General features: G+C 43.5%; 3 protein-coding genes and 1 pseudogene across 8 annotated transcripts in view; 2 read left to right on the forward strand and 2 right to left on the reverse strand.

The window, feature by feature from the left end:
- Positions 1-840: 840 nt before the first annotated feature.
- Positions 841-55,954, reverse strand: CWH43 (cell wall biogenesis 43 C-terminal homolog). Of its 3 annotated transcripts, none has more exons than XM_044224448.1 (16): positions 55,898-55,954; positions 53,900-54,091; positions 50,010-50,130; positions 49,256-49,410; positions 45,670-45,871; positions 44,473-44,561; positions 40,183-40,440; positions 37,112-37,234; positions 32,527-32,606; positions 25,481-25,586; positions 24,116-24,251; positions 22,314-22,463; positions 16,577-16,721; positions 12,682-12,743; positions 4,574-4,729; positions 841-1,110 (listed from the first exon to the last, which is right to left on the reverse strand). In XM_044224448.1, exons 1-16 carry the CDS (start codon positions 55,938-55,940, stop codon positions 1,032-1,034), a joined length of 2,097 nt encoding a protein of 698 aa, XP_044080383.1. In that variant the 5' UTR covers positions 55,941-55,954; the 3' UTR covers positions 841-1,031. The 3 variants fall into 3 exon arrangements, with proteins under 3 accessions (XP_044080383.1, XP_044080384.1, XP_044080385.1); XM_044224449.1 differs by having other exon boundaries at positions 16,577-16,696; positions 22,289-22,463; XM_044224450.1 differs by lacking the exon at positions 37,112-37,234.
- Positions 55,955-97,733: 41,779 nt separating this feature from the next.
- LOC122890197 lies at positions 97,734-98,191 on the forward strand (annotated as a pseudogene).
- Positions 98,192-119,090: 20,899 nt separating this feature from the next.
- OCIAD2 (OCIA domain containing 2) lies at positions 119,091-134,691 on the forward strand. The gene is made up of 7 exons (XM_044224900.1): positions 119,091-119,134; positions 120,883-121,010; positions 125,293-125,389; positions 126,708-126,761; positions 130,494-130,541; positions 131,504-131,621; positions 133,408-134,691. The coding sequence occupies exons 2-7, from the start codon at positions 120,945-120,947 to the stop codon at positions 133,487-133,489; spliced, it is 465 nt and encodes a 154-aa protein (XP_044080835.1). The 5' UTR covers positions 119,091-119,134; positions 120,883-120,944; the 3' UTR covers positions 133,490-134,691.
- A 4,226-nt stretch (positions 134,692-138,917) lies between these two features.
- OCIAD1 (OCIA domain containing 1) overlaps positions 138,918-144,179 on the reverse strand; it is a 26,559-nt gene continuing 21,297 nt past the window's right edge. For 2 of the 4 annotated variants that reach the window (XM_044225821.1, XM_044225822.1), the window contains exons 8-9: positions 141,955-142,107; positions 138,918-139,443 (exon numbers count right to left, since the gene is read on the reverse strand). In XM_044225821.1, the coding sequence (XP_044081756.1) occupies positions 139,406-139,443; positions 141,955-142,107 (191 nt within the window). In that variant the 3' untranslated portion in view covers positions 138,918-139,405. The remainder of the gene's footprint in view (positions 139,444-141,954; positions 142,108-144,179) is intronic. The other 2 variants (XM_044225823.1, XM_044225824.1) reach the window with 1 other exon arrangement.

Consider the following 144,179-nt stretch of genomic DNA (forward strand, 5'->3'; position numbering starts at 1 on the left):
GGAAAAGGGACAGTTTCTTCAACAAATGGTGTTGGGAAAACTGGATAGCCACATGTTGAAAAATGAAACCGGACCATTTTCTTACACCATACACAAAAGTAGACTCAAAATTGATGAAAGACTTCAATGCGAGGCAGGAATCCATCAAAATCCTAAGGAGAACACAGGCAGCAACCTCTTCGACCTCGGCCACAGCAACTTCTTACTAGACATATCACCAAAGGCAAGGGAAACAAAGGCAAAAATGAACTACTGGGACTTCATCAAGATCAAAAGCTTCTGCACAGCAAAGGAAACAGTATGTTGCTTCACATCAAACATAAAGACTCACTTCAGACATAAAGATACAGACTGAAAGTGAAGGGAAGGAAACACATTTACCATGCAAATGTAAGCAAATAAAAAAATAGAGAGTAGCAATACTTATATCAAACAAAACAGACAGAATCAAACAAAACAAAAACTGTAGCAAGAGACAAAGAAGGCCATTTACATGATAAAGGGATCAATCCAACAATAGAGTATAACAGTTATAAATATAATGCACCCAACAATGGAGTACCTAAATGCATAAGGCAAATTCTAACAGGAATAAAGAGAGAAATTGATGGTAAAACAATAATAGTAGGAGAGTTTAACATCTCACATCAATGTATAGATCATCGAGGCAGAAAATCAGTAAGGAAACAGTGTCTTTGAATGATACTCTAGACCAGATGGACATAACAGATATAGAGAACATTCCATCCAAAACAACAAAATAAATTAGCAGTAAAACTTTCTTCTATTACCCCATATTCTATATTTTATCAGAAATTTAAGAAAAACAATTTGGTGAAATGCTTTTACTTAGCAATATATTTTATAAATTGATAGAATTTCCCACTGCATAAATGCCATATTTTTTTTCCAAATTGAGGATCTTTCTGTGTAGTTCCCCACTTTCATTCATCTCTTCTTCTTCTTCTTCTTCTTCTTCTACTTTTGTTTTCCTTAGACTTGCTCAGTCAATGAATCCCGTTTTAAATAGCCTATAAAAAGTATTTGGGAGTACTCATATGAAAATGATGATTATTCTCATAATGGTGTCCTTCTTTGTAGGATCCAAATCTAAAAAAAAAAAAAAAAAGTAATTGACATGTAAAAGCCACTCAGAAAGGTACATTCTTACATAAAATTTCAACCATAATCTATTATGGTTTTAACTTATCTATTATAAAACCAGGAGAGATATGATCAATTTACAAAACAGCAAATGCAGAAATAAAAAGGGATTCATGCACATGGGAAAGGCAAACTACACATTTAACCTTCAGAGTCCTCTTTCCATGGTTATGAATCATTCCAAAAGCACAACTGTTTAAGAATTATTGGCTGATAACACTGGTGGAAAATAAGTCTGGATTTTTCTCCAGTCTTCAGTTTGAATAATATCCATTTTATGGATGAAGGGATCATGAAACCTGAAATGTTATTTATGTCACATTAATGCATATGTAATCTACTTTGGCACAATTTCAACTTCTAAATCTTCTGTAGGTGCTACAGATGAACCACTCACTTTGCTGATGAATAATTAATTAATTATACAGCTCTGGTTGGGATGATGAAATACAAAAGGCACTAGAAAGGAAACTAAGACCTGAATAAATGAAGCCATTGACTTACTTTTCTTCATCAGCAATTGCAATATCCACATAACCTCCAAAATGCAGATAGGAGGTCTGGGTTTTTTTGTCATCTCAAAACAGTAAGAAATTTAAAATAACACCTCTGATCTGCTATTATCAGACTAGAACTGAGTCCTAGGGAAGTAATCAAGGATATGCCCAAAGATATAAGTCCTCAGAAGACTTCTTATAATAATGAAAGAATAAATGTGTAAAAACAACTAACTTGGTTAGCTATATTTGGTACATCCATATAATAGAATATTATGCAATCATTTAAAAACATTTTCAGAAAAATACATTATTATGGAAGGAGGCTCATCATATGCTATTTGGATGAAAAAAATGAGATTATAAATAGAATGACTATACCGAATCCCTTGTACATATAAGTTTCACACAATTCTAAAGTTGAGATGATTCTGTGATATGTAGATATATGTGCATCTAAGAAGCAAAGATGCATCCAAAACTGTTACCAGTGATAATTTTGAACTGCTTAGCTCCCCACTAGAACATAAGCTCCGTAGGACAAAGACTTGGTTTTATTCACCGTTTTGTCCTCAGTATCTAGCACAAGGCCTAGCGTGGGGATGACATCATGGTACTCAATGAGAACCTGTTGAATTAAGGAATGGAATTTTTGATGAACTTAGTATTCTTTGACTATTTTTATTTGATAAATGTCCAATACATATATACACACACACATATATATATATGTTCAATACATATATACGTATATATATATAAATGTTCAATACATATATATGTGTGTATATATACAATATGTTCTATATATATATATGATTTTTTAAAATTAAGACAAGGTTTCTACTTATGCTTCTGCTATTTTCATAATTACTCTGAGTGTGAAAGCAGATCTAGCTCCCTTCACAGGTGGTTTGGATCAATCTGCAGTTGTGATTAGCTAAAAATATTTTATTTGGACTTCTCCACACTCTTTTTTTTTTTTTTTAAGATTTTATTTACTTATTTGACAGAGAGACAGGGAGAGAGGGAACCCAAGCAGGTGGGGTGGGAGAGGGAGAAGCAGGCTTCCCGCTGAGCAGGGAGCCCAATGCGGGGCTCGATCCCAGGACCCAGGGATCATGACCTGAGCCGAAGGCAGATGCTTGACAACTGAGCCACCCAAGTGCCCCTTCCACACTCTTTATGTATGAGAATAAGGAAATGGGGGAACCTTTATCTTCCCAGATTTTCAAGCTTCCGTGTAAGAAGTCACCTCCCTCAACCAAAGGAAGAAAACTCTGGATTTCACTTCAGTGACTACTACAGTGTTACTGTTGCTCTTGTATCCACCCCCTACTCAGCCTTCACCATGCACTTCTTTTTTTTTTCCCAAACAACTTTATTGAAATGTGCCAAGAGTACATGGGCAGCACAAAGATAATGAACGGGGTGAAAAAAAATCACATGTATCACCAGGGGCTATTCTAGGAGCACCAGGTTTTGTTTAAACCTTAAATGATCTTAGGAGGGGAGCACTACTGCTTTTCCCATTTTGCAGGTGAAAGACTCGAGGCTTAGGGAGATTAGCCAAGTTGCCCACAGCTCCCCAGCTGTTAGCTGGCAGGTGTGAGGACTGGAACCCTGTCCCCTGTGTCTCTCGGAGCGCATGTTCTTTACCAGCGTATAACACACGCGAGGGGGGAGATCAAACACAGTGGTACACGCAGTCAAGGCTCGGTGTAGCTCTCCTTGCCTTCATTCCCCACACTTTGGCATAGCTTTTTCTTGTTGTAAGGAGAGACAAGGAAGAAAAAGAAAACAGATACATTCCACCATCCCTCCCCCCATGCCTCCACGCCCAGGGGAGCAAATCAAATGAAGTCTGAGAAGCTTCTAGAGCAGTAAGCTGGTAAAAGTAGTAGAAATGTCAGATAAGAGTGAAGTACATGGGCTTGTAATGTAATGTTCTGGGCTTGGTTTTATGCAGACATTTCTTCTCATTATCTAGTCATGGGAAGAAAAAAGAGCACCTCCTCCAAAGCACATAATTTGCTGCAAATAGGTTTCTCAGATAACCTCTATTTAGAACTAAACAAAATCCAATATATTTCACATGCTACAATCTCGGCGGTGGAAATGAGTTATCTACTCTACGTAGCCTCCGTCCTAACTGCACATTAGAGTAACTGGGAATGATTTTTTTTTTAAGGTTTTATTTATTTGACAGACAGAGATCACAAGTAGGCAGAGAGGTAGGCAGAGAGGAGGAAGCAGGCTCCCCACTGAGCAGAGAGCCCGATGCGGGGCTCAATTCCAGGACCCTAGGATCATGACCTGAGCCAAAGGCAGAGGCTTTAACCCACTGAGCCACGCAGGTGCCCCGGGAATGATTTTTTTTAAGACTCAGAGCCAGAGGTGGGGCTCTCCAGGTAAGTCCTTGTACAGTGAGAGCTGAGACCCTCAGCAACCCAGCCCTGCTGACAGCTCCCACTTCAGAGCTCTGCCACTCACTAGCCGTATAACCCTAGTGTAGTTATTTCGTTTTCCTCAGCCTGAACTTCTTAGCTATAAAATGAAGATAATGAGCATACCGACCCAATGGTCGTCCACAGAGAGAATTCCTGAAACACCCAGAACAGAGTCCGGGATGCAGAACCCTCAAATATCCGCTCTCACTGCGGTGCTGATGGTGACGAAGATGATACCTGCGTGATCTTTCTCGCCTGACCCTGGACCATCACTTTTTACTCTACCCCAGAAAGCAGGGACCTAACTTCAACCTAGGCAGGATCTTATCATTCTGACCGTGAGAAGCTTTCCCTGAACAAACCTCTAGAACCATATTTACTTCGGAACTCGCCACGGGATAATAATATATTTAGGTCCATAGAGGGGAGGGAGGCAGGTGCCTCAGGAAGGACTGTACTCACCTAGGATTGAAATGAATTTCCTTCGGAACTTCCCTCGGGTCTGTGACTACTTTCTGGTTGTCTCTGTAATTAATGGGGTCATCAGGGATCCTGAATTTGGCCATCTGAATTTCAGAGTCACTCACTTGAGCACGGGAGATTCTTGCATAACCCAGTCTGTGGCAGAAATAGAAACAGTCTGTAAAGGTTTTATCACTGTACAGAAATCTGATGAGACCTAATAGACATCACCCGTGCCATTAGGCCAATTTCCCCATTTATGACTCTACTGGGTACATCGCTAGAATTAGCTGGATTTATTACCCCAAATATTTATCTAAATACTGCTCTTATTATATGAATGAATAAGAAACATGCACACATTTAATCAACGAAATGCACACTAATGAATATTCTGGTCTCAACAAATCACCTATCACACAATTACGTTCTGCATCAGGAACAGGAATTCTCCAGAATGCCAGGAGGGTATGCCTAAATGCTTTCTTACCTTTCAAATACTACCTATTTTCCTCCACATTTACAACTCTAAAATAAAAGATTCTATATGTCTGAAAAAAAAATTTGCACATCCTGTTTTTGCTTAGAGCATTCAGTTCTCCACAAAATCAGAGCATTTTATAAGAGGCCCAGATGGGAAAACAGGGGAACCATGGGCAACCAAGAATTCATTTTATTTTATTTATATTTTGCCTCTTCAAAAAACAAACAAACAAAAAAACTAGCTGTGTCATTCATTCACTTATTCAGGGAACAAATATATCAAGTTTCTACAACACGCAGAGGCATCGTTCTAGATGCGGGGGATAAACAGGGAACAGAACAAAACCCTGGTCCTCAGAGAGCTTTCAGTCCAGTTGGGGAGAACAAATCAAGTACGTGCGTATGTATGAAATCTATCAGGTGGTGAAAAGTACCCAAGGATCCCGGAGGAATCGGGTAGAAAGGACAGGGAAGAGTGGCAGAGGTTGGTAGTTTATAGCAGATGGTCGGAGCAGTGACAGGGAGCAAAAGAGTGAACAGAGTAAAGAAACAAACCAGACAGATTTTGGTGGAAGGGTGCTCTAGGGAAAGGGAACAGCAAATGCAAACGTCCCGAAGGAGACTGGGCTGGACTTTTCTGAGGGCCAGGGACGGGAGCGGAGTGCACAAGGGCAAACCCTCGGGGAGATGTGTTTGCCCGCATGTCAGGGATGGCGGAGGACGCAAAGCTCTCCGCGCCGACCGCTCGAAGCTGGACAGTGAGAGGGACGTCTGAGCGGTTCTGTGCAGAAATGCAGTGGCGGCTGTGTAGAGAACAGACTCCAGGGAAAGGGTGGGAGAAGGGAGAGCATTTGAGGCCATGGCAGTAATTTGGGTGACAGGCGGTGGGGACTGGAGCCAGACAAGTAGTAGGAGACAGATTCAAAACAAAAGCTGTACCTACGAACAAAATAGAGACAGAAACCGAGAGCCGGGGTGCATGGGGGTAGCAGGTCTGCCCACCATGAAGGGAAAGAGATCTGTGACAGCATCAGAATAAGGTGTCTGACAGGCTGAGCTATCTGTCTAAGCTCAGGTCCCCAGTCTGTGCAGTTCCCTGTCATTCTAGGTCACTGTCTCTAGTAAATCTAACTTTTGTTGTTTATCAAATCTCTAAGATCAAAGTTCCAATTCATTCCATAGATGCTGCCTTCCAGGTCCTTCTAAAAGTCCTTGAAGTTAAGGAACCAGACAATCCAAATGGTCTGCTAAAACAAAGAATCTCTTATTGTCCAATAAGTATTTATTAAGTGCTTATGAAGTACACGACTTTAAATTAGGTGGCTGAGATCAAGGTTATAGAATTGGTTTTATAGACAGAAATCAAAAACAATAATCCCTAACTTAATTAATTTGGTTTTTTTTAAAACTTTAAATTCCAGTTACTTAACATACAGTGTAATATCAGTTTCAATATAGTGATTCCACACTTCATACACCGTGCAGTGCTCATCACAAGTGCCCTCCTTAATCCCCACCACCTATTTTACTCATGCCCCCCACATCCCCTCTGGAAGCCATCAGTTTAGCTAAGAGTGTCTTGGTTTGCCTGCCCCTCTCTTTCTTTTCCCCTTTGCTCATTTGTTTTGTTTCTTAAATTCCACATATGAGTGAAATTCTATAGTATTTGCCTTTCTCTGACTTATTTTGCTTAGCATTATAATCTCTAGCTCCATTCATGACATTGAAAATGGCAAGATTTCATTCTTCTTATGGCCGAATAATATTCCACTTTGCGTGTGTGTGGGCGCAGCGCGTGTGTGTACCACTTCTTCTTTACCCATTCATCTATTGATGGATAGTTCGGCTGATAATAATTTGGCGATTGTGAATAATGCTGCTATAAACACAGGGAGGCATGCATCCTTCTGAATTAGTGTTTTTGCATTTGGGGTGTAGAAACCCAGTGGTATGATTCCTAGATCATATGGTGATTCTATTTTTAACTTTTTGAGGAACCTCCATACTGTTTTTTCCACAGTGGCTGCACTAGTTTGCATTCCCACTGAGGGTGCAGGAGGATTCCTTTTTATCTATAGCCTCGCCAGCACTTGCCATTCTTGTGTTTTGGACTGGAGCCATTCTGCAGGTGTGAGCTGATTTCATTGTAGTTTTGATTTGCGTTTCCCTGTTGATGACTGATATTGAGCAATTTTTGGTGTGTCTGTTGGGCCATCTGGATATCTTCTTTGGAGAAATGTCTGTTCATTTCTTCTGCCCATTTTTAGTTGGATTATTCATTTGTGGAGTGTTGAGTTTTATGAGTTTTGGATACTAACCCTTTATTAGATATGTCATTTGCAAATACCTTCTATATCTTCTCCCATTCCATAGGTTGCCTTTTAGTTTCGCTGACTATTTCCTTTGCTGTGCAGGAGCTTTTAATTTTGATGTAGTCCCCATAGTGTATTTCTGCTTTTATTTCCCTTGCCTCAAGATATAGATCTAGAAAGAAGTTTGTATGGCCGATCTCAAAGCAGTTACTGCCTATGTTCTCCTCTAGGATTTTTTTTTTAATATATTTTTTTCCAATTTATTTATTTTCAGAAAAACAGTATTCATTATTTTTTCACCACACCCAGTGCTCCATGCAAGCTGTGCCCTCTATAATACCCACTACCTGGTACCCCCAACCTCCCACCCCCCCCGCCACTTCAAACCCCTCAGATTGTTTTTCAGAGTCCATAGTCTCTCATGGTTCACCTCCCCTTCCAATTTACCCAAAAGCACATACCCTCCCCAATATCCATAACCCTACCCCCCTTCTCCCAACCCCCCTCCCCCCAGCAACCCACAGTTTGTTTCGTGAGATTAAGAGTCACTTATGGTTTGTCTCCCTCCCTATCCCATCTTGTTTCATGGATTCTTCTCCTACCCACTTAAGCCCCCATGTTGCATCACCACTTCCTCATATCAGGGAGATCATATGATAGTTGTCTTTCTCCGCTTGACTTATTTCGCTCAGCATGATGTTTCTGCAAAGAAGACATCCAGATGGCCAACAGACACATGAAAAAGTGCTCCATATCACTCGGCATCAGGGAAATACAAATCAAAACCACAATGAGATATCACCTCACACCAATCAGAATGGCTAAAATCAACAAGTCAGGAAATGACAGATGCTAGCGAGGATGCGGAGAAAGGGGAACCCTCCTACACTGTTGGTGGGAATGCAAGCTGGTGCAACCACTCTGGAAAACAGCATGGAGGTTCCTCAAAATGTTGAAAATAGAACTGCCCTATGACCCAGCAATTGCACTACTGGGAATTTACCCTAAAGATACAAACGTAGTGATCCAAAGGGGCACGTGCACCCGAATGTTTATAGCAGCAATGTCCACAATAGCCAAACTATGGAAAGAACCCTAGATGTCCATCAACAGATGAATGGATAAAGAAGATGTGGTATATATACACAATGGAACACTATGCAGCCATCAAAAGAAATGAAATCTTGCCATTTGCGACAACATGGATGATCCTCTAGGATTTTCATGGTTTCCTGTCTCACATTTAGTTCTTTCATCCTTTTGAATTTATTTTTGTGTTTGTTGAAAAAAAAGTGGTCTAATTTCATTCTTTTGCATGTGGCTGTCCAGTTTTCCCAGCACCATTTTTTGAAAAGACTGTCTTTTCTCAGGATTTTTTGTCCTGCTTTGTCAAAGACTAGTTGACCATAGAGTTAAGGGTCCATTTCTGGGTTCTTGATTCTGTTCCATTGATCTATGTGTCTGTTTTTGTGCCGGTCCCATACAGTCTTGATGACTACAGCTTTGTAATAGAGCTTGAAGTCTGGAATTGTGATGCCTCCCATTTTGCTCTTTTTCAAGACTGCTTTGGCTGTTTGGGGTGTTTTTCAGTTCCATACAAATTTTGGGATTTTTTTTGTTGTTGTTCTAGCTCTGCTACCTTTTCCATCTGTTGTAAACTAAATGTCTGTATCATCCCCCAAATTAATCCTAGTGGGCCATATTTGGAGATGGGGCCTCCAAGGAAGTCATTAAGTTAAATGAGGTCATAGGGCTGGGACCCTGATTCAATACTGTAGCCACTCTGGAAAACAGTGTGGAGGTTCCTCAAAAAGATGAAAATAGAGCTATCCTATGACCCAGCAGTTACACTACCGGGTATTTACCCCCAAAGTTACAAATGTAGTGATCCAAAGGGGCACCTGCTTCCCAATGTTTATTTGCAGCAACGTCCACAATAGCCAAACTATGGAAAGAGCCCAGATGACCATCGACAGATGAATGGATAAAGAGATGGTATATATACACAGTGGAGTATTACTCAGCCATCCAGCCATCCAAAAAAATATCTTGCCGTTTGCGATGACATGGATGGAACTAGAGGGCACTATGCTAAGCAAAATAAGTTAATCAGAGAAAGACAATTACCGTATGACCTCACTGATATGTGGAATTTAAGAAACAAAACAGAGGATCATAAGGGAAGAGAGGAAAAATGAAACAAGATGTATTCAGAGAAAAAGAAAAACCATAAGAGACTCATAATCATTGGAAACAAACAGAGGGTTGCTGGAGGGTGGGGGGTGGGGGAATAGGGTGATGGACATTAAGGAGAGCACTTGATGTAAGGAGCACTGGGTATTATAGAAAACTGATGAATCACTGATCTCTCCTTTAAAACTAATAATACATTACAAGTTAACTAATTGAGTTTTTTAAAAAAGATTTTATTTATTTATTTGACAGAGAGACACAGCAAGAGAGGGAAACAAGCAGGGGGAGGGGGAGAGGGTGAAGCAGGCTTCCCACCTAGTCGGGAGCCTGATGTGGGGCTCAATCCCAGGACCCTGGGATCCTGACCAGAGCTGACACTTAATGCCTGAGCCACCCAGGTGCCCCAACTAATCAAATTTAAATTTAAAAAAAAAATTTCTTTAAAGAAGAGACACCATACAGCCTATGTACACACACGCACTCTTTTTTTCTGTCTCTGTCTCCAGAACAGTGAGAAAATAAATCTCTGTTGTGCAAGCCACCCAGCCATATTTAGCATATATATGTAAATATTTATATATTAAAAATCTGCCACCTCACTCTTCCAAGGGGAGGTGATAAAGGTCTTGGGCCGCAAGTATACAGAGCCAAATGATCAGCTATTATGGGCACTGGTACTATAAATATCACTGTTCCTTAGCAACTCACAATATTTCCAACTTTGTTTTATACCTACTTTAGTATATATCATAAACAGTTTTTTAGAAGTTCTAATATCCGCATTAAAACAACCAGTTTAATAGGAATGTAAACAGAAACAGTGTTTTCAATCTGGTATCATATACTTTACAGAACTCACACTTTGGCATCTCCCTCCCACCTTAACCCTTTGGAAAGACCAAAAATAATAGTCAAGCTGTCCTACAGCCACATGGGCATGTTCTGGGCCTTTTGGAGTTCATTAGTGTCATTATTAGTGTAACCGGAACTATCTTGGCAACTCAAGGGTCTCCCTGTCTCCTCCCAGGAAGCATATGAACCCACCAGGAACCAATAAGGGTCACCATTTTATCAAGTCAGATCCAAAGTTCTCAGTAAGAGTCCACGTGGTCTGCTGCCTCCCTTCCCTGCACATATACTCCCCCTTACCTCTTCTCCCACCTCCTCACCCCTGCACACACGCCAGCCCTACCTCACTTTTCATCAGACACATCTGCCCTCCTGCCTTTGGGCTTCTGCACAGACCAGCCCCTGGAAGGCTCTGCTCTCCGCCACGGGGCCAACTCCTTCAACTCTCAGCTCCAATGTCACCTTCTCGTGAGACCCGCCCAACCCCCATTTACAGCGGCACCCCACCTCCATGCTCTGGACGCTCTTTCCCTCGCTCAGGTGTTTCCCACCATACTCACCACCTCCTACACTACGACCCCATGGACCTGCGACATTTTTCCCTCCTCCAGGGCAGGGATCCGACTCGGTTTTGTTTACTGCTGGTGCCTGGCACATGTCATGCTCCACCAGTGCCCGTTGCCCGATGAATGCAGGGAAGAGGAGTTGGGCAGCATGGGGTGCTTTTGCTAGACTAGGACTCCGGACTGAGCAAGCCGGGTCTCCGGGGAGAGAGGCTGATCCTGTCATTCCGTCTCACCCCTAGAAGCCAACCGTGTTCTCTCATAACCAGAGACCACAGATCTTGCAGTATAAAGGCCACTTGGGGGTGATGAGTTCAACGTCAACTCCTAGCTTCAGGTAGCCAATGCCAAGACACCTCCAGGTGATGACCTGGTCTGCGTGGAGAAGGGACTAAAGCCCAGAGAAGCCCAATCCTAGAAGCGCACGCCAGAGTTCCCAGCACTGTCCCGAGGAGGGTAGTTAAGAGGCATCAGGTCAAATATCCCCCCAAAGACTGTGTGCTTGCAGGACGAGAGCTGTGAGTTTCAGGGACTGTCTCCAGCGTGTTCCCTCCACTGACGAACCCTGTAAGTGGAGGGACCTGCGACTCAGTCCACGGTCTGCATGATCTGTCCCCGCTCGCCTCTCTCACGTCCCCTCGCTCCCATCGCACTCAACTCCAGCCACGCCGGCCTCCTCGCTGCGCTGTTACCGACCAATACCGAGCGCGCCACTCGGCCTTCTGTACGCGCTCCTTCCCGTGTGCGCAGCGCTCTTCCCGGGGTGGACGCAAACGACTGCACGCATCTCTTTCCGGCCGCTGCCTGTGCTCTGGACCCTAGCGCAGCCGCCCCCGACCCGCACTCCGCATCCCCATCCTTCCTCCCTGGCCTCACCCTTCTTTCCATCACATCGCCCCCTGTTGCTCTCTTTCTTCTGCGCTTATTTTCTGTCTCCTGCCACTGGAACGTAAGCTCCCTGGTAGTCAAGGATTGGTTTTGGTCCTGTTTGATCCCCACTGCTGAGAAAAATGCCTGGCACGTGATAGTAGGTATTTAATAAATACTTGTTGAATGAATGAATGATTGAAAAAAATGAATGATTGGTCCCTTTTTTGGTATTAAACTGTTTTAGCTTTGTTTTAGGAAATAGGGCCTAGAAAACAGATTTACAGTTACAAATTTAATTTTAAGATCCTTTAGATATATTATATGTGGATATATATATTCACACTAATGCATATATTATATGGATATTATTCACTTTTTTATATCCGGGATTTTTTATAAAATATGATTTACCTAGAGATCTCACCATAATAAACTAGTGATTCCAACAAGCGAGTTAGCCTACCCAAAATTACATGGTTAGAACTTGGCAAAACTGGAATTCAGCCCAGGGCTTTCTTACTCTGTGATCCGTGTTTCCGCCGTGCCCTCCAGTCTAGACTGGTACCCTTCCTAACATGTGTTCACAATTATGTGCTTATCATGCCTAATAACTTATACAATATCCTTTTTATATAATTAAGCTTAATTTAGCATTTAGGCTTTCTTAAATGATTAGGCCATGCCTTGAAAAAAAAAATGTTCAACTGTGTAACTAGCCAATGTTTATCAAAAGTAACAAAATTAATTGCTTCTATAAAGTTCCTCCTTTCAGGAGAGACCCAAAAGATCACAGTGATGGTAGATAATAAAACAGCAGCAACCAAAAACCTCTGCTCACCTGATCAGCCCTCGGTACATAATATATTCACACCATCTGTCTTGATCTGTGCTGTCAATATCCTAAGTAAAGAACAGAGGAGAGAAGGTTTAAAGCATAAAAAACAATGCCCTATCCTGAATCGCCAAGCAAATGTGTGAAGGACAGTAATAAACATGCATTTTGTGCACACAGTTTTCTCTGCCTCACTCCTAATGATCCGTTAGGATCCCAATTATTTGTTCATTCTACAGATATTTCTGGAACATCTCCTGGGGGCCCATCTTGGCCCTGTACTAGGAGCTGGGGGTACAAAGGTGAGGGTGGGCTGCAGAGGTGGGCCAGAGAGCTGGCTCCCACCGGCTTTCCAGGTCTTTGACTCCAAGCGAAATTTACTGCTCACCCCCTGACTCGGGTGGTTCTGCGCAGTACTCTGTATACACCAGCTACACCCTTCCGCGTAGTTGCTTCTGTGTCTCCAGCCTCCCCTTCCCCAGCAGAGGCCTCTTAATCACGCTGGCTCCCTGGTACTTAGCATGAAGCCTGGCATTCGGCAGGAGCTCAGTCTGGGTTTGTTAAATTGAATCATTGGAAATAAACACATTTGGGGAGTAATCATGAGTCTTTCTGATGTTGAAAGCTGAAGACCAGTGTTATTTTTCATCAGAGAAGCAGAACATAAACATATTCTTTTTCTGTAATGTGCTGGGAAAACACTAAATATGGAGCTTTTACACTGAACAAATTTCCATCTTCTTCTTTTTAAAGAATCCTATAAATGAAAAAGAGAACATTCTCTTGATCTTTTCTCAATTTTACCGTTAAAATGTAACGTAAAGCAGGTTTTTAAATCGCTAAAACGCTAGTATCTCTTTCTTAATTTTTTCATAAGCTTAATGGCGAACACAGGGACACTTGTCCATATTTATTAGGACGTACATGTCACACTTACATACACCCATGTACGTGCCTTGGCATACATGGGAAAATGACGATGCATTTTTTAAATTAAACTTTAAAATGTTAAGGATGAAAAAAGCAAGTAAATTGAAAGACTAGTATCTGGATTGCCTTGGAAAGAAAGAAAAATTTACTCATTCCCTTGTATATACAGGGAATAATAAACAATGAATACATTTAACGGTCACGTTTTAGATTTTTTAACGATGCTGTCAAATTTGAAGGCTGCAGGATTCAAATACTCATTTCTTAAAGAGAAAAATCTGTTCATCCGAGCATCTATGATTAAAACTCCTCTCTGCATTAATAAACTTCCTAATAGAAAAAGCTACAGAAGAATCCACTGCCAGTCTCGACCCAGCATCTAACCAAGGTAGTGGTAACCAACAGAGGATTAAATAAAAATCAAATAAAATCTCTCTTCTTTAACACCGTCCACATCCCTTGCACACACAGAGTATAAGAACTCCTTCTCTTATTAGGATGCATTTTTTCCCTTAGATTTGCCAAATATTGTGTTGTCTAACATTCTCTTGCACTTCAGAGACCATGTACTTACACAATTATCTTATTTGATTTTATGCGTACATCCACATGTACGGAACACACACGCATAGCGACCATTTACCAAGTGCCTCGTCTGTACAAGACCGAGGGCTCTGAGACATTATCTTCTATTTTGTCCTCATAACCACCCCGTGATGCAACTGGTATGATTATCACCACTTCACAGACGCTGCCACTGAGGCCTGGAGAATTTCAATAACTTGACCCCAGGTGACACCGCTGGTAAGTGCGGCCCCTGTTGGGCTAGAGAGACCACATGGAGACAGAGGCCCAGCCAACAACCAGCACCAAAGCCCCAGACATGTGAATGGGGCCATCTTAAATCCCCACCAGCCACCGCCACCAGCTGACTGCCCGGGTGAACCCAGGCAAGGAGGGAGAACCACCACACAACCCACAGAATCAAGGGAATCTTAAACCATTGCTGTTTCTAAGCTACTGAGGTTTGAGGTCGTTTGTTATATGGCGTTTAGTGACCAATACAACCTTTTATTCTTCTGACTTCTCCTTAATCTCTGTTTGTTACACAGCGCTTGGTGACTGATACAACCACCTTTTATTCTTCTGACCTCTCCTTAATCTCTCTTCTGAGGTAATTCCCTCACCAGCAGCCACATTACATGCAGCCTTCCCAGGGGTTTTCTCTGACCCGCCTCTCGCACTTCTCCAACTTCGTCACCGTGTCATCCACGTCCATGGTTCCCATGATCCCACAGACGGTGGCAGCAGCTTATTCTCTGTTTCTAGTCCTGCCCGCCCTCCTCGATTCCAAATCCGTACACCCGGCTGCCTGTTGGACATCTCCATCAATATCCCACAGACGCCTCCACTCAGGCTAGAGCTGAAGTCATGGTCATCCTTGCGGAACTCTTCTTCCTTCAGTGTTCTCTTTAGTAACATCGCCATCATAAACCCTCTGACGGAAGCCCAAATCGGGATCCATCCTGACTTCCCTTGCCGCTTCGTCCACTGTCGCCGAGATTCACTCGTCTCCCAGGTGTCGGACTGCCTTCCTCCCCAAGTTGTAGTATTTTTAGCTGTGTGTATATCAAGAGTGGAGTCCTGACCTCCTTTTCATCGAGGTGCGGCCATGTGACTAAATTCCAGTCCATGAAATCTAAGTAGACGTGTCGGAGGTTAGTTTCCTGGCATTTGCCTTTAGAGATGACTTGCATAGGCTCTTGGCCCCTTCTTTTCCCCTCCTCTGTCTTGCTGGCTAGAATGTGGTTCTGCCATCGAGAACCACGAGGCGCACCTGGGAACGCAGGCTCTGTAAAGCGAAGCCACAGGACAGAAGGGGCACATTCCTGACACCCTGGAAGGCACCAGTACTAAAAGCACCTGCCCAGACTTTTACATGAAGAAATACATTGCTCTCCTGTGTAAGCCACAGTGGAAACCCTCATCACACCCTGGTCCTTCTCATCTGTCTTTCCAAGCACTTGGTAAAATGGGTAAGCCTTTATCTCTGCAAACAGCTCAAGACATGATGTTAAAAGCAAAAGGTAAAGGACCAAGAAATCTACATAGGGCTTAATGAAATATTACAACTCTGTATTTCATGATCAATTCATGCATTTAACATTCCAGTGCACATAGGTCTCAAGGATTTGATTTGTGTGTCAGTTCCCTGGAGCGCGATTGTATCTGGGGACACTGACAAATTGAGGTTTCAGACCCGAACAGGTAGGGACTGATTCCATGATGGAGGCCCTGTATGGGCGGTCAGCCCGCCTGTCTGTATATTTCTTTCTATGTTTTACTCTCAGCATCATAATGAAGTCGCATAAGGTAGCAGATTTTATTTCCTAACATGGCTACAATAACCCACTTTCCACACGGCATTCTTCTAATTTGACCTTGATACTCCTCCCATGGAGAGATGGGGTTTCTGTCTCTCCCACTTAAATGCAAGCAGGGGTCACATGAAAGCGGAGGTCATGCTACGTAACCCACAAGACTGGGGCCCTATAAGGCAATACAACTTTTTCCTGATTCTCTGTGGGGCATACTCTGAGAACCCAGCCGTCTAGAGGGAGGAAGCCCAAGCTAACCTGTGGAGAGAAACCAGGATCGGCAACCACCAGCACCAACACGCTACCTGGGAAGCATCTGCAAAGTGGACCCTCCAGCTCCCAGCTGAGCCTCCCAGCTGTGGGACACGGAGATGAAGCTCCCCCCTGCCCCCAGCCCTGTCCACACTGCAGATCCAGGAGCCACAGACAATAGCTGTTGTATAAAACCAGCATGTCTCTTGGTTTTCTGTGCAGCGGTATATAATCAAAATACCTATTAAATTGTTGCACTGGGTTGTTGGTTTTTTTTTTTTTTAACATGAAGAAGAAACATTTTACCGAAGAAATCAGAAATCCTATTAAGATTATGTTACCTTGACGTTGCCGTGTTCAGTGAGCTGTCTATAATCTCTGGAACCAGGTGCTGAAGTGATGTAGCCCAGAAATATCACTTGCTCAGAGCTCCTTTTCAGTAGTTTTGAAACAGCAATTGCCTGAAGTTTCCTGTCAAGGTCATCTCTAAAATGCAAAAATGTACTTCTTTATTGTATTTGCAAGACAGTTCTTAAAAAGCGCTAGGTATGTAAGTGCCCAAAGAATATCTTCCCACAGTATGCAAACCCCAAGTAATTCCTACTTGGATGAATGAATTAACGCTATACAAATGCACAAGACAGAGACACCACACTTTGGCCAAGCAGGCTGACAGACTCTGGACGAAGAACGTGATCTTTCCCCACATATCAGTTGAAGTCAAGTTGATTGAAGTATCTATTCAAAGACAGCATTTTTCTCGGGTTTTCATCAGAAGAAATAGCATCAGTAATCTAAGAGCTGATTGCCAGTATTACAGCTAAAGACTAGTAGGCAAAATAATAATAATAATAATAATAATAATACACAGTTTAGAGAATTGTGAAAATAGAAAAAGAGCCAGAAGTACTGGTAAGAGGAAAATTCCTAACGTTCACAGACCACACCAGCTTTATGGAACCTACTCAGCTCCATCAACTGAACACTTTCTGAAAGCCTCCTTGGCTCTTCTGGTCAAATGCTGGCTAAACATGATGCTTTTATTAGGCTCAGCACTGTAGATGTGTCACTGAGATAATTAGGTAGGTACGTCATGCATTTAAGGGGCCTAAAGTCAGTCAGTCTGGGGAAAAATAGGGATATCATATTTGACATTATCCAGCCAGGAAAACTGAAATCACTCTAGGTGTTTCAAACAGGCAGAATTTAGTATAGGAAACTGGTGACCTAGGTGATGGGAAGCAGAAGAGGAATCAGTGAGGCAACCAGAGTTTAGCAACAATGAGAAGTCAGTACCACTGGTCGGGCTAGAGAGAGAACAGGAGGAAATGATATGCCCAGAGTTGCAAGCCAGCCCTGACTGATGGGAGATGGGGCTGAGGGGGCGGGCGGCCCAGAAGTTGCTGGGGCCACCTAAGGAGCAGTTAGAGCCACAGGAGAGACTCAGCTGCTGCCAGAGACAGCAGAGAAAGGATAAAGAGAAAAAAAAGAGAGAGAGAGAGAGAGAGATGATAAACTCCTTGTGTTCTGTCCTCCTCCAGCCCTCCAGGCCTCCAGCCCTGTACCAGTGCCTTCCATAGGCTAAACCTATCCAGGAGCCAGAAAGCAACAGAGTTGGGGCACCTCGGTGGCTCAGTGGGTTAAGCCTCTGCCTTCGGCTCAGGTCATGAGCTCAGGGTCCTGGGATGGAGCCCTGCATCGGGCTTTCTGCTCAGCGGGAAGACTGCCTCCCCCCTCTCTCTCTGCCTACTGCTCTGCGAACTTGTGATCTCGCTCTCTCTCTTTGTGTCAAATAAATAAATAAAATCTTAAAAAAAGAAAAAAAAGAAGGCAACAGACTCTGGGAAATGTGGTTCCCTGCGATGTTTAGGCAAGAGGGAGACAAGCCAGCAATGGATCCAAGAGCAAATAGGCAGTAGAACCCGTATAATAGGCATCTATAGAGACAGGTAGCTAATAATGACTTAAGCAAAACAAAACAAAACCACAAATAAATAAATAAACAAACAAACAATGACAAAGGCAGATAGAGATAGCCAAGAACTGTCAAGATCAGAGAAACCTCACTGAGGTAGGATCTGAAGGCAGAAGTAAGCCTAGATAAGAATGTACAGACAGCTGAGTACTATTAAAAGATGTCTCAAGAAATAGAAGGGTCGAAGAACTGCCATTTGTTAAATGTCTTTGCTATTGAATATTCACAATCAATGAGAGGCAGGCATTAGCTCTATTTTTAAATGAGGCTGAGGACCGTGCCTAGGGTTATTTTGTAACTTCCATGTCCTGCTCTGTTCTCAGCCCTCCTGTGTGCCCAGAGAGGCTCACCCATGCAGAAAAGCATCTCCTGGGATCTCTCTTTTCTGCTGATATCCAGTTAGGTTTGGCCATTTGGAGGCACCAGCAGGAGATAAAAGTTTGGGAGAGAGAGAAGTTTGGGTATTTCTTCCCCAGGAGCTGTATTCGTTATACTTCGTGGTCTCTCCTCCCGACTGCTATAGTATCTCTTATCTGTTCTTCTGACCCTTGCCATCTTGGTGAGTAGTTTCTTAACTAGGTCTGCGGTGATTTCTGTTCCTTCTGAAACACACAGCTGGAATTCAGATCTGGCCAAGAGAATTCCAAGGTCACTGTACCACAGAGAGTGTTTTCATGCAAATATATTTTAGCAATATATTATTGGAAAAAAAATCTATGCATTGGGTTTAACATTTTCTCAGGAGATTAATTTCATTCATTGATAATAGTAAAAATAAATAGTATGCTGGGGTGCCTGGCTCGCTCAGCTGGAGCAACACGTTGACTCTTGATCTCAGGGTCATGAGTTTGAACCCCATGTTGGGTATAGAGATATTTAAATAAATATTTTTTTTTAAAAAATAGTGTATGTATGAGTATAAAGAAAGGAGAGGAAAGGAGGGAGGGAACGTGAGGGGGAGGGAGTGAGAGAGAGAACACATTTTCTGTTTCCTTACCTGTTAGTGTTTGATCAGCCCAATAACCCTATAATGTGGGTTGGGAAAAATAATTTTATCCAATTCCGAACAAGAGGACTGGAACTCGCTGAGGTTCTCTTACAACAGGACCAAAATTGTAACTACAGACTACAAGTTCTGTATATTCATGATGTTATAAGAAAAAAAAAAGTGGTGATTACCTGGTGACTCAATTAATTGCAGAAGATAACATTAATTTTAGTTACGGTGTACACCTAAATGCTTCTAAGGAATGCTGCGATTTCCTATCTGTTGGTGGTAAAGAGGTATTTGTGTAGTTGGTAATTTAAAAATTCTTGTTGAATCAGCTAATAACATGCATAAAAATTCCATAATTCACTCCTCATGTGACTTCCTATTTGTATGCTCTAATCACTAGGAAATGAAATCTCTCAATATTTATTCACATAGTGATTTTTTACTAGTATTGTAGAAAACAACAGCAAATGGAAACATGTAATGGTAGCTTCTCCGTTTATTCAAAGGATGACCGTCTTCACATCACCTGTTGGGGGGAGCTACAGTGCTCACGCACAGGGCATCAGCAGAGCGGTGACTCCCGGGGCAAAGACCATGCCTAGCTCTGTGCCTGGAACATGGCAGCTGCTTGATCTGTGTTTGATGAGGCCATTCTTTTTCACACTATCCAACAGACCTTACATTTAGAGTTCTCTGATTTGGTTTAATAACAACGCCGGTATGAACTAAGCACTTACTATATCCATGTATTTTGCATGAGATGATATCTCATTTAATTCTCATAAGAACCCTATGAGATCAGTATGTTACAAATGTGACAATGGAGGCCCGAGACAATTAAATAACCTGGTGAAGGATACACCTCCAGTTAGGATTCAGACCAGAGGGTCTGATTTCCATGCTTTCCACGGTCTGGAATTCCATGCTTCTAGCCACTCAAATACACTGATTGCCTTCCTGGGGTTACCGCTGCTCAGGGCTAGCTAGCGTTGTTGCTGCCATTGTCCCTGCACGTGTGCACATAGGTGTGCACATCCTCACGCACGCATGGTGTATGTGTGCGTGCGTGTATTACCAAATCAAGTGAACAAGCAAGAACATGGGAAAGGTGTGTTGATTAGAGAGCTTTACAGACGCAGTTGATAGAAAGTTAGAAAACGTAACCCTTCCCTCCTCTTTTCCAAGCACATTCTGAGGGCTCTCTTTTCTCTTCTCTTTCAAGTCTATTTACATTTTGGAGGTTAGAAGGAGTTAAACAGGGCAGGAGGAAAAAAGTAAAGGAAAAATGGGAAGGGTTACAGTCAGCCGTTTCTTAACTTTAAACACAAAAGCTCCTATTTTTTAAAAGCCAAACCCGATGTGATATAAGGTCAGCAGAATGGGTTTTTGAATGCCTGTTCTTGTGATGTGAAAACTATTGAGAGAAACAGAGGCATTTCTTCAAACAGCTTTTTAAAGGTCTTCAAAGACCATCGGTATCATCCGTCCTCAAACACCCTTCCTATTTCTAAAGAGACATGCAAGGGTCCAGTGACGAATGGTTCACTTTATTACATTTGGATGGTTTGTTTACGTTACTGAGCTGTGACTTAGCTCAGAAGATATTCAAGTATGCCTTCGCAGATCCAAAGAATGCTGGGAGAGAACCAGAAAATACGGGGAGCAGACACATTGGTTTTGTTGAGGCAAAGCTTGCAATACAGCGGTATTCTGATGGCCCTAGTGCGACTTTAAAGCTCTGTGGCCTCTTGTCGTTGATGTGGACAGGACCTATATGCCCTGTCTAATAGCACTTTAGGTTAGTACTTTTTTTAACCCGCTGAGCCACCCAGGTGCCCCTGGTTAGTACTTTTTAAAAGATTTTATTTATTTATTTGGCAAAGAGAGAGATCACAAGTAGGCAGAGAGGCAGGCAGAGAGAGAGGAGGAAGCAGGCTCCCCACTGAGCAGAGAGCCAGATGCGGGGCTCGAACCCAGGACCCTGAGATTGTGACCTGAGCCGAAGGCAGAGGCTTAACCCACTGAGCCACCCAGGCGCCCCAGGTTAGTATTTCCAATTGTTATGACAGAATGTTTAGCATGGCGGAGTATAAATTAGACACTTTTATCTTTACTTTTATGATATACGGTTGGCATTATTCATGATTTATTCAGTACAAAGTCACTGGTTGTAAGTGTCTTCCTTCGGGGATAAATCTCACTCCCCATTCCTCATGTCCCTTTACAGCAGGACTTGCTTAGAAAACCACGCCTGGCCTTTCTCTCTCACACCTTTCACTTTTTGGGAGGACTTTTCTAACTAGTTCAGTTTGGCAGAACGAACTGGGTGCGCCTGCCTCAAATCCTCCCCCTCTCTTCTCCCTGCAACCTGCCAGCTTGCAGACCGGCTGCTTCTGGCATATTCTCTCTACTGAGGGGAGAGTTTGACGGGGCAGACTCTGCCCCTCCCACTCGGTCTGCGGCTTTGGGGGAGTCAGTTTCCTGTATTGTTGGGGGGATGCTTCAGCAGGCCCCTGGGGACAAACTTAAACCGTGTCACCCACATTGGCTTATCAGAATTAAGGGAGAGTTTGATCTCCCTGCCAGATTCCCCTGCCTACCCATTAGCAGACTGTGAGAACAGGAGGGCAAAGGGGATATCGTTTAGTACCCTCAAATCCCAGCAGTAGTAATCCTGTAGGAAAAAAGAATTTCCTTTTTCTGTAGTCTGGTTTAGCATGTGGCCAAGTACAAGCCGGCCTCGAGCCGGGTCTGCCTCACGCCGTGCTGCACCATCCTGTCTGACAAGTCATCTACCCTCTCTCAGTCCACAGTCTTTATCTGTAAAATGGGACTATAATGGTCCTAACTGTGTACAATAATTCACTTAGCACAGCACCTGCTCAGCCACTATTGGCTCACATGGGACCCTGGTCACCGCCCTGGACCCTCACTAAGGACCGCCTGCATCTCAAAGTTTTCTATGCCTCATTCTTAAAACCAACTACAGAAGGAAAAATGCTTGGGGAGTAAATTTAAAAAAAAGGTCAAGGTATGGAAATCAAAGTAGTGTGTTAATCATATTTCTTGGGATTCGGGTACTATGAGAAAGACTGAAGAAACGCACTCGTGATTCCCAAAGTGTGTCACCACAAAATCCACGAGTTTGCCGGAGATGTTCACGGTCAGCGTGATGGCTGGTGCGATCTCGCCCTCTGGTGACGGAAGAAGGTGATGCTCCGATCGCACAATCGGATACCGGGACAAAACCATGATCCTGCGTTGAATGAAAAGAAACATGCACATCACCATGCGTCCCACCACATCACGGAGACAGGACTAAGCTCAGGTGTTAAAAAGGGACATGTCACACTTCAGGCAAACCGCTGAGGGCCATTTAGAGCACGAACGCGCAGTCGGCTAGACAGGGCAATAAATCTCCACTCTTAGCATGTCTCGCTGTGTCCCTAAGCACAACGCCATCAACTCTGCTTTAATAAACGCTACGGAGACACAGAAAGGGCAGACTTAGTAATACACAAAATCCGTTTTCCTGGCATTGTTACTCTGCCAACATATTTGCATAAACTGTTCTAATATCGATCAGCCCATTTGGGAATGTACAGTCTTGCCAGCAAGGACACAGTGTAACAATTCACAAAAGTAGAAATTCCGAACTGACTGATAAAGATATGAAAACGTGTCCTACCTGGCTCCAAGACCAAGAAGTACGTATGAAAAGGATGAGCAGAGCTCTGGCCTCCGCCAGCGCTCTTCCCTGGCCGCATGAGGGCGAGCACTGGCCCCCGATGGCGTCCCTCCAGCAGGAGCATCTCTGCAGCGACCTTACCGGAATCTACACACGCGTCCAGCTGGCCTTGCCCCACTGGGCCCTCCAGGCTGCACACAGCTGCCTACTGGACGTCCCTTAACTAACCCAGAGGCATGTCAAGTTCAGCACAATCCCATGGCTCTGCCCGGTCCGTCCCATCCCAATACACAGCGTCATCTCTACCAGACACTCAGGTAAAAACACACTGATGCTGCCCTTGTCCCTTCCTGGCCCCTGACACCTCAACCACCAGTAAGTCCTGTCAGCTCTGTTCCAGAGCAGGTCCAGAATGTGCCCCCTTCTCTGCATGTTCGGGGCTCCCGCTGTCACCTCTCACCTGTCCTAGGGCCTCTACCTCCTCACCTGGCTCCTCGCACACACCCACTTTTGCCCTCAACAGGCTCTTCCAGGAGCAGCCAGAACGAACTTGTTAAAATGCAGATCAGATCAAATGGCTCTTATCTAAAACCCAGCCAACGGTTCCCCATCAAAACTGAATTACTCAGTCCTCAGCATGGACTACCGGGCTCTCTAAGATCAGGGGCCTGCCCTTGACCTCATTTCTTACCAGCTCCCCCTCGGGCCCCACATTCAGGCCCACCATGCCTGATCCTGCCTCCAGTCTTTAAACTGACAGTTCCGGCCTTTTCCCAAGGATGGATCCTGGGTCCTCCTCGTGGCGGGGTCTTCCCAGTGACCATTCTGACCATGTCCCTGCCCCTCCTCCCGTCACTTTCCTTTTCTACCTAGCACTCACCACTATCTCAAATTCTTATTTATCTCCGTGTGTACGTGTTTGTTTTCTGTTTCTTCACACTGGGACGTAAGCCCCATGCACCCAGCATCAGGACAGACAGGCTCAGTGCTGAAACCTCAGCTCCTACACGGAACGGTTTATAACCCTGAAGAACTTAAAAAATACCCAGCAACAGGGACACCTTTCAAACAATCACAGAATGTGCATATCTTCCACACCTCCTCATCCCCCAGGAAGTCTCCTGGGACATACTCATAGGACTAAGGTATGACAATATGAACGTTCCACTCGAAGCCAGGGCCACCTGGTGTTCGGGGCTGTGCTCCCAAGGTACACTCACCCCCACGTGTGATCCCGCGTGCTTGGGCCAAAGTCAGTATAGAAACCCAGCTTCTCCCCTAGCCACACTGTTAAGTCATTGTTCCCAATGTAAGGCTTAGAGGCATCACTCTCCAAAATTGTTATGAAATCTGCACCTATTCAGGAAAAAAAAAAAAATGCACACAGTGAGTAACCACAGCTGGCAAAAGCAATTAGCAAAACTTTATTCTTAAACTCTTTGCCTTTCCTCCTAAGTAAAAAAAAAAAAAAAAGAACCCCACAAAGTAATTTCTAATGAGTCACTAATGTGAAGCTGATCAAACCTGAGCCATAAAAGTTGTTTTCCCATGTTTAGAATGTAATTAGAACATAGGATACCTCGAAGAAATTCAGGAGAGAATAAAAGCATAGTTTCTAAATTTCCAAGTATTTCTAACCTCTTCCCCCAAATTTCAAATAAGCATAATGCCTTTCTCAAATAGCCAAATGATGCTCAGAAATACCACAGTGTACGTAACAGCATTTAGTCCTGGGCTTTTCAGAGCCTGGCCAGAGGTGCCTCAGAGGCCCACAATCAGGACAAAGGGCCATGGAAATTTCTCAGTGAACATTAGAATCGTACAGACCCCCAGAAATTCTCAGGAGACGTGGTCATCATTAAGAATAAGCAGCACAGTTTAGTCCTTTCTGTGTCTTGCTCCCCGCTCCATGAAGCTGATCTGAGAACCAGCTTCCTGCATCTGGAAGAGGATGCTTTCTACATGGATGAACACCCCAGGGCACAGAAACTTAAAAACTGGCGCTTCGGCTCTTGCAAACAATCTGCTTTACAAAGGAGCATCGCTCTGACCCAGTCTGCCTTCTAACCCAACTGCTTTCTGATCGCCAGCAGTGGGTCCCTGAGCAGCAGAAGCCAGCAGCAGGAGTATCTCTCAGAGCGCAGGCAGGACCAGAACTCCCTGCAGATACTCGGGAGGAAGCTTTGCTCAGAACCAACGGAATGTATCGCTTTCAAAGACAGATGTGGTCATCCTTCTGCAGCTGCCTCCCCAAGGAAAGCCTTTCTAAGAGATTAGTTTACGACCCAGCAAGCCCGCCTCCTATTACTTATGATCTTGTTCATAGATTTTTTTTTTTGAGATCTTATTTATTTATTTGAGAGAGAAAGCATGAGAGGGGAGAAGATCAGAGGGAGAAGCAGACTCTCCATGGAGCTGGGAGTCCGACACGGGACTCGATCCCAGGACTCCGGGATCATGTCCCCAGCCAAAGGCAGTTGCCTAACCATATGAGCCACCCAGGCACCCCTTATGATCTTGTTCAAAATAAAAATTAACAATAGTAGTTTCTCAAAACCTGGAACTAATTCCAGGGAAAGACTTACCTGTTTGATTGAGTACTTGAGCCGATCTTTCTAGACTGGACCATCCTTCATTGTCGTAGCCAAACCTAAGAGGCCAGATGGCGGCTGAGACCTCTGTGGTTGGTGCCTAAGGAATAGTTTTAAGGGGAATTTAGGATGACTGTGCTATCGTGAGTGCTGTGAAGTGTGTAAACCTGGTGATTCACAGACCTGTACCCCTGGGGCTAATAATACATTATATGTTAATAAAAATAATAAATTTAAAAGGACTGTGAACAATGACAAAATTTATATTTTGGCAAAGGAATTTTCTTAGTGAATTTGCCCACATTTAATTCATAAAAATAGGGAGCTATTTGCTAGGTGATATTCTCATAATAAATCTTCTGTACACTTCTAGCTTGAGCTTAGAAGTTAGGAGGAATATTTGGAAAGTGAGCACTTATAGCAAGCATTGTTTATAATAGCAAGAAAATAGAAGCAACCTGGCTGTTGTTTCAATAGGATAATAGGAAAATGGGTGAGCAAGTGGTGTCACATATGTAAAATGGAATAGTCCACAGCCCCAGTTAAATGAGTTAGGGCTGCGTATTCCCATATGGGTGAATCTTATAAAAGTGATTTTAAGTTAAAAACAGTAAGTTGCAAAATGTATATGTCAGGTAAAGTCATTTACATTTAGGAAAGGCAAAAACATGGAAAAACAGTTTCATCTGGGGCTGTATCATAGGTAATAACAAGATAAAGAAATGTGTGAAAATGATAAACACTGTATTCCGGATAGAGACTACCCTTGCACAGGAGAGGAATGAGATCACAGGGAGTACATAGAGTCCTTCAACGGATCTATAAAGCAGTCTGCTGGCTCCGAGTCACACATATTGTTATTCCCCTACTGTTCTGACAAGGCCAACGTTCAGGAGCACAGCCCTCTCGGAGGCTTCATCTTTTGGGTCCATGGGCTGAGTCCGAGAATCACTGCCCAACCCAAACCATCCATCTCAAAAGAGTACCTAACGGGTCTATAACAGGGATCCTGAGAAAGAGTATGGCGAGAACAAATCCATCACCACAACTGGAAAAGCAACTCGACCATATGAGTTCAGACTGGGAGAAAGATCAGTAATAATCTCTTTGCAGTGGAGGGCCACTACATAACACGAACAGCTCAGAGCACCAGCCCCGTAAGCTGGGCTTTCCATCCTTATGCAGGAAAGATTATTCAGTTGAGTGAGTATCATATAAAGAGAATGGAACCATCAACATGAATTTCAAGAGGCGTGATTATATTCATCATGCTATACCTTTTCACAGAACTCTAACTACCATTAATCCTGGATTTCATCACTCCAAAACCCATTATTCTTTCATTCTTCCCCTATCAATAAATGCCACCGCCCTCGACCCAGTCACTCAAGCCAAAGCATGAAAGTCATTCCTGACTTCCCCATCCAGCAACATCGAATCCATCAGCAAATCCTATCAACGTTACTTTCAGAATATCACTGACTCTGGAACAACATGGGAGTTAGGGACGCTGTCCCCCTGCACAGTTGGGAATCTTTGTCACCTTTGTCACCTTTGACTCTCCTTTGAGGAGAGTGTCACCTTTGACTGTCCCAAACTTAACTATTAATAGCCTCCTGTTGACTGGAAGCCTTACCCATAACCTACCAGGCAATAACACATATTTTGTCCATTATTTACTGTATTCTTATAATAAAGTAAGCTAAAGAAAAGAAGATGTTATTAAGAACATCATAGGGAAGGGAAAACACATTTACAGTCCTGGACTCTGCTTGTTCATACTGTAAGTCTACATCGTCTGTTGACAGTATGAATCGTGGATCAGTCCCTGTATCACTGCAGATGGTACGTATATTACAGTAGATGTCAAAAATGAAAAGATAATGTGAAAAACAACTTGATATTTGCTTGCAGCTCTAACAGTTCACGCACTGAGAATGAAGAAGCAGTAATGTTTGCTTTATGGTAACCTAGTGTAATCGATATGATTGCTTCACGGTAGCCTAGCCTATATGCTGATGAATGAATCATTGTAAATTTTTTATGGCACACAGTATTACAGACATAATTATAATGCGGGATTGGAAACACTGTTACACTTAAAAAAAATACACTTCCCGGTAATGATAGATTGATACATAGTTTCTCCAATTAGGAGAGAGAGAGAGAGAGAGAGAGAAAGAGGCATGCTGTACAGTAATATAATTCTTTGAAAGCAGAGTTGCAGAACAGTAGGAAAATGAAGATGTTACTAATTTTACATCAGATACACTCACCTGCTCCCTACATAAGGACAGGCTGTCCACTTCCATGTGAGCCTTGTACACACCATTCTACTGATGAATACTTGGGCGAAAGCGCCAATGACGAGCTTGAAGGTCTCCTACAGTTCTTGCATCCAGGTATCAGACTGCCACTCAGAGACACACACACGCACAACGGATTTATGAAGTGTGCGGCGTTATGATTATTTTCCATCCATGAAGTGAAAGTGGCGCACCAGAAAGGTCTTCCTCCTCCTTGTCTTCACATCGAGTAGGCTGAGGAGGAGGAGGAGGAAGAGAACGGGGTTGTCTTGCTGTCTCAGGGGAGCCAGAGGTGAAGGAGAAGGAAGGAGAGGGAGTCCCCTTCAGTGTAACTTTCTGGAAATACACTGTCATTTTTGTCTGGCTATCTTGCCTTTCCAGTTTTCTAAAAATGTTTCTGTATGGTCCAATCCTTCTTGGATTCCACCATCTGCTTTAGAGTCAGCGCCCTTGTCATCAAAGGATGTCTGTCGTCAAAGAAATCAAAAGCCATCTTGCATAATCAGACCCTTCTGCCGGATTGCCTCATGTTGGTCTGTTTTCTGTCGCTGCTGCTTCCGGATCTTTCTCATTACCTGGCACTGGTGCAGAAGCACCCATCTCCATCGGGCCATCTCCTGGGCATTCTTCTGGTGTGCTGCCTGTCAGTTCTTGAGTTTCTCCAAGATTCGTATCTTGACACCCTTCAGCCTCTGCCGTTTTTGCCGTTACCCAGAGTCCCTTTCATGAGTCCTTCGACCGGCTCTGTCATAAATCCTGCGAAGTCACGTACGACATCTGGACACAGTATTCTCCAGTGGGAATGGATTGTCCTGAGCTCGATGGCTTTCAGGGCTTTTACTAAACAATGGCCTCTTCAGTGATGTAATTTTTCCAGACTTTCACGACGTCATACCTGTCAGGTTCTCCTCCACAGCGTTAACAATCGTTCATAGACTACTGTGTGTAATGGGCCTGAAAGGGCCGTATGACTCCCCGATCTCTGAATCAGAGACGTGCGTGGGGGCAAGTCATCTTCGATGACCTCGATGACTTCAGTGCTGAACTCACAGTGTCCTGCATGGCCGGGGCATCATCTCCTGTCAACAGAACTGTAAAAGGCTGTCCATTCTGGCAAGGTATTTTCTGACTTCGGGAACCAAGCATCGATGGGCCCAATCCAGAAAAAGGGCTCTCTGCGCCCAGGCCTCCTTGTAGTACAATCAGAAGACTCGTAGCTGGTGTTTATCTTTGCCCTTCAAGGCTCAGGATGAGCAGCTTCAGGGATAAAGAGAGCCCTTGACTAAGCCCAGCTGCATTTGCATAGAACAGGGGAATTAGTGCAGCCCTTCCTGTCTTAAATCCTGGTGCTCGCTTCTTTTCCATACTGACAGATGTCCTTTGTGGCATTTTTTTTCCCCACAATAGGGCACCTCACCTGCATCAAAAACCTGTTCAGGCAGGTATCCTTTCTCCTCAGTGACTTTCTGAATGGTGTCTGCGAACTCATCTGCTGCCTCTCGCTGGGCAGAAGCAGCTTCCCCTGTTGTCTTGACATTTTTCTAAGCCAAACCTTTCTAAAATTAAATTCTCCAGCTTTAGATCTTTCACCTTCCTTTTGCTTTCTTGTTCTATAAGGATTTCACTTTCTCTCGAGTCACCTTAGTCCAGAGGTGTGCCTTTCTTAGAGCAAACCAGCGCCCGCACAGAAGTTGCATTTTCAGTATGAGATGAAAAGGTATTTTGCCCAAGGTGCCAGGTTTCCGCGCCTGCGGGTGCGGCTGTGGTACACGCTGTGTGGTCTTACCCGCTTCTTTCCAATCTCACTGCCCATCGCATCCATCCAAACTTCCACGGTTTCTCCCCTGAATTCCCTTTTCTTCTTTTGCAGTGGCCCTTACACGGGGTTCATTTCTCGCAAGATGCTGGTGACGCAGCTGCAGACCCCAATCTGTAAGATGTCCGGCAATTCAACTTTCCCTTGTCTGACCGTCCTCTGCTTCTTGGAGCCCTTCTAGCATCACTAGTGACACTTTTTTTTTTTTCCAATTTATTTATTTTCAGAAAAACATTATTCATTATTTTTTCACCACACCCAGTGCTCCATGCAAGCCGTGCCCTCTATAATACCCACCACCTAGTACCCCAACCTCCCACCCCCCCCGCCACTTCAAGCCCCTCAGATTGTTTTTCAGAGTCCATAGTCTCTTTGTATGAGTCCCATGGTGTTATTCAAGGTCTACGGTATTGTTTACAGTCAAAAACATGAGAACCACAAGAGATCACTATTTTTTAAGATTTTATTTATTTGAGAGACAGCGAGGGGAGGGGGGAGGAGTAGAGGGAGAGGGACAAGCAGATTCTCTCTGAGCCTGACACGGGGCTCGATCCCATGATTCTGAGACCATGACCTGAGCTGAAATCTAGAGTTGGATGCTTAACTGCCTAAGCCACCCAGGTGCCCCAAGAGATCACTTTACTGTGATAAGAAATTTACTAGAGAGACAAACTGCTCACCTGGAGGTTAGCATTGCACTGCATTTTAAGCTGATAGAACATTTGAGCCCACTGCGGCAGCAACAGGAGGGGGCTATGAAATTGTTACGGTAGCACAGTATGTACCACAGCTAATTTTATGCCGTTAGGATTTAATAGTGCCGCTTTGTGTTTGTTTACCTTTCTCTCCCCTATAAACGGTGCCATGCAAGATCTGGGTTTGTGTACACAAGTTTTGATACTTTTTACCTTTTTCTAATAAATTTGTGTGTGCTTTATTAGTAAATGACAAAATAGACTAGTATGCATTCATAACACAACTTTTTCTGAAAATTTTCATTATTTCTAGGTAGTGAGCTTTGCCTACAAGTTTTTTCAAATTGTTACAAATCTCCAAAAACGGTTCCAACACATTGAACGTTCCAACCAAAAAAGGTTCCAACACACTCATTGAAAAAAATCTGCATATAAGTCCATTGGCGCAGTTCAAATTCATGTTGTCCAAGGGTCAACTATATGTTCTAAGTCTATCCACTTCTCTCCAACTCCACTGCCCACACACCGATCCAAACTCCCACGGTGTCTCTCCTGAACAACTGAAAAAGCCTAATAACTTCTCTCCCTGCTTCTACTCCACAATCCATTCTGCACAGAGCAGAATGTGTGTGCGTGTGTGTGTGTGTGTATGTATACACATATATATCATGTATCTTCATGCTCCTGCTCAAAATACTCCAGTGGCTTCCACTGCAAGAAAAATTAAATGAACATGCCTCACTGTGCTCTGGGAGTCCCACTATGATGGGACCCAGCCCAGCCTCTCCTTCCTCAGCTTCTCCCACTCTTCCCCTCACTCACCAAGTTCCAGCCACACTGGCCACACTGGTGGGCCTCAGACACACCGCGCTTCTTTCCCCTCAGCCCTGTACACGCGTGCCCTCTGCCCAAATCTTCTTCCCCTGGCTCTGTGAATAAGTCTCGACTCAAATCTCATCACGTCCTCAGAGCAGCCTTCTCTAACCACCCAGACCGTGTTCCTCTCTACTCCATAATCCTATCTGCTTCTGAGCATCCTGACCTAACGTGACGGTCTTTATTTGCTCCCCGGAATACCATCTTTCTCCCCTACCAGAATATAAGCTCCAAGGGGGTAGGGGTCTGGTCCAACCTGTATATGCCTATTTCTCTAGAACCAGGCACACAAGAGACATTCAGTAAGCGTTTACCAAATGAATGAATGAATGAATGAATGAGTGAATGAATGAAAAGAACAGGTATTAAATCCAACTGAAATGAATGACTCCTTTTAAAAAGAGTCCCTGGCTGACATTAGGGATCTTCTTCTGACTGACATTATGTTCCAATAACAATAACTAACAATTAAAGGACAAAAGAGAGAGACCATATAATGAATTACTTACTAAGAAATAGTTACCAAAAAAAGAAAGAAAGAAAGACAGAAAGAAACAGCTACTGATTTCTGAATATGGACCAAGCACTTTGTGAGGTGCTGGAATCACACAGGTAAATGAGAGAAGCCTGGTCTCTGTCCTAGGTGTAGCTTTTCATTTATATGAAAAAATATGCCTGTTAATACATAATACTAAAACTCAAAGTTAACCCTCAAATTCTTCTTTAGTCAAAACTGTAACTCTAACTGTGTTACAAAATACATCAGACCTCACAAGAGCAGAGAGAAAGCACAACACTGCAACGTAGCCTTCCTTCTGCCCCCCTATCTAGAAGATAAAGGGACTAGAAAGCATTTAAAACTGCAGACAGCAAGAGGGAAAAGGAAAACCGGAAAACTTCCATGACTCATCAATATACAAGCTACCCCAAATCTCCAAATTCAAGAATTATCTATAAGATCGTTTTTAAATCAGGCTCTCATATTGTTGCCTTCAACAGTATCTGCCAAACAGTACAAAAAAGCCCATTATAAAATAGTTCTTTATTTCATAGTTTAGATATGTTAAATCATGGAATATGGAAATATGGCATATATATGGGATATGGAAAATATAATTTCATTCAACAAAATTATTAGCACTTTGCCTTTAATAAATGGGTCTATCCCAAGAACCTAACTTTATGAAATAATTCTATTATGACCTAAGGCTTCAAAGATGGTTTACAGGGCTCTGAAGCCATGAGATGCAGATCTACAGTTCAGGCATAATGAAAAGTGTACAAATATCTGCATGTATATGCATTCATACCATATAAAGTTCTGTATCAAAAGTTTTCATTACTTACCCCTTTGCCCAATTTCCTCTCATAGGTTTTATGCCGTAGTCCTAATCCCAATAGCCCCACACCAACAAGCAGCCACAAAACTAAACAGAAAGAAGAAATAATTGTTTAAAAGAAATGAGGTTTGTCTTTTTAAAAATATTTTGTAAGTAATGCTGTAATAAACATAAGGGTGCATAGATCTTTTCAAATTCATGTTTTCATTTCCTTTGAGTAAATACCCAGAGAAGGAATTAGTGGATCACATGGTAGATCTGTTTTTAATTTTTTTTTTAAGATTTTTATTTATCTGACAAAGAGAGAGAGACAGCAAGAGAGGGACACAGTAGGGGGAGTAGGAGACAAAGAACTAGGCTCTCCACAGAACAGGGAGCCCTAGGACGGGCTCGATCCCAGGACCCTGGGATCATGACCCAAGCCAAAGGCAGTCACTTAACTGACTAAGTCACCCAGGCGCCCCTCTTTTTAATTTTTTGAAGAATCCCCATACTGTTTTCCATAGTGGCTGCACCAGCTTGCATCGATGAATGAATAAAGGAGATGTGGTATATCTATTCACAATGGAATATAACTGAGTTGAAAAAAAATGAAATCTGGCTATTTGCAATGACATGGGTGGATGTAGAGGGAGTAATGCTAAGTGAAATAGGAGAAAGACAAACACTATAAGATTTCACTCATATATGCAATTTAACAAAACAAATGAACACAGGAAAAAGAGAGAAACAAAAAAACGGGCTCTTAACTATAGAAGAACAGACCAGAGGGGAGGAGGGGTGGGCGGTGAATGAAATAGGTGATGGGGATTAAGAATGCTCGTGTGTTGAGCACTGAATAATGGATCAAGTTCTTGAATCCTGTACACCCGAAACCAATACAACACTGTATGTTAATTATCCTTGAGTGAAAAATAATAATTTTATGAAGTTATTAAGTCCATTAGTCAAGGATTTTATGCAAAGGAGAAATGTCTAATTCCTGGGTTAGTTTTCATGTGTGATATGAATGCATTACCCACACTTGCAAATCACATTTGTTCTGGGGTTTTTTTGTTTGGTTGGTTTTTTTTAATTTTATTTATTTGAGAGACAGTGAGAGCAAGAGAGATCACAGCATGAAAGGAAGAAGGAGAAGCAGACTCACTGCTGAGCAGGGAGCCTTAAACAGTACTCGATCCCAGGACTCTGAGATCATAACCTGAGCTGAAGGCAGACGCTTAACCAGCTGAGCCTCCCAGGCATCTCTGCAGCTCAGGTTTTAAGGGATCTTCCCTGAAAATGCTCCAAGAACCATAAATATATACAATTAAAAATACGTAAGAAAACAAGTCTCCATGAGCAGAAACCAGCAGGGGAAAAAAACTCTGCAGAATCAAACTCACAAATACTTCAGATATTGCAGCTTTTAGAATCAGAATACAAACTACACATGCTTAACGTGTCAAAAAATAAAAGAGGGTATTCAACAGAGTATTCATCTAAGAAACAGGAGATTAAATTAATGATTAGGAAATTGTGTGAAGAAATAAAACAGACTTCTAAAAATAAAATTATATAGTAAATAGAATCATTGAAATTAGAAACTCAGTGGACAAGAAAGGTAGCAGTAGACAAAGCTGAAGAGAGAATTAGTGCAAGGGAGAGCTTAAAAACCAAGGTGGAGGGGCACCTGGGTGGCTCAGTCGTTAAGCCTCTGCTTTCAGCTCAGGTCATGATCCCAGGGTCCTGGGATTAAGCCCCACATCAGGCTCCCTGCTCAGTGGGAAGCTTGCCTTTCCCTCTCCCACTCCTGCTTGTGTTCCCTCTCTCACTGTCTCTCTGTCAAATAAATAAAATCTTTACCAAAAAAAAAAAAAAAAAAAAAAAGGTAGGTAGGGGCACCTGGGTGGCTCAGTGGGTTAAGTCTCTGCCTTCAGCTCAGGTCATAGTCTCAGGGTCCTGGGATCGAGTCCTGCATCGGGCTCTCTGCTCAGTGGGGAGCCTGCTTTCCCCTCTCCCTCTCTGCCTGCCTCTCTGCCTACTTGTGATCTCTCTCTGTCGAATAAGTGGATAAAATCTTTAAAAAACAAAAAAGGTGGAAACTAGGAAAGAGGTGAAGGGACACAGAGACAATAGTAAAAAGATCCAATACAATCCAGCTATAGTCAAAAAGGAAGAAGGGAAAGAATGAGAAAGTGGCAATATTTGCAGAAATAAAACTGAGAATTTTCCAGAGACGATAAAAGACATGATTCTTCAGATTCAGAAAGCCCAAACACTAACAAGAAAGATGGGGGGTGGGAGATGGATGGGGCAAGGCGGAAATCACATTCAAATATATCACAGTGAAACTCCAGAACACCAAAACAAAGAGAAATCCTAAGAGCTGCCAGAGAAAAAAGGCAGATGATCTCCAAAGGAGCAGAGATCCCATGACAGCTGACAGTTCAGTGGCAAGAACTGGAGCCAGATAACAGAATAGTATCTTTAATGCGCTGAGAGAAGAAAAACAAAACAGAAAAAAATGAAAACAACAACAACAAAAAAAACCCCAACTACTAAAACAATAGAACTTGAAGGTATAATGTCCAAACTAGAAAGAGGAGTAGGAAGGAGGGGATAAGAAAAAAAGAAAAAGAAAACCAAATCAATGCAAAAGAAAGCAAGAAGAAGAAATATACCTAGAGAAAGTAGAAAAAGCAAAAGCAAAGTAAGATGACAGAAGTAAATAATAAGGCATGAGAAATCACAACAAAACTAGATTACATTTTCAAGCTGAAAGACAAGACCGATGGTCCAGAACAGGCAAAACAGTGGAGACTGTGAAAAGATTCAGTAGTTGCCAGGGTTTGGGAAGGTTGGACAGGCAGAGCACTGAGCATTTTTTTTTAAGATTTTATCTATTTATTTGACACCCAGAGATCACAAGTAGGCAGAGAGGCAGGCAGAGAGAGGGGGGGAAGCAGGCTCCCCGCGGAGCAGAGAGCACGATGCGGGGCTCGATCCCAGGATCCCGGGATCACGACCCGAGCCGAAGGCAGAGGCTTTAACCCACTGAGGCACTCAGGCGCCCCAGCACTGAGCATTTTTAAGGCAGTAAAATTACTCTGTATGACACTATAATGATGGCTACAGATCATTACATGTCTGTCCAAAACCACAGCATGTACGACAGTAAGAACGAGCCCTAAAGTAAACCAAGGACTCTGCATGATAGTGATAATGTCAGTGTACATTCCTCAGTTATAGTAAATGTACTAATTGGAGTGCCTGGGTGGCTCAGTCGGTTAGGCATCCAACTCTTGGTTTCAGCCCAGGTCATGATCTCAGGGTCATGAGGTCAAGCCCAGCATCAGGCTCTGTGCTCAGTGCAGAGTCTGCTTGAGATTCTCTCTCTCTCTCTCTGTCCCTTCCACTCTAAATAAATAAATAAATCTTTAAAAAATAGTAATAATTAAAAATGTAATAACCTGGGGGGGGGTGGTTACTGATAGTGAGAAAGGGCTTCTGTATGTGGGGCCAGAAGGTATCTGGGGCATTACTGTACTTTCTGGTCAAACCAAAAGTGATTCTAAGAAATAAGGTCTGTTTTTAAAAAAATTACACAGAACTATCTAAACAACTTCATAAATAAATGGTTCCAAATGCGTCAATCTGATGAGTGACCTAGAGAGTTCTGGTTCTTAATTCTACTACTGCTACTAATAACAACAACGGCAACAATAAAGACAAAGACTGTCAGGATTAAAAACAAACAAAACCTACCAAGTCTTAATTTTAAGACTTAGTTTTAAGACATACTAAAAAGAAAAGAAAAGACATACCGAAAACATAAGAACACACAATACAAAACTGTAAATTTTAAAAATATCCCCAAAGCTGTAATATAATCTTTTAAAATTATGATGGAACATATGTAAAGTGTTTACATAATGGTTTTGCTGCTTTGTGACATTTCTTTTAGAAATATATTACAATTTTATTGAGCTTTATTGTTTTCTCTTTACACTATAATATTTTGTCATCTTTATAAAAATATCAAGTCACGGAGGATGGAGACCTGCTTTTACACGTCTTCGTATCCTGCATAGTGCTGTGTAGTTACGGAGCGTGCTGTATCCTAATACACTATCTGCAAACGCTGTCCTTGCAATAAACATTTTTACTTAATCCAGCTCATTTGAAATTAGACCAAATAACAAACTCACTTCACTTCTGAATTTCTAATTCATCAGTAGTCTGAATGTCACCATATTTAAGCTCCCCCAAAAAGGAGAACAAGAAATGAAAGAAATAGTCTGAAATAGAAATAGTTCTCGTAAGAACAAAGCATTTGGGAAATTCTACCTGTGAAATGATCTTATCTACATGAGAAGTGAAACAAAAGTAATGCAGCGCATTTGTGGTTGAGACGAGAGGCTGTCTGAGATGTGTTTCAAAGTATGTCGCCAAAACCAGTAAGAAAACAGCTGTTGACAACACTGGCAAAATGTCAGTAATCTTTGGAACCGGGTGAAGGGTAATGGAGGGTTCATTATACTCTTTAATTTCATATGTGTTTGGAAATGTTGTTATAATGGAGTGCTTTAAAGAAAGAAAGCAAAACTTACAGAGTTTCATGTATTTTTCACTTTTTCTGAAAAGTGCTTTAGGACTATTTTTGGCTTGAAGAAAGTCGAGGCTTTTCTTCGGACCAAATAGCATATTCAGGCCAATAATTAGCATCACTGTCCCTGTTAAAAGAGAAAGCAAGAACATATTGCATTTTAAGCCAAAAATCCTCCCTGTGGTAAATTCGAGGAGCCTAGATTGCATTTCAGTGGACGTACCCTGAAAATTCAGTAACTGGCTTCATTTATCTCAGTACCTAAGCAATTATTCTAATAGTGCTTCTGATCATTGGGATTGATCGTAAGAAATGAGCTAGGGCTCTAGGAACCCTGCTTTAAATGAGAAGACCCCAGCCTGTTCTTGATGAGGAATGTCTTTCCATTTCCTGAGGGTTTCCCGTTGTTAGGTTGGTAATAGGTGCTTTGCTGTTGATTTTGCAGGGGAGGGTGGAGTACGGAGAAAGGAGCCTTTTGAACTGCTTTGGGGGACTGAGTTTTCAGCACTGAAAAGACCTCGAATGCATCAGGCTGAGGAGTACGAGAAGAAGACAGGTAGATTCTGAATCCGGCCATGTTTGTGACCGTAATTCTGGCCTGGGGAGTCGGTCCTCATGGAGCAGACATTCGACCCCCGCTGAGCCCGTTAGGGCGAGCCAAGGAAGTGGAGCTCCGTTTGGATGCATTATGATGTAATTTGTATGTAAAGTTTACATCCTTCTCAAGTCATACAATAAGAATGGAAACAGAGGTATGACTGAACAATATCTAAATGAGGAAATGTCAAATAGAATTTAAACTTAGGTGGAAGACTGACAAAAAAAAATTACATGCAACTTGCAGGAAATGGCCGGGTAAGCTTGACAGTAAATGTATTACTAGTTTCCAGTTTAATACAGATTCTCTTTAATTCAATTAAAAGCTATGCTAGGGGCACCTGGATGGCTCAGCGGGTTAAGCCTCAGCCTTTGGCTCAGGTCATGATCTCAGGGTCCTGGGATTGAGCCCCGCATTGGGCTCTCTGCTCAGCAGGGAGCCTGCTTCTCCTCTCTCTGCCTACCTGTGATAGCTCTCTCTCTTTGTCAAATAAATAAAGTATAATCTTTAAAAAAAAAAAAGCTATGCTGAACATAACCAACCTGCCTTAGTTTTTGTGGCCTTATCAATATGTCACTCTTACTAAAAAAAAAAAAAAAGTTTCATTGTATGCAGCTATAATAAAGCCATTTCTGCAGTCCCATAAATAGCGAGAAGAAAACTGAAAAAGCATGTCATTCATAACATTCCAAAGAAATGAACTTAGGCTTAGGATGGCTCTTACTGTTGTTCGTTTTCTCCACATGGCAGACCCCTAAGCAAGCTGGAGTAAGAAAAAAGCAGGGCATTGGACAAGAAGACAGAGCAGGACAGAGTACACACACCTGAAAGAAACCAGAAGAAATACACAGTTTGCAAAGCCAAGATTACTGCAGAGGAAATGCAGCAATGCATGTCTCTAAGTGGATGAGAGCACGGGTGTTTACCAGAAATAGCAAATTCTCAGTTGTTTTTACACATTTCATATAATTCAAAGGAAAAAAAGCTTCCAAGTCAGCCTTTCCTGCCAGATGCCTAGCTCAGGATGTAGAGAAGTTTATGTGAAAAGGTACAGTTGTTGGAAAAATACCGAGGGCCCAAGGGGGAACTACAGGTGGAATTGTAGCACTCACCCCAACTGTAATTCTGTATTTGTCTTCTTTTCTGTATGGTGTTGTCCCCACTGTGCTGACAGCACAGACTCTGTGTCCCTTCCATCCCTGGCGCCTGGCACCATGCCTGGCACAGGCAGGAGCCAGTAATTTTTTTAATGAATAAATGAGCAAATGGGAAAACGGATTTGTTAACCAACAAGGACTGAATCCCCTACGGACATGTTCTGTCTCCTCTGTTTTTCACAATTTTTATCCTGGAAGCATTTGACATGTTTTACTCAAACTAAAATGACAGGCGACATTTGATTTGTATATGTCTGTATTCGTCAGTACTTTCATCCCTGCCGGAAGGCAAGTTTTGAAATAGTCAACTGAGCTAAGTTTATGAAATTTCCATTTTGGTACATAGTTTTTAACCACTGAAATGGAAAATATGTATTCTGTGATTTGGGAATTTATCATTCATACTAAGATTCATGTATGTAAACTATATTTTATTGGGGAAAAAATATGGTAAATAAAAACCATAGATAGGAATCCTGGGTGGCTCAGTGGGTTAAGCCTCTGCCTTCGGCTCAGGTCATAATCCCAGAGTCCTGGGATCGGGTCCTACGTTGGGCTCCCTGCTCAGCAGGGAGTCTGCATCTCCCTCTGCCTGCTGCTCACCCGCTTGTGCTCTCTCTCTGTCGAATAAATAAATAGAATCCTTAAAAAAAAATCACAGATAAGATTTGGGGGAGCCACAAAAAAGAATCACAATTCCTTTTTATATTTATGAGCCAACACCAAAAGAGCAAGGAGCACACCAAGATCGTACCTTTTCCTGACATGGCTTGTAATACAACTTACATAGTGTTTCTTTATACTCTACTATGGATTAAATTTGGTTAAAAGGCCTTTGCCATAATAAGTATTACTGAAAACAAGAGGGGACTGGGGAGAGAGACAAACCATAGAGACTCTTAATCTCAGGAAACAAACTGAGGGTTGCTGAGGGGTGTGGGGGGAGGCTTGGGTGATGGACACTGGGGAGGGTATGTGCTATGGTGAGCGCTGTGAATTGTGTAAGACTGATGAATCACAGACCCATACCCCTGAAGCAAACAATACCTTATGTGTTCATTTAAAAAAAAAAAGTCAAATAGTTAAAAAAAAAAAAGTATTACTGAAACTCACTGATGAATTAAATCTTTTAAGTAGCAATTTAGACATTTTTCCAGTTGTTTTATCTTTATCAAGAGGCTATTTGAATTAAAAAAAAAAAAAAAAAAAGGTAAGATCATCCTAGTTAGCTCCACCAGGCACATGAAATGCTAAATCCTAGTCAGCCTGAAGGGTATTTTCAAGTAGTTACTCTAATCCAGACCTTTCAGATATACTCACCCAAAAGCACATCAGATCTCTCTCTAGCATAGACACCTCCTGGGACAAATTTAAAAGCCGTGCACCATGCACAGAAAAATATCTCTAGAAGATAAAATATCATGGCAGTGGTCATGGCTTTCCCAGGGCTCGCCCCTGAGCTAAGAAGGTGTCCAAGCACGGGAGGCCATACAGACGCTGTGAAGACGGCCAGCACACAGCCAGAAACAGCGGCTGCCCCCGTGGGCAGGTACAGGAGGCCCGCAGCTGACGCTGCTCCTGTTGGTGACAGAGAGAGGAAAAGAATCAGTCAAAAAGGCAGAAGAGTCTCTTCCATTTTCTAAAGAAAGAAAGAAAGAAGAGAAAAGAAAAGTAAGAGGTTATAAGATGACTGATAGGGGCGCCTGGGTGGCTCAGTGGGTTAAGCCGCTGCCTTCGGCTCGGGTCATGATCTCAGGGTCCTGGGATCGAGTCCCGCGTCGGGCTCTCTGCTCAGCGGGGAGCCTGCTTCCCTCTCTCTCTCTGCCTGCCTCTCCATCTACTTGTGATTTCTCTCTGTCAAATAAATAAATAAAATTAAAAAAAAAAAAAAAAAGATGACTGATATACTGCTGTTCAGATCCCGAAGGGACCTCAAGGGCATTCAGGTCCAGCCGGCAGACTGACGAGCAACAGAGGTTTCACACAGTTACATGATTCCCTCAAGGTCACACGGCTGGTTCCTTGCAAACCTGGAGGCAGAAGGTTGAGTCTAGTAATTCTCAGTCCAGAGCTATTTCTTCAGGAGGTGTAGGAGGAGAGAAAAAGGCATTTTTAGGTTGTGCTACGATCTTAATAGCAAAACGAACAAACAAACGCCCTGAAATAATCTGTAATACCAAAAATATGTCCATTTAATTTAGCCAGCCAGATCCAGGACATGAGGAAACATGGCAAGTCAGCGCGATTTCTAGGATGTTTTTGTTAAGGAACTTTCTAACGGACTTCCCATCCGCTTAAATGCCGCCGCTTGCCCTGCAACATGTAAGTGCTTTCCCAAGCACACGTGCCCCAAAGAAGATGTGACCGAGATGGGATGAGAGGGTCAAGGCATTAGCAATTCTGCTATACGTTCATTCACGACGGAACAGCCTAGTCGGTGTTGAGGGCAATGCCGTCTGCTGGTAATCATCAGCTGCAGGTAATTCATAAATGTCTACTAGTTTGCTGAGCCCGACGTGACCGCATAACATTTCTCCCAGTTCCCGTGAGATCAGTTCCGAGACCGCAGGTCTTACCGTACCCCACTGGGGATCCCTCAGGGTAACACCTTTCCGTCGAATGTGACATTCTACAGACGGTTCAGTCGGTGTATAACCGTGACCCATCCCGCCAGGATGTCTCTAGCACAATGTCCCAGTCACTGCTGGGGCCAAAACTCCAGAAAAGGAGTGGGGAGCAGGAAGTGGCTCCCGCCAGGACACGCCCCCCCAACCCCCACCCGGTGCTCATCCATCCTAGAGTCCCACTTGTAACACAGCCGTCGATGCCGTAGGACTGCCTTTCCCTCCCCGCCCCCACTTCAAAAAGAACATCACCCCGATGAACGCGAGAACCAGATCCCAGAGCCCTCTCCAACCCACAGAAGTTAACTCCACAGCAAGACCTTGTAATACTTAGATCTGACAATGGTTATTTTAGTAAGCAAAAAATCATTTTATTTTGAAATCAACAAATGTAACGACTATATACTGTAAAAAATTTTTTTAGAATACAGAACTTTAAAGCAGTTAAGGATTGCCTTAAGACCAAGCCGATCACAGCCAATGCTCCTATGTATTTTTCCCTTGTCTTGTTCTATGTATATATAAAAGTATTTTTATGTTAATGGAATCATACCACATGTTGAGGATGATATTTTACATTTTCTCATAACATTTTTTTAAAACATTTTTGTGTATATATACTGTATATATACTATACTCTGGGCAAATACCCCACAGGATACGACACCATTTTCCTACTGTTGGCCATTTACGAAGCTTCCAACACTGTGAGGAACATCTTTTTTTGTCAACTAATCTCTTACTCCATTTTTTATCATCTCCTTAAAATACTCTTTTAAAAAGAGACTAAAAGTACAGGTACCATGTCAAGAGATGAAAGCATTTTAAAGAGTCATTATTTATAGTCAAATGCTTATGAGAGGCTCTAGCAATCTTCTTTCCTCCAGAAACCTTGCCAAAAGTCTCGTCTTGTGAACACTGCCAAAATTATCTCTTTCCAAAAATCTTTACCAAATTAATGATGAAAACAGTATCACATTGTGAGTTTCGCTTCTCTGATGATTAGTGTGAGCGAATTTTTCCTGTTTACCAGATTATGAGGGCTGTTTTGTTTTTTGTTTTTTGTTTCTAGGAATGAATCCTGAGTTGATATCCTAAACGAAAGACATTCTAATGACTTTTGTTTCTGTCTTACCACAAAGAATTATCTGGAGGGGAAGAAAACATCTTTTCAAATTCCCTTGACTGTCACTGCTTTTATTTTTAATTTCTATTTTTAAATTTTGATTTTAATAATTTATTTGCCACCAAGATTTAAAGCTCCTGTATCTTTGCATTTATAAAATTCTATTGGTCACTGCCGTCATTTATTTCATGCTGAGTCCCACTGGATTGCAAATTTTAACTGTACAATGAAAAAAATAAGATTTATTTTTCTATAGTCTGCTTTATGAGACAGTTTCCAGAGGTGGGTCACAGTGAAAAGGGGGCACCATTCTAGATAATTGTGTGAGCTCCAACTTATTTCAGGTGAGCAGAGGCAGAGCTGAAGCCCATGAATTGTGGCCCCGCTTTCCTCTTTACTGCAAAGAGCCCCTTAGAAGCCTCAAATCTGCTTGCCCCTGAGGTCTTTTTAAACTATCATTTAATACTTCAGAGAGACAGCAAAACTAGAGTAGGTCTGACTCTACTTCTCTGGGGATATAAGTATCAGCATATCACTAGAGGTTCACGATTTTTCTGTCCTTTAATGAACAGTTTATATATTTCTGGGGACCTCCGTTCTCCCATGTTTTAAGTGAAACTTCCAATTCCCTGCCCAGGAAGCATGTTGCTTATATCCCATGGAAAAAGGCACGAGATCCGTGCTGAAGAAACTTCCAGTGGGCCTCGCGTCCCTTTCCACCATGGCATGTAGACGAAGAGGCTGTACATGCTCCCTGCAGACTCAGCAGTTACGAAAGTCTCCAGCCTTTTTCTTGAGGAATATTATGAGGCATCTCTCTGATGAGAAGGAAGCGACTTCTGTGTTCTACTCCTACACCCGTCCACAGACCCCATGTAGAATGTCTATACCAGAAAATACGCATTTCCTGCAAGTAGAAACAGCTCAACCTGCCTGCCAGGCTTTGCTCCTACAGCTCCAGGAGGATGGGGACCCAGCTAAGCTCGGGAATGGAGCCATCTGTGTGGACTCCACGTATGTCTCCATGCGAGCGTGATGGCCCTCGGGGTGTGAGGAAAGGCCAGCCGACCCGCATCTTCTGTCACCACTACACAGTCTCGAACCCACCACGGCATCCGGGAACACTCGGGATCGCCTGGATAATGAACACATATGGGGGCCGCTCTCGTCACAGAAACCAGAGATGCTGGTTTCTCTGTCACGGAGTGGGGAGCTGTTTATTCAACACTAAAGCTGATTCTAACTGCTTCTGCCTTTTAACAGGAAGGGAGAGGGTGGCATGATTCAGTCACAGAAATAAAATAGAATCATAAAAATTAAGTAGTTGCTCCTCAGATAGGCTGGTCTCCATCAGTATTCTGTAATCCTACTGGGGGTGATGGGGAGGGGAGGGTCCCAGCCTTCGAATGAGCAAACGTGGACCCCGAGAGGGCTGAGAGCTAAGGAGGGCATTCCTAAAAACCAGAGAAGCAGGGACCCTTGGAGAGGACAAGAGAGCTGGCAGCGGGGTGACATCTGAGCACCATCTCCTCAGCCCCGTGGGAATGCTGTTGCCAACACCCGTGGCTTGTTCGGGAGATGGGGGAGGGTATGGAGGCGTCGTCAGGTAGCAGTAGGGAGCTACAGGAGGACAGAGGCAACGAAGTAGGCGGAAGCAGGAACCTGCGGCCAGCAGGCACTGGGCCCCGTGGTGACATGTGGGTCACAGGGGCAGTAGCTGGTGACCGCAGCCCCGCTTGGCAACAGCACAGAATGGTATGGCCGCCTTGGCCATCGGCTTCCACTCCGGGCACACACGCCTGCACGGAATCATCAGCCAGAGCGAAATGCCTGACACATCTACAGGCAAACTCCACGTACCTGTGGCCCACCAGATTAACCCGGCGCTGGGAAACCACGGACACGCTGAGAGCGTCAGTCCACTCGCCAAGCCCAGCAGAACCGCGCCTCTGTAAGAAAAGGACATGTTAGGGGACACCTGCCTTCGTGAATATTTCATTGTCCCAAATATAAAAGGGAAATACACCTCCGGCCTCTAGGTACATCCGAGAGACAATATGAGGGTGAAAAAAAATCACTGAGGTCCTGAGAGCCCAGTGAAAACCAATATAAGATCCATTTGGAACACAGAAGTAATAGCGCCCAGACTTGAGATAAATGGTATCTTTGATCTTTCATGGTCAACTGGGTCTTCTCAGACTGTTAAATTCGAGTCCAAATTGGCCATGTGACATTTTATGGTATTTTTAAAGATTTCGTGTATTTATTTCATAGAGAGAGCAGCATGAGACGGGGAAGAACGCGGAGGAGGGAGAGGGCCCCGCAGACCCCGTGCTGAGCTCAGAGCCCGCTGCAGACTTTTGAACCCAGGACCCTGAGACCGAGACCCGAGCCCAAACAATTATCTGAGGCTGATGCTTTAAAGGATCCTCCAATCTTTTTACGTGAAAGGCTGGGCCTGAACCCAGGAGAAAACAGGTATGCCAAAGATTAGAGAAAGGATCAATGAGGACCAAGTACATGAACCAACACTTTAAATCAAGATCCGTGGCCTCCCCAGGTGCCCCATGGTTGAAGCAGGAACCAGAGGATGCAGAGATCCCCCTGGGCTTCCTCCCTTCCCAGAGAACACAGATCAGTGCCCAGACTGCCAGCCTGCTCTCTCTCATCAGGGCACTGTGGTCTCATCCCACCAAATGCCAAATGAGGGGTGTGGAAGAGACAGGCGGGGAATGCCATACCTCCCCTGCCCCTGATATGCTCCTCCATGCAGGGATTCCTCAGAGTCCCCAAGCAAGAGCTTCCAGAACCTCTTACCCAGCCGTGCACACCCCTCAGCCCTCCATCCTCTGCTTTCTAGCAATCATTCCGCACAGGGCAAACACCCTTCTGGCTCCTTCCCCGCAGTGGGCAGTAATGTCAGGCAGTGTTTCTGCTGGGTCGGGAGAGTGGGATGTGATCACCTGGCTGGCACAGATCTAGCAGCTCCACAGAAGAAGTATTTCCTCCTTCAACTATAATAGCCAATTTCTTGATCGCTGCCAAACCGAGACTCACCCAAACGGGTTAGGATCTGGCCCTGGGTGGGGGTGTCCGCTCACTGCCCATCTGGAAACAAGCGAGACCTCTCCAAAAATCCAGTGGGTGAGGAACACGAGACTACCAAAGGCAGCCCCTGCCAACCACCAGGCAGGCCGGGAGGCCACGCCCTTGGCTGCCTCTCCAGGCTTTTTTCCCTCTGGTTTCCAGCAGTCGCCATCTAGGATTTTAAAAAAAGGGGTGGGGGAGTCAGTTACATGTAAATTTACCCTCCGCCTTTCACAGTCTTTTAGCGAGTTAAGAAATGGTACCTGGCTTCAAGGAGCTTATTTCAGAAGGGAGGGTGAGACATGAAACTACAATACAAAGCAGACCATGCTGAGAAGCTAGTTGGTGGGAGAGATGATTTCAGGCAGGCTAGATCGGGAATGGTTTCGAGAGCCCAAGGTCGGGGGGTGGGGGGGAGGGAGGCCTGGGTGACTCAGTCCGTTAAGTGTCTGCCTTCGGCTCAGGTCATGATCCCAGAGACCTGGAATCAAGCCCCATGTCAGACTCCCTGCTTAGTGGGGAGGCTGCTTCTCCCTCTCCCTCTGCCTTTTCCCACCACCCGTGCTCACTCTCTCTCTCTCTCAGACAAATAAATCTTTAAAAAAAAAAAAAGGAAAGAAATGCAACAAGTTATTTACTGTGAAGTTAACAGTTATGAGCCAAAATATGAAGAGAAAAAGGGACTGGTATGTTCAGGGAATACCAGGCCATGTCCCCCCACAGAACAGGGCTCTCATCTAATCCGCTGTGCAACCAGAGGATCACCAGTTTGCTGACTAAGCAGTACCTGTTCCCAGCCTTTAATACGAACTCATTCCAGCCTGAGGTAAATTGCATTACTAGTCCCATTTTACAGATTAGAAAACTGAGGCCCAGAAAGAATAAGCCACTTGTCTGAGCTCATACTGCTGGTAAAGAGAGCTTAGGCAGACTGGTTCCTGGGCCTCTGTGCCTAACTGCACCAGACTTCATGGGACTCTGACCAAGAGGTCTCATTTCATCGCACCAATGACTTCGCGTACAAAAACGGAAGACCTGGACAAAATGCCGCAGAAGAATTTCTTTGCGGGAATGGACGGCCTGTTGGGCAGATGCTTCATGATTCCGTGAAGCTCTCAGCATAGTAGAAGAAAGCCTCAGGGTCTGTCTGTGGGGCTGGCAGCTGGATTTCACAAGGAGGAGACAAGCCCTTCTACTAAGGAAAGAGTCAGAGGAAGGAGAGCAGAGCAGGGAGCCACAGGGATGATGGGGAGGGCGGTGAAGACCCAGGAGGCCAGGACCTGGAGACTAAGCAGTCTTTAGGAAAGGAGAGACTTAAACTCAATTTGCTAAGTCTGTCACCGCGGTGTCCTTTGGTGCGGGACCCCTCCCCGGGGACCCAGCAAATCTTCGATAAAACTACAAAAATGCCTGGTCTGAGCTGATCCTGGGGGAGAAGAGGTGAGGAGTTTGGAGTTTTGTAAACGAGGCCCGGGGCACGAGTAGGAAGAAACCAACAACTGGGTCACATAAATGTACCACAGGCAGTAAAGAAGAAAACTCAAGTCAGGAAATGTAAGCGATACCCAGACGTTCAGATCCTTATCAGGCTGTACCTGTGAAATCTGCTGCCGGAGCTGCCACCTTTAGATGTTAGTGTTTTATAAAACGTAAAGCTTGCATTAGGGCGCCAGACCACATTCTAAACGTTTTAATATTAATGTCACTTGACCAATTTGCTTGCCTGATGCCCCCCCTGGTTTCATGCCCAAACTGGGACCAAAGAGGGATTATACTAGCACTTTGTTCGTGGTGAGCCAAAACCCTCTAAACTTCCATTAATCTGTGAGATTTCTCCTTGTATTGACAAAAGAACAGTGACTCACTGAGACCGACACAAAAAGCCCCGGGGAAGGTTAACCAGAATCTAGTAACACTTCTCCCTTCTTTTGAGGCGGATCCCAAGTTAGCATGTGTCGCAAACATCCAAGTCGGCTCCGGGTATGTCTGAGAAAGTCAGTGCCAGAGAGAGACAAGTGATTTGAAAGGCCATGTAAAGAAGCAAGATTTCTTTTTGTTTTCAAACGTCAGACTTGGAGCTTAAAGATCTTCAGACTCCCGGGATGCCTGGCTCTCAATTTTGGCTCAGATCGTGATCTCTGGATCCTGGGATCGAGCTCCATGTTGGGCTTCCTGCTCAACAGGGACTCTGTTCATCTCCCTCTCCCCCTCCCTCTTGTCTGCCCCTCCCCCTGCTCGTTTGCTCACTCTCTCTCTCTCTCAAATCAATCAATCTGAAAATACATATGTATCTTCAGACTCCCAGGGGGAAAAAAAAAAAAAAAGACACAAAATACAAAAAACCCAGGGAGTTCTCCCAACCCTTGCTCAAAACCAAATTCTCCTATTCTGGTAACTATGGTTACAATAATGACAACCAGGAATTTTATCAGGATACTTATGGGCAACAGTGGAAATAGACAAGTGAGGGCTTGAAAATGATATTGGCAAGATCCGATTGGCTCTAGATCTACATTCTTCAAAAAAAAATTGGCTTAACTGTTTCATCTTTAAGTAGCAGTTTGCTGCCATTTGTATTGGGCTGAAGAAATCACTATTGTGTATATACTCAAGTCTTTTTATTTTTTTTCCTCTTTTCATAAATGCTCTTGGACATTATTGGGCTTGCAGAGTTCCCTTATTCTGGGGGTTACAATGCTTTTATCGTTTCAGGCTTCATTTTAGCTTCAAAAACAAGCTGAGCACACTGTTAAATCATGATTTTGCAGAACCTTTGGTTTTGGACAGTTTCATTTTTTTGGATTTGGGATAGATTACATAGGAGTATGGAGTATGCTGTAAATAAAAATCCAAGCTAGTGCTTTGTCTTAGTAGTTTTAAGAAATTAAAGCAAACAAATTTAAGTTTTCTTGTATTGAAAATAACCTATGATTGTATGTTTTGCATTCCTAGAAGTAGGTTAACTGTGTTTTTAAATTGTTATAACTTCACACCTTTTTGAAATCTGCCCTACAAAATTTGTTTGGCTTAAACGTCAAAGCCGTGACAATTTGTTCTTTGATGTGATTGTATTTCCAATTTCTTGTTCATGTAAGATTTCAATAAAACTAAAAAATCTATTCAAAACAAAACAAAAACAAAAACAAAAACAAAAAACAAAAAAAAAACCCAAATTCTCATAGTGTTAGAGATATCCTGGGGTCAGTCTGGAAGAGGAGAGATGAAGGGTCTCAGCCCGGAAAGCCCTGTCTAGGGAGTAAAGGGAGAAAGAGCTAAAAGCCAGCTGGGAGTCTGAGGCCTGGTTTACCCTCCCCCTCCACACTGATAAGAGCCAGAAATTGTCACTCTCTGTTCTGGCAAGGAAAAGGTGCCTTCTGCTTAGGTAACACCCCACTGGCCCCACCGGTTACTATTTCAGAGGGAGAGAACATTGAAATGGAGATCTAGTGCAGAAAGACTTTATCTTTTCAAGATGGGCTGCATTCAGATAAGAAAAGTAAACTATGTAAGAGAGCAAATTCCTTTAAAAAAAAAAAAAAACTGAACGTATACTGACCTGTGTAAATGCGGTCAAGTGTGGCTATGGTACTTAATGTCAGTATCACTCTGTTGGACATCTGATAACTCCAGATTGGGTTTAGTGAAGTGTACCAGATGCGGAGAACAAGAAGAAGAATCTGTCCTAAAATGAATCCCCAGATTCTGAGGTACCTGTAGATAGAAAAATATATTTAACAACTTTTTCTGTGTTTTCAGTGTACTGTGTTCGTAGCAAACGTCATAATTCAGAGCATGAGTATATGAAATAGTCCAGTTGGTAATTTGCAGTAAGGAACATGCTCTTGGGTCTTTATAGGCAGCTTGTTATAATTCCTTAATTCTCAAAACAGGATGGAGACTGACAGCAAGCATTCCCATTCTTTTTTTTTTTTTTTAAAGATTTTATTTATTTATTTGACAGACAGATCACAAGTAGGCAGAGAGGCAGGCAGAGAGACAGAAGAGGAAGCAGGCTCCCTGCCCAGCAGAGAGCCCGACATGGGACTCGATCCCAGGACCCTGAGATCACGACCCGAGCCGAAGGCAGAGGCCTAACCCACTGAGCCACCCAGGCGCCCAGCATTCCCATTCTGATTTTGTGAAAAAGGAAGAAAAAAAGAGAGAAAGAGAGAGACTTCTACAAGCCATATGCAAAGTAAATACTATTACTTGGGTCTTCTGCTCCCAACCTCCCACTTGGTAAGTGACCACACCTGTGTGTCTACAGGCATAAGAGACGAACCTCTGTCCATAGATAGAAGATGCCATACCTTTGCAAGCCACTTCCTGTCCACCATGTCACAGCATGGACGATCAGCGAGGAAGACACGCCAAGTGCAAGGACCACCAGCCGAACCCTGGCATTTGGAGCCTGGAAGGAGGCGATGCTGCCTACAGACAAAGGAAGGGGAGCTCAACCTTTCTGGCAAATGCGCGTTGGAACTCCATGATCTGCACTTGGTAACTGCTGTGTCTGGCACCATCTTTATACTCGGGAAGATCAAGTTAATAAATGTTTGTGTGTATACATCTTTTAAAAAATCTTTGCAGTGTCATTCGTAACATAAAATCCACTATGCTAAAGTGGACAATTCAGTGGTTTCTAATGTATTCACGAAGCTGTGCAACTATGACCGCTAATTCCAGAACATTGTCACCACCCCCAAAAAGAAATCTATACCCATTAGCAGTCCCTCCTTCCTCGTCCTTCCTACCGTCCCAGCCCCTGGCAATCATTAATCTACTTCCTGTCTGTCTGGATTTTTCCCACTCTGAGCATTTCAGATTCCATTTCAGATAATGGAATCATATAACGCGTAGCCTTCTGTGGAGGGCTTCTTTCCCAGAGCATAAGGTTTTCAAAGCTTATCGATACTGTAGCGTGTATCAGTGCTTTGTTCCTTTTCACGGCTGAATAATATTCCACAGCATGGATATACTGCATTTTGTTCATCCATTCTTCCGAGATGGGCATTTGCGTTGTTTCCATTCTTTGGCTACTAAGAATAATGTTGCCATAAACATGTGTGAGCATGAACTAGCTTAATAGTTACGTACATAATAATTCATTTAAAATATCGGAGGCATCAGAGGTGATAGCATGTACCACCCAGATCTTCTCTGTAGTTATACAAAGATACTTTGGGACTCTTTAAAAACAAAGTTGTTTCATTTCCTTAAGAAGCATCTGAAGGGAGTTTTAAAGTAAACCGTGGCTTACAGCAGCCTCTGTTCAGCCTCGGCAAAGCTCAGGGGCAACTCAGAAGAGGATCTAGCCGCACCGGTCTCTTTACCCTCAACTCTACATCACTCTCCTACCTCCTCCGTTTTCTCAAATTTAATTCGAGTTCTATTCAAGGTGATGGGTCTTCATAGAGGAAAAGCAGCCCAGACACCATACCTACTACAAGCTTAGTAATATCACATCCCTCACAGCGACCAGAAGTTACTGGGCCAGAAGTGGACTCAAATAATAAAAAACGACCCCCGTCACTCTCAGTCGGTAGGCTTTGCAGGTGAAGCTGCCAGAGGCAGCACTGAGCAAAGGCAACGGAGGAAGGCCCACTGAGGAGGCCGTGCCCAGAAAGCCAACGGAGGATTGTGATGAGAAAATGAAACTTGCAACACAGTAACTCATGAAAAGAGACTGCCAGCCCCAGGCAGTTTAACTCAGTTACTAGACACTCCATCTGGGGTAGAACATTTCATTTCTATTATTTCTGGAGCTGAAATTTGCACAGTCAGTTGACAGGTCCTTCCATTTCTATGGACACCATCTTCATAAAGGGTGAATTTTTCAGTGTTCTTTCCCACTGTTCTTTCTGAGCCTGGGATCCTGAAAAGCCAGAGATCTGCAGCCCCGTAGGGACCCATAGAAACTCACTGCACTTAACCTTGTTCTGCTTTCTTCAGCGACTGGCCCACAGAAAAGCAGAGGCAATTCCCTAGTAATTCCTGCCACTGTTTCTGAAAAAAAGAGTCAAATGATTGTTTCCGGAGAAAAGGAATATACAGCACAGTTCATGCACAAATGCCACTTGGAAAAGTCAGAGAAACCAACTGCATCATAACAGAGAAGCAAGACACCCAGAATTCTCAGCCACAGAGCCAAGCAGACTGGAGTCTGCTGTTTTTGTTTTCTAAACCTTCTCTTCCATGACTACTCCTCCTTTCATTTTTTTTTTAAGATTTTATTTATTTATTTGACAGACAGAGACCACAAGTAGGCAGAGAGGCAGAGAGAGAGAGGGGTAAGCAAGTTCCCTGCTGAGCAGAGAGCCCGATGCGGGGCTCAATCCCAGGGCCCTGAGATCGTGACCTGAGCCGAAGGCAGCGGCTTAACCCACTGAGCCACCCAGGCGCCCTTTCTTCTTTCATTTTAACTACCAGTACTTCAAGGACTCTCAACATCCCTTAATATGAATACTCTCAAGTCTTTGTGATAGTAAGCGTACATTCAAAATTTTTCATTGTTCTGCTTCTCCCTCTTCCTCTGCCCCTCCCCCTCCACGTATGCGGTGTGCCTGGCTTTCTATCAAATAAATAAATTTTTAAAAATTTTTTTAAGGAAAAAAATGGGAGGCACGTGGGTAGCTCAGTTGGTTAGCCTTCTGCTTTCAGCTCAGGTCATGATCTCAGGATCATGGGATCAAACCCCACAGCAGGCTCCCTGCTCAGCAGGGAGTCTGCTTCTCCCTCTACCCCTCCCCCTCCACTTGTACTTTCTTTCTCTCAAATAAATAAATAATCTTTAAAATTTATAATTGCTAAAAAAGCTCACAATTTTTCATTGCTAATTTTTGGCACTGTAACGTACTCATATTCAGAATTCTGAAGATACAAAAGGTATATATTGCCTATGTCTAGCTAGATACCATATTCAAACAACTAACATGCTATCAGCTTTTAAAAAAAATCTTTCTAGAGCTTCTTAATGCACGTTCAATTAGATACTAAATATATTTCCATCTCAACTTTCTTACACAGATGTTAGTACTCTGCACAGTTTAGTGCTTCCTTTTTCTCCCCACTTAATATATTATAAAGAACATCCCATTTCCTTACAAAAATGGTGTTCTCTTCTTTTACACAGATATACAGTATTCTATAGTATTCCAAGTTTCAAAACCATAATTTACTTAACCTATCCTATTTGATGACGTTTAGGTTATTTCTAATCTTGTGATTGTAAATATTTCTGCAATGATCAAATAATCTTGTATTTTTATGATTTTAAGATACATGTGAGTGTATCTGCAGGATATATTTCGAGCATTGGAATTGCTGGGCAAAAGAATACATATATATACACACATACATACACACACACACATATATATATATACACACGCACATACATATACATACATATACGTATGTGTGTGTATGTATATACATATATATTTGTAATTCTGCTAAATGCTGCTAAATTAACTCTGCAGAACTTGTGCCAATTTATATTCCCACCAGCAATGTCTAAGTGCCTACTTTCCCATCCTTACAATATTGTATTCCTCTTTGACAATCTTTCCTCTTTGACAATCCAGTATGTGCAACTACATACAAATACATATGTATGTGAGTGTGTGTTTCATATGCCACACGTTTTAGTATTTTTAAAGAACCAATTACATTTCCTTTTCAGTAAACTGTTCATATTCTTTGTTATATATTGAGTTGCTAGTCCTTTTTGTTGTTGATTTGTAAAAACTCTATATGTTAGTGAAATTAGCCCTTGACTAAATGAATTGCACATATCTTTCCTAAATTGTTGTTTGACTTTACTTACTACAGTGTTCATCATGCATAATTTTCCCATTTTCACGCAGGAGCATTCAACAATGTGTTATGGTTTCTGAGTTTTGTGTTGTAGTTGGAGAAAGAACACAAAATTTTCAAGAGCTGAAGTGTTCTCCCTCTTCATTTCAGTGATTTTTAGGCTTTTCCAATCTGACAGAAAAAATTAGAAATATAAGAGGCATGGACTCTTGGTCTAGCATTCCAATTCCACTAAAACTCTTTAAGGTGGTAGTAAGAGAAAGAGGAATCTTGTTTCATTTAATTATTTAGCATTCAAAGAACAGTCTACATATTTTCACTTGATTTTTGACATCAACAACAATAACAACAAAAATCTTAAAGAAGCACTTTTAAATCTTACCCACAGTAATGATCCGCAACAGGATTAGCATCCACTTCTTGTTAACCAATTTCCAGAAAGGAGGAAATATTAGGAATACTGGAGAAAGAAACGCTATGCCAAAACCTTCAAGCCCAGTGAGTTCCAGAGTTTGCAGGGGAAAGTAATAGATCATCGGTCCCAAGCCATGGCAGAGAGACCAAGAAACATATCCTAGGGGCAAACAAACAAACAAACAAACACATGTTTTAAAGGACAAGTGCAAAGGCATCCTTGCTTCCCACAGTAGCCCTGCCCCTCTACCTCCTCCACCATAACTGCTCTGGCCGACCCACCCTTCCTCACAATTCTGACCTTAACCTGGTTCCACTACAGAAATCCTCCCCTTCCCCCATCAGAAAGAGAATGTCCCGTGACACCCCTTATTTCCCCCTTTAACCTTGTTCACACTCCCAGAGCTCATCCCTTTCTTAAAACCTCTTCATCTGGACCATCTGGGTTGAACTGGATGTTCTGTCAGAACCCTAGCTGAAAAAATGTCTTTACCTAAGTCAACCCTTCTATAAAAAGCAATATCGTGAAAATCAAGCAGAGGAACAGACAGGGGTGCCTGGATGGTTCAGTTGGAGGAGCATGCCACTCCATCTCTGGGGGTGGTTTCAAGCCCCATGTTGGGTGTAGAGATTATGAGGGGGGGGAAAGCAAACAAAAGAAAAGGAAGGACAAGCAGCATGACCTCCTCCTTTCCTCCCACTCCAGAGTGCGCCCAAAGGCAGGTTAGTTAGGCAACATATTCTTGTAAGTAGACTTTTTTAAACCTAACCTTAGGAGAAAGTGCAGGGTAAGTGAAATATCTAGATCTGACTCAGGCTCACCTCTGCCCACTACTGACTGCATAATCTTCTACCGTAATGATAATTAACTAATGGGCCCTTCCCATGTGCCAGCGTCTGTGCTAAGTATTTCCAGAGATCATCTCTTTAGGTCCTCATCCAACTCCTGTCCTATGAAATGGACCCCTTTTACTCCCGTCTTACAAATGTAAAAATAACAAAAATGTCTGAGATTCAGAAAGTAATCGCCAAGATCAAAACGGTAGCACATGGCAGAGTGAACCTAAACCCGGGCAGTCTGGTTCCAAAGGCAACCGGAGTGGTTAACTTTCTCCCCACGAACGTCCCAGCCTTCCTTTTTTCATCAGCAAAATAGCTCTGTCAGCCACCTCACAGGGTCGCGAGGATTACCCGAGATCAAGTACTAAGAGTACCTAGCACCCTAGGTACTTACTCCAAGTAATTCATTTCACATCGCTATATTAAGATACATTCGGAGCCAGGGAAAAGGGGGAGGCTTCTGAATTATTAGCAGCTCCCAGAAAATCAAGTTTTTAGGCAGGTGCCCCTCCTAAGCCAAAGGAATGTTTCATAGTAAACAGCGAGATTATAGCATTCTCCCCAACGTTCGGCTGGGAATTCTGATTTTAATCATACAGGTCGGACAGAATTACACCAATAATTGTTCTCGGGACTTTTTGCAAAGCTGCTAAGCGCGCACCAGGGGACTCGAGTTCGATGCCCAGCCGTGAGCTGTGCTCACCTCACGCCGCCTGGGGACACGGGGGGCCCCTTTCCTGCAGAAAGTTAAGATCCAGTACTGAAGTTTATTCACTTAAATTAAAGGTTTGGATGGGGAGACGGGAGCTGTACCAGCAGCGCCGGTTCAAGGCCTCCACGTGGGGAACTGGGCGCGATCCCAGAGTGGCGTGGGAGCTCGGAAGCACCGTCTCCCCGCGGAATCCTCCTCGGCTTCCCAGCCGCAGTCTGGGTCTTGTCTTATTTATTTATTTATTTATTTACTCTTTTACTTTGGTGGCAAGAGTTCCCAGGGGACGTCTCTATTTGGGGCGCGGGGCGCGCTCCCCCCTCCCAGAGCCCAGCCCCCGGGGGTCCCAGCGCCGCGGCTCCGGGCGCGTAGGGGGCGCGCCGCCCGGACCGCGCGCCCGGGGCTGCCTCGGCTTACCCAGCAGGCTCTCCAGGAGGATCTCGCGCCACAGCCAGGGCATGGCCGCGACGTGGAGCCGCGCTTCCTCAGCAGCAGCACGCGCCCGCCCCCCGCGCACACCCGGCGCCCCGCGCCCGCCGCCGCGTGGTCTGGAGCTGGGTCCGCGCGCCCGCGCCCGCGCCCTCGTCTAGCCCCGCCGCCCCGCACCGGCCCGCGCGGCCAGCCGAGCCCGGGGGAGGGTGGGGCCGCCGCGCGTCCGCCTCCGCGCACCACACCCAGCCCAGCCTGCCCGGGCCCGCGCCACCTGCGCGCTCCGGCGCCCAAACCCCCGGCCCCGCGACGGCTCCCGGCAGGCTCGCGGGGTGTCCTCGGACCCCGCCATCGGGCAAGACCCAGGGCGCCCGGTCCGGCCGCGGAGCAGCCCGGGGAGGGAGCGCTGCAGACCCCCGGGAGGGCGGGAGCCGGCGCAGCGGCGGTCCCGAGGTGCCGGGTTTAAACCGAGGGCGACGGATGTGCGCTGACAAGGGGACGGCTGGACGGGAGGGGAGCTGCAGGACGCGCGCGCGCGCTCTGGGCCGACAGGTGCCGACAGGCCCTCGGCGTTCTTAAGGCCTGGGCGACGCTCGGGAGGCGGGCGGCTCCCCAGAGCGTGCTACTCCCTCTCAGCCCCCTGGTGAACAAATTGCGCTCTAGAAGGGTGGTCCAAAAATTCTAGAGGCTCCAGCATTTTCTGTGGCTTTTAGAGACGCTGCAACCCTTGCACAGGGGAGAGAAGACAACTGATGGGCGCGGAAACTCTGCCCTCCTCAACGTCATGATTAACGCCTGTGAGCGCCCATCCCTAAGGAGAGAGGCAGAGAAGGTCTAATTAACGATGGAGCCTGCGGACTAAGCCGGTTGTTTCTCGCTCAAATATTACCACACCCCAGAATGTCTTGGGAAATTTTTTTGAAACTTCTCAAAGCAGTTTATTTTAACTCGCTTTAGTTCCTTCGAAGACTTTATCACTCATCACTCTTGGAAAGTTTGTTCTGAAAGGAAACAATGATGAGTCGCCTAAAAGTGTAAGAATCTTTTATGAGCAATTGTTGTTGTAAGTCTGTAGCAGTTTTGAGCAAAGAGATCCTAACCACTTAGTTAATTACTAGTACTCTGTCACAAGGGTAGCATATAGATCAGTGAAGCAGAACCAAGAGTCCTGAAATAAACTCTTGGGGTCAGATGATTTTCAACAAGTTTGCCAAGACAATTTCCTGGGGGTTAAAGGATGGTCTTCAACAGATGGTTCTAGAACAATTGGATAGCCCTCTGAAAAAGAATAAAGTAGGACCCCTATCTCACACAGTATGCAAAAACTATTCTAAATAGACCAAAGACCTAACTGTAAGACATAAAACTATAAAACTCCGAGAAGAAAACATAGGAGTAAGTCTTCAGGGTCTTTGGTTGGGCAGTGAATTCTTAGAAATGAAGCCCAAAGCCCAAGTGAGAAAAGACATAAGAGAGCCTCATTAACATTAAAAGCTCTGTGCTTTAAAGGACACTATCAAGAAGGTAAAACAAACAAACAAACAAAATACCACAAAGCACATACTGTTAGACAGTATTTTCAAATTGTATGTCTGGTAAGGAGCAGCTGTCCAGAATATGCATTAAAAAATATGAGTCAACAATAACAAATGACCCAATTTAAAAATGAACAAGAGATCTGATAGACCTTTCCCCCCCAGAACCTATAGGAGTAGCCAATAAGCACCAATAAGCACAGGCAAGGAATATTCAAATCATTTCACTAGGGAAATGCAAATCAAAAGCACAATGAGATACGACTTCACACTCACTAAGATGGTTATAATTTTAAAAAAAATCATACAATTACAAGTGTTGGCAAAGATTTGGAGAAAGTAGAACCCTTCTACATTGCTGGTTGGAATGTAAAACGGTGCAGCTACTTTGGAAAATAGTCTGGTCACTCCTCAAATGATTAAACATTAAGTTGCTATATGATCAAACAATATTCCTGGGTTAAGTATAAGTATATATACCCAAGGGAAATGAAAACATGCAGAATTTGTACACAAGTGTTCATAGAACCATATTTATAATAGAACGTGGGACCAACCCAAATGTGCAACAAATGATGGATAGATAAACAAGAAGTGGTATAGCCATACACTAGAACATTATTCAGCAATCAAAAAGGAATGAAGGTCTGATATATGCTACACCATGGATGAAGCTTGAAAACAATGCTAGGGGCGCCTGGCTGGCTCAGATGGTTAAGCAACTGCCTTCATTCAGCTCAGGTCATGATCTCAGGGTCCTGGGATCCAGCCCTGCATCAGGCTCCCTGCTCAGTGGAGAGTCTGCTTCTCCCCCTGCCTGCCGCTCCCCCTGCCTGTGCTCTCTGTGTCTCTCTCTCAAAGAATAAATAAAATCTTTAAAAAAAAAAAAAAAAGAAGGGAAGAAAGAAAAGAAAAGAACAGATTACTCTAAGCAAAAGAAACCAATCACAACATAAATCACCTATTATACAATTCCATTTAAATGAAACTTTCCAGATAGGCAAATTTATAGTGACCAAGAGTGTATTAATTGCTTAGGGCTGGCGGGCAAGTGGCAAAAGAAAGGGAGGCGGGGTGGAATGCAGTGTTCTAAAATTAAATTGTGGCAATTGTTGTACAACTATGAATATACTAAAAATATTACATTACACATGGTAAATGGGCGAATTATAGGTGTGTGTCAAGAGGACAGTTTTAAAAATGCAATACAGGGGCGCCTGGGTGGCTCAGTGGGTTAAAGCCTCTGCCTTCAGCTCAGGTCATGATTCCAGGGTGCTGGGATCGAGCCCCGCATCATTGAGCTCTGCTCAGCAGGGAGCCTGCTTCCCCCTCTCTCTCTGCTTGCCTTTCTGCCTACTTGTGATCTCTGTTTGTCAAGTAAGTAAATAAAATCTTTTTTAGAAATGCAATACATTCTAGTTACATTTTGTAAAAATGTTTTGGTTCTGTTCATCATTTACTCTCAGCCATCCTTCAAAATGTGACAGACTTCAGTGAATAGAAACATCAGATCCTTCATTTTCCTTCGTCATTTCCCACATACATTTATTTTTCTTGGTCCCATATGAAAAGCATCGTATTTAGTGCTGTGAGTGCCATGTAGGCGCTCTGTAAAGTTTGTCCCTTTCAACGCCAAGTTCTAGGGCAAACTTTGCTTCTATTGAGGATGCATTGTCTTTTCTCTTCCTGAAAGCTCAGTTTTTAGTCTTAGTGTTTTTTTTTTTTCTCTTTAACCATTTGATCACAACTACCTTCAGGGGAGTCTGGAAAAATGCAGTGTAGCTGCTAGCCCAGAAAGGAAAGAAACCAAGTTGGGGTGAGCCGCTGTCTGTTTCTGCTATAAACACCTACTTTATGCGTAGTTGTTTTGAGGTTTAAATAGATCAGGTACTAAGGCATTCAGCATGTCACCTATGGGATTTACAGCATTTAGTAAATGGTAACTTCCATTATTATTTGTATATCTCTTCATAATACTTGACATTGTGCTAAGCATATTGTAGGTTAAGTCCTTGCTTGGCCGTTACGTCAATAACCTCTGCATTCTGAGCTCATTTTAATTGCCTTCTCTGGGCATTCCCTAATTCATTCTGACTTCCTTCCAACTATAGAGAGAAGAATGGCATCAGTATGCCAGGGAAAATTTCATTAGAGGTTATTTTTTTTTCCCCTCCCCTTCCACAAAGGAGTGATAGTATTTCGGTTGTGTTGGCAGTAATTTTTCTGGTTGACCATGTTATCCCTCTGTGGCACATTGTGGGAACATCTGTCATGATTCCTTCCTATGTAGCTTGTCAGTGTAGCTTGAATTATTGTTCCTCTAGCAGGCTAATTAGGAAGTTGCTTTAAATTTCATTCCCAAGGGGCACCTGGGTGGCTCAGTGGGTTAAAGCCTCTGCCTTCGGCTCAGGTCATGGTCTCAGGGTCCTGGGATCGAGCCCCGCATCGGGCTCTCTGCTCGGCGGGGAGCCTGCTTCCCTATCTCTCTCTCTGCCTGCCTCTCTGCCTACTTGTGATTTCTCTATCAAATAAATAAAAAGGAAAAAATTTTTTTAAAAAAATTTATTCCCAAATATTCTAAGTCAAATAGATGAACTTTTAATTACCTTGCTCTCCATTTAATTTCATTGCTATTTAACTATTGTTACTGTGTAACTTTTACTCATCTCCTACAGAATATAAGTTACTAGACAAACGATATCAGCGTCATCAGCTTGATCTCCTCTGTGAACATGCCCATTACATATGATTCACTGCCACTACCTCAATTTTTGTATTTACAATCTGCCTGGTTTTAATCTAATTTCAAAGGCCACAGTCTTTTCATTTTTGTCAGTGTCTCTTCTCTGACCTCCAAATGCCATTTGCATTCTTATTTTACATGGAAATGAATGAAGCTCATTATGGCTTTGCCCACTGCTTCTTTTCTCTCTTCCTTCCCTATTTCTTGGAGCATGAACACATCAAGGTCAGTCAGAACATAGTGAGACTATTTTTACCAGAAGACAAGAATCACTTCTATAAGGAGACAATACGTTTTAGGGAATAACAAAGATCCTCTGGTCTAACAAAAAAGAGAAATGATTTCCTCTGAAAAGGCAAAATAAGAAGAAACGTCTTCGTGTCACTTCAAGCTCTCAATTATGCCCATTTTTTTTTTAAATGTCCGGGCCACTTTAGTATAAGCTGAGTTTGTGTTTTGTGATGCCGGATGTTTATTCCTCAGTCACATCACATCTCCATGGTGGGTTGGTTGCAGCTGCTTTTCATCATCATGAATCTGGGACTCGGGCTGAAGCAGCCTCTACCTGCGTGTGTCATCGAAGACTACATCACCCTCAGCCAACAGAGTGGTCAAGCAGACCTCAGTGGGGCAAAGCTATACAAGAGAAGCAGGAAGTGTTTTGAACAATAATGCAATCTATTACAATTCATTACATCTGATATGTGTGTGTGTGTGTGTGTGTGTGTGTGTGTAGGCACAGAGAGAGAGAATTTATAGTTGTTAGTCCTTTTCATTTTAATTAGTAATTGATTTGTAGGTATTTAATTATTTTGATTATTTGCTTCTTTTTTGCCCAATACATTAAGAATTTTTTCTCGTGGCCATCAACAATCTTCTGAAATGTGACTTTTAATGGCTCTCTGTTATTTCATAGCATGGTTATATATCATTTACTTAACCATTCCCCTTTTGGTGGATATGTAGGTTGCTTTGTTTATGGTAATAGTCAATAAACAGACTCCCTACCTAGAAAACATGAACACTTTTCCCCCCATACGGTTCGTTCAAAAGAGAGAGGTTACACATCTCTAACAAAATGAAAATGTGATGACCTTCTCTCCAAGAAACAGATGAACTCTGGCTTTGTTTTAGCCAAAGTCTTGAAGGCACTGGATTTTGCTTGAGATCGGATCAGCAGGCTTCAGCTTGTGGCTCCGGAGAATCAGAGGAGTGCTCCTCGCCTGCCTCTCTCCACTCTGGGCAGCTAAGTTTCTTTCCTTGGGTGGAAACAAAATGGGAGCTCCCCGCGGCAGAGAAGGTTAGCTGTCTGCCCAAACATCCTGTCTGTCCTGCGCTGGCTGGAAAGCAGAGCTGTTACTAGAGAGGAGCTCCCGGCCAGACGCTGCCCTTCTCAGCTCCCTGGTGTCTTTGCGGGTTCTTAGGTGGCTGGTTCTCAGCAAAGGAGTGTGATCAAGGGACGTGTCACTGCCAGGTAAGGAGGTTAGAGCTGCTTCTCTCCTTCTCTCTTCTTCTGCTTGTGATGAGGCCCTAGGGAAAGACTGAGCCACCAAGAGGAAGAGAGCCAAGGTCTTTGACTCATTACAAAGAGGGAAGCTAGCCTGTTGACTGGGAACACTGCCCTTGAACTGGTGAATGTGATGAAGCCACTGAAATGTATTTGTTATAGAACTAGGATTGCCCTAACCAATATGGCCCTACCCAGCTTTCCCCCCAGAGGTTAAGGGGGTATAAAAATTAAAGGGGATGCCATTGACCACTCATTCTGTGCCCTTCTAGGCACAGGAAGGAGACAAAGAGGAATAATCAGGTTATAAAATGTGAGTATGATGCTTGAACTAATTAGTTCTCTGGACTTTGTTTTGTTGCCCCTCATGGATATTTGCTCAATAAATGCTCTCTAGGGAAATCAGTACAGCCAGGGATCCCGTCTCCTCAGTTGCCAGAGTCTTCTACTAAGTAACTCTTAGTCTTCAACTAAGGTTACCAGGAAGATCACTACATTCTTTTTGAACTGGAAAAATGGAGACCATATTACAACTCTAAAGCGTGGGGCTTCAGAGAGGACCCAATCTGTATTCAAATCCCAGCTCATGCGTGGACTAGCCCACAGTTAAACCAAAAGCCAAGCTGTATTCCTGATCTGTGGAGAAAATCTCTGCTGCACTGAGCACTGGCTGCCACTGTTAGCTCCTCTGCCATGTCCTTGTCCACGCTAGGAACTCAACTCTCCTGTGCCCGCCACCTTGCCTTTTCAGCTTCCATATCCGCCAGTACCTCCAGAGAGAGTGTGTCTGTGAAGGTCCTTAGGGGAGAAGACACCAGGACAGAATTAGAGAGGAAAGATATCTATGAGGGAATACCCATGAAAAAGAAAAGGCGGAGGGCACCTGGTTGGCTCAGTTGGTTAAGCCACTGCCTTTGGCTCAGGTCCTGATCCTGGAGTCCCAGAATCAAGTCCCACATCAGGCTCCCTGCTCGACAGGGAGTCTGTTTCTCCCTCTGATCTCTCCCGTCTCATGCTCCCCCCCCCCTCTCTTTCTCAAATGAACAATTTTTTTTTAATCTTTAAAAAAACAAAAACAGAAGGGGAGGGAGCAGCAGTGGGCAGAGAGAGCCTTCAGAAGGCGATGCAGGTTTGATAGTTGTGAAAAAGAGGATGGGGAGGAAGGAAGACAGGGTGGAAAGAGCCAGAGACTGTGGTGACCTCTGCGAAAGTCTCAGCTGGCCAGAATGGGAATCTGTTGGAGGATCCTGCCCTGGAGAGGACTAGGCTAGGTCCCAGGCACCCCTTTCCCCCTCCACTGAGGGCAGCTGCCTGGTTTGAGCAGAGGCATGAAATGAATGAAGGCAGTGGAGGCAAGAGGCTGTTAACTATGCCCCTCACAGCAGGATCTCTTGAGGGAGATCTGAGGGGCACCCCTTCCTGCCAACCAGAGAAGCACTCCAGTCTTTTCCGCACTGCCTCACCGGCGCCTGAATCAAAGTCGGAGGGATGGAGATTAGACCGAGTGCTCCTACTGCAAGGAAGCCCACGGGAGCAAGTGACTGGCCTTTCAGCACCAAAGGAGGAAATATTCTCCTTAGATAGAGGTCAAAACAAATGAGCTTAAGCATGCAAAGCACTTAGCCCAATGCCTGGCGTGTAACCGCTGTTACACTCACCCTCCCCCACCAAGAATGTCAGGGAAGGTCATGGAAGGAGAGGCATTGTTACCTCAAGCTCTCTGAGGTTCAAATCTTGACTCCAGCTTTCCAATGCAATTGGGCAAGTGTTTTACCCTTTCCGGGCATCAGGTTCCTCATCTGGAAAGCCTCCTTTGTGGAGTCATTGGGAGGATATGTGTTACCATATGGAAAAAGGCCCCAGGTAGGCTCTGAGGAAAAGAACAATGCTATAAGTACTTTGTGGTGAGGGGAGTAAAGAGCACCAAGGTTAGAGGGTACACTCCTTGGGGCTGGGCACTATGCCAAGTTCATCCTTGTAAGAACCATGACGTATCCTAGGACCTCAATAGATACTCGTTGATGAATGAATGAGTGAAAGAATGAATATATTTTTTCTTATTGCTAGATAACAAAGAGAAAGCTACATAAATCATTTTTTTTAAGATTTTATTTATTTGAGACAGAGAGAGGGAGAGCACGAGTGGGGAGGAGGGTCAGAGGGAGTGGGAGAAGCAGACTCCCCACTGAGTAGGAAGCCCAATGTGGGGCTCGATCTCAGGACCCTGAGGTCATGACGGAGGCGAAGGCAGACACTTGACAAATGGAGCCCCTCAGGCGGCCCTTCATAAATCAGTTTAAATTGGGGTTTTCTTTTGCAGACTCCTTCTCCCTGATAATGTCTTCCCTTCTTATTTTTCCCTAACATTCTTGTGTGCAATCCCACCTCTCCCAATGGTTTAGGGATTATATAGTCAAATAATTTTATTTTATTTCATGAACCCAATCTTTATTCTTTTTTTTTACGATTTTATTTATTTATTTGACAGACAGAGATCACAAGTAGGCAGAGAGGCAGGCAGAGAGAGAGAGAGAGGAGGAAGCAGGCTCCCCGCTGAGCAGAGAGCCCGATATGGGGCTCGATCCCAGATCCCCGGGACCATGACCTGAGCCAAGGGCAGAGGCTTTAACCCACTGAGCCACCCAGGTGACCCTCATCTTTATTCTTTTTGAAGTAGTAGAATACATAGTTTTAAGAATCATAGTGACAAAACATCTTTCCCCTGGCACAACCCTCCCTGCTCTTGATCCCCCCTCCTCAGGGACAACCAGTCTCAATTCCTTAGCTGTTTTTTTTTAAGACCCTCCCCCTCTTTATTTTGGAGAGGGAGTGCGTATGCTCATGCATGAGTGGGAGGATGGGCAGAGGGGGGGAGAGAGAGAGAGAGAGAGAAAGTATCCTCAAGCAGAGTACCCCCGAGCGTGGAACCTGATGCAGGGCTGGCATGGTCCAATCCCAAGACCCTGAGATCACGATCTGACTTGAAACCAAGAGCTGGCCACCCAACCAACTGAGACATCCAGACATCCCCCCCCCTTAGCTGGCTTTTTTTTGGGGGGGGTATTTATTTCCATATTTCTATGTTGATTTTAAAAAAGAAGACATCACTAATTTTTTTATTATAGGACATGGGGGGTTAAATCTCTTCTCCCTACACACACATATACACACGTACTTCTTGCCTTCTTCTATGCAATGTAGTTGTGACCGTTATTTCACAAATCTTTCATAAATCAGCAGGATTATTTTACTGCTGCATCACACAAAACACTGCAATTCTATTTTATTTCTCAGATAGTTTCTGTGTCCTCTTAGGATTACAATTAATTTCCTTTTTTTCCTTTACTTACCTGTGATAACCACAATTCATTCCCAAACTATCCCCCGAGTTGTAAACCTCATGATCGTCAAACCCATGAGGCCTTCTACCAGTTCCCTTCTTCCTCTGGAATCCTCTCTCCTGGTGGTGCTCTCTACTCTTCTGATCCAGTCTGGACAGGCTGCTCTTCACACTTGCCCCAGACCTCTCATCCTGGAGCTTCACATCAGTGCCATTTGAGAAACTGCTTTGCCCCTCTTCTGTGTCGGACTCCCTGTTTCCAGGATCTCATGTCTTCCCCTTCATCAGTTGACTCAACGGCTTCCTGAGATAGAGTACTTAGGAAGCAAGTGGGTTTTTAAGGTTTTATCTGCAAATGTTGTTATCTACCCTGCCAGTACCATCCATTGAGATCGAGAAATTATTAGAATAGAAAACATGTCATGGCAATCATTCATCTCAAGGTTTGACCAAATACGATACAGACGCAAAGGAACAGTGACGTCAACAAGTTGAGGTGTTGTCCCTCTCATATAACTGTTGGCTTCCACTGTCCTGGGTTGATATGTTGGCTCTAGAGTCATCAGGATCCCAGGCTCTTGCTATCTTGTTGCTCATCATCCTCAACAGGAAGGTTCCACCTCGTGACTCAGAATAAGAGCTTTAGCGCCACACTCCATATCCTCATTCCAACCAACAAGAATGAGGAAAGGGGAGAAGGACATTTCCTAAAAGTGGTGCACACTACTTCCACTCCCTTCTCCTATGAACTCTGTTGTACAACTGCACTGACATTCTTTCCTTATTTTATGCTTGTTTTTAACCTTACTTTTTATGGTAGCTTGCAGAGATTTTATTGTACCTATATCTCTGCCTCACAACTATTATTAAACACATGGTGTGAGGTAAACAGTCGTCTTAATTTTTATTACTTTCATAGCTTTAATTTGTGACCCAGATGTGAGATCTCACCAAACCACCCTTCTGTTTAATAGATTATACCCAGTTTGAAGTACAGCGTCATTATATCCCCCAGAAGCAAACCTGCTCCACATATCAATAAGGATTTTTGAAGGTTGGCCTGTTGTGTTCCAGTGGAGCTTTGCCCATGTTGATGGCTTTTTAGCCTCCTTGGTGGATGACGCCAGGCAATGGAAGGCATGGTAAAGCTGCTCGTTCCCACCACGTGGAGGAAAGTGGTTTGCAGTGGGACAAATGATGACATGAAAAGAAGGGAAGAGAAGGAAGAGTCTTGACAGCATTTAGGTCCCTCTTTCCATTTGTTTCTAAGATCCAGCTGCATGTTTTCCCTTCCCATAGTTTGCTTGTTCAATGCATCCATGGATCGTGTTAGAAAATAAATCCTCCCCTTTGCCCAAGCCAGTTTGGTTCGGGTTTCTGTCACTTGAAAACACAGTAATCTTAACCAGCTCATATTCAAACAAAGTAGCTTCTAACCGGCTCACATTCAAACAAAGTAGCTTCTTGTCATCACAACAGAGTTTTCTCATTGGGCACACAGTTGGGATGTGGGGGGTTAGGGAATGATGGTTGAAGGATACAAAGTTTCTTTTTGGAGGATGAAAAATATTCTAGAATGGGGAGGGAGCGGTTGGTGGTTGCACACCTCTGTGACTCCACCAAAAGCCACGGAATTGCATATTTTACATAGGGGAATTTTATGGTGAGTGAACTAAATTTCAATAAAGCTGCTCTTAGAAACTAGTATAGGGGCACCTAGGTGGCTCAGTGGGTTGAGAATCTGACTCTTGGTTTCTTCTCAGGTCATGATCTCAGAGTCATGAAATAGAGTCTGACGTCGGGCTCCGCGCTCCGTGTGGTGTCTGTTTTAGGTTCTTTCTACCCACCTCCCGCTCCACCCTTCCCCACTCACACGCTCTTAAATAAATAAATAAAATCTTGAAAATTAAAAAAAAAAACTAGCATAAGTTGTAGAAGATGCATCTCTCAAAAATTAGCAAGGGATTCTCATTATATCTACCCGGAGCCAATTTCTACTCAGAGTCCTGTAAGAGTGCTGATCAAGGTGATAACCATCATCCCCACAGGGGACAAGGCAGGTTGTGTTCTTGCAACAGCAGAGCAGGAAGTGCCTGTTCTCAGGGACCAACAGGAACAATTACCACGGTGGGGGCCAAGAGGACTCCTCAAAAGAGTGGAAGGGAAATCAATCATGTTGGCCAAAGTAAAGAAGATCTGCTTGAGTGAGCGCTTTCAATACAGTGAAAACAGAATTAGAGAGTGTCGAGAAATATCGAGTGTATATAATATAAGCATTAAGTTTCCTTTCATTTAATTGAAAAGCACGATTCAAAAAAAGCACAATTAACTCAAAAGCACGATTGTAGCACAGGTTACAAAAAAAGACTTACTCAGAAGACGGGCCTAGAAAATCCAGAATCATTCAGGTTTTTCTTCAGTTTTGTACATTCCTCCTCATTCATTCTAACGTTCCGTGGGATCCTTCTGTGTGGGAGGGGCTGTCATGACCCATGAGTGCACAGAGGGCATCAAGACACCGTCCCAGCAAGGGAGGAGCTCATGGCCCAGTGGTGGAGCCCAAGAGTCCAGCACGGCCCAGCCCGGCCCAGCATGGAAAGTTCTGCAGTTCCTCATGCGAGGGAGCAGACCTGTGGGTCTTTGCACTCAGAGTCATGGCTGTTATAGTCTATTTACACATAGACTAATGTGGTGCTCATTTACATGCCTAGGCCTCCATTTTCCCACCTACAAAAAGAGGGTAATTATAGAACATGAAAAATGATGGCCTCTAAGCGCTAACTGGTCTGACTTGAAAGAGATACGGATCAAACGTATCATGCTTCAAGTTAGCTCCCTCGGAAGACTGTGAAGCGATATATAAATTTCTGGAAACAGTTACCTAAATACAAGAATTTCATTTGTGTTGTCAGATTTGGATATCATGTATGTATCCAGTAAGTATTTATTGGACATCTGTTAGCCATGCTTCTTGAACTGGAATATATAACAGCAGTGAGCACCGGAGTGACAGTGAATATGCAGACTCCACAATTCAAGACTGCACACCTTCTCAGAGCATTTTGGTTACTCAGTGTAAGCATTTCATCGTGCATTTATGTTAAAATAAATGTGGATATATTATACAGAAGGGTGCAAAAGGCATATGAAGTTTTAGAATCGAGCATTTAAGGCTCATAGTAGACTTCTTTGACATGTCTTCCAGAATTTGGCAGAGGGAATTTGTTGTCTTCTGCCATTATTTGAACCCCAGTTGTTAAATAGGCATCTTAGAAGATGCAAAATAACATCCCTCCAAGAACCTGAGCTGAAACAAAATATTTGAACGAATGAATCAAATAGATCTCCATAGATGTGTCTTTTGGGAAGGGTTAAGGGATCACTGCTGTGTCTGTGAAATCATTTTCTGTTAGACTCCTATAAGGCAGAACTCTGAAAGACAAATTCAGGGGCCCCACTAGAGAAACTTCAAGAAGAATATGAAATTCATCAGGTAGATTATTGAGGAAATAGATTGAAGTAGAGAAAACAAAGGGTCCTTCTTACATAGAACAAAATCTCACATTACTAAGGTGATCAAGACAGATGGGCTTGGAGGTGTGGAGAGGATGACAAAAGACAGGGATTGGGAGAAGCCCATTCCAGACAAATGGAGTGACATCTAGAAAAGGGACAAAGTCAGGAAAGCAAAGTTGTATATGGAGTTCAGGGAGTGAGCAGTTGATCTAAAACAGAAGTTTCACCAAGCACGTCAGCACAGTCTACTGAAGAAAGCTTGAACCCAAGGCAAAGAATGTGAAATGTACCTGCCCCTTAGCACATGCTCAGAGCAAGCTTCCTAACTTCTGGGAAAAGGACGGGGCAGATGCAATGATGTACTCCTCTGCTCCCTGGCAAGTTAAAACGGGTTCAGCACCAGAATCAGCTTGAAATGGTTCCAGCCAGCTTCCTCTCCTCTTCTCTCATCTCATTAGCTATCGTCTCCCATTCTGACACACACACACAGAACACATTTTGCAATCCTGCCCACGCCATTAGTTCATCACATGCAGTTAGGGCCAGGAGTAGTCCCGTGTGATGGTTCAGGGAGAGGAGATCACGGCTTGTACTGCTGGATGAAGGGGAAAGAGCTGGGCTTGTCCAGCTTGGCAATAGGGGACCCATGCGGTTTTGTAAGTTTTATATCTTCGTAATTACTAGACTGTCCGCTCACCCTGGGAAGGAACACTGTCTTGATAAACATAGTTCCCTGCATCTTGGCACACCATGTGGCAGTTTGATGGAATCGATCAATAACCCCATTCTTCCCCACCCTATACCTGAGCCAACTGAGAAACACAAAGGAAGCAAGCAGATGGAGAATACAAACCTGGCAGCTTCGTTACTAGTAAAAGCTGAATGGGAGCATGCGGTTTAGAGATGCAGCAACAACGCATGTCCTAAAAACAACTCAAGAAGTAGGCAGACTCACCCACACAGCCACCAGCACCCTAGAAAACCACAGGCCTCAACGCACGGGACAGATCCCTTATTGGGTGCCCAACAGCAGAACAGAGCCTCTGCTTTCTGCAGGTTGATTCCAGAGAGAAGGGCAGGAGAAAGGACTGAGCCTTGCATGTTAGGAACTCCTTCTGAAATCAATAGCCCTTGGAGAGACTTGAACAAGGTGCCCTACTGTTACGTATTAGGTGTCCTTAGGAGCCAAGAAGTCCCTCCCCGGATATGTGGCATTCTGAACCACGTGTACACTGGATCATCTATGTCAGGGAATTTACTAAGACCAACTTGAAATAAGAGGCCCATTAAACAGAAGTGCTCAGTTGTTCTAGCTGATCCTCTGTCTGATGATGGAAGCTGCAGGTCCCCCTTCTTGTCCGGGGAAAAATCACCTCAACAGCCCCTCTTCGTTATGACGTACATCATCCAGGAGGCACTGGAGGAGGACAAAGGTTGCATCAGAGGGAATCCTGGCACTGTTCTTCCCAGAGATCTCTGGAGTGCAAAGCAAGTTGCTGGAGAGGGATGAAATGAGTTTGCACAATGAGCCCAGAGCCTTCTAGGAGAGAATAAACCAGGGACCCAACACTTTGAGCCTCAACACTTGCTTTCAGAAATCTGAAGATTTTGCAGACGGCTGGCCATGGTGGAAACAGAACCAATCTTTTCTAAGAGATAATAAAATTTAGGAATGCCAAACAGATTAAAGCAAAAAGGCTTTTATCTTTTATTTAAGTTATTTTTTAGAAGGTGACACATTTTTTAATAATTAAAAAAAAGCCTAGGGGCACCTGGGTGGCTCAGTGGGTTAAGCCTCTGCCTTTGGCTCAGGCCATGATCTCAGAGTTCTGGAATGGAGCCCCACATTGGGCTCTCTGCTCAGCTGGGAGCCTGCTTCCTCCTCTCTCTCTGCCTGCCTTTCTGCCTACTTGTGATCTCTGTCTGTCAAGTAAATAAATAAAATCTTTAAAAAAAGCCTAATGACACAACAATGTTTGCCTAGTACTATAGACATATGTACATACAATAGTCCATTGGACAATATTAAATCAGTGGCAATCACCATGGGACTGGACTGTAAGTAAATTATGTACCATAACAGAAGAATGTGAGATTCTAGGTCAATTAATAATATGTAAGATCGTGACTAAAGCAAATGTCTAGACCATTTATTATAGTCAAAGTGTTTAAGCCTAGTAGCACACAAATAAGAAACAATCCCCTTAATTATAAATAATTACTACAAGTTCATTTGTTAGAAAAAGGTCTGATTTACTCTCTTCTTAGAAACAGCCCAGTGTGTGTATATATGTACATCAAGTTTACAGAGGTTTTGAGTCAAAGAGGATCAAAAAAAATCATCTAGTTATTTAGTTCAGCAAATACCCCAGTACTGTCACTTTACAGATGAGTAAAGTCACTACGGATAAACCAAGATCAAGTTGCTCCAGGGACAGAACCAGACCAATCTCTTGTTTTCTAGCTTATACCATAAAAAGTATATTTAAACATATTTCCTAATTCTGAATTTTCTCTCTTTTAGATTGACTTTCTATCCACCCAATCTAAATTAAAGCAGTTTTCTGCACAGACAGGAACCTCAAAACAGAATCAGTACGTAATACCAGGTTTTCCCAGAAACAGCACCACTTCCTGGGAACAGAAGTAATTACAGTAAGGTGTGGAGATTTCCAGTGGACCTAATGACCCCTGCAAGGGGTCCCAGCAAGGTGATCACATGGGCATATGTTTAAATACAATTTCCAAAAGTAAACTATCTTAACCACAATTGGTGCAGATAGCTGTCCCTTTCCACTCCAACTTCCTGTCTGTGGCATTTCTCACCTGCCAAAGGCATTAGAACATCTGAACAAAGTTTGGGGATCCTGCTAAGGAGAAATTGAGTGGGAAATAGTTCATGTCTCCCACTTGAAACATGCAACTTGGAAAGTGTTCTGGAAAGTTTCAGCAAAAGAGATATCATTGGACTTCTTATTTATTTATTAAAAAACTGAAAGAAAAACATTGTCTAGCGTTATTGAAGTATAATTGACAAATGAAATTGTGTTCATAGCAGCAACTGCCACAGTCACCAAACTGGAAAGAACCGAGATGTCTTTCAACAGACAAATGGGTAAGGAAGATATGGTCCATATATACAATGGGCTATTATGCCTCCATTGGAAAGGATGAATAGGCAACTTTTGTATCAACATGGACGGGACAGGAGGAGATTATGCTGAGTGAAATAAATCAAGCAGAGAGAGTCAATTATCATATGGTTTCACTTGCTTGTGGAGCATAAGGAGTACCACGGAGGACACTGGGAGATGAGGAGGAGAAGTGAGTTGGGGGAAACTGGAGAGGGAGACAAACCATGAGAGACTGTGGATGCTGAGAAACAAACTGAGGGTTTTGGAGGGGAGTAGGTGGGGGATTGGGTGAGCCTGGCGGTGGGTATTAAGGAGGGCACGTATTGCATGGAGTTCTGGGTGTGGTGCATAAATGATGAATTTTGGAACACTGAAAAGAAATAAAATAAAATGAAAAAAGACAAATAAAATTGTATAAATTTAAGGTGTACAATGTGATGATATATGTATATATGGTGAAATGATTACTCCAATAAATAGAGTTACGTTAATTTATCACCTCACAATTATCCTTTTGGAAAAAAATTCAGATAAAAAATTAGTAGAATATGAAACAAATGTGGTTACTATGAAGAATGAAATCAGTAGAAATTAGTCTGACATGGAGAAGAGAAATTAGTCTGACATGGAGAAGCCGCTTGTGATAAAAAATTTTGGATCATACCAAAAACAGTAATTCATCAAGAGAAAGAGATACATTTCCGATAGAAGTAATAAATAGGTTTTTGGATTGTTTGATCATCCCGATAATGAAGAGGAGCAAAAATATATTTAATTTTAAAATATTTAAATTTCTTACTCTCTTCATATGAAATAGTGCCATCTAAAATGATAATGTGGGGGCGCCTGGGTGGCTCAGTGGGTTAAGTCTCTGCCTTCAGGTCATGACCTCAGGGTCCTGGGACTGAGCCCCGCATGAAACTCTCTGCTCAGCAGGGAGCCTGCTTCCCCCCGCCCCCGCCGCCTGCCTCTCTGCCTACTTGTGATCTCTCTCTCTCTCTCTCTCTCTCTCTCTCCCCGTCAAATAAATAAATAAATAAATAAATTTTAAAAAAACTTTTAAAAATTAAATAAAATGATAACGGAAATCATAGTATATTCCTATGAGGGGCTCACAGAGCCAAAATGGTTAATAATTGTTGTCCTTTCAAACTGTACTCCAGATTAGACACTGTACTCTACAAGGAAGCTAGAAAATGTCCTGAAATCTTATTGCTGGAACATGAATGCTAGACTCATCCCCAGATTTGACCACAGGCCTCAGTACGTACATCACATTACCAATGAATTGTGAGGCTGAGGAAAATTCTTCTCCACTATTAAGACTAAACAACTCCGACAAGCCATGATCGAGGAAAAATGGGATTATCTTTCTATTCTCACTGAGAAAGTATTACAGAATCATTTTTAACGATTTTATTTATTTGACAGAGAGAGGGAGACAGAGCGCACAATCAAGGGAAGGGCAGGTAGAGGGAGGAGGAGAAGCAGGCTCCCCGCTGAGCAGGGAGCCCAACCCGGGGCTCGATCCCAGGACTCTGGGACCATGACCTGAGCCGAAGGCAGATGCTTAACCTACTGAGCCACCCAGGTGCCCCCAAAATCATTTTTCATGGAGTGACCACTAATGTTTGAAACATCGAGGAAAAGAGTGTTAGAGAGTGTTATTCAAATTGCATAAGCTGTCTACAGGTCTCATGAAACCAGGACCTGGCCCTGGATATAAATTAAAATGTGTTTTCTTATAAGAGGACATGAGGGCATCTTTTCACAACTTTGGGGCGTGCTCAGAAGGCAACCAGTGCGGTCACGGTCACAGGACTGGAAGTCATCTGGTGATTGACCAGCAGGTGGCAGTGAGGGCGAACAATTCCAAATCATCACCCCAGCTGCCCTTAGAAATCGCTGCGAGATAGAAGGCTAGTTTTTGCATTCTGCTGGGTACCAGATGTTTTTACTTTGGTGCTTCGGAGTGTTGTAGAGGAAGAACGTTTTAAGAAAGATATGAAGCATAAATATCGCTTCCCTAAACAGCAATATATTTAATAGCATGGAGAACCCCCCATATTCTATTTACTTCATTTTACCGTTATGAGTACCATGCTTGAGTTTTACTATACTAAAACCAGTTTCTCCTAAAAGGTGTCTTTTTCCTTATTACCCCGCAGGAGAGGCCATTGTTTTTCCACTTAAGAACAGCCTCTTTTGGGGCGCCTGGGTGGCTCAGTCGGTTAAGCAGCTGCCTTAGGCTTGGGTCATGATCCCCGAGTCCTGGGATCCAATCCTGCTTCTCCCTCTCCCTCTGCTCCTCCCCCTGCTTGTGCTCTCCCTCAGTCTCTGTCTGCCTCTGTCAAATTAATAAATAAAAGATTTTTTTTTAAAAAAGAGCAGCCTCTTTTCATCTGGAAGAGCAAATATTAATTTACAGGGTCTGTTATGCATGAAATTAAAAGAATTTCATGTTGAGGGAGAACAGTAAAGCAATGGTAGCTGCAACATAGGCTGGTGGCAGGTGGAAAGCTCGTGGTCAGTGAAAAAGAACTGGGTTCTTTCAGGGCTGATGCCCAAGATCCTTGGCATAACAATTAGGAGCAGCAGCTAGAGACTTCCATGGGTCCGGCTCCGCACCAGCATTGTTCCAAGTCATTCGGATTGTTCCATCCGTTTCAGCAACGCTCCTAGCAATCCTGTCAGGTGGTCCTGTCATACTCTTGTTTTCAGATGAGGAAACTGGGCCACGGAGAGGTAAAATAATTTACCTTATGCCACACAGTAAGCAGAAGAGCTGGGCTTTGAGCCTAGGCAGCCTGGTTCACGAATTGAGGTACTAAAGCCACCTGCTACCGCCTTTGCTATAAACCATCCTATGTTGGTTCCTTCCGAGGAGGGACATCCCCCCAGAACAGTAATACTGCAATAGTCCCATCTTTTAACAATGATAAAAAGGATGCTACCACTCAGTCGGATTCCCTCCTCCGCGTTCAAAAAGCTGCATTGTCCAGGAATGGAGCGGAGAGAACACGGTTTCACTCGCTTTTCTTCTGCAGCGACCGCCCACGACGTCCGCCAGCTGCACCGCGCACACAGCATCTCACGGAGTTTCTCCCTCCGCGGCATCCTTTCCCGAGTCTCCCCTTGCCTAGCCGTGGACCTCTGGTGCAACAGGCCATGCTGACCTTCCCTACTGCCTCATCACCTTCTCCGCCCTCAGTCCCCGACCCAGCTCCTGGCCCCACCAGCTCCTCGGAAGCTTAGATCACCAAGATCATCAAGAACCTTCAGTCCCCCCAAAGCAGGAACTGTCTCTTCCCTTGGCTTATGTACCCCTTCTTCCTCCGGGCCTCCTCCTGCGGCCCAGCCCTACACTCCTTAGCTGTGTTGGCGCCTCCTACCCCTCCTCTGCTTTTTCTTCTCTTTGCTTTTCTTTCACACACACCTCCCCCTACAGTCCCCTGACCCTGTCCCCCTTCTCACCTCATGCTTTGTATGGGTTGGAGGTTTCTTTCTTTCTTTTTTTCTTTTTAAAGATTTTATTTATTTATTTAACAGAGGGAGAGAGAACACAAGTGGGCAGAGCAGTGGGCAGAGAGAGAGAGAGAGGGAGAAGCAGACTCCCCACTGAGCAGGGAGCCCCATGTGGGACCCAATCCCAGGATCCCCAGACCAGGACCTGAGTTGAAGGCAGATGCTTAACTGACTGAGCCACCCAGGTGCCCTCAGACTGGAAGTTGGAAACCCTTTCTGGTTCCGCAGCTCCCCTTGGCTCCTTCAGTCCATCATACATCTCTCTTTGGATATGTCCACTAGAAAGGCCCAAACGTTATCTTCTGCCCACCCGCTGCATTCCTTTTCTTACATCCCCTGTTTCAGCTCACGGCATCATCCTTTTTTTTTTTTTTTTTAAGACTTTATTTATTTGACAGAGAGAAATCACAAGTAGATGGAGAGGCAGGCAGAGAGAGAGAGAGAGGGAAGCAGGCTCCCTGCTGAGCAGAGAGCCCGATGCGGGACTCGATCCCAGGACCCTGAGATCATGACCTGAGCCGAAGGCAGCGGCTTAACCCACTGAGCCACCCAGGCGCCCCACGGCATCATCCTTTACCCAAGCTAGACATCCCAGCCGCATCCTACATCCCTTCCTCTCCCTCAGATCCACCTGTCAAGGAGCACTGCTGACTCCCCCCGCTCCCCACCCCATCATGCATTTTGTGTCTCATCCAGCGTGGACTCCGGTCTCCTCTGCCCCAGCCCCTGCTCTGGCCCCTCTTCCTCCTCATCAGTCCTGGGCAAATGTGCTTCCTCACTTGCCTGTCAGTGGCAAGTGACCCTTTACCTTTATCTTCTTGGCCTCTGCCCTATTCTCCCCCACGCCCCCGCCCACCTCCCTGCCCGACCCACCACCGGCCACCCTGTCCCACCCCTCCCTGAACAAAGACTGCCGGCATCCCTCTCCTACCTGAAGATCTCCGATGGCTTGTCACGAAGACTATGTATGTCCCTTAGGATGTCCGTTCGGGACTGCTGCCGTCTGGTCCTCCTCTGGCTCTACTGGGTACCTTCCAGGTGAGTCGCACATGGGCACCCTAGTCACACGGCTGGCAAAGAAGATAAGCCTGCTGCACAGAAAAGCCTGGGGTCTGCATCTAACTCCACCACTTCTAGTTATGTGACTTTTGAGATGTAATTAATCTCTCCGTGACTCAGTTTCTTTACCTACGAGATGGCTGTAACGATTTTTCTAACAAGGATGCTTATTCACTGAACAAATACAGCATTTATCTACTACGTGCCACATGTTACATGAAGAATTCTGTAAACATTAGCTCCTTCCCTGGGTACCTACTTCCTCTACACCTTTGTGGATGTGCGTTCTATGTGAGCAGGACCGCCCAGCCCTGTTCTTCAAGGCGGTTTAGTAGTTCTTTGTGACATTGACTGAGTGCCAAGCCTTAGCTTAGGAGGGCTGGGGGCATCCCTGGAACGAGAGGTATGCAGGGGATTTTGTTGGTTTTCTGTTGGCTCCTTCCTCTAGCCCCAGAGCCCTTTTGAAAGTAGGAATGAGGTCCTACGTATCTGCATCTGTTGCATTTAAAAACACACATAAATACATGCAAAGGAAAAAAATTACAGGGTTATCTACTGTTGTCAAGACTTCATGACCCTTAGCATGAGTCTCTGAAATTAATTATAAACAGACTTGTGTTGAAGCATCCCCATCATTTTCAGATTGCCTTTCATGTTGTGGCCAAAAACTTCCTGCCTCCCTACCACACAACCTTATTAATCTGATGTATGAAGCACTGATTGAACTGTTTGCATTTCCTAATATTTGTATTAGATGACAGTTATTGATTAGTTAGTTAGAAAATGGGCCATTGTTAATGTGTATTATTTTGAATAAATAGTTTTGAATTAGTGATGTTTACCTACACTTGTTTCTGCTAATATTGAGCACATTTCTGTTACTTGGGTTTTTTCTTGTTGTTTTTGTCTGTCTCTCCTACTAGAAGGTAAATGTTCAAAAAGGAACGTTTGTCTGCCTTGCTCACTGTGTGTCCCCAGTGCTTAGTAATATTTGTGGACTAGAGGATGAGTAAGAAATGTATACTACATTGTGATTTTTAAGAGAATATGAATTATAAAATGCAATATATGTGCACCATGTTTAAGAAATTAGTTGAATTTCTTAATTCAATTAACTTTTATAGATCTAATATTTGTAGATTTGTGGTCCAATGTTCATAGACCTCCACTCATGTGACCCTCCAGCAGCCCAAGATCTCATGTCTTAATGTCTATTTGAGTTGTCAACCCATATCCTACAGCCAAACCTTTACCACACTCTTCTGGACCCAATCCCACTGCCATTTCTTTCCTCTTTGAATATACTCCTGCTTCTTTCCTTACTTGAAAGTTTAGGTCATCTGCTGTGATCTGTTCCACTTCCTCCTTTTTTACTTCAGAGTTAACTCAGTGTCGACTTTATTCATGGTGTCCTCTCCGTCTCCCACTGTTTCACCCTTGTACACTTCCCCATTTTCCAGAATTCTCTTTCCAAGCCCACACGCTGGAACCCTGTTCATTCTTCACTGCTCACTGCAGAAACCCGTTTGCCTCATGAAGCCTTCTGGACCTCGCCAGCCAGAAGTAACCCAACCTTCATCTGACTTTTCTCAGTGTTGTATCTAACATTTTTTTTTTTTAGGGTTTTCTAGCGAAAATAAGACTGACTTTGTGCAAAGCATGGGAGGTGTTGGGAAGGTTACCAGAACATGGTTCTAGCCCTTGAGGAATTTACTGTCTAGGAGTGTAGCCCAATGAACAACTATGAAGCATTATCACTAGGAATGTTCTTGATCTCTTTGTAGAATATGAACTGATCTAGAGCAGGTCTTTGGTTTTCTCATCTTCATACTCCATGAAACATCGTATATGCTGTTTTGCATTCAGTAGATGAACGTTTCTAGGTTATTTAAGAAAATCCTGGCTTTCTGCCCAAAAAGCAGTTGCCTGCCCTTCTTACAACATTGTCCAGACCGGAGGTCCTCCACCATCACTCTCAGAATAAGGTAAGGTTTTCTATGATCAGTCAGCAGATACAGATGAGAAAGCCGTGTGCTAAAAAAAAAAAAAAAAAAGATTGTTCTTTTTTGTTTGTTTGTTTGTTTTTAATTATCCTGCCCTGGGGCTAATAATACATTATACATTTATTTTAAAAAATTTAAAAATTAAATTATAAAAAAAAGAAAAAAATAAAATAAAAAGTAATTTAAACTAGTAATAAACAAGGAATTGTACAAACAAAAGTATAACTCCCATTAGAATTGAAAAAAAAAATAAAAAAATAAATTAGCCTGGACGGAATGGGGACTGGAACAGAAAAGGGGAAGGAGATGAAGGATGTGATCATTAAGATAAACTAAGAGCTGAAGAGCTCTGAGCAGGCACATAGTTATTTTCCATAAGAAAAAAGAGGGAGAGAGGAAAGGGGGTAGGGCACGAGAGAAAGAGAGGAAGGGAAGGCTAAGGCAAGGCAAGGCAAAGGAGAGAGCTTCTGGGAAGAAAGCCGTGCTATACCAGTCAGAGGCTAATTGGAAGAATTTTTTCTTTTTTAAATAAGAAAGATGTGGGGGGGTTTTAAAGTGCTTTCGTAATATATGCTTTAGCATGAATGAACCTTGGAAGCATTGTATTAAGTGAAAGAAGCCAGTCACAAAAGGCTACATATTATTGATTCTATGGATATGAAATGTCCAGTTTAGGCAAATCCACAAAGATAGAAAGTAGATTAGCAGCTGGGAGGAGGAGGAGGAAGTAGGGAGTAAGAGCTAATGGGTATGGGATTTCTTTCTGGAGCAGTGGAAATGTTCTGGAATGAGTATGATTGGTTGTGTCATTTTGTGACTATAGCAGGAAAAAAAAAAACAGCAATGACAAAAAAAACCTGACTGAATTGTGCATTTTAAGAGGATGGATGTTGGGACACCTGGGTGGCTCAGGTCATGATCTCAAGGACCTGGGATCAAGCCCTGCATCAGGAAGCCTGCTTCACCCACCCTCCCCCACCCCCCTCTGGCTACTTGTGATCTTTGTCTGTCAAATAAATAAATAAAATCTTAAAAAAAAAAAAAAAAGAGGATGGATTTTATGGTATGGAAATTACATCTCGATAAAGCTGTACTTTTTAAATAACTATCCTTGACAATAAGAAATTTAAAATCCAGGCAAAGAGATCTCTCTACCCTGCTAAGGCCTTCACCACCCTCCCCTTTACCAAAGCCCTAAGCAGCAGGAATTATTTAGCCAATCGTAATGGTAATAATTCAATCTAAAATTAGGGAGACTTTCTTCCTCCTGGAGAAACCATTCTTAAAAGTCTGTAGAGATTCATTCATGTGTCTGTTTTTAACTGAGCTACTTTGTGATCTGTTAAGTGGTCTTTAAGAATACAGAAATTTGGGGATGCCTGGGTGGCTCAGTGGGTTAAAGCCTCTGCCTTCGGCTCAGGTCATGATCTCAGGGTCCTGGGATGGAGCCCCACATTGGGCTTTCTGCTCAGCAGGGAGCCTGCTTCTCCACCCCCCACCCCCCCACCTCCAGTCTGCCTCTCTGCCTGCTTGTAATCTCTGCCTGTCAAATAAATAAAATCTTTTTTAAAAAAATACAAAAATTTGTATAGGTACAACTTCTTTTCTCACTTTTACACTCTAGTGAGATAATGAAGAGCTCATTTATATTTATTTATATATTTTATTTTCAGTGGTGAGTTGTACAAGAGCCGACCAGCGGAGGTTAGCAAAAGAACTTCTATGAATAAGGAGGCTATTTTGACCACATCCAAAATATTGGGTACAAGTCAAAAGTTTAACATTAAGAAATGATTAAATTATGATATACCACCCAAAGGAAAAAATATTTTGGAGGGCCTATAGAGTAATATGGGAAAATGCTCATGAAGTTATCATAAATATCAAAGAAGATACAGTGTACAACCTATAACCCCAACTTCACCAAATACGTGCATGTGTAAGTAAAGACTAGAGGGAAATGTTCAAAATAGTATCAGAAGTAGAATTACAGGCTTTGCGAACTTTTGAATAGAGCTTGCAGTTCTTTAATTTTTAATATGTGCTACTTCAAACAAAATGCAAGCATATCATAATGAATGCAAAAGATAACAAAAGGGTAGTGTGTAGAATGGTGGAATCATCCTACTGGACATCTGAAATGAATATAACATTGTATGTTAATTAGACTTCTATAAAAAAATTTTTGAAGATACAAAAGGGTATCCTTGCCTGTCCTTCATTTCCCTGCCCCAGAGGAAACCACAGTGATGTCTGGGCTTCTCGCGTGGGCTTGGAGAGAGAGCTGGTGTGTACACAGGCAAGCATGATGTCCAGCTGTAGCTAGGATGGGACGGTCCCCTGGGTGAGCAGCTACCCCTGGAGAAAAGAGACTAAGGACAATTCCTTCTAGCTACTTCCCCTCCCTACAAATTCTCTCTAAAAGGATCATAACATTTGCTTCTCCACAGCAATAAACCTAGCCTGATATTTTGGGATTCCTCTGGCCCCACAAGTTTTCCCCATGCTCCTCCCTGATGTCTAACATCCCTTTAACTGGAATAGAGCTTCTACCACCCTTCCCATCTCTTACTCTTCCATTCCTCCCTTCGTACCGTGCCCTGCTACCACCAGCTGTCTCCATCCATCAAAATAATACACAGCTTCAGGGCTCAGCTCAAAAGCTTTCTCATCCATGAAGCCATCCCATGTCCTTCTGAACCAGAAATAGTCACTTCCTCCTCTTCTTTCCCGTGGCCTTTGGCCATCTACAGGGTGTTAAAGTGTATCATAGTTACCTTCAAGCTTGACTTCACTCCCTTACAGAATGTGAATATTCCTGGCAGCCATCTTGCCTGGTTGAGCCTCCCTATTCCTCCCCAACATCTAGTCCAATCCCCGACATCCATCATTTAATACTCTTTCTTGGACTCAACCTAACATGCAAACTGTCCCCTAGCGATACCCCTACCTATTCCACAATATCTGGAGTTTAAAAATGCAAAATAGCCCTAGGACCTATACTGGTTGAGTTGTCATTTGTCCAGAGATATCTGTACTAAAAGGTTTCCCAAAACTTTGTACCTGCTTGGCAAGCCGCTCCATTGTGTTCCTTTGGCTTGTATTTCGGGGTCTGGCCAGAATGCTTCAAAGGACAAGGAAAAGAAACTGGGGGGGAATTGAAAGATCCATAAATCTTACCCGTGCCAACAAGTTGCAACTAGCACTCCATGTAAAAGGTGCCAAGAGGGAGAGCCCCTTGTGAGTCAGCCTTGGTGCCCATGAAAACAAGGGAAAAACATTTCCAGATGCTTGGCCTTCGGGAAACAGCACCGTCATTCCCTCTTAATTTCTCATAGAGTTGGAAAGGCCATAAAGTGCTTTGCAAATTTATTTCTTGGGCTTTCAGCCATGTTAAAATTTTGTGCTTTGTATTGTCCCTTCTCGGTTAAAAACTATAAAACTCAGCTCTAATTAGGCCTTAAGAAAGTGGCATGACGTTAATTCAGAACTTTCTAAATGTGCACCTGCCTCACAGTGGGAGAAGGGATCCAAAAATCCATAGGAAGAAAGATATAAACAAAACCACCATCGCTTCTGAAGGCGTTGAACATTTGAAGTCTGAATCTTTGAATCTCCAGATAGGACACCACAGAGTTCCATTTCCCCTTACAATTCTGTTGCTTCGATTTCTAGCGCCACCTTCAATCCCACTAGCTTCCAAGGTCTGCTCGCTCCTCCTTTAAGAACCTGTGTTGTGCATCTCCAAGAAACATTTTCTTACCCCTTAGCACAGCTGAGACAGGACAGGATTTTCAAGAGGACTTTACAAAATGCCAAAGTGCAAACAAGGGAATTTAAGTACAAAAAAACATAAGAAAGAGTCTAGCTCAGTAGTTCTCAAACAGGCTTCCCCAGGGGACACTTGGCAATGTCTGGAGACATTTTTTTGTTGTCACAGCTGGGGAGATGCTATTGACAACCAGTGAGTAGAGCATTCAATTTCTCCCTGCTTTCGGTACCTACAGTATGATATTGCTAACTCTCCCACAATGCCCGTAATATCCCCCTGCAACAAAGAATTATCCAGTCCCAAAAGCCAATAGTGATGAAATTGAGAATCCCCGTCACAGGTTAAGAACCAAGAGAAAGAAGAGGTCCCAGCTCTTTGAGGGAGCCAGAGGATAGCTATCTCAGATGACAGAAAGAATCAGAGGGCTAGGACTCAGAACGTGGCCACATGGAGGATATTGTGTAGATATCATTCTCGTAGTCTCTCCTTAATCATCTTGACATCTCAGAGGGCACGACCAAGAGGAAGAAAGATCCCCATTCTGTTACTCCCCTACAATTCTCCCACCCAATTCTGGGATCTAGGCCTATTGCCCCGTGGACCACACAATGAATTATCTTACCCTTCAGGTATGACCTCACTCCTTAGTACATGAGAGTGTCTTGAACCTTATGACAATAGCACAAACATACATTATGCAAAACAATTATCACTGCATTGACATAACACTAGTGCTCCATGGACGGTCCTCAAGCAAATCATTTGGGCACAGGTGACATCCCACATTGACAGCTCTAGCTGCTGAGGAACGGTACCCCAACTATTACCACGGGTTGAAAGTCATTCAACAAGTCTTGGTGCCCAGCCCTGTGCTAGGTGCCAGATAAAGCCCACTGAGTAAGATAGGTATGGATGATAAAAATAAATCAAGAAGTTGGTGATTCTCATTAACTGTGTGCCAGGCACAGTGTTGTCTGCTTTATATACATAATTTCAACTAATTATGACAATAATCCCATATGTTGGGTCTTCAAAGTTGAGAAAATAGGATCAGAGAGGTTGGATAACTTTCCTGATAGTCATGCTTTTTTTTAGGCACAGAGGCAAGATTCAAACTCAAATCTGTGTGAGGCCATACCCTAAACTCATAACGCCCAGTGGGATGGGGATGTCAAGAGGCATTTTTAGAGCACCAGCCTCCTGTCTGCAGAGCACAAATGTTACATCTCTTCCATGGCAACAACAGGAGGGGAGATGAAAGGGGGTGAGGGCTGCTGACTCATGCTTCTCCTTGCTCCTCTGGAACATAGAGTGGTTTATTTGCACTAAGCACGTGTTTTCTGCCCCTGAGGTTATATCCAAAGGGAGTGATCAAGGCCTTCTCCCATCGGTACCTACATCTGCTGGCCTGCTACTAGCAAGAGCTAGAAGCTTCTGGAAGAGCCAGAAGATAAGAAATGAAAATGTCTCCAAGTGGTGACCAGGGTCAGGCAAGAAAAGGCGCCAATATATCAGACAGGAGGAGCAGAAGAAAGAATAGATAAATAAAGCACTAGGAAATAACTTTGTTAAATGCAATCCAAAAGGGGGATGCGAAACTCCTTCTTCACAAATGTAATGGGAAGAGTCCGACATGATCATCTGTGACATGGAGCATGGAACCCTCAGGTCTGTACCCTACTTTGAATGCCAGCACTGTGGCCAGGAATGGCTGGTCCAGAATAATCTAGATAACACAAGAGGGTATAATTGCTCCTGCTAATTGAATAAATGCTTTTTCAACCCTGGAAAAGACTGGAATGGAAAAGAGATGAAGAAGCAAGGCAAAGCCAGAGACAACAACTTTCTAGTCCCTTTGGGAATCAGCTTTGTAATCCCTGGGACCATCTGTAAATGTTCTTGAAAGCGGTAGAAAATATGGCAGATGAGAAAATCCAACAGATTAGACTTGTGACTTCTGGGTGAAAGTTGTAATTTTAAGTTGAAAAGCAAAAGGAATCTTGAAGAAATGTTTAGCCAGTTCTGAAATATTTAAGAGAACAAAAAGGTAACTACATTTACAAATTTATTGAATCTACAAGACTTATCTAAGGCTCAGAAAAGTTTTGTTTGCGAGGTCATAAATTTGTCTTGTCAGACATTCGAAAAGCACTTAAGAAAATTAAATATATTATACATACATATAGGCTTTGAAGAGTTTAAGGGAATTTAATTAAGTTTGTAAATGAGACGGATGTTTGGGGGAAATTAATCTGTTCAAATTGATTTATTCTAATATTCTAATTCTTCCCTTGTTTTATTAGGTTTATAAAAAGTCAAACAAGAGTTCTAAATTTAGGGGCGCCTGGGTGGCTCAGTAGGTTGGGCGACTGCCTTCGGCTCAGGTCATGATCCTGGAGTCCTGGGATCGAGTCCCACATCAGAATCCCTGCTCGGCGGGGAGTCTGCTTCTCCCGCTGACCTCTCTCCTCTCATGCTTGCTCTCTCTCTCTCTCTCAAATAAATAAATAAAATCACTAAAAAAAATTTTTTTCTAAATTTAACATAAAGGCTTAAAAAATGAAATTTTAATATTTATGACTTTAAAATAGTTGGAATTTTGAATACCAAAAAAAAAAAAAAGTAAATAGTCCTCTCCAGACAAAAAGACCACTCCTTGAGTATGAAGAGGAGGAATGCTTCCCAAACTTTTTCAAGAACTCCATCAAGAAGGATGGGTGGCAGTAGATGAGACCACTTCTACTTCCACCATCTTTAGGGTTTTTTTTAATCCAAGAAGTAGATTTTGCATCCCATTCTGTCATATAATTTTTTCCATATGAACATTATTTCCCCCTAAAAATCCTCCAACAAAATTGACATTCCACTAAAAGGCCCCATGCTTAACATGCAGGTTTATGCACTTTCTGGCATTCTTCTGTGTCCCTCTGGGGAACAAGCACCCTTGGTGGAGAAGCAGGAGCTTAGCCCATCCACCCAGCTCTGCTGGAGAACATCCTTCACAAGGACACATGAACAGGTAGTCTCTAACCGCAGCAGCCATGCCTCTACCACCATTCCAAGGTTTCTCTTGCAAGAGAAGTCTGTCCTTTTCAGATGACCTCGGTTCAGAGATCTCTGCTGAGGACAAAATGCGAGTTGATAATAAGCCAGCCATCTCGAGTCTGCACGCCCAGCTACGATCTTCAAGTCCTTCAAATGACCCTGGGCTTCCCTGGCCTACAGTGGAAACCACCTGTGCTGGTTATTAAGACCTGGCTTCTCCGATCCAACCCCACCTTTTCCTAAGCAGAGACGAGGTGGCTGGACTCAACAAACAAGATTTTTCTTTTGCCTGCTTGCTCCCCTATTAGGTTCTACCACTAGAGAGACCATAGTGCTACCAGTGGCCTTTCACCCCAGCTGGAATGTTCCAGGCTCCCACTTTTTCCAACATGCCCAGAACCAGACTCATTGTACCCCCTTAGTAGTGCCAGAACCACGGAGACAGAGCTTCTTTCTCAATTATCTACATCCCAGCTCCAAGAGGCCCATTCTCTTAAGGTCTGGTTTCTGAACCTCCCTACTTCTTTCTTTTGTCCCAGCAGCCCTGGGGGGTGGTGCTACTTCCCGGAGTGGTTGTCTGTTTGAGTCAGTGTGCCTTTTCTGCTCCGTCAGCCCTCCCACATCTATCTCTATATTAAATTCTCTCTGTTGGAATAGACAATATGGCTTCTTTTTTCCTGGCTTAATCCACCTGGTACATTAACTCCATTTCCTGTTGCCCAGACCCCCCTTCAGAGGCCCTTGAACTACTAGCTGTGCGAGAAGCAATAAAGAGCAGTCCCAGGCTGGGAGCTCGTGGGAATCAGAGTCGCATGGTCTGTTGGCACTTGGCAGGCAAGCCCCTGTGGGTAGCTTCGTGCTTCAGAATGTGCTTCAGTCTCAGGGGAAGTGTTCTCTATATATCTTTGAGGCATGGAAAAAAAATTTTTTTTTTTCATTCAAAAAGCTATATATTCGATTTAGGAAAATCCCTATGAAGAATCTTGTAAGTCCTGAAGCTCATATTGTTTTAGTGTTTCTTGGGTTTCTACCCAACTTGCAGTCCTCAAAAATCCCATGAGGGGGGTGCCTGGATGGGTCAGTTGGTTAGGCATCTGCCTTTGGCTCAGGTCATGATCGTGGAGTCCTGGGATCAAGCCCCGCGTCAGGCTCCCCACTCTTCAGGGAGTCTACTTCTCCCTCTGCCTTTCACCTCACTCATTCATATGCTCTCTCTCTCTTTCTCTCTCTCTCTCTCTCTCCCTTTCAAATAATATATAATCTTAAAAAAAAAAATCCCATGAGGGAGGGAGAGTGAACATACCTTCTCCATTTTACCAGGAAGAACTTTAGGGGAGTGTCGCTCTCCACCCGCAAGAACGACACGTAGCCTGGTCTCTTGTTAATGTTGCTTTTCTTTATTCTCATACCACACTTGCTTATATGCAGTAGGGCACCCTATCAGAAGATAGATATTCTCAAGACATCCAATCACAGACCTGCTGCTAGGCTTCCCCAGTGTCTGCTTTTCCTCCCCCACATGGGCTGTCCCCGATATTGACTTGTTTACGTGGAGGTCTGTTTTGGCACCTGGCCAGGCACCATCTTGCAATGGCGGGAACTTCCTTGGCCACAGGCGGTCCCCAGCAGGAGAGCTTCCCTCTCTTGCCATGCTCTCACCTAGCCCAACCAGGGGCAGAACCCTGTCTCTTTATCCCTTTTCTGTTCTGTCTCCAGGACGTGCTTAATGCCACAGCTTTGCTTTACTTTTCTATTACTGCACAACAAATACCATAAGTTCAGTAGCTTAAAACAACGCCCATTTGTGAGCTCATTGTTCTGTAAGTCACATGCCCAGCAAGACCTGGCTGGGCTCTCTGCTCTGGGCATCATGAGACTGTCATCAAGGGGTCAGGCAGCCTGACACAAGGGAAATTTGTTTCCAAGTTCATTCTTGCCATTGGTGGAAGTCAGGCCCTTGCCACTGTGGGACTGAGGTCCCTTTTTCACTGCTGTCAGCTGGGGACCGCGCTCAGCTGCTGGACGCAGTCCATGTTCTCTGCCACTCCTTTATCCTCAAGCAGCCCCTCCCCTCTATCTCTCTCCTGCTTCTAATCTCTGACTTCCTCTTCTGCCACCACCCTGAGAAAACTCTCCACTTTTAAAGGGTTGTGTCATTAGGTCCACACACCCACCAGATCATCGACTGTGTGGTGTGATCTAGTCTAATCACAGGAGTAAAATCCCAGTAATCCTGGGATCCTGCAGGATGTGTGTACCAAGGACAGGACATCTTGGCAACTTCTCGGAATTCTCCCATCACGGTGTTATCTGCGGACTCCTGCGTCAGAATAATCCAAGATACTTGTTAACAATGGAGATTCTCATCACAATGCAGACCCCTGAACCAACCTCTGGGGGTATGGGGTCTAGGACGCTGCCCTTTACTTCTCAGATGATTCTGATGCTCACTCAAATTTGAGAATCTAGGGGTGCTTGCCCGGCTAAATTGGAGGAGCATGTGACTCTTGATCTCGGGGTTGTAAGTCTGAGCCCCATGTTCGGAATAAAGATTACTTAAAAATAAAATCTTCAAAAAAAGTTTTGAGAATCTAAAATCTGAGTTTAGCATTTCGTCAGCTTGGGATAAAATGCAACATGTTAGCCACTTTGATGGAAGTAAGGGTTAGGAGGACCCTAATGGATGCTGTGATGTACCATCCATGTGCTTGAGTTATGATCTAGGCACTCACTTCCCAGACACTGAGAGCGCCGGGTACGGACAACCCTCACTTGAGTCCCTCTCCAGGAATTGCCCTCCTGTTAAGGTAGTGGCAATGCCCAAGATCATGTCCCCCCTCCAGCAGCAGCCCCCTTCCAGTGATGAGTCCACCAGGGAAAGAAAGACCTACCCCTTCCTTGCTTCAACTGGAGACATATCCCAAGAACCATTGCAGCTTCAGATCTCCCTCCGCGATTGTCTGAGGCCATTGTTGTAGGTGTGGATCCACATCACTGTCTGCCCCACCCTGTGCTCCTCACTTTTTCAATGGCTTTCGAGAATGTTCCTCAAAAAACTCCTGCTTTCAAATCTCCATCTCAGAGTCTGTTTCCAGAGTCTAACCTAGATAGCCTGACATCATCTGTCCGAGATCTACCTCTCTACTTCACATTAGATCCCAAATCTGCCTATTTCTCTCCATCTCCACTGCCGTCGTTCTCATTCAAGCCACCGCCTCTCTGTCTTGGTCATCTCTGTCTGCTATCTTGGCCAATACCCTTCCCTCCTCCCTTCCCCATCACATTCCACCCTCCACACAGCAACCCCAGACAATTATAACAGCCCTTGTTACTTTGTCTCTTTACGGTCTAATTCCTCCATTGCAATGCAAGCTGGTGGAGGGCAGGGACTTTTTTGTGGTTGAACTTCTTCACACTGTATCCCTGGCATAGAGTAAATGTCAATGAAAGCTTGTTGAATCAATTAACAGATTAAAGCACCAACCTCCCACTGATAACCAGAAGACACCATCAGATATTCAAGTACAACAAATTAAGATTAGAAAACACCCTTTGCGCTTTGTTCCCCGGAATTAGTGATATGAAGTCCACAAAGTTGTTTTCATACCAGGATTTTCTTCTGGAAACTTCCCTTTAATATCTAGGATTTGGGGTTACCCTTGGAAAATGTCGGAGAAAGGAAGACACCTGGGCCTCTAAGTCACGTTGCGTTCTAGTATCTGATAGTCATATCTTTTCTTTTTTATAATAGTTAAATTCCAACAAAATATGTTATAATAGTAACATCTGAAAAGGAAATCATATTCTTTCAATGACTAGCAAAACCAGTGGTATTTCTTGGGTGGGATGGGAAAAATCATTCATGGATAGATCCCATAGAAGACTCTTCAGGAAGATGTGTGAGCCTTCTCTTGCAAATTCTAGAAATTTTAACCTAGCTACAGTGGGTTTATTTAAAATGGACTATCACCGGGTTATGTCTGGGTGACTTGGTCATTTAAGAGTCTGAAGACTCTTGATCTCAGCTCAGGTCTTGATCTCAGGGTGGTGGGTTTGGGCCCCATGTTGGGTTCCACACTAGGCATGGAATCTACTAAACAAACAAACAAACAAATAAAATGGAGCATATCTGTATAATGTAACTTGCCAAGTGAACTTGAGAAATGAAAAAGTTAACTCATTTTTACTGATAACTTCCTTTTTAGAAACATTCTAATAATAACTTCTATGATTAGTCAGGAATGGGGCACCCAGTCAGTGAAATCGTCATCCCTGAATCAGGATTTAGAAAAGGATAGCTTTGGGATACAAGTGCAATTTTGGAATGAGTATTATTAAGGGGAAAAAAAAATGTTCTCTGGATAGTCAGAATGATTCAGACTCCAAACGTATCACATGATTTATAACAGTAATTTGCCAGCCTTGGCTTCCTCAGGAGGAAAAAAATCCTTGAGAATAAATAAATTTTAAAAATATATAGGTGTATATATTTTTTTCTATGTTATATATATGTGTTATATATGGCAATTATATATAGTATGTAATATATATTATAATATATAGTATTATATATAATATGTAAAAGCTAAAGCCAAAAAGTGCATGATATCACCATTAATTTAAAAGCCAAAAAATAAAATAAAGAGAGAGAAATAAAAGTAAAAATTTGAGAACAAGAAAAGAACAACCCCATCCATTGACCACGGCAATCTTGTGAGACACATAGAGAATGAAATCCTAGTCTGTGTTTTGGAGTCACCCCTGGCGCACAGAGCATCTTCAGCAGGTGCTATGGCGAGTTACAAAGTAAGAGATAATAGAACCACACATCCTGGTGTCCCATGAACCTAGTTATTCCTGCCTAGGTGTCAACATCAGACAAAAATCCATTGAAACTGGTTAGACCCAATACCCAAGGAAGAAATTGGAAACATCGTCAGAGAATTGGCTTTAAAAATGGACTTTAACACCAAGCAGTCATACTGCCCATATTCCCGTACTTTCAAAGAACAAGTCCTTCCCGTGCAATGCAAGTTGCTCCAACATATAAAATAGAACTACCTAATGTATTCTAGAAGATAACTGGTAGCAAACCCTGACATGACTAGCCTCCAAAACGAAAGGTAGGAACACAGCATTTCTTCCGGAGAGCCCTTTTGGTTTTTATTAGCCAAATGAAGTACGGGTGTGCCCTCTGACTCAGAAGTTAACTGCTGAGCATATATCCTGGGGCCATTCCCACCCAGGTCCATGGAAAGACGTGGCAGGTCCTGTGTCATGGTAGTAGAAGGAGCTAAAGGCTTGGGCGTGCATCAGTGGGAGGGTGAATGGCAAAACGTGTAAGCCTACCAGATTATTTTGCAGCAAGGAGAAGCAATGAGTTGCACATATTTATCGAAGCATGGATTGATTTTTTTAAAGATTTTATTTATTTATTTGAGAGAGAATGAGAGAGAAAGAGAGCATCAGAGGGGGGAGGGCCAGAGGGAGAAGCAGACTCCCTACCAAGCAGGGAGCCGGATGTGGGACTCAATCCCAGGACTCCAGGATCATGACCTGAGCCAAAGGCAGTCGCTTAACCAATGGAGCCACCCAGGTTCCCAGCATAGACTGATCTTAAAACCATGGTGCTTAGTGAAAAATTCCGGAAACAGAATAATACAACGCCACTTCAATGAAAAATATATTATGCAAAAAATAATGCACATTTTCAAAAACACAAAATAGAAATAAATATACACATTAAAAGCGTTGCTTACTGGAGACAATAGGACAGAGATATATGATAAAGGGCGTGCATACATGCAGGACTACATTCTGACTTCCACAGTCCCTGGGCCCTTCTGCATTTGTCTGCCAAAAAAAAAAATTAAAAATCGTTCTTTTAATAATGAGCCCTAAAGCAGCATGCTTACTATGCCTGATGATAAATTGGGTCCAGATAAATGAATGAATGAATGAATGAGAGAGGGTCCTTGCAGGACCCAGGAATAATTAGGTATTATAAAATGAGGAGTAGGCTTCCTTCTGTCCTCTGCCCCTGTGATCCAAAAGCCCTTCCCTAGTGTCGGGGCAGAAACTGGAATTAGAGTCCTGCCGCACTATCCTAAGACTGCCCTGTAGAGTCCTAAAACTCAGGGGGCCTGTGGGGAAAAATTCTGTATCAAATTCATCGCAGAGTCATAAAAAAAAAATTTAGAGTTGAATAACTGTGGCTAGATAGGCTTACAGCAGGGGACACACTGTAAACCTTGAACTTCTGATTATAAAGTCTAAGGGTCAGTGGTACTTTCCCTGGATTAATAAGTGAACAATCTGTTACAGGTCATCCGAGGGGAGACTGGAGGGAAAGGTATCAGTAAAATCTACATTCCTTTCAAAGGTTAAGGACTAATATTGAGTGGGAATGCACCAAACCTAATAGTACTGCTACACATTTGCCTAAATGCAGGAAGAGGGGGAAATGGGTGAAGTCCAAGCTCAACCAAGTAATTAATTAATCAATTAATTAAAATAAACTTCCAAAGAAGTAGTTCCTTAGGTGAGAACATGATGCTCTGGGTTATCACTGAGGAAGAAGGAGGAGGAGGAGGAGGATGGGGAGGGGCAAAGGAGGAGAAGGAAGAGAAGAAAGAGGAGAGGAAGGGGTAAGGGGAGGAGGGGGAGGAGGGAAAAGAAGAAAAAGAAGCAGTAGTTTCCCCAAAAAAGTGCTCCACCTGGGGAATGCCGAGTTAAACAGTGTCAAGCAGATTTTCTCCTATCATCTGTCATAAGCATGACTCTACACTGTAATATAAATTGTGACTCTCCAGGGGAGTGGGCACAGAAATAGGGTATACCATTTCCCAAAGCACTTTGACAATGGAACCCTCCTGCTGGGATGGCGGAGGCCCTGAGAGCTGGAACTCCCCAGGACATGTGGTCCAGGCCAGTACCTGGCCCTGGTCCAGGCAGGTGAATTCACCCGCGAGAGCCTGAGCCCAGAGCCTCGGCTGCCAGGGGAGCTGGGTTCCCACTTGCAGGTAGGGGGGACGTCGTGACTCCTTCAGCCTCCAACTTGTGAGGACGATCCCTGCGGAATGCTGTGACCACGTCGGGCACCAGGGCAAAGTGGTAACGTGGCTGGATTTATGCTTTGCAAATAGTTAGAAATACGGTATACACGCTTTCATTTATACTAATGCATGAGCCCCTCAAATATTCGGGCCAGTGCTGGCCTGATGGTTCCCCTAAGCAGGATGGTCCTCCAGTACCACACCAAAACTGTCCTTGCATAACCCAAATCACAGCCATTCAGGCCCCCAAGATCCCTCTCCCAGGTGCCAGTCAGCCCCGAGTTGCCTGGGGAAGGCCAGCTTTGGGTATCCACACCTCAGGGGCTCAGAAGCACCACAGTGTGTGAGTTCTGGGCCCTCCGTCTCAGAAGTGCCTCTCTTTTCTGTCGCAGCCCAAGCCCCTGCTTTCAGGGAAACACACACACACACCGCCATACACTTACAGACACACACAATACCTCCAGAGACATGCATACACACAGACATACACACACATACACACACACACAGACATACACAGATACACACAGAGATACACATGCGTGTGCACACACACACACACACAGCCAGGTTACAGTTATGAAATCCTATCTTCAAGAAAAATCCTTGGGCGTCTGGGTGGCTTAGTGGGTTAAGGAACTCTTTAGCATGAACCTCTGTTCAGGTCATGATCCCGGGGTCCTGGGATTGAGCCCCGCATCGGGCTCTCTGCTCAGCAGGGAGCCTGCTTCCCTTCCTCTCTCTCTCGGCCTACCTCTCTGCCTACTTGTGATCTCGGTCTGACAAATAAATAAAATCTTAAAATAAAAAAAAAAAAAAAAGAAAAAGAAAAACCCAAGGTCTTGATGGAGTGATAATATTCTAGAGTTCCCAATGGGGATCAGAATCTCCCTAAACACTCTCACCTCAGGCATTGGGCTGATTGCTCTCCATACTCTCCATTTGTCCCCCCATCAAATCCATCCACTGCCCTTTTCTGCCACGTTCTAACCCCCAAGGACCTCCCCACTGGCCTCACTTGTCCATCTAGGCCTTCAGCTTTCTTTTTTTTTTTTTTTCCCCAATTTATTTATTTTCAGAAAAACATTATTCATTATTTTTTCACCACACCCAGTGCTCCATGCAAGCTGTGCCCTCTATAATACCCACCACCTGGTACCCCCACCCTCCCCCCCCCCCCGCCACTTCAAACCCTCAGACTGTTTTTCAGAGTCCATAGTCTCTCATGGTTCACCTCCCCTTCCAATTTACCCAAATTCCCTACTCCTCTCTAACGCCCCTTGTCCTCCATGCTATTTGTTATGCTCCACAAATAAGTGAAACCATATGATAATTGACTCTCTCTGCTTGACTGATTTCACTCAGCATAATCTCTTCCAGTCCCGTCCATGTTGCTACAAAAGTTGGATATTCGTCCTTTCTGATGGAGGCATAATACTCCATAGTGTATATGGACCACATCTTCCTTATCCATTCATCCGTTGAAGGGCATCTTGGTTCTTTCCATAGTTTGGCGACTGTGGCCATTGCTGCTATAAACATTGGGGTACAGATGGCCCTTCTTTTCACGACATCTGTATCTTTGGGGTAAATACCCAGGAGTGCAATTGCAGGGTCGTAGGGAAGCTCTATTTTTAATTTCTTGAGGAATCTCCACACTGTTCTCCAAAGAGGCTGCACCAACTTGCATTCCCACCAACAGTGTAAGAGGGTTCCCCTTTCTCCACATCCTCTCCAACACATGTTGTTTCCTGTTGTGTTAATTTTGGCCATTCTAACTGGTGTAAGGTGATATCTCAATGTGGTTTTAATTTGAATTCTTCAGCTTTCTAGAGGAATGTGCAAGGGGAGTAGGGGGGGCGGGGAGGGGAGGACACTCAGATATCAGCCGGGCAGCACAGGAATCCTGAAGTGAGGCTTTCACGGTGAAGGCACATTTATGTCTACACTCTGGAAAGTGCTACGTTGAGAAACCCTTCTTTGCGTCACAAGACAACTTCAGGGCAGGCTAGCCCTCTAACCCTACCCATTTACAGCCCCTTGATGAACTGAGATGGAATTATCCGGACTGAGCTCGGAACAAACAACTCAACCTGGATTGGGTTTTTGATAGCTCACGCATTTTTTTGCATTTGAATAACCTTGCTTTGGGGAAATGTGCTAATATCAGGCCACGATATGATTATCTTAGCGAGGCCATAGGGCTAGACCATTTTCTCCCGTACAGTTGCCCCAGTAAGAAATGATCATTTCCAATTCTTTATCATCCATGCAATAGAATAATGGTCTGCAGTACGGAGGCCAAAGACAGAAGTGAGGAAGAAACTCCCCTTTCTCTCTAGGGATGGGAGACGGTTGGCACAAACCCTAAGGAATTTGGAACCTTCAGTACAGAGTGAGCTGCCCCAGTCTAGGGAAGAGATGCCCAGGATCAGGCAGGGAGCTGGAGTATTATTAGAGAAACTGAGTCCTTCTGGTCTTTCTCTGTCCTGTTGTACATCCCTTTCATTATCATCAAATCTTCAGGAAACTACCCTTAAAACAGAGGCTGAGGGAGTGAAGATATGGGAATGTGAGCAGTGCCTGCCTTACCGACTCACTGAAAATACCACCCGTTCTCAGGAGAAGACCACCTTGGCCAACAGAAAAGACCCCGTGAGGGTCAGCCACACACAAGGTCACGGCAAGAGGAGCCGGTGAGGACAGTTGAAGTGCAGCCCACGGAGGCTCAGAAATCACTCGGGGCTGCCTGCAAGGGAATGATTCCCCGGTAATAATAATTTGAGTTGCAAGTAGGACAGATCAGTTCAGATAACTGAAAAAGAGAGCCACACTGCTCATACCTCACCTCGAGATACTCATTCAGTTTGGGGATTAAACTTAAAAAACATCATCCTAAATCCTACATGATGGTTTTTCATCCAGAGCTCGCCTAGGATCATTCCTAAATAGGTGGGTGGGTGTTTAAAAATTCTCTTCCTGTATTTGAAAAATGGGACAACTTTCCACTCCCAAAAGCCAACTCGCCTCAGAGCTATAAAAAGAAGCAACCCTTTCAAAAGCTAGCTACCTAAATCTCTCGTGCTCCCGAGACATTAAAATAATCAAATGAGATTGCACAGTACCTGATCAATGACCTTGCTTGGAAGACTCCTTCCAAAGTGCATTCGGGCGGCTAATAACAGCCATGAATCACACGAGCCACACAGAAGACTGGGCAAGGGGTAATTATATCAGGTAATAAAAGTGAGAAATAGCCAGCCATTAAAACTGGGAAGCTATTTTTGTACAAAATACAGGATCAGGGTGACATATTTAGGATAGAGTCATCTGCGTATGAGCAGCAAAAAGAGGAAGGTCTGATCCCAGAGTAAATGATTCTACCACATAAAACCAAGGAGGATTTAATGCTTGAAGCCAGCCCTGGTGTGGGACAGGGTCCAGGGACAACCACACCACCCACAGCAACTGACTGGGGTGTCCTTCGTAAGTCACTTAGCCTCTCTGGCCTTCAGCTTCAGCTGCAAAAGATGAACTTGGAATAAATATTCTCTTGGCTCCTTACCAACTCCAAATTTCTCTTTATAGTTGTTACAGAATTTATTCAATACTTGGGAGGCAAAAATAAAACCAAAAAAACAAAAAACAATGAACCCTGAAATTGCTCATGATCAGCAGTTCTTTTCTTCTTCTTCTTCTTCTTTTTTTTATTTAAAATAATCTCTGCCTCCAACGTGGGGCTTAAACTCACAACCCCAAGATCAAGAGTACCAGAAAACTTGCTTTATGCCAACATTGACTCTGTGTGATCTCATTTCACCTTCGTCACAGTTTTTAGTTTGGGAAGAAAGGCTATCTTTCCTTAGGAAGAGAAACCAACCCCAGTAGAAGTAAGGCAATAAAGAATCCCGGATGATCCCCATATATTAATTTCCCTTATGGATTCTTACCCAGTGAAATAAATGATTGAGCTAATTGCATGCATTCTTTGTACATTTTCTTCTTTTGAAGTAGGCTGATAGATAAAAAGAGAAATAAATTTCATACATTCAACGTAGTCACGTAAGTATAGCATACTTGCTTTGGAAGTAAGCTAATTGAAACAGAAAAAAAAATCAACAAGATTTAAGATCTTCCTTGGGTAAATTAAACTTGTCAAGTATAATTGAAGTGTATATTTCATCTCGTGTATGCCAACCAACTGGAGCTCCAAAGATTCTCTCAGCTGCAACAGAAAATGAAGATCTCTTATACCCCACGCCTGATGCATAAACTCTCCATTTAATGATGTTTGGGTTTCTCCCTTTGGTTATGCCAACTGCAAGGGAAGACTAATAAAAAGTTTTAAACTCCAGGTTGCTAGGATACATTATCCATTGATTTTGAAGTACAAATCTCCATTCTTGCTCAGGCTGGGATAAATTATCATTACTAAGAAATCTTTAGAAATACAGTCAGTTCTCAAAGTACTTTCCCCAGAATATTTATTCAAATAGTACTGTTCTAAAAAGGCTCTGTGTTCTTTATTCTTAGGAACTTGGAGGGTGTACAGACAGACCTATGAGTTAGTATTGGGTAAGTCATTTGCACACTAGTGGTAGTTCACCCACTGGAGAAGAGAAATGTAGGGATATTTTGAAACTTCAGAGCAAAAAGGGAATTTGGACTTTGGAAGGGTGGGGTGAAGTGAAGGGAATTTTTTCCAATATTTATTTTTAGTGTCCTTTCAGATCTAAAGTCATTCTGTCCGGGAACATGAAGATTGAGTTATGACTCGTTAGTATACTTACCAAATTATCATGTGCGTCTTATATTTTAAAGTGTGATTTATTTAGATATTTTCAAATGTATTACTTGGGGGCTATTCTCAACGTTCCAAATGGTTCCTACAGGTGGAGCTATATATTCCCAAATTGAAAGAAATCTAGCACCTTTAGGTTTTGTTAAAAGCAAGCCAAAATCTACAGAGAAGTGAGGAAAGAAGCATTTTATATTTTTTAAAGAAATCTATTTATTTCCTTATTTATTTATTTAAATGATTTTATTTATTTATTTGACAGAGACACAGAGAGAGAGGGAACACAAGCAGGGGGAAGGGGAGAGGGAGGAGCAGGCTTCCTGCTAACCAGGGAGCCTGATTCGGGGCTCGATTCCAGGACTCTGGGATCATGACCTGAGCTGAAACCAGACACTTAACCAACTGGTTAAGTTGCAAGAGGTGCAAGAGACATGGCAGGTGGACATGCTACCCAGGCACCCTGGAAAGAAGCATTTTAGAGCATTTAGTGGATGCAAGTGCTACACGTAGGTGATCTCATAGAATCCTTGAGAGGTAGGGTTGCTGGCCCATTTTCTAGGAGAGGAAGGTGGGGCTTGGAGCAGTCTAGCAGGTTACACAGCCAGCAAGTGGTAGAAGTGGGTTGGAACTCAGTCTACTGTTCTACTGGACTCTGCAGATGGCTTCTTCTCTCCCATCGCCCAATGACTATGGGGGCCCATTAGCCACCAGGGGCCTTCGGAGAGAGCGTGTTTCTCCACGACCTTCCCACATCCTCTGAGGGTCATTAATCTTTCTGCCTTCACTGTCACAATGGCACCCGTGAATAAACCTGTGGAGGCCAAGAAAAGAAGCACGTTCTAAAGTTCACCCTTGACTGCATTCACCCTGTAGAAGGTGAAATCGCGGATGCTGCCAATTTTGAAGATTTTTGAGGGTTAAGAATCAAAGTGAATGGAAAAGCTGGAGGTCTTGGTGGAGGGGTTGTGTATGTTGAAAGGAGCAAAAGCAAGATGACCATAACTTCTGACGTGACTTCTTCCCAATAGTACTTGAAGTTTTTCACCAAGAAAGATTTGGAGAACAGCCTGCACGCTTGGTTGCACACAGCTGGTAACAGGAAAGAGCGTCACCAGTTGCATGACTGCTGGATTAGCAAGGGTGAAGAGGAGGAGGAAGACCGGATCAAAACTCGTGAACCTGGAATGGTTTTGCAGGAGTTCTTGAATAAAACTTGGGAACCAAACCGAACGAACCAGAAGTACCACTAACCGCTCACCATGTATCAGTGAGCTCCCACCATGGGATTCTGCTTCTGTGAGTCTCTACTACAAAGGGCCTATTAGTGCAGGACAGATGTCCCACATGAAGAGGGTCAGCTCCTTAGCCGGACAGCTCAGCCTGGGGTCTCCAGGGTAGCCCTGCTCAGGCAGGGAGGAAAGCTGTCACAAGACCATCTCCTGCTAGCAGCTGGGGGCCGGCTGTTGCATTCAAGAAATATGAGCCCTAGAAAAAGCATAGTAACGTGGATCCAGGAAAGGGATCCTAATTTCCCACTCTCCTGTTTGAAAATGTCACCTCACTCCTGATCTCAGGATTGGGCCTATGACACACAACTGACCAATCAGAATCCTGTTTCCCTAGACACAATGGGTGATCCAGGAGTAGGCAATGACCAAGCAGAGCCAGAGATTTTTTTTCGGAGTCTGATACGTGGATAATGGGAAAAGGAATTTCCCAGTGGGGAGGCTGTGACATTTCAGCTGCCTGTAGCCATCTTCCCTACCAGGCCCCTGGGGGAGAAATCATCTCTGCAAAAGGAAATGAAAGATGAGAAATAGAGTGAGGAAGAAAGAAAGTTCTGGTGTTGCCCATTCCTGAGAACAGGGACTGGTTCATGAAAGCTCCTCGTCGAATCCTAGGAACTAACCCAGAAATCAGCTCAGTCATGTGAACCAATATGCCCTCCTCCGCTTTTAAACAAACTTGGGTGGTTTTCTGTGCCATGAACTTGACAGAGCTTTGATTAATGCACTTGGTTACCTTCCCAGGAACTGAAATTCCCTTGATTTTCCTGATGTCTCTTGCATCTCCTTGACCTGGGTTAGCTTACATCACCCAGTGAGCCCCTTGAACGTGAGCCATTGGGCCACACTTATATCCAGCTCTCGAATCATGCAGAAATAAACCACCCTGAAGAAACAAGAGCACTGTATTCCAGTTAAAATATTTAACTGGATAGGGATATGCAAGATATGCTATGTGGCACGCGATGCCACATAGAGTGATGGTTTATAGTCTGTCTGCAGAGGTGGTTGAATCCCAGATAAGGGATGACAGATGAGGGGCCTCTGTGATGCCAGATGCTTCTACTTCAGTTTGGAATCTGTCCTCATGGAATTCCAGCCTTATTATCTGGTTTCACTTTTAGGATGGTGCATTTCGTATGTGCCTTTACAGAACGTGTGCTGATTACCTACTTTCCATGTGGGGTTCCACTAGGGTTTCTCACCAGTGGCACTACTGACCTTTTGGACCAGAGAGAAGACTCTTTGTTTTGGGAACTGTCCTGTTCATTGTAAGACGGTTCACTGGCCTCTATCCACTGGGTGCAGGAAGCGCCTTCTTCCATTTGTCACAATCAAAAAATGTGTTTGGGCATTGCCAAGTATGCCCTGACGGACAAAACTCCCTCTAGTTGAGAACCCCTGGTTTAGAGAAATCACCAAGTTTGGACATTTGGTCTTTGGAAGATACTTTTTTCTTCCATCATTGTCCTCAAAAAAATGCATGCAAGTTCACTATATATATATATATATATATATATATATATTTTTTTTTTTTTTAAAGAGAGAGAGAGGGGTGGAGCAGAGGGAGAAGGAGAAAGAGATGTGGGGTTCGAACTCACAACCCTGAGATCATGACCTGAGCTGAAATCAAGAGTCAGACGTTTAACCGACTGAGCCCCCAAGGTTCCCCACCACCACCTATCTTTAAACTCCCAAATAATTGAGAATGTTTCTCCGGCAACTGCTAGGCTTGGACGATTATTTCAGGTAAGTTTCTGTAACTATTGCTTCTGACCTGTTTGCCTCCCTCTTATGAGGGCCCTTGTGATTACAGGGGGCCCACCTGGGGAACCCAAGATATTCGCCCCATCCCAAGAGCTCTAACTTAATCACACCAGCAAAGAGCCCTTTGTCACATGAAGTGACATATTCATAGGCTCTGGATATATTTGGGGACGATTATTCTATCACAGTCCTTGAGAGATTTCAGTCAGCAGAGCCCCAACCAGCCCTAGACATGTAGTATGAGCAAATGATAAATATTTACAGCATCCACTCACTAGGATTTAAAGGCTCATCTGTTATGGGTGCACAATTTAACCCACATTTACACCGAATTTCGTTTCTGTCTCTGTTTATATGTTACTAGTTTAAAAATAACAGTATTAAATATGGCCATTTTCTACATAAAGCACGCTTTTAAGTAGTATACCCATAAATAATCAATCCATGGGCAAACCAAGGAGATTTTTGTTGTTGTTCCTGAACAAAAGTAATGTTGATCTGCAAACTAGACCTAAAAATAAATATTGCACATATTCAAGACCCTAACAAAAGTCTTTTCTGAATCTGAAAAATCTTCACAGATTTCCTTTGGCCCAAAAAACTAACCAGTTAGCAATGTGGATTTACTTAGATGTTGAATCAGATGAAAGTGAGGAAGAAAACAACTCACTGGAAGATGATTAAACTTAGTTTTGTGTTTCCTTGAAGTTGGGGGAAAGAGACCTGATCATTGAAATGAAAACACTGAGTTTCCAAATGCAATCCTTTTCTTAATTTCTATAATTACATCAGAGGTCATGAAAAGTAGAGTAACTAATATCTGACAATGCTGAAATGCAGAGTCCAAGGTGGACCACCCCCCACATCTTCTTCATAAGTCGGATGGAATGGAATACTATGCAGCCATCAAAAGAAATGAAATCTTGCCATTTGTGACGATGTGGATGGAACTAGAGTGTATCATGCTTAGCGAAATAAGTCAATCGGAGAAAGACAACTATCATATGATCTCCCTGATATGAGGAAGTGGAGATGCCACATTGGGGGTTAAGGGGGCAGGAGAAGAATAAATGAAACAAGATGGGATTGGGAGGGAGAAAAATCATAAGTGACACTCAATCTCACAAAACAAATTAAGGGTTGCTGGGGGGAGGGGAGTGGGGTTATGGACATTGGGTAGGGTATGTGCTATGGTGAGTGCTGTGAAGTGTGTAAACCTGGCGATTCACAGACCTGTACCCCTGGGGATAAAAATACATTATATGTTTATAAAAAATAAAATAAAATAATAAAAATAAAACAATAATAAAAAAAAAATAAGTCGGGTGGACATGTGGATACGTCAGTCTCTGTCCGAAGCAGTGTTTTGCCCCTCTAATCGGTAAGAAGTCTTCAGTGCATACCTCTAACAGTGTACTCACTGAAGTGCAATGAGCATTACAATACCTACAGACACAAAGAAAACATACAGTGAAATAAATAACACTTCTAAATACCCTGCTAATCATGATGGTATCATACTACACTCATTAATATTTTAGGACACAATATGCCTTAAGGAAGGGCTCTTTGTTGGGGCGCCTAGGTGGCTCAGTCGGTTAAGTGTCTGCCTTCAGCTCAGGTCATGATCCCGGGGTCCTGGGATCAGCACCACATTGGGCTCCCTGCTAAGTGGGGAGTCTGCTTCTCCCTCTTCCTCTGCCCCCCTCCCTGCTTGTGCTCTCTCACGCTCTCTCTCAAATAAATAAATAAACCCTTTAAAAAATAGAAGACAATTTTTTAAAATTTAAAGAAAAGAGAAGAGGCTCCTCATAAATGATAGCAGGTGTGAATACAATTGTAAACCTGGTAATTTTGAATATTTTTGCCGAGCTTTTTGGTCAGATCTAATTTGACTCATGTTATTTTTACCTTTTAATGTGGGTAGCCAAGAGTTTGTTTTAGGAGTGAAAGTGTCTGTTTTGTCATTTTTGTTGTTTGTTTGCATTTGTGTTACTGTTTTCACTTCGATCTATGGTTTCCTTGCAGGAAATCTTTTCCGTCATTTGTCTATTTTATGAGAGTTATTTTAATTAAAACCAGTGACTATTATTGAAAAATGTTTGTGCTCATAGACCTGGGAAGGCATAAACTGTAATACATCACACTGTACTGAAAGCAAATGCAAGAATGAGGAAACCACCTTCAATCCTTCTGTGTTCTGGAACTCCCAGAGACTCCTCAGAATGGCTCCACATGATACAACCAGGACACAAGAGCATCCAACGTTTGGATCAAGTGAGGTTGCCCATGTCAATCCAAGTTCTTAGTATTCTAGCACTTTTGGAATGCACGTGCCATACTCTGTAGAACTCTAATACAATCCCCTCTTACTGATGGGGATATGTCCCAAGACCCCAGTGGATGCCTGAAGCCATAGGTTGGACTGAACCCCATATTTACTGTTTTTTCCTATACATACAGTCAAGCTTAACTTATAAATTAGGAGCAATAAGAAGTTAATGATAACTAATAATAAAATAGAACAAAGGTTAACAATATACCATTATCAAAAGTTACGTGAACATGTTCTCTCTTGATCAAAATATCTTGTGGGGTACTTACCCTTCTTCTTGTGGTGAGATGATAAAACACCTCTGTGATGAGAAGTGAGGCGAATGAAGGAGGCATTGGGACATGGCGTTTCGCGGCTACTGACCTTCTGACCATGCGTCAGAAGGAGGCTCGTAGGCTTCCGGTCTGCAGTTGACTGTGGGTAACTGAAACCACAAAAAGCAAAAGCCGCAGATAAGGGGGGCATACTGTATAAATAACCGAAATGCAAGTTTTTAAGAAGGCTTTTGCAAGAGCAATGAATTCAGGTCCGTGACAGAAGATCTATAATCTATTCAATTAGCATTGCTCTCATAAAACACATGACAAAAACCTGAAGCCCAGAGAGGCTGGCTGACTTTGCCTTGATCCTACAGATGGTTCTTGGCAATTAGGACCAGACACCAAATCCTATGAGCCTCAGGCCAACATGATTCCCCTTATACCACAAGGTTATGAATGAGTAAATTTAGCCATTTGGTGACTTGAATTGAGTCCTGCTGGTCTCCCTTCAGCATAGGGCTATATGATGAGGTAGAAACACTCAATGCCAAAACAAGGAGAAGAAGCCAGAAGGTCCAGCTCTGGAGATGGGAGAAGATTTTTAGCTCTTTGCAAGATATGAACGGGGATAGTTTGTCTTTCCACAGTGTCTCTCATCCCCAGTAACTGTTTGTCTCAGTGACACGGTCTTTAGTTTGATTGATTGATTGATTGATCGATTGACTGATTAAGATCCTCCTGAAGGGGCACCTGGGTGGCTCAGTGAATTAAAGCCTCTGCCTTCGGCTCAGGTCATGATCTTAGGGTCCTGGGATCGAGCCCCGCATCGGGCTCTCTGCTCAGCGGGGAACCTGTTTCCCTTTCTCTCTCTCTCTACCTGCCTCTCTGCCTACTTGTGATCTCTGTCAAATAAATAAAATCTTTAAAAAAAAAATCCTCCTGAAAAGAGCTCTTTCGTATCTCCCCTTCCAGATAGTCAAGGACATTATATTCAATGTCACATTGATTATATTGACTATATTGATATATATTGACTATATTCAAGGACAACCATCCAGAAAAGTGTCTGGTGTAGCAATATATGAGGAATGATGAAATGTATCAGTAAATTTCAACCAGGGAAGCAAGACTACTAGGAGTATTGTAGGATAGATTAGTATTATGGTGTTAGACCTTACACAGTTTGGGGAGAAGCTGAGGAAGAAAAGTTTCCAAAAGTACCAGAGGAAAATCCTACCCAGCCCTGGTGGACGAGTCAGAGCTCGCTGATGTTGGGTGAAACCAACGGCTGGAGAGGAACTACAAAGAGGCTGGTGTAGAAGCATCTGGAAGGTTGTTGGCTCTTTGTGGCTTTCACTTCTGTGAGCTCACAGCAGAGCACCTCACGGTAGGTCTGGAGTCACTGCTGGTCAGTAGGACCAGGAGTTGGGAAGAAGAGCTGGATTCAGAGTGGGAAAAGCATGAACAAAACGGAACCCACTGGGACCTCTGCGGCCATTCCCGGCTGCTTCTACTGACTTCCAAAATGGCTGCTGCTTCGTTTCCGCCTCTCAAATATCCTACATATGTCTCTTGTGGCAACCATAACTCTGAAGCATCCAGGAAATTCCTTTACCCGGGTATCTGGACAGGGCAGTTCCAATTTAGCTAAGTCAACACTGTACAAAGCCACCATAACTCCTGTCAGGGACAAACACCATGTGGCTGAAAGCAACACTTTGATAAGCTGCTTGGAATAGAGGGCAAGACACCCAAGGCTCTGGCCCCAGTTACGATCCACGATAAATATGCTGCCTTCTGAGGATGTGAGGCTATCTACGTGGCTTTGTGTGTGGAATATTCCAGTTTGGAGCCAGACTCGAATCATGGAGGAGGAAGCAAGGTGCCCCCTATGGCACTTCTTTGCTGTCTTTGCCTGTGGCAGGGTTCAGCTTCCCTAGGATGAAACCTGGAACAATTTATAGAATATAGGTTTGGAGAGAAACCTACAATCACTATTAAAAATTTACATGTAGGGGCACCTGGGTGGCTCAGTGGGTTAAAGCCTCTGCCTTCGGCTTGGGTCATGGTCCCAGGGTCCTGGGATCGAGCCCCGCATCAGGCTCTCTGCTTGGCAGGGAGCCTGCTTCCCTTCCTCTCTCTCTGCCTGTTTCACTGTCTACTTGTAATCTCTGTCTGTCAAATAAATAAATAAATAAATCTTTAAAAAATTTTTGTTTACATGTAAATGCTCTTGCTCTTTGGGCCAGCAATCCCCCTGCTGAGAATTTTGCTCTCACCACTTACGAATCATGTGAACTTGTACATACTTACAGATGTGCAAAATTCTGTTACCGGTGAATTCCTTGCAGTCTAAGCAAAAATGAGAAACAACCCTAGCATTTATCTAGGCGGGCCTAGTTAAATAAAATGTGGCACATCCACAGGACAGAATTCTATGAAGCTAGGAAAAAAAAGAATAAGAAAATTTTCTATGGTAGGGGTGCCTGGGTGGCTCAGTCGGTTAAGTGCCTGATTTCAGCTCAGGTGATGATCTCATGGTCCTGGGATGGAGCCCTGGTCAGGCTCTCTGCTCAGTAGGGAGTCTGCTTGTCCCTCTGCTCTCTACCCCCTCCCTGGCTCATGCTCTCTCTCTCTCAAATAAATAAACAAAATGTTAAAAAAGAGAGAGAGAGAGTGTGTGTGTTTTCTTTGCTAATGTAGAAATACCTCTAGGATAGGTAGGGGGAAAAAATGAAGAAGAAAAAAAAGAGAGAGCTGCAGAATAATGTTTATAGTCTCCTGACTTTTGTGTAAGACAAAAAGGAAAATAACTCTACACATTTGGATTTGCTCCTATGTTCAAGTCATGGAAAGGATCCAAGAAACTAACAGAAGTGGTTGCCTATGGGGTGGGGGTGGGGAGGGAGTGGCAGGAGCATGGAGGACGAGGACAGGGATGGCAACCAGAGTTCTCCGTGTACATCTTTGTCTATAGTTTTGATATTTAAGCCATCTTAGTGTTTCACATATTGAAAAAATAAATTAATGAAAAAATTATATTCAGGTTGCCTTCAAAGAAAGAGAAAAAAAAGAATTTGAGGAAGCATCAAATTACTGGCCTGCCTGGAAAAGCCAATATCTAGGTCAGACCCTGTCTCCGCTTCGCCCAACCACTTGTCTCAATGTGGGGGATAAACTCTGTCACATGGGTCAAGTCCAGAGCCTCCTGTAGGGCAGCCCATACCAGCTGAAGCCACGCTATTGCACAGTTCCTTCATTCTCTCTCTTCTGCTTTCCTCTCCTCCTCTTTTCAAATTTATGAACCCCATTTTGCTGATGGGGAAACTGAGGCACGGAGAGGTGAAGGACTTTCCCAAACGTCACACAGCTTGCAAGGGATGCACCCTTGACTCCAGGCTGTTTGATTCCAAACATTGGGCCACTACACTGCATTTCTGTACTGATTTATTTATTTACATTATTTACTTAACCTCCTCCCACTGAAATACAAGCTCCTTGAGAAAATGGATTTTTGTTCTCTTCAGTCCACAGCTGTATCCCCCGGGATCTACAGAAGTCTGGGGCTATACTAGGTCCTCAAATATTTATTAAATTATATAGCTCCTGTGACTTCAAGCCCTTCTTTCTGGATCTAAGGTGAAAACAAGAATTTTTTAAGGTTTTATTTATTTATTTGAGACAAAGGGAGAGAGAGAGAGAGAACACAAGCCATGAGAAGAGGCAGAGGGAGAAGCAGACTCCTCAGGTGAGCAGGGAGCCTGACTTTGGGCTCGACCCCAGGACCCTGAGATCATGACCTGCACCGAAAGCAAGAGTTGGATGTCTAACAGACTGAGCCACCCTGGCACCCGAGGGAAAACAAATTGTAATAAGGGTAGATTGGTTATGCAGCTTTCACCCAGCAAATAAGAACCTCTTCCTTCCCATCTCTGTTCTGCGGTAAGTGGGAGGCAATATATTTAAGGCAAACAGTGATTGTTTTCAATATTTGGCTTCCGATTTAGAACCGAGAGTGTCACACAGCTGTGTAATTGCTCACTAAGATAATAATCTGGCATTCTGGATGCTGGAATTTGCAATGATGCTGTCAGGGCCTTCCCAGAGACAATCAAGGCTGGATAGACCTATATGAATCTAGGTGGAAAGTACATGGCAGTTCATATAATAAGCACCATATGTTATTACAATCTAGTACTGCTTGTTGTGACTTCAGGGGGCCCCCAAAATAGCACCTCTAATCTCTGAAGTGCTTGAGGGGAAATAGATAACAACAACAAAAAACCAGAAGGAAACCAAAACATCGTGTTTATGGCTAAGAAAGCTGACATTGCAGAACGTGGGGCTTGGATTTAAGAGAGAAATGTTTTCTTAATACTAAACTCCAGAACTAGGCAAACTCACCCATGGATGACTACAGACCTCCCCAGGCAGGGCCTTGGCTTTAAACTTATGCCGTGAAGGGGCATATGGGTGGCTCAGTCGGTTAAGCATCTGCTGCCCCGGGATGGAGCCCCACATCAGGTTCCCCATTCAGTTGGGAGTCAGCTTCTCCCTCTGTCCCTCCATGATCTGCCCCCCCCAACTCAGGAGCTCTCTCTCTCTCTGAAACAAATAAAATCTTTAAAAACAAAACAAAACCTATAGTGTGAAGGAACAGATCAGGATACACATTCTGTGTAGGTCCACCAGCTCCAAAGAGGACTACAGAGGGAAGAGTTGGCTACTCTATCCAGATGTGGGTACTCTAAACCTAATGTGGGAAACAAAGGTAAATGAAAAATGAAATTTACTTACCACTTACAGCCTACTGACAAGTCCTTGAAACAGGCAGAGTAACATTTCTCTAGGAACTCAGCTGCCTCGATGTTAATAATTTGTTAAGAGTGAAAAGCAATCTTAGCCCAACCCCCCAAGACCCTGAGTCTACTTCTGCATAAAAATTCCTTTGGAAATTTCCTTTATCTCTACCCCCCCCCAAGATATATGTTGGCAATCATCCCCCAAGCACACGACCCACCAAGATATATCTGAAGGGTCTCATGACCAAGGTTGTACTAGACAGTAATAAACGACCTTTCCCCAACAATAGCTAGCCCCCTCAAGGTACTGGAAACCTTGCTTCCAATATTCCCTAGAGATTTTTGCTATCCTTAGCCCCCTCCCAACCTGAGAGTATATAACGGGCCACTCCTCATGACCCAGTGCATCTCCTTCTGCCCATGGGTCCTGTCTTGGTGCTTTCATAAAGCCACCTTTTTGCACCAAAGATGTCTCGAGAATTTTTTCGTGGTTGTTGGCTCCAAACCCCAACATCTTTCCTACATCAAACCCACTAGCTACCCAAGTCACTGCATCTCCCCAAGGAAAGAGTATGAGTGCAGAGATGGGAAGGTATCACATGGTGGATACCCCCTTCAATGGAAGGAAGTGTTAAGAGTGGGGATGACATTTAACTTCAACAGCAATGTCCCAGGGGCCAGTGGACTGCTCTCAAAAGAACCTCAATTACATTTCTGCCTTATGAATTTGATGTTACAGAATACACAGTAATCTCCTACAGCTACCATGTTGTCTTGTAGTTATCACAGCTAAAACTGGATTGAAATCCTAGAATTTTCCAGTCCAAATCGAAACTTCAAAGTTAATCCAGTCTACTGCTCTCCTTTCTGCAGATCATGAGACTGAGGCTCAGAGACGTGGTGGGATATGTTGTCCTATCACAGAAATGCAGGTCACCCAGACCCAGAACTGGAAGCCTTGTTCTTTTTTTTTTTAAATCTCAAGCCATAGCCTTTATCTATCCAATGGCCTATTTTTCTGCTTGTCATCAAATTGTCCCTTATGTCAAAAAAGAGAAGGAAAGGAAAATCTCCCCCAATAATGAGAAATGAAAATATAATATACATGTCTAAGTCACGGCCAAGACTCTGCAGTGGGGCTATGAAATGTTCCTGGAGAAGACAGAAGTGGTTTTTCTAAATGATGGAAGATGAGGGCCTCGTCAACTCTCACTGTGCCTTTTGTGATTTGATACTCCTCACTGAAATCTTTTATCTATCCAAGTCCGTGGTACTATAGTTAGCTAAGTCTCTCTGTTCAGGGAGACTTAGCTTTCCATTGCCATAAAATTCAAGAGAACTAGGCAGATTTTTATGGGAACATAAGCTCAGTATCCTAATGACGTCTGTTTTAAATTATTTATGCACAGCTCAAACCTCCTAGGCATTGTTTTAAAAACAAATCCTACATTATTATGAATCATATGAGCTCATTCTCAATGGATGGTAAAAGAAATGAGTGTTATCTTCAGAAACCTGAAGGAGAGGGACATCTTATTTCAAGATTCTTTCACTTCCTACGGTGCAATGTATACGTAGGGATGGCTAGAAATAGGGCCCAATATAAAGATCATAAATCATCATATTTGAAAATAGAAATAAAGACTATATTCGACATGATAATAGTATAGTCTAATAATTGCAATGATTTTTTTATTCTGTATATCCATAATTACTGCAGAAGTCATCCAATTTATTTGTTTATTCCCATGTTTACTATAAAAAGCTAATGGTATATTTTAAATTATAGAAAGTTTAGGTGCGTACAGAAACTTTCTCTGGGGCTCCTGGGTGGCTCAGTTGGTTACTCTCCAACCCCTGATTTTGGTTCAGGTCATGATCTCAGGCTCATGAGATGAAGCCTGCGTGGGGGTTCTGAACTCTGAGGGAAGTCTGCTGGGAGTCTTCCTCTCCCTCTGCCCCATCCCCTGGACTCACATTCTATCTCTCTCTCAAATAAATAAGTCTTAAAAATAAAATAAAGGGGCGCCTGGGTGGCTCAGTGGGTTAAAGCCTCTGCCTTCGGCTCAGGTCATGATCCCAGGGTCCTGGGATCGAGCCCCGCATCAGGTTCTCTGCTCAGCAGGGAGCCTGCTTCCCTTCCTCTCTCTCTGCCTGCCTCTCTGCCTACTTGTGATCTCTGTCAAATAAATAAATAAAATCTTTTTAAAAAATGAAATAAAAATAAATAACATTCCCGATCAAAAAGGACTTGCCCGTGTTACAGCCCAAGCAGCAGCCTTGAACCATGGCCGGTGGGACGGATGTGCCTGTGGCTGTGATGTTTGGGGACCCACATGCTTCTGTGTGCTTGCTTCGGGCTCCCCAAGTAGGTCAGCTCATTACGGGGATGGTTATACGCTGCAGCACGAGGGCAATGTGGTTGCTAAGGGAGTGAAACCCTTACCTGACAAAGTACAGGCTCTCCCAGCAAATCCAGGTCACTGTATTGTGGAAATGCACTGTGATGTCTTTTTTTATTGGACTGTATGGCAATTGTCACAATCAGATATCTGTAACAGAGAGAACTAGTCCACTGGCCTGGCAATCCTGAATTGTAAAGCTTTGCTCATTGCCTAGAAAGAGAAAAAAATGCTTTTAGACCTCGCCAATGTCCGGTGGGATCGGTTGGGATATTTCTCAGTGTAGTGTAAGGAGGACTTCAAGAGAGGGGTCCCCAGGAATATGGATCTCCCATGGCGACTAACAACATATCAGAAAACCCTAGAAGCTGCACTGGTTTACGCAACCCAGCATCTCCTAGGGTCATTCTCCTCAATAACAATAACAATAACAGTGCCCAGGTGGCTCAGTGGGTTAAAGCCTCTGCCTTCAGCTCAGGTCATGATCCCAGGGTCCTGGGATCGAGCCCCGCATTGGGCTCCCTACTCCGAGGGAAGCCTGCTTCTCCCTCTCCCTCTCCCACTGCTGTGCTCTCTCTCTCTCTCTCTCTCAAATAAATAAACAATAACAATAATAATAGTTAACACTTATTTAGCAATTACTTTGTGCCAGGACCTGTTTTAATGGGCTTATATATATCTAACTCATTTAACTTCACAGTTTACTCTATGCAGTAAGTTTACTAATATCACACCTAATTTACAATTGGGGAAACGGAGACACAATGAGAAGTGCCTTGGCCAAAATCATAGTAATTAAATGGCAAAACATGCTCTAGATTCCTTGTACTTTCCCTTCCCAGGTAGAGAAACTGTTTTAATGTGTTACCTCTTATTGGTACACACGTATACAGTCCCATATCCGAGTACTTCAGCAAAGCAGACCTTCAAGTTAATTGGTCAAGTAATAAAGATCTAATGTGAAAGCTTCCACATCAGTTCAGGTCTTCCAGATTTCATCCTTTTACACTCATATTACTATTTTTTAAAAAAATTTTCTTTTATAAACATATAATATATTTTTATCCCCAGGGGTACAGGTCTGTGAATCGCCAGGTTTACACACTTCACAGCACTCACCTTAGCACATACCCTCCCCGATGTCCATAACCCCACCCCCCTTCTCCCAACCCCCCTCCCCCCAGCAACCCTCAGTTTGTTTTGTGAGATTAAGAGTCACTTATGGTTTGTCTCCCTCCCAATCCCATCTTGTTTCATTTATTCTTCTCCTACCCCCTTAACCCCCATGTTGCATCTCTACTTCCTCATATCAGGGAGATCATAAGTAGTTGTCTTTCTCTGATTGGCTTATTTCGCTCAGCATGATACCCTCTAGTTCCATCCACGTCGTTGCAAATGGCAAGATTTCATTTCTTTTGATGGCTGCATTACACTCATATTACTGTTTTTTAAAGATTGATTTATTTTTTTGAGAGGAGGAAGTGGGGGAGGGGCAGAGGAAAAGAGAAACTAAGAAACCTATCTAACACAGGGCTCCATCTCATGACACTGAGATCATCTCATGACCTGAGCCGAAACCAAAAGTCAGACACTTAACAGAGGGCACCATCCAGGCATCCACACTCATATTTTTTATGTTGATGTATTTTACTTGGAAAAAAAAAAGGGGTTTTTTTTAAAGGAATTTACTTTAAATTGCAGATATCATGATGTTTCACCCCTAAATACTTCAGTATGCAACTCAAAGAAATGAGCACATCCTACAAAACCAAAAGAAATACTCATCATGCTTAACATACCAATACTAATCATCTTAATGAGTTTTAATATCATTTATGACCCAGGCCATATCCCAATTTCCATAACTGTTGCCCAGATAGATTTCATCATGGTTGATCATGGTTCAAAACTGTTCACATTGGGCTCTAATCCAGGACCACATGTCCCCTTGGCACTTGGGTCCCTCAATTTCTTTTCCTCTGTAACAACCTCTGTCTTTGTGATTGAATTTGCTGAGAGTTTAGGATGGTGGACCCATAGAATGTTTCACCTTTGAGATTTGCCTGAAGGCTCTGTCATAGTGTTTAGCTTGTTCCTACTTTTTCCATTTACTATCTGCATTTCTGATACTTAGAAGGGCAAAAAAATATATCAAGTCCGCAGACATAACAGCCTAAAAAGAAGTTTCTGAAGACTGAGGAGGGGAATGAGCAGAAACAAATGACTAAAGAAACATTTGGGGGTTCTTTCTAGACTTAGTTCATTTGGGTGATACGTGGATAAATGACCACAAGTAATTGAGAGCAGGAAAAAGAACAGCCTCAACAACTTTCGTTCAGAGAAAGGACAAGGCACTGTAGGCACAAGGCAACTTTGTGACATGGACGCCAACAGGCAAAGTAGGATTTGGGGTTTTTGCCTAACAGGCTTTATCATGTTAGGTGGGGTTTGGTGATACAAGTTCTGATTGGAGACTCCAATCTTTCCAGAGTCAAAGTGTAAAAGAGCCAGGCTGAGTTGCTTAGGCAACCGATAATGTGAGGCGTGATGAGTCATAAATTCAACTTGTTGTTAACTTGCAGTCATGAAAGTCTTTTGAAGCTTTGTTCCAAGACAACTCATTTGAATGCACTTTAAATGCTCAGGAAATGGCCCTGAAAAACATTTATTCAAGGCAGGTAAACAAAAGCTGTTTCTATGGTATTATTAAAATAGACTGGACACATTTCCAGATCCCTCCTGCCTCCATCTACACACCAAATAGTCTATCCGCCCGCTTTTTCCAGGACCATGGACATGTCGCAGGGGTTCACCGGGGTTCAGAAACAAGCCAGGATTCTTTGTGTCTCAGATAAAGTTATATTTGTTCTGAGCCCCCATTCACTCAGGAAATTCAAGTTTGTGAATTGTAGGAAGGTGGGGAGGAGGTAACTCTTCTCCCTAGGGTCAGGAGAAAGACCGTCCCTGCCTTCAGGGATCTTTATATCTTATCATAGAGACAAAGAAAGAGGTTATTAAAATACAGCAACAGGACGGAGCCCTGCACTAGAAGCTAGAAAGGGTTTTTTCTGAAGGAAGTGGTTCTGAATGCTGAAATGACACTTCCTACCTATGTACCAGGCGCGGTTCCAAGCAAGTATTTTGTAGCTATCGATATGCAGTGAGGTTAAGCTCAGAGCCCAGGCAGCCTGGCTCCAAAATCCACACCCTAAATCCTTAGACTCTACAGAGAGACCTGCAGGGTCTGTGTGGGCTTGCCACAGCAAAGTGTAGGTGCCTGGGGGTGGGGTAAGGTGGACGCGGTGTGCAGGCGCCCTGGGAGGCATCAGGAACAGGCAAGCTAGAGCTCAGCTCCCCGACACGACCCAGCTGAGGTTCCAGCAGCTCTCCCAGGGTACTGACCCGGGAAGGGGACTCCCAGGATACTGACCCTTGTTTCCCTAATGCTGTGGAAAGTGATCAGGTGAGGGCGGCTGACTCGGGTAATGAAAGGATTCTAGAAAATGCCTCGCAAAAGTAAATCTTTGCTGACAACGGCAGATGTTGGCAAAGTATAAGGCAACAGGAACTCTCATTCATTGCTGGTGGGAATGCAAAATGGTACAGTCACTCTGCACACAGTTTGGACAAAGCTAAACATACTCTTTAAAAAAAAAAGTGGGGGGGGCACCTGGGTAGCTCCGTGGGTTAGAGCCTCTACCTTTGGCTCAGGTCATGATCTCAGGGTCCTGGGATTGATCCTCGAGTGGGGAGAACTGCCCCCACCCCCCAGCCTGCCTCTCTGCCTATTTGTGATCTCTGTCAAATAAATAAATTTTTTTTAAAAAAAGATTTTATTTATGGGGCACCTGGGTGGTTCAGGTCATGATCCCAGGGTCCTGGGACCGAGCCCCACCTAGGGCTCTCTGCTTAGCAGAGAGACTTCCCCTTCTGCCTCTGCCCCACCCCACTGCTCATGCACGCTCTCTCTCTCTCAAATAAATAAATGAAATCTTTAATAGATATACCTTCTTAAAAAAATTTTATTTATTTGAGAGCCAGAATGAGAGAGAGCACAAACAGGGAGCAGAGGCAGAGGGAGAAGGAGAAGCAAGCAGGGAGCCCTACGCAGGTCTCAATCCCAGACCTCTGGGATCATGACCTGAGCCAAGGAAGACACTGAACCGACTGAGCCACCCAGGTGCCCCAGAGCTAACCATACTCCACTACTTGACCCATCCGTCATGCTCCATGGTATTTCCCCAAAGGAGGTGAAAACTTCATGTGTACACAAAACCTGCCTATAGATGTTTCTAGCAGCTTTATTCCTACTTGCCAAACCTCGGAAGCAACCCAGAGGTCCTTCAGTAAGTGAGTGGTTAAATAAACTGGGGCACGAGCAGACCATGGAATATTATTCAGGGCTAAAAAGGAAATGAGCGATCAAGTCATGAAAAGGCAGAGAGGAAACAAACGTGTCTTACTGAGTGAAAGAAACCAATCTGCAAAGGCCACATGCTGAATGGTTTCAGCTGTTGACATTCTGGAAGCAGTAAAAAGGTCCGTGGTGGCCAGGGGTCAGGGGGAGAGAGGGCCGCATGGGCAGCCCACAGGGGAGTTTTAGGATAGCAAAACTACTCTGTATTATATTGTAATGGTGGAGACATGTCATTATATATTTCTCCAAACCCATGGAGTGTACAACCCAGGGATGAACTGTAAAGTGAACTATGGACTCTGGGTGATCACGACCCACAGCCATTAGTTATAAAAATGCACCATTCTGATGAGGGATGTTGATAATGGGGAAAGGAGTGCGTGAGTTGGGGGCAAAGGAGATGCGGAAACATCTCTACCTTCTACTCAACTTTGCTATGAATCTAAAACTGCTCGAAAAAAGAAAGCCTATTTTTTTTTTAAGATTTTATTTATTTATTTGACAGACAGAGATCATAAGCAGGCAGAGAGGCAGCAGAGAGAGAGGAGGAAGCAGGCTTCCTGCTGAGCAGCAAGCCTGATGTGGGGCTGGATCCCAGGACCCTGAGATCATGACCTGAGCCCAAGGCAGCGGCTTAACCCACTGAGCCACCCAGGCGCCCCCTATTTTTTTTTTTTAAATAAGTCTTACCCAACCTTCTATCAATTAGATTTTGATGCCCACACCTCTCTTCTAGAACAGCGTGATGCCCTGCCAAGAGATAATCCCTGCTCGGATTTGTTGTACCTTCCACGGTAAAATCTGATTGCTTTTCTCCTAAGAGAAAAGAGAGGCGGGAGGCCGCCCTAGGGAGAGGCTTGGGGCAGAGCAGGACACAAAGATGACAAATGCGCTGTTGGAATGAGATCAGAATCTCTGCTGTAAGGTACCACTGGCCTCCCTTTGACCACACATTCTCTCCGCTCTACTGGGAGCATCCTGGGTTTTTGCACTCAAAGGGCTTTGTGCGTCATGGGCTATGGAAAGCAGTTCTGGAATATTAAAACGCTACACTGACTTCCAAGATGTCAATTACCGGCCTTCTGTGAGTGAAGCTAAGGCTGTCTCAAGGCAGACCGGGGACACCCAGCCAAATCAACATGCTCTCATCTTCATATTCATCTTCATATTCATCAGATGTTCTCTGTTTGGGCCGAATTACGATCTTTGGGGACTGCTTTTTCTCTTGCTGAGTCTGGCAGTCTCAGCCTCAAATCCAGATGAAGCTAAAGCCGCCAGGGCTCTGGGTCGATGGCCCAAAGTCTCCAGCCGAGAGCCTGGCACCAAGCCTTGCCCGACAGTAGCGTCCGCTCGTCAAGGAAAGCAGAGCCCGCGGTCAATCCTCGTGTGACACCTCCTTTCAACCCGACTGCTCTGCTTTTGTGTGACTTGACGTTATTTATTCCTCAGAGAGGGAATGAGTGACTCACAGGATCTTGTGATTCACAAAGCCTCTCGCAGAACTAGGCAGATGGCAAGTGGAGAGCGGGGACAAGAGAAAGGATGACAGGAGGGTGAGGGCCGCTCTGGTCCCTCTGAAGTCATCAGAGATGTCTTCCCCCCGCCCCCCAGAAACCAGTCCACCAGGAAACCAGCCAGACCCCCTTCTACCCAGCAGGGAAGAGGCGGTTGGGAGGGATACTGGAGCTCCCTGTGGTGAGGATCTAGAGTTCATCTCCCCCCGCCCCGCCCCCCGCCCATCTCCCCGCCACACTACCCCTGCCCACCGAGAGCCTGCTTTCCAGTCAACAGCATGGAACTATGTACAATGCTTTCCCTTTCCACCCCTACTCTGCTTGCCTGAGTCCCTCGCCCTCCCTTCCTGCCCAAATCTCTTTCTGTACCTTCATCTTGTCCTGTTACCTGTTCTTGTGTCTCTTCTGCCCAGTGAGGCTATTGATGACATACGTAATGTAGAGGTTAAGGGCATGAGTCTGGGGCCAAGCCACTAAGGTCTGAGTCCTGGCTGTGCCAATTCTCAGCTATGACCTTGGCCACATTGGTTACCTTCTCTGGACACATACATGCATGATACGTACATATGCTCACACACATATGCAAGTACCCATTGCAGAGCATACTGAGAGCCCAGCAAGTGGGAAAGTAAACTTGAATCTGGAAGGGCTGCCAGGAGGAGGTGACCCCCAGGTCCAGTCTTTAGGAACGAGTGAGAAAGGGGTAGAGAAGCAGAGAAAGGCTGAAATGCTGGCACAGGCAAAAGCAAAAGCATGAGAAGAGAGAACATCAGTCACTCCGTAGGGCCCCAGGGGAGTGTGGGGGTGGCACAGATAGATGTGTTAGAGACTCAGACAGGAGCTGAATCATACAGGCCCTGCTAATGAATGTGGATATTGCCTAAGGCCAGTGCAGGGAAATGGAAAGAGTTCAAGTTGGAGCCTGCTGTGAACATTTCGGCACTTTCTAGAGCACCACATTTTTCGTAGCATTAGCCAGCGATAATCTCTGTGGTCATAAGCCTGAAGCCCCATAGGGTGCTGAAGAAAAGCCTGGAAAAGGACTCTGTTCAGTGTCACAGTCTTCTAGGGCCAAAAATATTTTATTGTACTCTAATTCTTTGGGAAATGATAAATTCTTTCTGGGAAGGATCTATGTCTTTTTTTTTTTTTTTAATCGCTAAAAGCATCTAGAACAACATGTAGGTATACCAGATTTGTCCAACAAATAGTGAAGGGAAATTCATATAATCCCTACACGTTATATATTGGTAATCTCTGGTTATTTGAGGCAATTAACTGACCATTCTGTTGGAAAGTAGAATCGAGGATTGGGACATGGACTTGATTTTAACAAGATGTTAAAGGGAAAATGTCCCCCTAGGGTATTTGTGGGATGGTAGACTTCTGCGTAATGGGGACGCTGTTCATGTTTTTCAATAAAATCAGTTAGAAAGCTTTTCCTTTGGTACCACAAAATGGCAGAGGTTAAACTTCTGACTTGTGGTAACACAAAGTAAAACTAGCAATAGGATGATATCCCCTTTCACTTGGAAAAGGAAAAGGGGGTGAAAAGAAACTGGCAAATTGCAAAAGGTAATGCAGTCTGGGGGATCTACTAGGGAACACTGAGCCTCCAAAACCACAGTATCTTGACACACAGCCTTTGGATTTGGGTTCATTCATCCATCCATTCATTCCACTACTATTTCGGAGCCCCTCCCGTATCTGGCATGCTAGGTATACAACAACGAACAAAACAGATATCATCTCCTTCTGTAGCTCAAAAACAGTACACGGAGGCAGAGCAAACAGGCTTTGAAAAAAATAAGCTCAAAAATAAGTATATAAGAACAACACATGATACGCTGCGTGGAAGAAAATAGGGACTTCTGCTATGAACGAGAAGGGATACCTACTTTCGGCTGGATGGGGGTCAAGGCTTCCTGAAGAAGAGTCCTAGAGGGATGAGTAGGAAAAAGCCAGGACAGGACTGATGGGGAGACGACTTCAGGCAGGGGGAGGCTCCATGCCAGACCTCAGGGGGACAGAGCTGAGAGAACTTGAGGAACAGAAAGGAAGAATAGAAAGGAGGCAGGAGTGGGTGGTGGAGGGGCCGGCGAGAGGGTGAGCACTGTGGAAAGGCTGAAGCCAGAGGCATAGAGACCAGCTGGGATAGTAGGAAACGGTGAGAAATGCCGGAGACTTCGACTTGGTTTACAACCTGTCTTCCAACTCAACACACTCCCTAAACCCCGGTGCCCTGATCCCAGGGGACAGGGTGAGCGATACAGATGACAAAGGCACCCAGCAGCTTCCCTTGTCAGACGTTGGGAGTGGCAGGAAGCACGAGCACGTGGACAGAGAACAACAGAAAGAGAAGGCTTGGGAACCCAGCCGACCTGGCTTTCACTCCAGGCTCCCGTTGTGGCCTTGCACCACTGGATCTATAAAATGAGGGTAACGGTCCTCATCCTAAAGGTCGTAAAAAGGATTGCATGGGGATGGGTGAAATGGTTGAAAGTGGGCAAAGAGTACAGACTTCAGCTATAAAATAAATCACAGGCACTTAGTGTAGAGCAATGGTGATGATAGTTAATAATATTGCATTGCACGTTTGAAAGTTGCTGAGCGAGGGAAGCCCAAGAAACATGCAACTCTTGATCTCGGGGTGGTGAGTTCAAGCCCTACCTTGGGTGTAGAGATCACTTAAATAAATAAGTACGAAAGTAAATAAATAAATAAACAAAAGCTCTTTAAAAAGGTGCTAGATCTTAAAAGTCTTCATCTTCAGGGGGAAAATTTGGGGGGAGGGTATTACTGTATAGGGAGGGATGTTACCTAGAGTTATTGTGGTGATCGTTTCACAATGTATACAAATATCTAAGCATTATGTTATACATCTAAAATTAATACAATGATACATGTCAATTATACTTCCATAAAAAAACAAACAAGAAAGGCTTGCCTATAAGTGGAAGTAAACACTTGACCAAGGGGCAGCGTTCGGTAGATGGTTTGCTGCCGGGTTCTTTGGGATGAAAAGAGATAACGTGAACCCCACCGAGAAGGCAGAACCTACTAGGTGTCGGGACTCCGAGTGAGGCGGGAGTCTCCGAGAGCCGGATCTCAGCCTGAGCAGCTGCGGGGGGGGCGCTGATGTCACCCCCAGAGAAAGGAACCGCAGCGGGGGTGGGGTGCGCTCGCAGAGGGGCGGAGCCAGAGGAGGAAGACGCGGCCGGGACAGCTGCGCAGGAGGCGAGGACCGGGCGGCGGGGAGAGAGGAGCGGGGAGCCGGCGGCCGCGGGGCGCGGGGACGGCGCCGGCAGGCGGGAGCAGTCCGGCTGCGGCGGCGGTCGCGGGAGGAGGCGGGCTCCGCTGGGCTCGGCGGGCGCCCGGGCGCGGCTGGCTCCGGATCCCTACCTGCGCAGGTGAGCCCGCGCCGCGTGACAGCTGGAGGCGAGGAGCTGGGGGGCGGGGAGTTTGGGGGGACAGCTCCTCTGCCGCTTTACTGCGGGGGTTCTCAGGGGCGGGGGGATCCAGAATCGTCCCTGTCAATCCCTTCTGGCCTGGCTCGAGCTCTGGCCCAGGTCCGGCAAGCGTGGGGGACTCCGGGTCGTGCAGGCGGCCTGAGGCTGGAGATGAGGCGACGCCCGCGGGCTGAGGGCCGGCTTCCCTCCCCCGCCACCGGGATGGCCGCGACCCCCTCCGCTCCCTCTGAGCACGCGCCGGTCCTCGTCCTGCCGCAGGCCTCCCACCCCCTGCCCTGGTGTCGGCGTTCCCGCCGCCCCAACCACTGAAACCGTGGAGGGACCCCAAGCCCGACCAGGGCATGGTGGAGGGAGCTGCACCCGGATGGCAAGACCCTCCCAGGAGGCTTGCTCAGATGTGGACCGGGGATTCAGTGGGTGCGAGGGGGCCTGACCACCAGAGCTGAGACATGGTACCTTAGCTCCCTGGTTTGAGGCAGCCGCCTAATGCCAAGATGATCTAATTTGGCTTTAGGTCAGCAAAAACTTCCTGGAGCTCATCAAGAAATAGGGTCGATCTGAGGGCAAAGTTGCCCTTTACTGTTCTTCGTGGCCATTGTTGGTAGAGGTGGGGTTGGGAGGGTTCATGATCCACCTGGAAACATGCCCGATATTGCTAAATCACTTTTCTGAGCCATGTGGTACCGATAATTCGTTCTCTCCTTTGGGAACCCGCCCCCTGCCTTATCAACTATTCCTTCTCAGTCATTTCCTTAGCCAGTTTTGTTTCCTTTTTTCTTCTCTTGTTGGTATTCCTTTAGCCTCATTGTTCACATTTTCCTATACTCTGTGTAGACAACTTTATTCGTTTCTTGCTTTACCTCTCATCTTTATGATAGCTGCTCCCAAATTCCTGTTCCCTGCCTATCCCTAATCTGTAACTCCAGAACCAAATTATCAAATATTCTCATTCCTACTGGCTAATCCCAGTATATGCCCCCACAGGCACCAAATCCCACATTTCCAAACTCAAACTGATCATCGCTATCCTTCCCCAGGGTCTTTGTTCGGGTCTCCTCAGTTCCTTGGCTGGACTGTTACAGCACCTTCCAAACTGGTCTTCCTGACTCCGAGTCCATCCATCCCTTGAAAACTCAACAAAGACTAAGACTCAATAGTCTTAGTCTTTGGTGTCTTCAGAACTAACCCGAGAGAATAGAACTTTCTTCCTCTCCTTCCTTAGTACCCTGTATACCCATAAAGGAGCCCTTTGCATGTTGGAGAGCTGCTAACTTGTCTGTCTTCCCCTTTAGACCAGAAGCTCCTTCAACACCAATTTTTGTCTTCCCCTGGCCTGGCACATAGTAGACACTCAATAAATATTTCTTATAGTTAGTGACCTTGTAACGAATTGAAACCTTTTGTAGGACACAGTTTTTCAGTAGTAAAACTGTGCATGGTGTGTCATTTCACTCCAACCTAAATCCTATTTGTCCCCATAGTGAGTTAATGTGTGTGTGTTGGTGGGGGAGGAGCATTACAACATGAGTCTGCAGGTGGTTGGAGACTAAGACTAATGACAAAACGAAAGTAAGTTTTCCAAATTGCTGAGCTGATGCTAAGGGTGTTTTTAAGGTTGATCTCAAATTCAGCCGTAGTGACTGGATGGTGACCTAGCCAGCATAATGACTCCCTTCTTCTTTCCTTAGACATCGAGTCAACGAGTAAGCTGAGCACATTCAACTAGAAGAGAATCAAAGACAGAGTCATCATGGCTTCAGTGTCTACTCACGGAAACCAAGATAAAGGCCATCATTTGCCACCACCAAGCAAGCAGGTATATTTTTAATTCGGAAGTCTGCCAACTGAAGAGGACCATCATGTAGGACTTTCCTTAAACCTCATCCTTGAGCGGTCGGTCTTACTGTGTTCAATCTGGCACTTTGCTGGATGGGTTCAGAGACAATGGGATGGGGCAGGAACGTTTTGTTTTGTTTTATTTTGTTTTTTTAGCTTCCTTGAAAAGGAGCCTTTTAAAATTTTATTTATAAAATCCTTTCTTTTCTCTTTCCTGTTGAGAATCCAGCCTACCTAACTCTTATGCAGGCTGTCAGTGACTGAAGAAGTTTCCTTTGGCAGAGGAGCTCTCTTAATTGAATCTAACAGAATGATACATCATGCTTATTTTTACATTTTTGTTGCCCAGGCTAGCCATACGAAGTCTATATGCTGCTGACAGGTGTTCCTTAACTACTAAAGTAGCATTCAGCTTGAGAACCGTGGCTTTAACAGGGGCACAGTCTTGCAAAGGGTGAAGAATGCATATTGTATGTTTTGGGGACACATATATGAAGCAAAAAGAAAGTATTTTGGTGGGTAAATGGAGTTCATGTTCTCTAGCATCAACTTTTCCAGCTAAAAATGGTTTCATGAAGGAGGGGATGTTTAGGGAGCAAAGTTTAGGAGAGGCAAACAGACAAATGGTATCAAGTCACAAGGAAAATGTAGACACCCGAGTTGCCTCTGTGAAATAGAGAGCCATGAAACATGTATGGCTATACAAGAAAGGATCACCAGAGCTCCTCTGGGGAGACAGTGCAGAAGCATCAGTCTTGACAGCAGAACTCATAGCGACTGTAGTGGTCAGGGTCCCTGACCCCAGATGTGGATATATATGGGTGTGTTTGAGGCAGACGAGGAAGGGAGGTGTTCCCTACCTTTGCCGCAGCCACTGGCAGAACCAAGAAGAGATATTGACACAGGGATAAGGAGTGCTTGCTGAGCAACTAAGGTAAGTGGAGGGGGGAACAGCTCCTCTCAACGCCATGACTCACCCTGACCGCTATCATCTGTGTGTTGTGCTGTGGGGAGTTATAAAGAAAGAAGATGGAGGTCTACCTACTTGAGCTATTTGTAGAACTCTGAAGGCACAGAAGCCACAGGGTCCTTCACCTTATCATCATGCATGTAAAGTGCTTGGCACAGTGCATGGCCCATGGGAAAGTGCTCAAGAAATGGTGACCATCATCCTCACTGACATCTACTACAAAGAGTCCAAAAAGGAACATTGGCAAAATCAGCAAGGGAAGACTCAAAAGCCAAAGAGCTGCACTTCAAGAAAAACACTGAATATCCAAGTGGTAAATGGCAGAGGTCCTACATAAATAATTCACAAACAAGGAAATACAAGTGTGACTTGTACAGCAAGGGAAAAATTAAATAAAATTTGTTTAAAAAATGAATGAACCACCCAGAGATGGATAAAATTATTTTCAAATCACATATCTGATAAGGGTCTAGTATTCACAATATACAAAGAGCTCTGACAACTCAACAACAAAAAGACAGCCCAATTTTAAAAAAAAAAAAAATGGACAAAGGACTTAAATCAGTATTTCTCCAAGGAAAATATGTGAATGGCCAACAAGCAAATGAATAGATGATCAATGTCATTGGTCATTAGGGAAATGCAAATCAAAACCACAATGAAATACCATTTCACAATCACTAGCATGACCATAATTCAAAACAGAAACAATTTTGTTTATTTACCTTGAATTAACTAAATAAGTTATATTTTAAAAAATTTAATGTGCTAATTTGGAAAGAAACAGAAACAAAAGAGAAAACGAGAAGTGTTGACAAGAATGTGGAATGACTAGCTCTCTCATATTCTGTTGGTGGGATTGTACCATGGTGCAGCTGCTGTGGAAAACAGTCTGGCAGTTCCTCAACAAATAAATCATAGAATTACCGTATGGCCCGGCAGAATTGAGAACAGATGTTCAAACAAAACTCACACATCCACGCTCAGAGCAGCTCTACTCACAACAGCCAAAAGGTAGAAATGATCCAAATACCCATCAGTAGGTGGCTGGATAAACAAAATGTGGTATATCCATACAATGGAATATTCTAGAGCCACAAAAAGGAAATGAATTACTGACACGTGCTCCAGCATGGATGAACCATGAAAACATGCAAAGGGAGAGAAGACAGCCATGAAAGGAAACACAGTGTATGATGGCACTTACGTATCCATAGAGACTAAAAACAAATTCATGATTGCCAGGCAGCTAAGGGTTGGGGGGAAGCAGGGAATGAGGAGAGGCTCTTTAATGAGTATACAATTTCCTTTTGGGGTGACGAGAAACTTCTGGAACTAGACTGGTGTCATGGCTGTACAGCATTGTGGGTGTCCTTAGTGCGTGGATTGTGTACTTTAAAATGACAAATACTAGGTTTTGTGTCTTTTACCACAATGAAAAAGTATGGAGCCTCTGCATAACTCAAGATGACAACCAAGGTTTGCTGAGGGATTGCTTCAACATGCGAGGAGAAGGGCATTGGGGCTGAAAAATATGTAGATTCTCAAACACATTAGTTATCAGAGAAATGCTGGTAAAAATAAAATAACTGCGTTGTACTTAGACTATCAACATTTAGAAAAGTGGAGAATGCCAGATGTTCCAAAGTCTGTTCTTTACTCTAACCTGCTTCGAATCCAGCTTAACTAGCTCTCAGGCAAGCTCTGCAGACACAGAGGAACATTCAGGAACTGTTGGTATGAGTCGATACTGATGCAGTCATGGGGGAGAGAACTCCAGTAAGACTGCAATTGGGAATACACGTGTCCTTTATTTTTACTTCTAGGTATCTATCTACAGATGTTCTCACAGGAGACGGTAAGGAGACGTGCTGGAGAATTCATCAGCAGTTAGAACAGTAACAGCGGCGAGAACAGTTAGAACAATGACCTAACAGCAGTTAGATCTTAAGCGCATAGAGCTGAGTTGAAAACATTTTTTGAGTAATATTAAATATATAAAACAATGCCATTGGCATGAAAAAGATGTCTGTACCCGCAACAATGACCATTGTACAACAATGCATATCAACAAATGAGCCCCATTAAACCCCCGGAATGGCAGTGATGGGTAGAGGAGAAAAGGAACAGAGAAGGTAGGCAAGCACAAGTGAATAATACATGAGCGCAAAAGGGAGAGGGTCTTAAAGTGGGAGTTAGTCCAGATTATAGCGTATTGATAGGATAAAAAGAAGACTATGGATCTAGTAAAAAATGATCATGTCAACCATGTCAGTATTTCCACCAGAAATTATGTGCAGACCACTCACAAACGTGTAAAAGAACCTGTTAAGACAGAAAGTAGAGGGGCGCCTGGATGGCTCAGTGGGTTAAGCCTCTGCCTTCAGCTCAGGTCATGATCTCAGGGTCCTGGGATCGAGCCCTGCATTGGGCTCTCTGCTCAGCAGGAAGCCTGCTTCGTCCTCTCTCTCTCTCTCTCTGCCTGCCTCTCCGCCTACTTGTGATCTGTCAAATAAATAAATAAAATCTTAAAAAGAAAGAAAGAAAATAGAATAGTCAGGGCACCTGGGTGGTCAGTCCTTAAGCGTCTGCCTTCAGCTCCTGGGATGGAGCCCTGCATGGCATGGGGCTCCCTGCTCCGTGGGAAGCCTGCTTGTCTCTCTCCCCCTCCCCCCGCTTGTGCTCCCTCTCTCGCTGTGTCTCTCTCTGTCAAATAAATAAATAAAATCTTTAAAAAATAAAGAAAGAAAGAGTAGACAAATAAAAAGCAGTCTGTTGATGAGTTCATGGCCTTAAAATGCCAACAGAAGTAGAAATAGATGAATCGGAATGCCCGGTCTATAAATAACTATGCAGTCCCCTGCTCTGAGTGGGATCCTGGATACATACACATCGTGCCCGAGGGGACATCTCTTCTTCACCCAGGAGGCAATACTGAGTTGGGTCCTAAGGATGCTGGGCAGGCAAGGGGGGTGAGAAGCCTTGCAGGGAGAGTGAGCGGCATGGACAGAGAGGCTGGAGATTGGAAAGAAACTCGGGTCTCGGCGGTCATTCATTCTGACCAGATATGCGTCCCGCGCTTGCGTCAGTGAATCACTCTGCTTCTCCCGCTGGGATTCTTTCCTGGCCTAAACCCGTCCAGCGTTCTGGGTTGGAAGGTACTGGCTGAGACCGGTCGTGACAGCACACACTGGGTGACCCGAGTCCAGAGTCCTCCCTGCGCTCCTCTAGGGAAAACTGCACATGCTTTGCTCATGATTCCAGTCAACTCACCACACAACTTCCCTTACAGAGTCTGCTGTTTTGTCCGAAATCAAAACTGCACATCCACAGGGGAGAGATTTCGAAGATTATCCGAGAATGTCAAGAAGAAAGCTTCTGGAAGAGAGGTAATTGCTCCCCTCTTAATCTTCGTTAATATGATATTTGCCACAATAAACGGCACTCAGTGTCCCATTAGAACCATGGTAATGACTCATTTTTAAGCAGGGACTTTGCACGTCCTCCTGCCAGGCCTGCCTTATGTAAGACGAGGGTGTGAATTCACACTGTGCGTCCAAGTCTCTTCCAATTTAAAAAATTCATGATTTGCCATTTGAAAATGTCATGATGGAGCCTGTAGATCTAGTCCCAGTGTTTTGCAGCATTGGGATAATGTATACTTTGAAATATGCATCGTGATTTCTAAGATCAGTCAAGTTCAGTGTCAAAGGATCGGAAAGTAACACTTTAGAACTTGATATTCATAATACATTATTATGATTATTGATTGTGCTTCTAGAAATGCATGGGTCGTGTGTGTGTGTGTGTGTGTTTTACAGCCAATGAGTCAGTAACTTAAGTGAGCACTAGAAGATTAACATTTCAGTATGACGAATTCATCTACCATCAGGTAGATAGGAATGGGGAAATCGGTTGCTCTTCGATTTTTCTGGGTTGCTAGGAAGAGCTAGATGTTTATCTGCGCTCTCTGCTCTTAGAAGAAGTGTTGCATTTTGCTAGAACTAGAAACTGCCTTTGCCAGACTAACTTGCCTGTTTCAAAAATCATAGCTCAACACCACCCATGTTTAACACGGTATGATCATCTTGTCATCTTCAGAAAATAGACCTCCCCAAATTGTGCAGCAAAGTATCACTCAAGACAAAAAGCTAGGAAGGGTCCTAGGTGGGGTATGACGGAGTTTATAGTGTTTTTTAACTTTTACATGGGATTAAAAATTTCCAAAGCCACAGCTCAAAGCAAACTCCCCAGTTCAACGGCTAAGCGGGCCCACACGCCGGGATGCCTTTGTTATAGGTCGTGCTCCGAATCTGGTGCAGGGGGTGGGGGGGCCGCTCTGTAAAAGCAGATGGCAGGGAGGGAGTAGCATGGGGTTAGGTTTTATCCCCTTCTTGCTGGGCTTCAGGTTGAAGGACTGGGGCAGATCTCAAGAAAATTCTGCCTGCGGCATTTAATAAATATTTGTGGAAGAAGTGAAATAACAAATGACTGAAAACTCATTGCCCAGCGTATTACATGGAACACTGGGTGTGGTACATAAACAATGCATTCTGGTACACTGAAAAGAAATTTAAAAACAAAAACAAAAAGAACTTGTTGCCCAGGTAGATAAGAGAAAAAAAATCCCGGACTAATTTCCCATGACTTCTGGATGGGGTGCCAAGCTTGGAAATAGCGATAACGAAAGACATTTTTCTTTTACAGCTTTGCCTTTTTCTCTTGTGAGCATGCTTGCCACCCAAGGACTAGTCCACCAAGGTAAGATTCTAGATCTACTGAACAATTAAACTTAAGAAAACCCAGTTTTCACTGGCCCTCCTGGCAGCTTCTTGGCACTTGGCCTTTGTTTTTTGGTAGGGATTTATTTATGCCGGTCTTTGCTAATTTTCAGACTAAGTCCCCCCCTCTCCAGGCTGAGTGTCAATAGTCGGTTACATGGCAAAGGGAAATTAAGGTTGCAAGTGGACTGAAAGGGTGTTCATCAGCTGACCTTAAAATAGAGAGATCATTCTGGACTATCTGGATGGGCCCGGTGTAATCAAAAGGCTCATGAAAGATGCAGGAGTGGATCAGAAGGCAGAGCAGAGGGATGGCAGCAGGAGAAGGGCTCGGTTCAACAGCTCTGGCTGTGAAGACGGAGGAGGGGCCCACGAGCCCGCGGATGTGGCTGCCTCTAGAAGCTGGAAAGGCAAGAAACCCTGGAGCCTCGGGGAAGGAGGCAGCTCTGCCGATACCTTGATGTTAGCCCAGGACTATGGTCTGAATTCACATGGTGAACTCTTCAACACCCCATGCAGTGGTATTAGGGGATGGGGTCTTTAGCAGGGAGGTAGAGCCCTCAGGAAGGGGGTTAGTGGCCTTGGAAAAAAGATCCCACAGAGCTCCCTAGCTCCTGCCATCACCTGATGAAACAGCAAGAAGTCTGCAACCCCAAAGTGGACCCTCACCCAACCATGCTGGCACCTGACCTTGGACTTCAGCTTCCAGAACTGAGAAATGAGTTTCCGCTGTTTATAACCCCTCCTCCCAAGTCTGCCATATTTTGGTATGGCCACCCCAATGGACCGAGTCACCTAGGGAGACCCGTTTTGAGCTTCTGACCTCCAGTACTGTAAAGGAACAAATCTGTGTTTCTTTAAACCACTAAGTTTGCGGTAACGTGTCAGAGCCCAGGAAACCAATGCTGTGCCTTTCTGTGGGCGGGAGTCCCTGTGTTTCGCTCAGGCTCTGCGACGGTTAGACAGAGTGTCTCCTTCAGAAGCGGGTTCCAGAAAAGGAAATATGTGGCATGGAACTCCACCTGCGTGCTGGCCCCCTGTCCGATCTGAACAACAGATCCAGAAACTAGGAGCGCCCAGCATCTCCCCGAGAGCCTCTCCCTGCCTCTTAGAGTTTTCCACATTTCCCATCTAACACTCTTATTTCCTCTTATTTCCATCTAACGAGAGCACCTTTAGGCTTTGCTTGGGCCCCAGACAACAAGAAGGCACTTGGCTTTGTTGAAGCTGTACTGAACACTATACTGAACACTGCTGATCACCAGGACTTTAAAAAGAGTATTGTACCCAGCAAACAACGTGAGAGAAAATGTTCTGGTTCTTTCTGGGTTCTCAAAGACCATATATGTCATACATCTAGGAGAATCCCATATCATTCAGTGTTACTCTTGTCTTTAAAGTTGATTTATTAAATATGATTTCATTTTTTAAAGATTTATTCTTTATTTTAGAGAAAGAGATCACAAGTGGGGAGATGGGCAGAGGGAGAGAGAGAGACATCCTCAAGCAGACTCCCTACTGAGCATTGAGCCCGACATGGAACTCGATTCCAGGACCCTGAGATCATGATCTGAGCCAAAGCCAAGAGTTGGCCGCCCAACTGACCAAGCCATCCAGGCACCCCTGATTTCACTTTTATAACTTGAAGATAGCCTTTTTATAGAAATACATTCATCAATCGGTAGCATGCATTTGTCAGACCATTTCTTTTCTTTTTTTTTTAAGATTTTATTTATTTATTTATTTATTTGAGAGAGAGAGAGAGAGAGAGAGAGAGAGAGAGGGATCACAAGTAGGCAGAGAGCAGGAAGAGAGAGAGGGGCAAGCAGACTCCCCGCCGAGCAGATATCCTGATGTGGGGCTCGATCCCAGGACCCTACGATCATGACCTGAGCCGAAGGCAGAGGCTTAACCCACTGAGCCACCCAGTCAGCCACCCTGTCAGACCATTTCTAACAACAAAAAAATATGGCCACAATATCTCTAGGGATTATGTTTTATAGACACTAAAGTGCTTAAAATCTACAGTCTCCCACATGTGTGCAAATATACTTTTCCAGGTTTGTGTATTAGTTTTCTGTGGCTGCTGTAATAAATTACCACAAGCCTCGTGGCTTAAAGCAATACAAATTTTTTATCTCAAGTTTCGGAAGTCGGAAATCCAAAACAAGTCTCGGTGGGCAGAAATCAAAGTGCCAGCAATGCTAGCTTCCTTGGGACTCGGGGGAGGTTGGTCTGGGCCTTCCGTTCCCTTTCCAGCTTCTGGAGACCACCCACAATCCCTGGCTCATGGCCCCTTCCTCTGTCTGCAAAGCCAGCAACACTGAGGCAAGTTCTTGTCATCCTGCCGTCTCTCTGGTTTGTCTCTGAATCCCTCTTCCGCATTCAACATGATTACATCTTGATTACATCGGGTCCACCCAAATGATCCCAGGATAATCTTCCTATTTTATTTTATTTTATTTTTAAAGATTTTATTTATTTATTTGAGAGAGAGAGACAGTGAGAGAGAGCATGAGCGAGAAGAAGGTCAGAGAGCGAAGCAGACTCCCCATGGAGCTGGGAGCCTGATGTGGGACTCGATCCCGGGACTCCAGGATCACGCCCTGAGCCGGAGGCAGTCGTCCAACCAACTGAGCCACCCAGGCGTCCCAATCTTCCTATTTTAAAGTTATCTGGGGACACCTGGGTGGCTCAGTCAGTTGGGCGTCTGCCTTCGGCTTGGGTCATGATCCCAGAGTCCTGGGATCGAGTCCTGCTCAGTGGGGAGCCTGCTTCTCCCTCTGCCTGCTGCTCCTTCTGCTTGTGCTTTCTCTCTCTCTGACAAATAAATAAAATCTTAAAAAAATAAATAAATAAAAATGAAATGATCTAAATTAGCAACCTTAACTCCATTTTCTTCATAGTTTTCAGGGATTGGGATGTGGACATGTTTAGGAGACCATAACTCTGCCTACCACAGATTTTAATGTTTTCATGTAAAAATTATGATCGACAGGCTATGAATCTCTAAACTGAGACTTTGTGTTCAGTTACTTAAAAGGAGGAGGAGGCGATGCCTAATTGCTTGGAACTAAGTTGTTAGTTCTGCCTTTGTCTTGATAGCTTTTTTTTTTTTTTTTAAGATTTTATTTTTTAGGAATTTCCACACCCCGCATGGGGCTCAAACTTAAAACCCCGGGATCAAGAGTTGCATGCTCCATGGACTGTGCCAACCTGGAGCCCTGCCTTGATATCTTTATTTATTTATTAAAATTTTACTTATTTAGAGAGAGACCACGTGACTGTGAGAGACCATGAGTGGGGGAGGGGCAGTGGGTGATGGAGAGAATCCCAAGCTGACTCTGCTGACCAGGGGGCCTGACATGGGCCTTGATCTCATGACCCTGAGCTCATGACCTGAACAGAAACCAAAAGGTGGACTGCAGCCAACTGAGCCACCCAGATGCCCCCCTGCTCGCCCCCTCACCTTGGTATCTTTAAATCACTCTTGAATTTTGTTTCATATTCTTTTTCTACACATTTTGGCAACCTGCCAAAAAAGGTGGTTTGAGAGTTAAGTTCCATCAAAGACTGACTTTTAACTCTTTAAAAACCTTCTCTTTAGATTGAGAATCTACGCGTATTTTAAACATTGAAGTTTTCTTTATACTTTATAAATCTGAGTAAGTTATAAAATGAAATAATAATGTATTTCTTCATTGTTCCTTAGGTTATTTAGCATCTAACCCAAAATTTGGATCATTGCCCAAAGTTGCACGTAAGTTATAGAAGTTAAAAAAACTAAATTCTTTTTTTCTTTTAAGGATGTTTATAGCAACTGGATATATGGATTTTCAGGCCAAACAAATTGTGTGTGTTGACACTCTGAAAAATCGGTCTCCATGTTTTTGTCTCTTTGCACTTCTTAGTTCCTGCAGCACTTTCTGGTATAAGGCTGGGCAGTAGGGACCCCACCTTCGACAGGCCTCTTTAAAGCCTGGACCAAAGAGAGACCAACAACAGAGCCTCTGAATGATAGAGCCATTAAGGTTTTGAATTTTCTCCTTTTGGCCAGCTTTTTCAAAATATTTTGTATGATGGACCTAGCCAATGAATACTTTTCAAAAAGCAGGGACTTTCTAATACTACATTAACCACAAACGTGGGGGCTTGTCTTATTCCACTCATTATACATAGACCTGTTAGGTAAAAAGAGGATGCAGTCCAGTGTGTGGGCTGAAACCCCATTCCCAGCAAGAAGAGCAGGTTGGGGGTTTCTCCCAGGGAGGTTCCCTCTGCCTTGTGACCGCTCCTCCTGGCTGGCAAGATGGGTCGTGGCTCCCCCTTCTCTAACCCATTGAGAGAGTTAAGGGGATTTCCTGCCAAGGAGTTTGGAAGCTACCTATAGCCACAACCCAAACCCCATCCCTTCCTTCTGTGGTGGCCTCAGACATTCATTCGCCCACTGGGCCTCCCTCTGGCTGCCAGTCTCTGAGACAGCACCTTCTCTTCCTCTGTCCCGGCCCTTCTACCACCAGCTCAAAACTGAGGAGATCAGAAAGTCTCCATTTCCCAATCCTGCTCTTTAATAGGGAGATTCACTGGCAGAGATTTTGTTTGTTGATTTATCGTGGTACTTTTCACGTAAAAATTACTACGGTTCATGTAGAAAGTTCTAGAAGATAATTAATGGAGGAGATTCTGAACTTTTAAATGATCTGTCCTAACCTGCTTTTACAGTTGCAGGTGTCTTGGGATTTGCCCTTGGAAAGGCGTCATACATACGAGTATGCCAGAGTAAATTCCATTCCTTTGAAGACCAGCTACGTGGGGCTGGTTTTGGTCCAGGGCATAACAGGTTTGTAAGTTTTTAAAAAAATGTTATTCAGTTCTTTTTTTTTTTTTTAAGATTTTATTTATTTATTTGTCATAGAGAAGTGAGAGCGAGCACAGGCAGACAGAGTGGCAGGCAGAGGCAGAGGGAGAAGCAGGCTCCCTGCCAAGCAAGGAGCCCGATGTGGGACTCGATCCCAGGACACTGGGATCATGACCTGAGCCGAAGGCAGCCGCTTAACCAACTGAGCCACCCAGGCATCCCTCAGTTCTTATTTTTAATTCCAGTAGAGTTAACATAAAGTGTTCTGTTAGTTCCGGGTGTGCAATCTAGTGATGGTCGGTGCTCGTCATGATAAGCGTCCTCTTTTCTCCCCATCCCCTGTTTCACCCATCCCCCCACCGACCTCCCCTCTGGTGACCATCTGTTTGTTCTCTAGAGCTGAGAGTATTTCTTGGTTTGTCTCTCTCTCTCTCTTTTTCCTGTTGTTCATTTGTTTTGTTTCTTAAATTCCACATATGGGTGAAATCCTATGGTCTTTGTCTTTCTCTGACTGACTTGCTTTGCTCAGCATAATACGCTCTCACTCCATCCATGTTGTTGCAACAGGTTTGTGATCTTTTTGATTGAGGGATTGTAAAGAAAGGACTTACAACAAGTTCAACGAAGGCCCTTTCACCACTTATAATATTAAACAATTATCTAAGTTTCCATATATTGGGGAAAAAAACCTCTTTAACTCTCCAGTTTTGAGTTGTTGTTATTCAATTTCAATAACAATTATTTATTACTCAACTTACTCAAATAATTACCTATTTCATTTGCTCAACATTTCATGAGCACCTACTACATTCAAGGCAATGTGTAGTGGAAAGAATGCCATCATCAGCAGACATGGCATCTACCATCACAGGGCCACACACAACGGGAACAGGTTACTCTGCTGCAGGACTTCTCAGAACCCTTCTAGGTTAATGTGTATCATGATTCCTATTCAGAGGTGTGAGCTCCATTAAGACACATAAGGTGTCCTTAAGTCCAGAGCCCTGGACTTAACGACATTCCCTCTGCGTTTCGAGTACCTGGGTGGAAACCAGTTCTACCACTTACAAAGCTGGCTAACCTTGGACAAGTTTCTCACACTCTCTCATCTTCACTTTTCTCCTCTGTAGAAAATGGTGATCAGAACTGTTTTCATGACATGTTGTAAGGAATAGAAATGATTATTTAGGACAGTAAGTGCTCAGTGTATAACAGCTATTTAGAAATAGCTCTATATTTAGAGCTATATATATAGCTATATAGAGAGATAATATTTATAGGACTAGTGGTGGGGACACATTTCTCCAAAGACCCTCACTTGTCCCAGTGGATTCTATTCTAGAGGCAGCATGAAAACAATGGACATGAAGATCATTATTGGCCCTTTTGGGGGGATGAAATTCTGGGAGTCTCTCACCAAGAAACAGCTCCTCTTTTTCATTTAAAAAATGAGACTTGTGAACTTTAATGTAGATGATGTCTCTTAGGGGATATCTGGGTGGCTCAGCTGGTTAGGCATCCGACTCTTGATTTCGGCTCAGATCATGATTTCTGGATCGTGGGATCAAGTCCCGCACTGGGCTCATGCACTGCATGGAGTCTGCTTAAGATTCTTTCCCTCCCTCTCCCTCTGCCCTTTCCCCACTGCTCCAGCTCTCTCTGTCTCAAAAGAAAAGAAAGACAAAAAGAAAAGTCTCTCGGCAATGTTGTCTTAAGACTAGACCTTGCAGTGTCAAACCACAAACTTCTGTTTTTGCCTCCATTCTAGGCACTGTCTGCTCACCTGTGAGGAATGCAAAATTAAGCATGGATTACATGAGAAGGGAAGTTCTCAGCCTTCGGCTTCCTAAACTTCTATCTATGGCTTTTGATGTTTCTCAAACCTCTGAATTTGTACACGTTTAAAATTTCCAGTGTACTTTAAGATAATACATGTAGAGTGGAACAGAAACATTGTGATTTCTCGCACTCTTTTGAAATGCTTTCTGGGGAAGATTCCCAGTTGACTCGAGCAGTATGTGTTTGTCTATTTAAGAACATGTCCCGAGCACTCACACACGGAAAAAGAAATTATGTGGCATTCCGTAACTTGCATACAGCTAAGTTAAAAGATCTGAGAGTCTTCTCTCATCCATTCTTTCACTCCGCATTTGTTCAGGGTTTTAAGATCTCTGATAGAGGATGAGATGAGTGTGGAGGAACTTAGGAAGTCATGCCCCACCCAAAACCAATGTCTATAGAGGTAGAAACAAAGGGCATGGAGGAGTGTGTCTTACAGACTTGGGAAGTGCTTTCTAAAATGGAGGGACCAAAATTTTTAATTTAGAAAAAAAAAATATCTCCCTTGAAAGAGTCAGAATCTGAATCTGCCATCCTTTCAGTGATCCAGGTCATTTCATGCCTGGTCAGTGGTGAAGTTTCGGAAAAGCTTTACGTTACTTTATGTTACGTTACGTTACGTTATGTTACGTTACGTTATGTTACGTTATTTTACATTACGTTACTTACTTTACATTATGAAAAAGCTTTAGGTCTCTTGTTTAGCTAACGGGCTCATGCTCAGGTTCAACACTAGAGAACTACGTTCTTCTGTATACTGCTCGTGGCCTGTATATAAATACATACGACTTTCCAACCTGCCTCTCTTCTCCCAAGGAACAGTTTGTTTATGGCAACAATCACTGGAAGAATTAATTCATGGAATGGTAAACTTTATTGCTTAGAAGCAGCCAGTCCAACCCCAGGAGGTGGATTCCTATCCTCCTACCAGATTTTTTGCATGAAAAAAACGACCAACCAACCAACCAACCTCTTCCAATGGGGACCTTGTGTTTTATGTCAAGTTTTCCGAGCCCTACATAAAAATTTCCCTTGCATCTTTGCATTTTCTCGGGAAAATGCTTTATGTATGTGATCATTTATATATTGGCGTGTGTGTGTGTGTACATGTTTGTATTTTACTTAATACATCTTAAAACCCATACCATGGAGGGAAAAAGGGAAATCTCATCAGAAGTTAAGAATTGATATAAAATATTTTAAATATCAAAAATATTTGTGAGTTCTTATTTTTACATGAACTTACGTGTCTGAAATGGAGTGATTTTGACTTCGTCTCCTGGCTATTACATAGCGTGGTCTTTCAGTAGAGAAAGTGCTGTTTCTGTCCATCCGAGCACAGAGCCAACATCCCGGCTTCAAGGATGCACTTCAACTCCTGGTTTCCGACAACTAGCAATTTGACTCTTTGTTCTCTCAGTGACTGGCAACAATTCAGAATGAGACACATTTATTTCCTGCGTGCCAGAAACTGATTTCCCAGGGATCAGAACATCATCACATCACTAAGCACAGCGAGTCGATGTTGAAATCAGTCTTGGGGTACTGGGAAAACAAAAACAAAAACAAAAACGAATTATTGGTGAAAGGGCCCATTGTTTTCACAGCTGACGTCTTCATCACTCTTCTGAATCCATTTGGATTTATGATTTGGGCTCTCTGCTTTTCGCAGGCAGGTAACTTATTCACTGAGACAGTTTATCACAGTGATCTTTCCTTTCACAGTGTGAAAGGAAATCAATAAAGAAAAAACCGGAAGGTCACTGAAGAAATCTCAAAATTTTTGCTGCATTATCTATCGCTTATGATAGGAAGCGCGTGTCTGAAGCAGAATGTCTGTTTCTTGTAGGAGGATGTGTCCAAGGAGTGGCATTTGTCTTTCAGCATTTAGAAGTTATCAACACTCATCAGCACCCTGGTGGTTAGCTTGTGAAAGCAGCACTTTCAAGATTAAAAAAAAAAAAAGATATACTGTATTTAATATATATTTTTAAAAATTCTCACTTGGCAAAGACATTCTCAGGGGCAACTGGGTGGCTCAGTTGGTTAGACATCTGCCTTCGGCTCAGGTCATGGTCTCAGTGTCCTGGGATCCAGCCCCACATTGGACTCCCTGCTCAGCAGGGAGTCTGAGCAGGGAGTCTGCTTCTTCCTCTCCCTCTGCCCCTCTGCCTGCTTCTCCGTCTGTCAAATAAATAACATCTTTTTAAAAATTATATTCTCTTCCCTTGCTGTCAGAATAGATGAGTTATCTATTTTCTGCTAATATTATGAAAGTAATAAAATTTATCTTGAGTGACTTGATTAATGAAAATGTCAGGTAGACAATTTTCTTGATATTCAAATAATGCAATCTGTTAACTGACAAAATTTCTCCACTTTATTTTTTAAGATTTTATTTGTTTGTCAGAGAGAGAGAGCGAGCACAAGCAGGGGGAGTGGCAGGCAGAGGGAGAAGCAGGCTCCCTGTTGAGCAAGGAACCTGGTAGGCAGGACTCGACCCAGGACCCTGGCTGAGGCCATGACCTGAGCTGAACGCAGATGCTTAACCAACTAAGCCACCCAGACATCCCAGATATTTTCCACCTTAGAACTCAACTGCAGAATTCGATTTCATTGACATTGAAAGTTTGCAGAGATTTCAATGATTAACCAGAGGCAGTAAAGCCCAATCCCAGATAGAGAACAGAACTGGGTGAATCTGGGCGGGGGTGGGGGGCAATGCCAAACACTGGTATAGCGTTCACTTCCCACACACACAAATATGTGGGCCCACTGTTGCCAAATCTTCCAGCTTTTGAGAACAAATAAGCACAGGTTTTTATGCGAGACATCCTAGTTTTTGTGTGTTCATCCTTTCGTATATTCAATGACTGTGCTCCCAGTCTGCGCCTACACACTCTCCTAGATCCTGGAAATGGAGGAGTGAACACCACCAACAAAGCTGTTCTTATCACGAGTTTGTGGCTTGAAATCCAGTCCAACCTCCAGCCAACAGCAGGAATCCCTTCTGTGGTCTGGGCAGGTGAGATTCTCAGAGCCATGTACCTACCTTCCCTGGGGAGCAGACGCACCTCTTCCTCTTCCTCCTCCTTCCTTCTTTTTTCTTTTTTTTGGTCCCACCCAGCCCTACAAAATAGGATTCTTCTTCTTTCGCACAGAAGCCTTTAAATATTGGGACCATGTGCCTCTGAGTTTTTCCAGCCATTGGAGTGGGTTTCCAGCCCTGTCACATCTGGCCTGGGACACCTTTTGGTTTTGCTGTCCTCTCGAAACCAAGACTGCAAACATGGATTGACCAGTTCAGGAGAGACCCAGATTATGGGGCTTTTCATTTTCGGCACTTGAACTGCTAGCAAGGGGCCATGCGTCACGCCCCATGCTCCTCTCGAGGCTCCACGGCATACTGACACTGGGTCAGCTACACATCTGCTCTGTGCCTCCATTTTCTCATCTGTAAAATGGAAACATTTTAGGCTCTCCTGACAGGTTGTCCATGAGGATTAAATGAGCTAATCCTTACAAAATGCTTACAACAGGGCATGGCTTGAGTAATCACTCAAGGGATGTTAGCTATTACTACCACTACTACTGCTGTCAATGGAGTCCAAAGATAGGCCACACACTTGGCCTGGCCTGTGCTAAACTTTCACATGACCCCCCTTGAGGTCAAGTCATCCCATTTTATGCTACACAGCCGGTCGTTCTGAACTTGTGTAACTCATTACACTCTTAGCTCTTTTTTAATTTCACGATGATCTGTCCCTTTCAGTTTAAAATTTGTGATTTAACAGGGGAGTCGCGTCCATTAATCCCTTTGGTTTCTTAATGTATGGCGTCCATAGTAAGTGCCCGAAGAATCTTTATCCACTGAATGTTTGAAGGATTTGTTGTAAAATACAAACCTGTTAGAGTGGTTAGGTTTATTAGAGCAATTCTCTCATCTCTAGATGCGGGTGGGGCAGGAAGGAGGGTAGGAATGGGAAGGCGACCAAAGAGAAGGGTGGGAGGGAGAAGTTAATGATGGTGGAAAGAAATACCAAAAAGGCACCTCACTGAGTACCTCCCTAATTTTGAAAATTGGGGCTGCCACCCTAGGACTTTCGATTTGACAGCCCAGAAACGGCTTCAATCATTAACTCGACATTTTTCAGTATCTACTATATACAAGGTAAGGAGCTGGGAGAAATAGAGGTATATTCGTACGTAAGACAATCCCTGCCGTCAAAGCAGAGGAGACAAGATCTGTAAATCAACAGCTCTACTACAATGGGATGTCTGGTCTGGGTGAGGTAGATACAAACTAAAGGCCACTAGAATTCGGAGCAGAAGTGGTTACTTTTGCTGCCCTTACAGATCGTTTTCCTGGCCCAATTCATACTCTTTATATCCACACCTCTTGACGTGCAATTTTGCATTTCCTTCCCTCTGTGAGCCAGGCAAACTACCTATCTTGACCTGGTTGGTCCACACGACTAGGCAAGTTGTGATGCAGAAATGATGGCGTGCAGGTTCCAAACCCAAGCCTAATGAACCTTGTGTTTCCACTTGTGTCTCTACTGTGACCATGACACAGGCCCGAACCCAGGGCGGAGCCAATAGCCTGCACACTGCCTGCACACACCAGCTCCACCGCAGCCTGGGATCTAATCCCTGTAAGAAACCCCTTACTCTCGGGACGCCTGGGTGGCTCAGTTGGTTGGACGACTGCCTTCGGCTCAGGTCATGATCCTGTTGTCCCAGGATCGAGTCCCGCATCGGGTTCCCAGCTCCATGGGGCGTCTGCTTCTCCCTCTGACCTTCTCCTTGCTCATGCTCTCACTGTCTCTCTCTCAAATAAATAAATAAAATCTTAAAAAAAAAAAAAAAAAGAAAAGAAAGAAACCCCTTACTCTCTACCATTCAGTACAGCAAGGTCCTGAAACCTAATGGAGGGAGAGAACCCCTGGCTAGACCCCACTGGCTCTGGTTCCCTGATGTCAGCCGCATCCAGCATCTGAATGACCTAAGAGACACAGCCAAATCGCTCAGCTGACTCCTTCCTTCCTCAGGATCCAGAGAAAACAGGTAATAAATACCCGCTATTTACAACAGTTAACTGGAACGCTGTTTCTGGCAGAACTGCAATATGAGTAAGTAGAATTTAGATGAGACCAGTGTCATTTTCCATTCACCTGAACCAAAAACAAACATCAGGTCGATAATGAAAAAAGTATACTAAATTTTTATTCTTGGGGAATCTGTCAATTTTTCAAATATGACCACTGCTTAAAGGTGCTGAGCTATTTACTGTGTTTATTTACACACATCACACTCATTGTACTATTAAATATTCAGAAACAGATGACTTCATGTCCTGTCCCTACCAACACTGCTTACTTCTAATTATACTTAAAAATAAAGAGATTACAAATAATAAAACCATGAAATCAACAAAGATGCATGTTCCTTTATGTTTTATTTACCATAAACATTAATAAGTGAATACAGCAAACACTGGAGAAAGGCTTTTTAATAATTTCTGGATGTAAAGCTTAACACTTAAAATTATGCTTGCTCCCCCCACCCACCCCAATTCAACATGCAGGTATGTATTTTCATATATGCTGATCTCAGAGCAGACAATCTCTTTACAGTTTCTTAAGAGATTATCCTTACCCTGTAACTTGAACAATTTCACAAACTGTATGTGATTCTAGTATAATACCATCATTCAAACAGTTCTTCAAGAATACAACCACACAACATTCACATTAAAATCTGTGTTTTTAAACATCATTTTAATAAGCCAAACCACAAGAACCCAGGTTCTAGTTTTAAATGTGTTTATGAAGACTGTTGCTGGGCTCAAGGCATGCAGATTTTCATGACCACCTAGATGAAGCTGGATATTGAAACGCCTTCAGTAGGTCCAATGATGCAATTTTTCACTCATCCCAAGTATCTCCATATTTGTTTACTTTGACTAGGAAAAAAGCACAAATAATCGATGATTCCAAATATTAACAAGTGAAAGATACTATTTCAAGGCTGCTACTATGATGCAAATTACGTTTCGGTCTCACTTTCAATAAATGCGCAAGAGAGAAAGGGGCTAGCTAGACTTTTGTGAACTGAAGGTTGGACATAAATAATGATGCACTCTACCAAGAACTTTACATCAATATTTGATCCTCATAATAACCATCCCCATTCGAAGGGGGAGAAAACAGATTAGTAACTTGCCCAAGGTACAAACCTAATAAAGCAAACAGAGCCAAAATCTGCACACAGGTCGACTTAGGTCCAAAGCGTGGACACCTTCACAACTTTACCAGACTAAGTGTGGTATATACTACAGCACATACAAAAAAATTACCACGAAATAAAAAATAATAACAAACACTTGAATTTTGTTTTCCACAAAAAACAGAGTAACAAATAATCACGTCTTCACGCTGTGGTTAATTCATTCGTCTCCCCCATGAACTGTAATACTATACAAGAAGGAAATGGTTTCCAATATTCCTGCATTTTACATGAAACTACATTTTGTAATAAGCTCCTTTGTCTTCTCTACTCTTTTGCTCTCAGCCTCCCTTCTACATAGCCTTCATCTGTGGACAACGCTTCAGAAGACTCGAGTATTCATAACCACGTAAAGCAGCCATTCTCAAAGTAGGGACGAGGGACCCCTCCCCCCAAGATTCTTTCAGGAAGTCTAAGACAAACTACTGCATTATTATACTCAGATTACATACCTTTTCCCTATTTTGCCCCTTCCTCTGGCCTTCATTCCCTCATGAGCACAAGGCAGGCTTCTAGAATTTATGATACATGGTGCTGTCATTGCCTGATGGCTAACTGATAATATGCTTGCCTTTTTGAAATTTCTGTCTTCATTTCTAATTTAGGTAAATGTCAACAAACATAATCTACACAAACTGAAGGTGAAAACTTTAAGTGATACTTTCTGACCAAGGGAAGCTACACTAACGTCAAATTTCCTGTCTAGATTCTAAAAAAGAACATTCTAAAAAATCACCCAAACTATTTTGTAACTGTTTTTTTCTTGAAATTATATAGAGCACATGCCAAAAAATCCATTTTCTTCTTACAAAGAAAATAATTATTGCACATTACTGTGTCATGTAACAGAGCTTCAGGTTGTTCAGTCAAAACCACAAATGTCAAAATCCAGCAAATCCCAAAGATCTACCTTATTTCCTTTGTAAACCTTTATTATTGAGGCCCGACCGAAACACTTCACATGCACTGATACATCAGTGCATCCGATACTGTGCAGACATACAACAGAAAAGATTACAAAAATGAGAGAAATGCTACCGCCTGCCCTCATGGAGCTTACAGTCTAAATCCTCAAATTCAGAAAAAAGTACCAGTAAGTCTTTACATATTACAAAATAATGGCCACTGAATGCAAAATGTTTATGCTGCAAGTTTTTTTCTAATGATAAACATTAACAGGTATTTTTTATTATAAATCTATTTGAAAGCTGGATTTTTTACAATAATATGACAGTGGTATTACCCATGATTATGAAAATAGAATTCTAAATGAAGCAACCACTAAACAAATAAAATTGGTCCTAAAAGAACAATCATAATAAAAAATACTCAAAATTTTAATGTATTTTTCCATTCTTTGTGGCATAGGGCTCTCAAGAAGGTATCAAGGATCTCTTCTTTCCTTCTTTTTTTTAAAGTAATAAATAGAAAACCTTAATGACACTCTAAAATTCTTCAAAAATGTCATAAAATTCTACACTGATATAGGTACAAACCCCTGTTCAAAATGTCATCTTCCATTAGGAGTAAACTTATTTCAGAAAATTTATTTTGGCTAATGTACAGCTGCTCCAGAAGGAATGAAAACAAACTATGATTTTTTTTTTTCAAACTATGATTTTTAAATTTATAATTAATTATAGAGCAAAAGTACTCCTGAAAAAAAGGTCAAACTCTTTCAGAAGTGCCCTAAAAGGTGGTTTATGATGCATATAACTTCTATTTCAATTTCACAAAACATGTAAGAAAATCAATTTCAGTATTCGATCATGATTCTCTCATTCTGCTTGAAGCGGCATTACAGCCTGTTATCAATCTCAGGCAACCAGATCTGGTTTTATGCATTCGATGCATCATTTAAAAAACACTTTATTAAGTCCCAAGGTTATTTCTGATAAGAGAAAATATTCATAAGGATTTAGAATTTCTACAGCATATTAAAACTAGTCTTACTGTCTTAATTCATACCACTATTTGGACTTTATTATTTTTTAACACAAAACAGTCTTTGGAACAACTTAGAAAAGGAAGACTAATAACTGTGACAGAACTATTCTTTTTTTAAAAAAAAGTTATTTTTGTTAATTGCGTGCGGAATTAAATCACGTATTAGTATAATTAATATTTTTAACTAATGCTGCAGTTCCCAATCCTAAAGAGTAAAGTGAGTCAGACTAAACTATCATACCTTCTTTTTTTGGCATTCTTTCCTGCATAGGCCTGACTGAGGGGTCAGTCTTATGTGTTAAAGTTACTTCATATGACTCTCTGTTCTTAGTCCTTAATTCCTCATATGTAATATTTTTTTTCTTAGGAATTTCTTCAGGGTTGGGATCAGGTCCTAAAACAACAAACAGTTAATAAATGGTGATAAAAGGATTTGAATAAACCCAAAGCAACTAAATTTTCTAAATGCTTCTTACCTACAATAAAAACAGAATAAAGTAAAATAGTCAAATTATTACCACCATTCCAAAGGTACTATATTTTCCGCAAGATAATTACAAAACAGAAACCTTCTTACACTTTTAAGCTTTTATTTCTAAAGTTTAAAATCCACATAAAAAAATAAAAAGTAACCATGGCCAGAAGAATGGATATCATAATATATACCAGTGCAATTTATTCTCACTAAAATACTACTGTTTTAAACTGGAAAATTATTTGCACTGTTTGTACAATTAAAAATTATACAAAAAATTTATCCTACTAGTGACAATTAAAATTTGACAATGCATATAATTTACTTAGTAATATTTTACATAGTTGAACATTCCTATAACCATAATCTATACATGAACAGCTATTTTTTAAAAAATGCTCTCTTTATATTTAAACAAAAACACTTGGAAATAGCTCGTGAAAAGTATAAAACATAGCCTTTGATCATGATATGCGTCATTTTTACTCAGGTCTAATGGAGCAATACTGTGGCAGAAAAAAGTGGCAATGATAATTTTGGCCAGGGAAACAGCATTTATTCTTTATCTCTCCCAAAGAAAGTCAAGGTGGCAACATATATGTATCATCAAAGAGTTAAATACTGATGTAAAAATAGGGGAGTGGTTACTCTTACTATTAGATGACAGGAGCAAATATTAAACATAGTTTACAAAATATATAACCAGCAAAAAAAATCATATAAACATTTTAAAAGAAATGAACTAATGCTAACATAACATTGAGTCAACAGCTAATTAACTTACAAAGTCTTACACACCACTCCAGAAGTAGTAATTTTCAAAAAGGTTCTCACATACAAATTGGACATATCATTTTATCAATATAATCATTATTAATTAAAATAATTTTTTAAAAAGCAGTTTCTTGTAAGTGGTATTTTGGAACTCTGTGGTAAGGTCCCAGTGAATAATCAGAATTTTCAAATCAACATAACTACACTTTCAATGTTTTCAAGCATAACCTTTTATTTTGCTACAAAGTATACTGCACTGATACAAAGCAAAAGGCTTTAAATATTAATCTGGATATTATACCATTCTTGAAAACTAAATTTTTGCTAAAAAAGAATGTAAAGAAAAATATTATAACCTTATACTGGGTTTAAAAAGGACCTGTATTTCACCATTAATGAGTAATTATTAAACTCCTTGCCCTTTACCATAAATGATATTTTTACGATTCTGAAGGAGACAGTGTGCACTAGATTACTACTTAGGAACTACAAGTTCTTATTCTCATGTTGCCAACAATCAGTGAATGTCCTTGGGCAAATCACTAAACTTCTTTGAATCTTGGTTTTCTCAGTTGTGAAATACAGACATTTGACTAGATGATCTATCTCTTAAGTTCCTTCCAGGTCTAAAACTTTTTCTCACTGAAAAGAAAATACTTGTTTGTTCCAAAATTCTGTGACAAATAATGGAAACATAAATCGGAAGATTAAGGAGAATTTTTTCCACTTACAAAGCCCAATGAAAATATTCTGCATTGTACAGGGAGCATGACTTACTACTTTGGGAAGGTTATGAAGAGCTGGAAGGAATAAAATACAAAACAGCGATGATTTGAATCTGACTGTAATAAACTATCTATGATAAGTCTAACAGCAACGAAAGAGTGCTTTCTACTTTGGAAGATTAGTAACTCTATCAACTCCTAGTAAAAGCAAGCAGAATCAAATAGGGCAAACAGGACTTTTAACAAAAGGGGAGAACGTCCTGGCAAGGGAAGACAGCAGCTGGGGCAAAGCAGAGGCGGCTACAACTGGCCCATGTGGAGAGTGGTCAGAGTGGCAAACTTGATTTAGAGAAGGGACTGAGAAAGCAGAGCAACGGATGGATAGATGGCTACTCTCAAGGACATAAAATATATTAAAATATGGGCCTTGCTGCAGTCTGTGGGCAGATACCAAAAGGTTTTTATGTCTGTCTGCTTTTATTTGGAAAAGGA

This window comes from Neovison vison, chromosome 11 (genome assembly GCF_020171115.1).
Source record: "Neovison vison isolate M4711 chromosome 11, ASM_NN_V1, whole genome shotgun sequence".
Taxonomy (NCBI): Eukaryota; Metazoa; Chordata; class Mammalia; order Carnivora; family Mustelidae; genus Neogale; species Neogale vison.

Excerpts from the sequence above, each read along its gene's own strand:
- CWH43 (XM_044224448.1), bottom strand. The coding sequence starts at position 55,940 with ATGCCCTGGCTGTGGCGCGAGATCCTCCTGGAGAGCCTGCTGG. Across the intron at positions 44,562-45,669 it reads CCAGATCCTAACCCGTTTGG|AGGCGCGGTTCTGCTGGGCT; the intron begins GTGAGTCTCGGT and ends CTTTTCTTACAG. Across the intron at positions 16,722-22,313 it reads ACACACTTTGGGAATCACGA|AGATGACCTTGACAGGAAAC; the intron begins GTGCGTTTCTTC and ends TTTGCATTTTAG.
- OCIAD2 (XM_044224900.1), top strand. The coding sequence starts at position 120,945 with ATGGCTTCAGTGTCTACTCACGGAAACCAAGATAAAGGCCATCATTTG. Across the intron at positions 125,390-126,707 it reads AGAAAGCTTCTGGAAGAGAG|CTTTGCCTTTTTCTCTTGTG; the intron begins GTAATTGCTCCC and ends TTTCTTTTACAG. Across the intron at positions 130,542-131,503 it reads ATCATTGCCCAAAGTTGCAC|TTGCAGGTGTCTTGGGATTT; the intron begins GTAAGTTATAGA and ends CTGCTTTTACAG.